Genomic DNA, 140,046 nt, shown 5'->3' with positions numbered 1-140,046 from the left:
TCAGCTCCAGGACATCTTTGCAGAGTACCTCAGGGTGGTGTCATAGGCCCAACCATCTTCACCTTCAACGTAAGGTCAGAACTGGAAATGTTCGCCAATTATTTCACAATATTCAGCAACGTTCTCAATTGCTCAGAGACTGAAGCAGTCCTTGTTCAAATGCAACAAGCTCTGGACAATATCCAGGCTTGGGCTGACAAATGGCAAGTAACATTTGCGCCACACAAATGCCAGGATCTAACCACCATCCGTTGACATTCAATGGTGTTACCATCACCGAATTCCCCACTATCAACATTCTGGGGGCTTATCATTTACCAGAAACTCACTGGGCTCACCACATAAACACAGCAACAGTAAGAGCAGGTCAGTGGTTAGGAATACTGAGGCAAGTAAGTCACCTCCTGATTCCTCAAAGTCTATCCACCATCTATAAGGCACAAGTCAGGAGTGTGATGGTACACTCCTCACTTGTCTGGGTAAATGCACCACCAACAACACTCAAGAGGCTTGACACCATTTAAGACAAATAGCCTACTAGATTGACACTACATCCACCTTCACTACCGATGCTCAGTAGCAGCAGTATGTATTATCTACAAGACGCACTGCAGAAATTCACCAAAGATCTTCAGACAACAACTTCCAATACCATGACAAGGACAGCAGATATACAGGAACACCACCGCCTTGAGAGATCCCCTCCAAGTCACTCACCATCCTGACCTGGAAATATACCACAGTTCCTTTACTGTCACTGGGTCAAAATCCTAGAATTCCCTAAGGCCATTGTGGGTCAACCCGCAGCAGGTGGACTGCAATGGTTCAAAGAGACACCTTGCCGCCACCTTCTCAAGGGCAACTAGGGATGGACAATAAATACTGCCCAGCCAGCGATGCCCACATCCCACAAAGTGAATAAATAAAAAAAACTAGCTTTGATTCTTGGTGTGCTCTTAGTTTTTTTTTCTTTCTGATCCTTCCTATCAGTCTTGAATCCTCATTCCCCCGTTAGTATTTTCCTCTCTTACCTTATCTCTATTCATTGGTATAATCACATTTTAGCACATTTGACTGTTGATCTTCACTATGAAAGACCTTCACTAGTGCAGCCTATCAGATCTGCACTAACCCTCTAAGGAGCATCCCATCCTACCCCCACCCTATTCCTTAACCCTGCATTTACCATGGTCAATCCACCTAGTCTACATTATCGGACATTACGGGACAATTGAGATTGGTCAATCCACCTAACCTGCATGTCTTTGGAATGTGGAAGGAAACCAGAGCACCCGGGGGAAACACGCAAACTCCACAGAGTCAGTTGCCCAGGGCTGGAACCAAGGCAGGTTCTGAGGAGTAGGGAAATTGATGTTTTGGGTGAAAACCCTTCATCAGGAATAGAGGCAGGAAGCCTCCAAGGTGGAGAGTTAATTGGGGGGAGGAGGAGGGAGCTGGGGAGAAGGTAGCAAAGAGTACAATAGGTGAATGGGGGTGGAGATGGAGGTGATAAATCAGAAGGGAGGGTGGAGCGGATAGGTGGGGAGGGAGATTGTCAATTAGGACAGGCCATGAGGACAGTACTAAGCTGGAAGGTTGGAAATGGGGTAAGGTGAGGGAAGGGGAAATGAGGAAACACTGAAGTCCACATTGATGTCCTGGGATTGAAATGTTCCGAGGTGAAAGATGAGGCATTCTTCCTCCAGGCGTTGGGTGGTGAGGGAGCAGCAGTGGAGGAGGCCCAGGACCTGCATGTCCTCAGCAGAGTGGGAGGGGGAATTGAAATGTGGGGTTGATTGGTGCGGGTGTCACGGAGATGTTCCCTGGACCGCTGTGCGAGGAGGTGTCCAGTCTCCCCAATGTACAGGAGACCGCATCAGGAGCAACGGATACAATAAATCACATTGGTGCTTTCTTCCTTTATTTCTGATGAAGGGCTTTTGCCCAAAATGTCGATTTTCCTGCTCCTCAGATGCTGCCTGACCTGTTGTGCTTTTCCAGCACCACTCTGATCTAACCTCTGGTTTCCAGCATCTGCAGTCCTCACTTTTTGCCCAGGGCTGGAATCAAATCCAGGTCTCTGGCATTGTGAGGCAGCAGTGTTAATCACTGTGCCAGCATACCGCCCATAATGACTCCTGATTGGTTCAGGTATTGATGTACCAATGGTATACTCCCAACTTCCCCAGTATTCATTCAAGTGGTGCATGAATGGATCAAAACTTCTCCCTCACCTTGGCTCTTTGTGCCAAGTATTCAACTATCTAAAGTCATGTATCCTCGCTAATTTGCATACAGCTCAGGTAATAATCTACAGATTATAATCTTTGAGGGTCTGCTTTTCAGTTTACTCAATACTCCTCATACTCTCAATACAAAAACTTTTCTCAGTTTCTGACTATACCATTGATACCTACATGGAACATGGCTGCTGGATTCTCCCCTCCCACTGAAAGTTTCTTTGTAGCTCTGAGCAAATTTCCCAAACCATGGCAACTTTCACAATTTCAATACTTTCCAAAGCACCCGATAAGCAATTCAATAATTTTTGGAGTATAGTCACTGTTCAGCTAAAAACGCACCAGCCAAACTATGCACAGCAAGATCCCATAAACAAACAGACTCTGTTTCTCTACTTCAGATAAGATTCTTTATATAGAGTCATAGAGATGTACAGCATAGAAACAGACCCTTTGGTCCAACCCGTCCATGCCGACTAGATATCCCAACCCAATCTAGTCCCACCTGCCAGCACCCGGCCCATATCCCTTCAAACCCTTCCTATTCATATACCCATCCAAATGCCTCTTAAATGTTGCAATTGTACCAGCCTCCAGAACTTCCTCTGGCAGCTTATTCCATACATGTACCATCCTCTGTGTGAAAACATTGCCCCTTAGGTCTCTTTTATATCTTTCCCCTCTCACTCTAAACCCATGCTCTCTAGTCCTGCACTCCCCAACCCCAGGGAAAAGACTTTGCCTATTTACCCTATCTATGCCCCTCATAATTTTGTAAACCTCTATAAGGTTACCCCTCAGCCTTCAACACCCCAGGGAAAACAGCCCCAGCCTGTTCAGCCTCTTCCTCAAGTTCAAATCCTCCAACCCTGGCAACATCCCTGTAAATCTTTGCTGAACTCTTTCAAGCTCACAACATCTTTCCAATAGGAAGGAGACAATTATTGCACACAATATTCCAACAGTGGCCTACCAATGTCCTGTACAGCCACAACATGACCTCCCAACTCCTGTACTCAATACTCTCACCAATAAAGGAATGCATACCAAACACCTTCTTCACTATCCTATCTACCTGCGACTCCACTTTCAAGGAGCTATGAACCAGCACTCCAAGGTCTCTTTGTTCAGCAACACTCCCTAGGACATAGAACATATAGAACATAGAAGGATACAGCGCAGTACAGGCCCTTCGGCCCTCGATGTTGCGCCGACCGAATCCTACCTAACCTATACTAGCCCAATAACTTCCAAATGCCTATCCAATGCCCGCTTAAATGACCATAAAGAAGGAGAGTTCACCACTGATACGGGCAGGGCATTCCATGAACTCACAACCCGCTGTGTGAAGAATCTACCCCTAACATCTGTCCTATACCTACCACCCCTTAATTTAAAGCTATGTCCCCTAGTAACACCTGACTCCATTAGCGGTAAAAGGTTCTTAGTATCTACCCTATCTAAACCCCTAATCATCTTATAAATGGTAAGGACCTTACCAATAAGTGTATAAGGCCTGCTAAGATTTGCTTTCCCAAAATGCAGCACCTCACATTTATCTGAATTAAGCTCCATCTGCCACTTCTCAGCCCATTGGCCCAACTAGTCAAGATCCTGTTGTAATCTGAGGTAACCCTCTTCACTGTCCACTATATCTGCCCTAACTGCCTGAGGAGCCATATTGGATGGAGAGCAAAATGTATCTGGAAGTATAACTGTGCAGCATAGATGTTTGCATACTGATAGCTATGTAGAGTTTAAATGTAGCTTGAAGTACACCTGTAGCTTGACCCGGAACAATCTGTTCCCAATTTGTATCCTGAATGAAGTTTTCACTCGTAAGATTCGCAGGCCTGAGGATGATGAAAGGTGCTAGAAGATGTTGAGTCTGCCCACTAATAGGATCTTAATTCAGTGTTCAAGGTGCTGTAACCCATGCAACATCAAGTGTAAAAAGAAAGCCTTGCTGTTTTTGGGTATCGAGTTTTCAAACAGGGCAGTGGGAATTGGTACTCGGAAAACTATTTCAGAAATCTAACTTTTCATATTTGGGCCAAGGGTTTCAATCAATCCCAGGCAGAAAAGATTTTTAAAAAGTAATTTGCTGATGAAAGAATACATAACACAGGAGGTTAGAACGCTACCTTTTCATTCCTAGGACTTTATTTCAAATATAACCCAGATAGTTAGGATAAAAAATCTTTGCTGCCATATCTCTTAAAGATCCATAGTGAAATGAGGTGAGGCAGTGTCAATTTAATTCCCAGTGGGTGTGAGTGCATACAACTGGCTTCAAAGAAAAAAAATATGCTAAGTGTTGATATTGTGCCAATTACTAGAACTGATGCATGTCTTACAGAAAGAAAACTCTAGCTTCAAGGGGAATAGCAACTCCTTGATGTTGGAAATTATTTCCTAATTGTTTGTCCAGGTTGCATCACGAAGGATGAAATAACTCTTTTATGTAGGTAGCATTTTAGACCGTCCTACTGGAGTGAAGGACCCCTACTGTTCGACTGTTATTGGAGTGTGGACTGATGATTGTTTAGCATTACAGTCTATTGACCATATTCTCCAATGTCCTACTGGAGTGAAGGCCCCCTATTGCTCTGCCATATAGGATTGTTCAATGATGATTATTTTGCATTACAGCATATAACAGATGGCAAGAATTGACCACTTACAATGAATGATTGCTTTTTCATATCACATTCATGTTAGATGGAACCATAATGCAATATTTTAATACCAAAATAATGATTAAGCTGTTTGTCTGACCACATCAGTTCCTAACACTGTGTGAAACGCTAATCTTGATGTACCACTGTTATGACAGTGTTGTTGGTAGTGAGGGGTGAGTTACTGAATGATGAATGAGCACACTCGCAAACATTATCTTAGTGAAGTGTTACTGAACAACATGGGAGAAGCATTTGGATGGGCATTGTATGCCTACCTGACTAACAAAGGAAAAACATAAATTGTTGAAAAGGCAAAGGAATTATAGAGAAGGTTAAGAAAAAAACCTTCAAAGAAAGAAAATATAGTTAAAATGACTTAATTTCAAGGGATACTTGAATGGAGATTATTTCAAATCTAGTATCAATACAGTTTCACATAACACTCTTCGCTTATAGGCCACAATCAACCATGAGATATTAACAGTTATATTAATATATTATTTTGTTAGCTATATTAAGGAATGAGTTAACTATGATTTTAAACAATACAGTGACGTAATTAAGAGTCAGACTTATGAATTGCTTACAAACGTATGGGGCTTAATATTCAGCCTGTGCTGGGCTGGGTTTGGCAATAAACAGAATGTCGGTTCCTAGGCTCCATCGACTAGGCTTCCTAGGCTTCCAGACCTGGAAGCCAAATGGTGGCAGTGGGTAACTATTACAGCTCATATGACTAATTAAAAAAGGCATACTGGAATTTCCTGTCAGCCTCCAGTTTTCCACAGTTGGTAGGTGCTGGTTTAGGTTTCTCTCAGCCAAATTCATCAGGCAGTGATAGAGGATCCCCCTGGTTGCAGAAGTGCAGGAGGAGCCGCATTGTATACAGTGGGGTTTCATACATTCACCCCACAACCTCCTCCATTCTGCTGACCTGACTGCAAAGATCACTTTTCAAATTAAAGTTTGAAAAGCTGAAGATGCCTCCATCTTAAAGCACTCCTCCTCACTCACAGCCTTCACAATATGTTACTTTTTCATGTTAGAAGACATCCCATTGTCCCTACACACCAAGAGATGCTGTATGATTCCTCTAAGCAATAACAATGACATCATGAGTGACTAGTTCTGTGGACATCAATGCTGACCTTGTATCAGATTCTTCAGTCATGAGAGAACCTGCTGAAGGTGATAAAGCCACCTACTGCTTAGAAGTATCTACCACCTTGTGGTTATACCTAGAGATCTATAAACTACTCCCACCATTGGTTACTGACCCTTACTGTTCCTAACCTCACTGGACTGACTTCTTGATTTTCTGAGCAACACCCCCACCCAGAGGAAACAGCTGTACTTAAGATTTTCAGGACGACCAATCCGGGAACATCATTCAGTAACTCACCCCTCACTACAGACAACACTGGCATAACAGTGGTACATCAAGATTAGCGTTTCACACAGTGTTAGGAATGGATATGTTCCCTATCTGATTAAGAATGGAGGTTCTTGAGGCTGGACGACCAATCCAGGAACTTCTAGCTGGAAAGGGGCAGCAAGCTGTGCTGGCAGTGAGAGACAAGTCACTCCAAAAAGGAGATACCCCATATGGGTGACATGGTGGCTCAGTGGTTAGCACTGCTGCCTCACTGCACCGGGGACCAAGGATCGATTCCACTCTCGGGCGACTGCTTTGTGTGGGTTTCTGCTGGGTACTCTGGTTTCCTCCAACAGTCCAAAGATGTGTGGGTTAAGGTGATTAACCATGCTAAATTGCCCCACAATGTCCAGTGATGTGCTGGCTAGGTGGGTTTGCCATGGTAGATGCAGGGGTATGGGGATTGGTTAGGAGCTTGGGTCTGGGTGGGATGCTCTTCACAAGATCAGTGCAGACCCAATGGACCAAATGGCCTCTTTCTGCACAGTAGGGATTGTATGATTCAACAATTATTAAAATTGAAAATACCTCTGTGTGGGGCTACCACTGCGAGAGAGCTTGAGTGGGAAGAAAAACCACCTACAGGATGGCCTTTGTTAGCACTCATATCCAGACAGGCAAGAATGAAGGGTCACCAGAGCTACTTATAACACTGGCCTTCTGGAACCTACTTCTAAGCAGCTAAACTGCTAAACTTGCTGTGGGAAACTGTGCTTTGACTGGAAAATTCAGGTTGGGCTCCTTTAATTGCACATAATAGTACATCACCATGTGAGATAAGCTCTTTCAGTTTTGATTGAACCTCTGTGAAAATGGCTGGCACTAGAAATAGCATCATGAAACTTGCTAACTGGTCAGCATTGGTGTTATCCGGCCACTTCTGGTTATTTTCCCTTAATGAATCCCAAAACTTCAGCCCATTTTCTATTTGGGAATATTTCTTTCAAATCAAATAACACAGAACAGTACAGCAAAGGGACAGGCCCTTCAGTCCATAAACCTGTGCTAGCATGTGATGCCTTTCTAAACTTGCTCACCATGTTTCCATTGTGATGATTATGTCATAATAAATCATTTCTATTTATCAATAATTTATCTTATTAGCAGTGCTTCATACATTCACATAAAGAGCTTTTAATTTTACATTTTTAATGCTTCTCTCTGCATGAATCTCTTTCAGTTGTTACTGTAAAATGTTGTGCACTCTTGTCCCAAACTGCTTTCTTTTAGCCAAATTGCTACTGCCTTGAATTTTCACTTTAGATCTCAATATCTCTTTTGCTTGAAACCACTCCACCTTTTAATTAAAAGGCTGGCCCATGACTTTCCTTCTTTCCTCAGTGTTGAGGGCAATGCCCATGAATTGCACCCTTTCTTCCTGTCTCTCTCTTTAAGCCATATGTCGTAATTCCTTAATTTGTTTCATGATAAACATGTAGCTCAGATAACAATTCTGAGATTATCACATTTGAGATTAAACTAGAAATGCTGGCAACTGGTCTGGTCTGAGTGCATCTGTGGAGGGAGAAACAGAGTTAACATTTTATGCCTGTGACTTTAAGTCATAATTTTCTTTTAATTCTTTCATAGGATGTGGGTCGCTACTTGCTTGGCCAGCATTTTATTGTCCACCCCTAATTGCTCTTGAAAAGGTGGTGGTGAGCTGCCTTCTTGAACCATTACAATCCATTTGTCGCATACTGATAGGGATGAAGTTCCAGAATTTTGACCCAACGACACTGAAGGAACAGCAATAAATTTTCAAGTCAGAGTGGTGAGTGACTTGGAGGGGAGTTTTATGGTTATGGTGTTCCTATGTACTGCCCTTGGTCTTCTAGATGGAAGTGGTCATCAATTTGGAAGTTGCTGTCTAAGAAGACCTGGTGAATGTCTGCAGTGCACCATGTAAATGGTACACAGTGCTGAGAGATTGAGTAGACTGGGACTGTACTCACTGGAATTTAAAAGAGTCAGGATGGGGGGGACTTTATACAAACATATACAATTATGAAGGGATAGGATAGAAGCAGGGAGGTTGTTTCCACTGGCAGGCGAAACTATAACCAGGCGGGCATAACCTCAAAATAAGGGAAGCAGATTTAGGACAGAGTTGAGGAGGAACTTCTTCACCCAAAGGTTTGTGAATCTGTGGAATTCCCCAGTGAAGTAGTTGAGGCTTCCTCATTGAATTTTTTCAGGCAAAGATAGATAGATTTTTGAACAGTAAAGGAATGAAAGATTATGGTGAGCAGGCAGGTGATCAGAGCTAAGTCCACGAAAAGATCAGTCATCATTTTATTAAATGGCGGAGCAGATCAATGGACTGAACGGCCTACTCCTGCTCCCATTTCTTATGTTCTTATCTTCTTATGTACTGAACATTGGTAGTGAAGAGAGTGAATGTTTATGGATGTGATGCCAAATAAGGATGCTGCTTTGTCTCTTTTTTATTCCTGTTGTGTAATAAAAATCTGTTTATTGTTGAAACTAAATTTACAGGGTTTTGTATCTATTGTTTAGTGAAAAGTCATCACATTAAGAAAAAAACAGGATCTATCAAGCTAGATTTCATTCTGTGATCAGTGGGCCACGGTAAGTCCTATAAGTCCAATGTAACCAGTCAGGGATTTATGGTCAATCAGCTACAGAGATGCTCAGATATCAGAGAGCCATCTGACCAGAGATCCAGATACTCATCAGTCAGGCAGTCCTTCAAGTCAAGGAGTGAGTCATGATAACTCCTGGGGTCAAGGGGTTAATAGGGGCCCAGTGTTGTAATGGTGATATTGGGGAACTCAGTGATGGGGATTGGAGGCAGCATGTTGGGAATCTAAGACAACAGTAAGGCTTTTACTCGATCAAGTTTAGAAGAATATGGGTGCTTTTATTGAAACATGCGAGATTCTGAGGGAAATGGACAAAATAGATGTTGAGGAGATGTTTCCACATGTGGGAGAATCTTGCACTAATGGACATTGCTACAGAAAAAGGAGAGATTCATTTGAAAACTGAGATGTGAAGTTATTTCTTCTCTCTGGGGTAGTGAAATATTTGGAATTCTCTGCCCTAGAGAGGTGTAAATGCTAGATCACTGACAGTATTCAAACAGGAGGTAGAAAGATTTTTGAAATATTGGCAAGTTGAGAGCTTTGAGGAGTTGGCACAAAAGAGGAATTGAGGCCCAGGGCAGATCAGCCATGATCTTGTTGTTTGACTGGGCAAGCTTGAGAGGTCTACTCCTCCTTCTATTTACTATGTTCTTATGTTCAAACAGATTCTACATTTTTTATTTCTCTCCCACTCATACCAAGTTCAATTTACAAATTATCACTGTACATTAGTTCCTGGTCCAGCAATGTCTTACCTTTAAAATTGTCATTCTCATGTTCAAATCCCTCCGTGGTCTCCCCTCTCCCAATCTTGAAATCTCAAGTGTTATAATTGTCCAAGAGCTCGAGCTATATTCCTTCAAGGAATCATTTGTGCATCCCCCACTCCCTTTCAAACACTAGTTGCCATGCTGTTAGCTGTCTATTCCCTGAACATTTAAAATGCCATAAGGGACCTCTCTGACCCGGCACTTCTCTCTCCTCCTTTAAGGTATTCCTCAAAATTAATGTCTTTGTCTTTAGTCAGCTGTCCTAACATCTCTATCTTTGTTTCAAGGCCAATTTTGGTTTGAATATGCTCCTGTAAAGGTTTCCTTATTACATCACTGGGGACACACAGTCATGTAGTGGTTGTTGACAGTGGGCTCGAAATCCAGAAGACCAGACAATGCTCTGGCAAGATGGGTTCAAATCTTCCCAAAGAAGCCAGTCAAATTAAAATTCAATGAATAAATCTAGAATTGAAACCTAGTCTCAATAATGGTGACCATTATATGGTCAATTCAAGAGCAATTAGGAATGGGCAATAAATGCTTTTCTTGCTAGCACTGCTCACGTCCCATGACCGACTAAAATTAAATAAAGGTACTACATATAACACAATCTATTGCTGTTGCCAAAAGATTAATGGATTTACTTAAGTATGAGGCCCTTTTCAGGCAGGCACCTTGCCTATGAATAAATGAATCATGAATCTGCGTTGTCAATTAAATCACGTCTTACTGCATTGTTTTTTATTTCTGGAAACTGCAACATTTTCACTTAAATTTCAACAGGCTTTCTTAATAACTTGTCTATTTGCCACTAAATAACCAGCCACATCAATACTTAACCTTTGCCTTTCTTGTCACCGATGCTTTTTTGCCCCTCTCTGTTTATGTTTAATTATCAGGTACAGTGCATCATAAGAAAGAACCAAACTACCCAAACCTTATCCACAGTGAAACCTAAGAGCTCTAAAGCTACATTGAACACTCGAATTTCCCTTTTTGTGAGTCTTAAATCGCTTCCCAAGCAGAAGTGTTTCAGTGGCTAGACTAAATTGCATTAAGGGTGAACAATAAGGAAAGTGAGCATCCGGAGGATTGGAAGCTATGAGGAAGAAAAAAAATCACTAAATTAGTTTTGGTGTGCATGGAGCCAATTAAGAAACAGAAAGTGGCTAAAATGCCTGAGCCTCTCAATCCAATGCTAATCAGACATGGTTCAGAAATTGATTCCACAGAAGGTAGAATTGGCCAGGTGCAGCCCCTAGGAGAGCATTCTAACTCAGCCATAGATTACTTGAAGATAATTTCCTTTTTCTCCTGTCTCGCACTAGACTGAAAGAGATTTGCAAAGATCAGGATTAAAAGGATGAAAGTAACGAGGTTTTTGCCACCACCCAAAAGCTGCACTGATCCCTTTTTTCACAGCCTCGCCGTCTTTGCTCAACTTATTTCAGATTCCTCTTTTAATCTAAGCTCTCTCTGAAGACTTAAATTATTAACTCTCCATGAGGTAATATTTAAAGCCTCAGGTATAAGCTCTGAACTATTAGGAAGTGTCTAACTGGTTGCATCCTCAAATATCCATACACAGTTCTCGTAGAGGCCATGAGAATTGTGGCAAATTACTTGAAAATCTACTGTACTTATCTCAGAAATAAGTAAGGGATCAAAGTTTCATTAATTCAAATATCATTTACCTTTGCTTTCTGCTGATTTAAATAGTACCTGCTAACTAGGTTTTAACAGGTACCTGAACTTCCTGCAATAATCTGTTGAACTATGCTTCTCCACTTATGTGGACTTGTTACTAGGCACGTGTTGTCCCTGTTTGATTCAGACTGCATTAGCAATAAGTGAACTCCTAAATTCTCACTTGTATCTTTGGTTTGGTAATTACAGTACATCAAAATAAACTGGGATATATAAGCCATGTAAAAGCTGACATGAGTGTGAACCCCAAAAGAAGTATCATCCTGCTTGACATTACAACCCCATAAGTCCTATTCCGCTAACAGAATGGACCCAGTAATGGTGACGCACAATCATACGTGGTCAAGTCAGAGAGGCCTTTGGAATCTGCAACATTAACGCTGGACTCCATTCATTCTTATGAGTTCAAGCCAAAAATAAACAAAGACATTGTCTGCTTGCTACCACATACCACTCTCTCTCTGCTGGTGCATCAGTACTATTGTGTATACTACTTGTAGGAGGTACAGAGAATAGCAGAGGCTCATACTGTAAGCTAGGTCGGCTATTTCAATATCCACTAACAAGAGTGACTAGGTCATATTACTGTAAAACATGAGGTCTGCAGATGCTGGAGATCACAGCTGTAAATGTGTTGCTGGTCAAAGCACAGCAGGCCAGGCAGCATCTCAGGAATAGAGAATTCGACGTTTCGAGCATAAGCCCTTCATCAGGAATCTGATGAAGGGCTTATGCTCGAAACGTCGAATTCTCTATTCCTGAGATGCTGCCTGGCCTGCTGTGCTTTGACCAGCAACACATTTGCAGCCTAGGTCATATTACTACTGATTGTGCAAGTCAAGGACTGAAAGACAGCTAACAGACTGCATTTAGATTGGTCAACATCAGAAAAGAGTAAACCTTACCCTGTCCTCATTAAATTACCTGCTGTATTTATGTCTCTCCCCAAGACTGTTGGAATTTACCACCAGACAATCCTTACAATGACCAAAATGAGCATGTCGTATCATGTGGCAATACTGCTCTGTTCAATTGAGATGTAAAACAGATATAATAACTCAAAATTGGGCACAAATCACTGTGGCTATCAAGAGCTGCGTAACTGCATTCTGCTACAATTAATGATGTCATTACTTAAGTTATTTAGAAGGATCATATTAGACTTGAAATGTAAATTCTGTTTCTCTCTCCACAGATACTGCCAGGTCTGCTGATTTTTTTCAAGATTTTCTTTTTTAATTTTAGATCTACAGCATCACCAGTAGTTTGCTTTTACATGAATGTCACAACTAGGCTTATTTTTCACTTCTGTATCACTATCAAAATATATATCAATCTTGCTTCAGTGAAGAATGTGAAAGAATGTACCAAAAGCAGCAGAGTCTATGACTTTATGAGGAGCCAAACGATAAGTCATATTACAGACTACAGACATATTAAACAATGGAAACAACAAGCTGTAGACAGCAGTAAGCAATCACACATCCAATAGATCAAATCAATGTAGCCCTTTCACATCCAGGCATGGTTTGTGATGGTCAATTAAGCAGCTGAAGAAAATAGGATATTCCATGAAGATCCCCAATATAGATGATAGTGGAGCTCAATAAGATGTGCAGAGTCAATGATTGTTTTTGGTGAAGATTATGGATTCTTGATCACTCATCACAAATATTATGGGTCTTGACATGTTCCCAGCTATATTGTTGACGACTGCTGTATCTAAGATCCTGCAATATAGTGACAACACTAGTATTTAATGAACAACATGAAAAATTGTTCAGGAATGTCTTTTTCACAAAAAGGGCAATTGCAATGTCTTAGGCAATTTTACACATTGTCAAGGAGATGCTTTATTTGTAGCAGTACTGGAACAACTTGACAAGGGGTGCAAGGGTTTTGGAGCACATGTCTTCAATGCTATTGCTGAAATGCTGCTTTGTGGCCCATAGCCTTTGCAGAAACCAGTGCCTCCAGCTGTTTCTTTATATCACATAAAGCGAATCAAATTGGCTGGAGACTGGTATATGTGAGACTGGACAAGATTAGATTACTTACAGTGTGGAAACAGGCCCTTCGGCCCAACAAGTCCACACCGACCCGCCGAAGCGCAACCCACCCATTCCCCTACACCTAACACTACGGACAATTTAGCATGGCCAATTCACCTGACCTGCACATCTTTGGACTGTGGGAGGAAACCAGAGCACCCGGAGGAAACCCACGCAAACACGGGGAGAATGTGCAAATTCCACACAGTCGCCTGAGTCGAGAACTGAACCCGGGTCTCTGGCGCTGTGAGGCAGCAGTGCTGACCATTGTGCCACCGTGCCGCTCACAAAACTTCAAGGGAGACAAAGATGGACCATCCACTTGGCACTTCTGGCTAAAGAATGTTACAACTGCCTCGGCCTTACCTTTTGCATGAATATGCTGGGCTCCTCCATCATTGAGAAAATGGATATTTGTGAAGTCTTCCCCTCCAAAGAATTGTTTAATTGTTCACTACCATTCATGACCGGATGTGACAGGACTGCAGAGCTGAGTTCTGAGTCATTAGTTTTGGAAACACTTAGCTCTGATCATTACTTACTGCTGAAGGTGTTTGGCATGCAAGTAGTCCTGTACAGTAGCTTCACCTGGTTAACATCACATTTTAGCTTTCTATGCCAGATGCTGCTTCTGACATGTCCTCCTGAATTTAATTGAACCAGGGTGACCTCCTGGGCTTGGTAGTGATGGTGGAGTGGGGAATATGACCAGCCATGAGGTTTATTGGAGTACAATTCTATTGCTGTTGATGGCTCACATATGCATATCCAGTCTTGAGTTGCTGGATACGTTCAAAGTATATCTCAATTAGCATGTAGATAGTGCCACACAACATGGAGGGTATTCTCAACATAAAGGTGGGACTTGGTCTCCACAAGGACTGTGCATTTGTCACTCTTGTCCATACCATCATGGACAAATGCATCATTCGCAGGCAGATTTGTGAGAATGAGTTTAAGTGATGACATACATTGAAGTCCTCCACCCAGAGTACATCTTGCAGTCCTCTTATTCTTCCAAGTGCTGGAGGAGCACCAATTCATCAGTCAAGAATGGTCACTACATGATAATCATGTGGAGATTTCCTTGACCATGTTTAACCGAAAGTCAAAATATTTCATGTGTTCCATTACCAATGTTGAGGACTCTAAGGACATATCCCTTCAGACTGTATACCATGGTGCCACCACCTCAGCTTTGTCTATCCTATGGTGGCACTGTGATATATAGTGACGGTGGTGTCTGGGACATTGAGAATAAGGTATGATTCTGTGAGCATGACCACATCAGGCTGTTGCTTGACCAATCTGTGAGACTCTCTCCCAATGTTGGCACTAATCCAACCCCCCACAACTGTTAGTAAGGAAGATATGACCAACAGGGCTGAGTTGGCCATTATCATTTCCAAGGTAAGACCAATGACTGCAGATGCTGGAAACCAGATTCTGGATTAGTGGTGCTGGAAGACCATAGCCCTTCATGGGCTTTTGCCCGAAACGTCGATTTCACTGCTCCTCGGATGCTGCCTGAACTGCTGTGCTCTTCCAGCACCACTAATCCAATATCATTTCCAGTGCCAATGCTAGATGGTTCATCTGATTTCATTCCTTTTTTGAGGTTTTTTTTAGCGGGCGATACAACAAAATGGCTTGTTAAGCCTTTTCAGAGGGCAGTTAAGAGTCAACCACATTGTTATGGGTCTGGAGTCATGTATAGAATTAGAAGTACTATAGTGCGGAAACAGGCCCTTTGGCCCAACAAGTCCATACTGAACCTCCGAAGAGTATCCCACCCAGACCCATTGCCCTACCTTATTACTCTACATTTCCTCTGGCTTATACACCAAACCTACATGTCCCTGAATACTATGGGTAATTCACCTAACCTGCACATCTTGGACTGTGAGAGGAAACCGGAGCACCCAGAGGAAACCCACGCAGACATAGGGAGTATATGCAAACTCCACACAGTCAGTTGCCCGAGGCTGGGATCAAACTCAGGTCCCTGGTGCTATGAGGCAGCAGTGCTAACCACTGAGCCACCCCTACAGGATAGATCAGGTAAGGACATTGATTTTCTTTCCACCAAATGGCATTAATTATCAGATGGGTTTTGAAGAAAATCAAAAATGGTTTCATGCTCATGTTTTAATTTAATTTAATTTTTAATTCCAGATACTTGCTTGAATTCAGATTCCACCAATTGCCAAAGTGGGATTCAAATCTTGGTCCACGGAACATTGCCTGGATCTTTGGATTACTAGTCCACTTACAAAATCACTAGGCCATCTCAATATTCATTGGAAGCTCTTGTGAGCCCCTTTTTTTTTGTATTACTGATTTTATATCCCTAACTGTCTTTAGAATACTTTCAAAGCAATGCATGGGCAATACTATTTCTGAAAGATCTCTCCAAGCTGACAATTTTTAATTTAATACTCATGAGGCTAATTCAATTACAACATTTAAAAGACAACTGGATGAATATTGAATAAGAAGGATTTAGAGGATAAAGGCCAAATGCTAGTACATGGGACTAGATTCATTTAGGGTATCTGGTCAGCATGGACGAGTTGGACTGAAGGATCTGTCCCTGCTGTATATCTCTCTGACTCTACGACTCCACAGAAGTGAAAAGATCTGGCACTTCTATCTTGCATATCAGTCATTCTGAATGTGATCTGGTAGCAGGTAACTGATTCAATTTTGATTTTGGAATGTTATACCATAGGAGGACAGTAAAAATACAGAACATCAAACAATGTTCCAAATCCGTAAAAGTTCATTTTTGGCATCACATTCTAAAGATGTATGAAAATGCTCTTCCTCTACCTCACAATGCTAAGATTTTCTGCATGGCAAGTTGCTGCATTTCATTCTTTCCTGATACTTCAAAGCTCCAGATCTCTTTTCCTTTACTTTACTCCTACAATCTTCATGTTTTTAAAATGCAGTCTTAACATCACTATTACTTACACTTATTCTCTCCTGCTCCCTTGAATCTTAGTGGGCTTTTCACAAAGGTTTCTCAATTGAACGAATAAGAAGTAATCTTGACTCTAGTTTCCTAAACCACCAAACCTCTCCACTATCTATCACCTGTGCCAAGGGAATACCCCTTCTACCATGTTACCCGAGGCTTCCTGTGATTACTATTTACAGTCCCCAGACCTCTAGAGACAATGAGTTCTTTTTGTTTTGTCTTCCCAGCAAGAAGTATCAGGTATAGCCTGCAGGTTTACACAACACAAATCACCTGCTGTCAGTGTCAGCATAATGAGGCATAGACTGGACAAATTAGCTGGGTAGTATCTTTCTGACAACCAGCAGCTAGCCTGTAATTACTGGACCCCTAAATGCAGGTCATGAAGAACTGAAAGAAGACTAGATAGCAAAGAATAATCATCATGTCCTCAATGAGACAGGGATCAAACGATCTGGCAGATGAGATGAAACTAAACCTGTGGACAATCGAGTAAGCACCAGTGATGAATCACTGAGCTATTAAGTAAAGCATGACACCCCAAGGCAATGATTACAGCACTATTAAAAATTGTATTCTCTTTCCTGGGTGAAGTGAATGAAGAGAGAATATCTGTTATGGTGAAAAGCATAAACTATTCAGTGACACCAGCTAAAGCACAACAGCACCACAGATCATACAACCTGCAGATTTGTTCATGTATCATCTGATTTTCAGGTACTATATAGATGCATCTAATATGGTGCGTACAAAATATGTGCTGATTATCAGTCAAAAGTGCATTGCCTGTATATAGGACTGGCTTCCTGTGAAAGTATTGCAAGTTCAGTGAAGAGCTGTTTAAAATAATTAATACATTATGTATATGAAAGTCTTTTCTTCATTGAAGACTCCTTTCCTATTTCATATATTCCAAAACCTGAGTTATGTATTAATCTTGTCCCTGTTACTGATAAGCAGAAAGGAAGTTTCATCAAGGCTCTTTAAAGAGATGAAGCAATATTTATCAGTTAGTTTTCCATTTGTCATTTCAGCCTGCTCATTAACGTTTCAGTGTTTGTGGCCTTCGTTCTCATACTGGAAAGAGTATCAATGGTCTGAATAGCGATGGTGTTTCATGGTTTTTGTCGAGTTGAAAACTATCTGAATCTAATTACAAGATAACTCTGAACGTAAGACCATAAGAAATATGAACTAGAGTAGGTCATTTGGCCCCTCAAACCTGCCCCACCATTCAACAAGATAGCTTTGTTCATTCATGGGAGATGGACATTGTTGGCTGGGCCAGCATTTATTGTCCATCACTAGCTGCCTTTGAGAAGGTGGTGGCGAGATGCCTTCTTGAATGGCTGCAGTCCATGTACTGTAGTAGACCTTAGGGAGGGAATTCCAGGATTTTGGCCCAGTGGCACTGAAGGAATGGTGATATGTTTCAGGATGGTGAGTGACTTGGCGGAGAACCTAACACTATTGCAGGTGTTCCCATCTATCTGCTGCCTGAATCCATCTAAATCACAGTGGCAATGGATTTTGAAGGTGCTGCCTAAGAATTTTTATTGAATTTCTACCATGCATCTTGTGGATAATGCATACTGCTGCTCCTGAGTGTTGTTGGTGAAAGGAATGGCTGTTGGTGGATGTGACAGCAATCAAGTGGGCAGCTTTGTCCTGGATGGTGTCAAGCTTCTTGAGTGTTGCTGGAGATGTACTCATCCAGGCAAGAGAGGAGTATTTCATCATACCCTTGACTTGTGCCTTGCAGATGGCGTGCAGTCTTTAGGGAGACAGGAGGTGAGCTACTTACCTCTGTATTCCTAGCTTCTGGCCTACTCTTGCAGCCACTGTATTTATATGGCTAGTCAAATTGAATTTCTGGTCAATGGTAATCCCCAGGATGTTGATATTGCTGGATTCAGTGATGGTAATACCACTGAATGGTTGTGGCTAGATCGTCTATTATTGGAGTTCGTTATTGCCTGGCAATTGTGTGGTGTGAATGTTACTTGCCACTTTTCTGCCCAGGCCTGGATATTGTCCAGATCCTGCTGAATTTGGACGTGGAATATTTCAGTATCTGAGGAGTTGAAAATGGTGCTGAACATTGTGTAGTCATCAGTGAACATCCCTCTTCTGATCTTATGATGGAGGGAAGGTCATTGATGAAGCAGCTGAAGATATTTGGGCCTAGGACACTAGCCTGAGGAAGTCCTGAAGGTGAGATGACTTACCTCTAGCAACCACAACCATCTTCCTATATGCCAGATATGACTCCAATCAGCAGAGAGGTTTTCCCTAATTTCCATTGACTCCAGTTTTCCTTGATGCAATAATCAGTGAAACGTGATCATGATACATGTGCTCCAGGGTCTCAACTCCTCTTTCATACCAACTCAGCATAGCTGTCAACTCCCTGATATTTCAAAAATCTACCTAATTCTTCTTTAAATACCCTTTATGATCTGGCATCCACAACTCTCTGGTGCTCAGACTTCCAGATATTCCTTACCCTCTAGAAGAAGAAATTCTTTTGCACCTCAACTTTAAATGACTGTTTCCTTTCTCTGGATCTACGTCTATCAGTTCAAGATTCTACCATTCATGGAAACATCCTCTTAATATCTATCTTTTCAAGCCCCCTCAGAATTTTATATGTTTCAATAGGAACATCCCTCATTCTTCTAAACTCCTAATGAATAAGTTAATAATGTTTAGCTATTTTTGATAAGTCAATCCTTTCATTCCAGGAATTAGCCTAGTGAATCTTATTTGAATAGTCTCCAATGTCAGTGTGTCCTCTTTCAAATATGAGGACTGAAACTATCGGGTTGAATTAGCTTTATTGTCACATGCACTTGAATGAGTGCAGTGAAAAGTTTGTAATGTCACCACTTACGGAGCCACCTTGGGTATAAGATACCTAACTACAGATACTAAATATTTGATAGAAAATAGAAAAAAATGTCCTGCTAGTTCTTCATTAATAAAAGACTCTAGTGTTTTCCCAATGACAGATATTAAGCTAAATGGACGATAGTTTTGTGTTTCCCTCCTTTCTTGAACATGGATATCACATTAACAGCTTTCCAATCCATTGGAAACTTCCCTGAATCCAGAGACCTTTGGATTATTTCGACTAATGTCTGCACTATCTCTGCAGCCACTTCCTTTAAAACCTAAGGATGCTGGCCATCAGGTCATGGTGACTTGTCTGCCTTTAGTCTCGTTAGTTTGTCAAATACTTAGCCACTCGAGGTCTTTTGCACTTTAGTACTCCACTTACCAATTATCTTCAGGATCCTATGGTGTTGTCTACTTAAGGAGCAAGCAAGTATTGGTTTAAATTATTTCCCATTTCGCGGTTCCCCATTATCAGTTCCCAGTTGCATTCTTCAAAGGTCCATACTTCTGTTAGCTATTCTCCTTCATTTTATACATCCATAGAAATTCTTTCTATTTGATTTTATATTTCTTGCCATTTTTCTTTCATAAATAATTTTCTCACTCTTCATCAGCTTTTTAGTCATCAGCTGCTAGTTCCTAAAACTTTCCAAATCCTCTGACCTACCATTAGTTTTCATCACTTTGTACAGCTCAGTTTTTTTTGGTGGATACTCTTCTTGATTGCCTTTGTTAACCATGGGTGGCTTGTCAATCTCAGTGAGTCCTTCCTTTTGACCAGAATAATGTTTGCTGAGCATTATAAAATATCTATTTAAATGTCTGCCATTGCACATGCACTGATTTCAGTAAAGCATTCAGCAAGGTTCCTCTCGATAGGCTAATTAGCAAGGTTAGATCACATGGAATACAGTGAGAACTAGCCAGTTGGATATAGAACTGGCTCAAAGATAGAAGACAGAGGGTATTGGTGGAGGGTTGAGTTCATTGCTTTTTGTCATTTATATAAAATGGCGGCATGGTGGCTCAGTGGTTAGCACTGCTTCCTCACAGCACCAGGGACCCAGGTTCAATTCCCGCCTCGGGTGACTGTCTGTGTGAAGTTTGCACATTCTCCCCGTGTCTACGTGGGTTTCCTCTGGGTTCTCCGGTTTCCTCCCACAATCCAAAGATGTGCAGGTCAAATGAGTTGGCCATGGTAAATTGCCCATTTGTGTTAGGTGCAATAATCAGGGGTAAATATGGGGAATGGGTCTGTGTGGGTTACTCTTTGGAGGGCCCGTTTCCATACTGTAGGGCATCTAATCGAAATGATTTGGATGTAAACATGGCAGATATGATTAGTAACTCTGCAGCTGGCACCAAAATTGGAGGTCACCAAAGAAGTTATCTCAGTGTACAACAGGATCTTAATCAGGGTGGCTAATGGGCTGAGAAGTGGCAGATGGAGTTTAATTTAGGTAAATGCCAGGTGCTGCACTTTGGGAAAGCAATTCTTAACGGCACTTATATACTTAATGGTAAGGTCCTAGAGTGTGTTGCTGAACAAAGAGACAATGGAGTGCAGGTTCATAGTCCCTTGAAGCTAGAGTTGCAAGTTGACAGGATAGTGAAGAAGGCATTTGGTATGTTTGACTTTATTGGTCAGTGCATTGAGTACAGGCGAGATGGGAGGCCATGTTACGGCTGTACAGGACATTAGTTCGGCCACTGTTGGAATATTGGGTTCAATTCTGGTCTCTCTGCCGTCAGAAGGATGTTGTGAAACTTGGAAGGATTCAGACAAGATTTACAAGAATCTTACCATGGTTGGAGGATTTGACCTATAGGGAGAGATTTTCCCTGAAGCTTCAGAGGCTGAGGGGTGACCTTATAGAGCTTTATAAAATCACCAGGGACATGGATAGGTAAATAGACAAAGTGTTTTGCACAGGGTAGGAGAGTCCAAAACCAGAAGGTGTAGGTTTAAGGTCAGAGGGGAAGGTTTAAAAGGGACCTAAGGGGCAACCTTCTCGTGCAGAGGGTGATGCATGTGTGGAATGAGCTGCCAGACAAAGTGGTGGAGGCTGGTACAATTACAGCATTTAAGAGCATCTGAATGGGTATATGAGTAGGAAGGGTTAAAATGGATATGGGCCAAATGCTGATATATGGGATTAGATTTAATTAGGATATCTAGTCAGCATGGACAAGTTGGATCAAAGGATCTGTTTCCATGATGTACAGCTCTATGACTCTATGACTTTCATCTTAATGTATTTTCCCAGCCAGCTTTAGGCAGCTCTTTTTTTCATACTTCTGTAATTGTCCCTATTTATGTTGAAGACAATGGCTGAGATCTGAGTTGCTATCCTTCAAACTGAATTTGAAATTCTAATATGATATGCTTGCTATGCCTCTAAGGATCCTTAACTATGAGAACTTTTGTTTATTCCATGTAATTACACATTAGTAGATCTAAATTAGCCTGTTCCTGGGTAGCTACTGCCACATACTGAACTAAAATACAAACCCTGTCTAGAAATTTGTCTTTCATGTCACTCTTTTCCATCTGATTTATCCATTCAATATGCAGAATATAATCACACACAACAATTGTAGTGCTCTTCTTACATGCCTCCATTATTTACCAATTTATACCTTGTCATTAAGTCATACAGCATGGAAACAGACCCATTGGTCCAATCAGTCCATGCTGACCATAATCCTAACCTCTACTATTCCCACCTGCCTGTGCTTGACCCATTATCCTCCAAACATTTCTTAATCATGTACTTATCTAAATCTATATATTTTAAATGTTGTAACTGTACTCTTATCTGCCACTTCCGAAAATCCATTCCATACACAAACCACTCGCTATGCGAAAAAAAAGCCCTTTCACGTCCTTTTTTAAAATCTTTCTCCTCTTATCTTAAAAATATGCCCTCTGGTCTTAAAATCCCCTAACCTAGGGAAAAGACATCTGCCATTCACCTTATCTATACCTTGTCCTACAGTGAAGCATTAGGGACTTATCAATAACTCCCACCCATGACTTTTGTCCTTTGCAATTCCTTATTTCCACCCAAACTGATTCCATCTCATGAACCATTGCATTGATATCACTGTTAAGCACTGCACTAATACCTTCCTTTATTAACAAAGCTATCCCACCTTCTTTTCTTTTTTGCCAAATCTTCTGGAATGTTAAATACCCTTGAATATTGAGCTCCCAGACTTGGTCACCCAGTAACGATATCCCCATAACAGCCATCAAGTTAAATTCATTTATTTCTATTTGTGCCATCAACTGATCTATCTTGTTACAGAGGCAGCGTACAGTCGGATAAAAACTATAAAGTTTTGACTTTTTAACCATTATTAATCTCTCTGATTCTATTTCAGCAGCATATTTTGTTCAGAATACTGGTCCCAGCATGATTCAAATTAATCCTGTCCCAACAGAGCAGTTCTGTCTTTCCCCACTACTTATAATTAGAACTCATTTCTCCCACACAAGTGGTTTAAGCTTGCATTTGCCTCCCTAATCATATTTACCCTACGTGACTATGTAAAGAGCTCAGGTAGTAATTGTGAGTCTAGAAACCTTTGTGGTGTGCTTTTGAATTTAATCTGAGATGTTTGCAATCCCTAAGCAGAAGTTCTTTCCTAGTCTTACTCTATTCATTGGTACCCACATGGACCACGCCAACTGGATCCTCCAAGTTCCTCTCCAGCCAGGAAGAGATGTCCTGCACTTTGGTCCTCAATACAGCCTTCAGGGCTCTCTGTCTTTGCTGCAGAGAACAGTATCTGTTCTCCTAACTGTATTATTTCCTATTACTATTACATTTCTGTCTTCTCCCTCCACTTTAATGGCACTCTAGACCATATTGCTGTGATCAGTTTGCTCATCCTCCCAAGAGTCTGTGCCCTCATCTACACAAGGAAGAAGAATTGCATACCTTTTGGAAAGGACACTAGTCGAGGCTCCTCCAAAGCTAAATTCTGGATCCCCATACATCCCTCACTCACAGTCACACTCTCCTGTCCCTGTTAAAATTTGATGAAATTAATCTAAGTGGCAAAACTACTTCCTGAACATGGTGTCCAGATACCTCTGTCCCTCCCTGAAATATCAAAGTTTCAGCAACTCAGACTCTAACTCATCAACTCTGACCTAAAATTCCTTGATCAGCCAACACTAGTATAGGAGTTGGGAGGTCATGTTGCAGATGAACGATATGTTGGTTAGGTCAATATGTTGGAATATTTTGTGCAATTCTGTCTTCTTCCTATCGGAACGATGTTGTGAAACTTGAAAAGATTCAGAAAAGATTTACAAGCTCCCACATACTACAACTGCAACACATCGCCTTCACAGCCATTTCTATTTAATTCAATTAAGTTTAATGTTAGATATTTTAATGACAATTTCTTAACTGTTCTTTTCAGCTTTAATAGTATATCATGATTTAAACAAATTGGTCAATGGAAAGACATGAAAGAATTACCCACTAATCACCTATGTCACACTTTGCGTCTTACAGAAAGAAACAAGTTGAAGGGATCTCTATCGCCTGTTTTTATCCCTCACCATTACTACCTTTCTCATGCAGATCCACTCTTCCCTTTATGAAACTGCTCACGTACTCTTCCACACCGTTTGAGCAGCTATTGAGTCTTCTCTGTCTTCTGCTCTTTATGATGCTGCTTTCCTCAGTCTCGTGTGCTCTTTATGAAGCTGGTGAACCCACTCTCTTGTGCTATTTCAGAAGCACATGCTCCTCCTTGCTCTTGCTCAGTCTGCATCACAGTAATGCTGAATTACTGCACCCCCCTTCCAGTTCAATTCACAGCGATGCTGACTTGCTGCAGCACACTCCTTCCAGTCTGCTCTATAAAGACGCAGTCCTGAAGAAGGGCTCATGCCTGAAACGTCAATTCTCCTGCTCCTTGGATGCTGCCTGACCTGCTGCGCTTTTCCAGCAACACATTTTCAGCTCCGATCTCCAGATCTCCAGCATCTGCAGTCCTCACTTTCTCCTGCTCTATAATGATGTTGACTGCTGCACACTTCTCCCAGTCCACTTTGCAGCAATACTAACTCGCTCTACAATTTTAATCTGCTTCACAGCAAAGCTGCCTTGCTGCAGTATACACCGCTGAGTCTGCTTCACAGCGATTCTGACTTGCTGCGTGGTCCTCCTAAAAATAAAACATACCTGGTGCCATCAAATGAGAAAAAAAAAGAGAGTATGCCTTACACCATGCCTCACCTGATCATAAAGTGCTTCAAGTAAAACATACCATCCATCCCCATTATACCAAGAAACAAAGTACAATCCTTACCTTTGTCCTTCCTACAACCAGCCATTTGTCTTCTTCATATTCACTTCACTACAAAGATAGTCATTGACTCCAAATCAAAAGCAAAAACAAATTAATCAAACAACTCGATTCCATTTCTATCAAACAACTAACAGAAATCACTTATGAATCACTCTTTTGCAAGTCGTTAGTATCTGTTTTGGTATGCTTGCCCATCCATCCACATGTTCCTACAAAATGTTATCCTAATGATTACTGCCTGGGAGGAGGGGAGCTGGAAGATGCTTTGGAAGGTCATTATTTCAGGCAATTAGTGACCTTGAGCAATTCTGTGGTTCCTGGCTGCAGATCGCAGTACATTGGCATGGACTGAGTTGTTTGGCCAGCTTATGCTATGCTACTAACAAAAACACTAGTTGAGCAGGTGGTGAGGAAGTAAAAAGGCTTTCATCTTAAGAGGGGCAACAGGTATCTCTCTCATGAAATGCAAAAAGGCCACTTTCCTGGATGGCGTTAGCTCTAATATCTTATCAATTAATCTACAGAAAATCTAGAGAGGACAGAAGATAAACTTCAGTGCTGGGAAGACTTTAAGACCATAGATTCTAAATCAGCTTTCTCCTTCCAAGTGCATGAGACTTTCATTCCTGCAGTTAACATTTGATTTTCATTCTATTACACTAGATTGGGTTTCACCATAGTGCCTTGAGAAGAAGGGCCAGAAACCTAGTCTGTCAAATGTATATGTAGTGAATAAATTTCAAAAGTAAAAGACACCTCTGTCTTTGGAAAGGGAGGAACTGATTCGGGATAGTCAACATGGCTTTCTGCCATGTCTCACAAATTTGATTGAGTGTTTTGAAGAAGTAACAAAGAGGATTGATGAGGGTAGAGTGGTAGAGAGATCTAAATGGACTTCAGTAAGGTGTTCAACAAGGTTCCCCATCAGAGACTAGTTAGCAAGGTTAGATCTCAGGAATACAGGGAGAACTAGCCATTTGGAGACAGAACTGGCTATAAGGTAGAAGACAGAGGATGGTGGAGGAGGGTTGTTCTTCAGTCTGGAGGCCTGTGACAAGTGGAGTGCTACAAGGATTGGTGTGAGTCCACTACTTCTTGTCATTTATATAAAGGATGTGAACATAAGAGAGTAAGTTTGTTAGTAAGTTTGTAGATGACACAAAAATTGGAGGTGTAGTGGACCTCCGAAGAAGGTTACCTCAGATTACAACAGGATCTTGATCAGATGTGCCATTGGGCTGAGAAGTGGCAGATGGAGATTAATTCAGATAAATGTGTGCTGCATTTTGGGAAATTAAATCTTAACAGGATTTATACACTTGATGGTAAGGTCTTAGGAAGTGTTGCTGAACAAAGAGACATTGAAGTACAGGTTCATAGCTCCTTGAAAGTGGAGTCGCAGGTAGATAGGCTAGTGAAGAAGGGTTTGATATGCTTTCCTTTATTGGTCAGAGTATTGAGTACAGGGGTTGAGCAGTCATGTGCAACTGTACAGGACATTGGTAAGGCCACTGTTGGAATATTGTGAGCAATTCTGGTCTCCTCCCTATAAGAAAAATGATGTGAAACTTGAAAAGGTTCAGAAAAGACTTACCAGGATGTTGCCAGACATGGAGGATTTGAGCTATAGGGAGAGGCTGAACAGGCTGGGGCTGTTTTTTCCTGGAGCGTCGGAGGCTGAGGGGTGACCTTATAGAGGTTTACAAAATCATGAGGGGCATGGATAGGATAAATAGGCAAAGTCTTTTCCCTGGGATGAGGGAGTCCAGAACTAGAGGGCATTGGTTCAAGGTGAGAGGGGAAAGATGTAAAAGAGACCTAAGGAGCAATGTTTTCACACAAAGGGTGGTATGTATGGAATGAGCTGCCAGAGGAAGTGGTGGAGGCTGGTAAAATTGCAACATTTAGAATGCATTTGGATGGGTATATGAATAGGAAGGTTTTGGAGGGATATGGGCCAGGTGCTGGCAGGTGGGACTAGATTAGGTTAGGATATCTGGTCGTGGATGGTTGGACCGAAGGGTCTGTTTCTGTGCTGAACATCTCCATGACTTATGTTATAATATTGTTTTACAAGCTGGACATGCTCATCATCCAAAGTTGAAGCCACATGACCAGTTGCCCTTTCAGCCTGGCAGAAGCAAGCTGGAGTCTGATCGCTAACATAGATATCTCTAACTGCAAACTGTAGTTTGAGCTGTTAATTATACCAATATAAGACGTTGAAGTAAACTGTATCCATGCTATTTGATCTGTGTTATTTACTAAAGATGTGAGAAATATGTTATGGTGATCATTGCTGGGAATTTATTTTAAAAATCGAGGCAGTCATGCAAGCTGAAAACCATAGGACAGGGCCTTAGACTTGAAGCAGTATAGAAGTCATATCCACATCAGGACCCCAAAGCAAAAAATGTGTTTAAACAAACAGTGAATACTTTGTTAAAAAAAAATTAACTGCAGCTGAAAACAGCACAGGGTAGAATTGAAAAAAGTAAAATAGAAGAAACACAGCAGCTGCTCTATTGAGTCTCCATGTGGACGAACCTTAGAGTAGCAAGAATGTTATAAATCCCTTAGATATCAATGGCACTTGCAAAAAGATAAGCAACATCAGAAGGTTAACTATTAAATTCTCTGACATGAACTGGTAGGTTATAGACAATTTCAGTTCTTTGACCAAATGATAGAGCTGTTTTTTAAATTTAACTGTTGCAGGAGCAGATGAGGAAATGGTGAAAATAAAGATAGTCTTTGGAAATGAAGGGTTGCACAGAGTCAATACTTCAAGCCTGTTTCAAAAGGATAAAAAAAAATACGCTAAGCTCTGGGAAATGACAGAAAGTCAACTTTGTATAAAAGTATACTTTTGAATTCACAACCCAAAGCAGAATTCTTATTGACAACAGCTGAGAATCAATTGATCAGTTTGTTAGTAGGTGCCATAACAAAGATGAGGACTGTGACTTTTCATAGATTGAACTATTTGAGCAGATAATGGACTTGGTTATGGCTTCAGCATGTACTGAAGTTTTCAAAAAAAAAACCTTTTGGAGGGAAAGAATAGTTACTACATAAATGCATGACTTAAAGATGGTAAAAATATGAAATCATTGTAGCTGGAGAAAATATGTAAAGATTAGGTACAATTATCAGTATTGGCACAATAGTCCAGATGCAGAAAACAAGCAAGCTGTGTGTGAAATATTGTACCCTCCATGAAGCTGTCCCACATTCCAGGAACTCTGTAAGTCATGCACTGCAAAAGAACACTGGGCTCAAATCTGCAAGAAATCTGCATCAAAGGATGCAACAAGGGACTACAATAGGATGCAATCAAACAATGTGCAGCCTACTGGTAGCAACAAAAAATAGTTTTCCAGAGACCTGTATAAACACAAGGTAGCTCAAGGTGGAAGAACCTTCAACCAGAAGGCGAACAGATTTTCTCATAGTGAATGTGAGATATTCACAATGTCAAACAGTTTTGCCACTATGGACATCATATGCATGAAGAAAGTCAGAAAATTCACACTCAAGACAAATGTCAATAAGGAAGCTAATGCAAACATCCTACCAGTCTGAATTCTGAACTCAACTATTGGAAGTCAATTATACAACAACAACATTTAATGATATCAAAGTTCACCCATTCCTTTCATTGGTGCATTCATAATGAATTGCAAATGGGCATGTCTATAAGAAAGCCTCAAGTATTAGATTAGATTTTTTTTAAGATTAGATTGCTTACGGTGTGGAAACAGGCCCTTTGGCCCAACAAGTCCACACCAACCTGCCGAAGCGCAACCCACCCATACCCCTACATTTACCTGTTACCTAACACTACAGGCAATTTAGCATGGCCAATTCACCTGACCCGCACATCTTTGGACTGTGGGAGGAAACCAGAGCACCTGGAGGAAACCCACGCAGACACAGCGAGAACATGCAAACTCCACACAGTCAGTCGCCTAAGGCGGGAATTGAACCCGGGCCTCTGGTGCTGTGAGGCAGCAGTGCTAACCATTGTCCCACCGTGCTGCCCACACAGTTCTGTTTGGTGGACAAAGAGGAATAGCAAGATTAACCTGCGTGCATGTATCTCAATATTGTCACCATTCATGAGATCAGCAAGGTAATAACTGCAGCAGAAGAGATGAGGAATATGCTCATTAAGTTCCAGGCTTAAAACAATTGTACCCAGTCAGATATGACACCACAGGAAATTTCAAAGGTGATGTTATATTGCAACTCAAAGAAAATTGAATTGTGTCAATTAACCCTCCCAGAAAGTGTAATGTTCACGTAAAAGAGAAGTTTAGAAGTGAACTGGACAAGATGGAACGTGATGGCATTATCTGTTACACATATCAGCACACAGACTGGTGTTACATGTTGAAGAAAGATGGCATGATCAGGTTATATTTGCACTCAAAACACCATAAAACTTTATCTAAAAAAATGGCCATATAAAATTCCAAAATTTGAATTCCAAATTGACAGGAGCTAAATTGAGCATCACAGAAAAGAAGTACGTTTTATTGAAGATTGTCATCATACATTCATCAGGTTATTTTCAAAAATACCAATATAAAAGGAATAGCATTTTTAACTACGAGAAGAGAATACTGATTCTGAGCATGATTTGGAGATGCCAGGGTTGGACTGGGGTGTACAAAGTTAAAAATCACTCAACACCAGGCTATAGTCCAACAGGCTATAGTCCAACCTGATGAAAGAGCGTCGCTCCGAAAGCTAGTGTGCTTCCAATTAAACCTATTGGACTATAACCTGGTGTTATGTGATTTTTAACTTTGATTCTGAGCAAGTGGCCTTTGACTGATGGAGAATGTACCAGTTAGGTGATGATTGATAGTTACATGCCAAATTGATTCAAAATTAAACCACAAAGTTGACTCTGATTGGTCAAAACATTGCTCTATGGAATGAACCAGGATAACTTTAGCAAAGTGACAGCCATTAACGTAATCTGTGAATGTAACTATTGCAGAATGTGGGCTCAGTTTCCAGATCTGGTTCATCTGATAACATAATCAGTATTTATTGTTAAACAACAACAACATTAAAATAAATGAAAGGAACAGCACAGGAAAACCAGAATGTTTATTACTTACTTGGGTTTTTTAAATAGAAAATAATGTTCCAGTTCTTGCACCATCTTATGAAACAAAATGGTTGATGGCTTGATGTGTTTTTTTTTGACAAGACTTGCTTTTTCCTGGTTTTTAGAAAATCATATTGATGGTTTTTAGTGCCCCAGAAACAGATGGAAGGAGACAAGAATCAAAACACTAAGTGGTTGGAGTACTAACTCGGGCAATAATTCTAGTTTCCGGTTGTCTCTCATTAGTTTAGTAGAGCTGTTTTGTCAGTTTATAACGTTATCTTCCCTCTGCCATAAGCAGTTTTGAGAGATAAATATATTTACAGCAGGTACATAAGTTTAGATTAGATTAGATTCCTTACAGTGTGGAAACAGGCCCTTAGGCCCAAAACGTCCACACTGACCCTCCAAAGCGCAACCCACCCATACCCCTACATTTACTTATTACCTAATTAGCATGGCCAATTCACCTGACCCGCACACCTTTGGACTGTGGGAGGAAACCGGAGTACCCGGAGGAAACCAACGCAGACACGGGGAGAACATGCAAACTCCATACAGACAGTCGCCCAAGGCTGGGATCGAACCTGGGACCCTGGTGCTGTGAGGCAGCAGTGCTAACCACTGAGCAAGTTACTGTGGCAAACTCATTGATTGGGCTGATGCTATCTTAGCTTGGGTATGAGGTACCACAAAACACCCCCAATCAATGCTGAAGAGAACTTCCTGAAGCCAAAGGGCAAGTTGATATATTGTCTCTACATACTGGTGCATATTTAGGAATAACAACAGTTTTAAGCCATGATTGGCATATTCTGTCAAAGATTGCAATGGATGGCATGATGAGCATTCATTGAATCATCTTGGACCACATAGATGTTACTAGCACTTGCAAGTCAAATAACAGACACATGTAAACAAAGAAGCTATCACATTTAGTTAATAATTGAACAGTTAGTAGCATAAGGCTGAAGCCACCAAAAAAAAATTTCCAACAGCAGAGAAATGATACTCATTCAATTTGAAAATGAGCATTTCCAAGATTTAAAAGAAAATTGCTGTACTCAATGCCCAATTTTATAATGACACCACACAGCTAATTCTAAAGTACTTGCAGTGGATTTAAGCTAGGAAAAGTAAGAAGAAAGGAACCTGGTCACTATGGACCATTGACAAATTCTCTCTCTATTCAGCAGCTGTCAGGCACTGTAAGAATATGATATTAATCCTGTTTCGAACATCCTTTTTGTCATTCAGCGTGGCAATTCTCTCTTGCATTCTTCAGCCTGTCATTTACCAAATCCCTCAAACGGCATTACGGCACTGATAAGCATCAAAGAGTGCTTAGAAACATACAATAGATAAAACAAGGAGGCCTGTCAAGTAAAAGAACCTGTGTCTGGTGGAGCACTGAAATAGGAATTAAGTGAGTGTTTTGCACTGACCCACAGACTCCGAGATGAATTCCTCTCTTCAAATAGCAGGATGCAGGCCTGTAACCTAATATAGCTGCAGTGTTAATTTAATTTTGAAAAGTAATAAACATTCTCTTCGCAGAATGGGGCTAAAGCAGACACGCTGTGATTGCTAATTTACATTATTGAGCTTAGTAAGCCAACTGTCAACTGATCAACTTGTAAAAGTGATTTTGTTTTTCTTTTAGTTCCTGATTTCTGGTCACCCCTACCCACTCCAACCATCATTAACCTCTTACACCCCACCTCCTGACAGAGCAACTCTACACAGCCTCCATCCCATTCCACATTTGCACCCATTTTCCTCAGTAACTATTGGCCAGAATGGTAAAAGAATTGCAAAACAATTCAATGAAACAAATGAAATTTGACTGACAAGAATCCAACTCTCGGACTGTGCAGGAAGAAACTTTCTGGTCTCCCAGTTACTGGGCTGAACGAAAATCTATATGACAAATGTCAACAATGTGATTGTTGAATGGAATTTTTTTTACTTTAAGAATCTCAACATTCTTACTGAATTTTTCTCAAAATAACAGTAGTCAGCTGGAGTGCAAACCAACCTTTCCCCTCTTCCAACATCTTAATCTCTGTCATTTGGACTTGCACAATGTACATAGCAGATTGTTGATAGAATCGATCCCAGATAGATTGTTCCATTGTTATAAATGACTGATGTGCCCAAGATTTTCGGTCAGGAGGCACTGTTACAGGAACAATGAACACAAGGCATTTTATTTCATGTTTAGGACAGACTTTCACTTTCATTCTTATAGACAAACTAATGTTTAGAACATAGAACATAGAACAGTACAGCACAGAACAGGCCCTTCAGCCCACGATGTTGTGTCGACCATTGATCCTCATGTATGCACCCTCAAATTTCTGTGACCATATGCATGTCCAGCAGTCTCTTAAATGTCCCCAATGACCTTGCTTCCACAACTGCTGCTGGCAACGCATTCCATGCTCTCACAACTCTCTGTGCAAAGAACCCGCCTCTGACATCCCCTCTATACTTTCCTCCAACCAGCTTAAAAGTATAACCCCCTCGTGTTAGCCATTTCTGCCCTGGGAAATAGTCTCTGGCTATTGACACTATCTATGCCTCTCATTATCTTGTATACCTCAATTAGGTCCCCCTCCTCCTTTTCTCCAATGAAAAAAGTCCTGGCTCAGTCAACCTCTCCTCATAAGATAAGCCCTCCAGTCCAGGCAGCATCCTGGTAAACCTCCTCTGAACCCTCTCCAAAGCATCCACATTTTTCCTATAATAGGGCGACCAGAACTGGGCACAGTATTCCAAGTGCGGTCTAACCAAAGTTTTATAGAGCTGCAACAAGATCTCACGACTCTTAAATTCAATCCCCCTGTTAATGAAAGCCTAAACACCATATGCTTTCTTAATTTGGGTGGCCATTTTAAGGGATCTATGTACCTGCACACCAAGATCCCTCTGTTCCTCCACATTGCCAAGAATCCTACCCTTAACCCTGTAACTCAGCTTTCAAATTCGACCTTCCAAAATGCATCGCCTTGCATTTATCCAGGTTGAGCTCCATCTGCCACCTCTCAGCCCATCTCTGCATCCTGTCAATGTCCCGCTGCAGCCTACAACAGCCCTCTATACTGTCAATGACACCTCCAACCTTTGTGTCGTCTGCAAACTTGCTAACCCATCCTTCAATCCCCTCATCCATGTCATTAATAAAAATTACAAACCGTAGAGGCACAAGGACAGAGCCCTTTGGCACACCACTCGCCACAGACTTCCAGGCAGAATATTTTCCTTCTACTACCACTCGCTATCTTCTGTTGGCCAACCAATTCTGTATCCAGACAGCTAAGTTCCCCTGTATCTCATTCCTCTTGACCTTCTGAATGAGCCTACCATGGGGAACCTTATCAAATGCCTTGCTGAGGTGCATATACACGACATCCACAGCTCGATCCTCATCAACTTTTCTAGTCACATTCTCAAAGAACTCGATAAGGTTTGTGAGGCATGACCTGCCCCTCACAAAGCCGTGTTGACTGCATTTAATCAAGCCATGCTCTTCCAGATGGTCATAAATCCTATCCCTCAGGATCCTTTCTAACACCTTGCAGACAACAGACATGAGACTTACTGGTCTGTAATTGCCAGGGATTTCCTATTTCCTTTCTTGAAGAGAGGAATCACATTTGCCTCTCTCCAGTCCTCAGGTACGACTCCAGTGGAGACCGAGGATGCAAAGATCTTCACAAGTGGCGAAGCAATCACATTTCTCGTTTCCCAAAGCAGCCGAGGACAAAGCTGGTCGGGGCCTGGTGACTTGTCAAAATTTTCAGCACATCAGCTTCCTCTATCTCCATCCATTCCAGCATGCACACCTGCTCTTCAAAGGTTTCATTCACTACAAAGTTCGTTTCTTTCGTAAAGACAGAAACAAAAAACTAATTTAGGGTTTCCCTACCTCATTAGACTCCACACACAAGTTCCCTATGCTATCCCTGATTGGCCCTACTCTTTTTTTGACCATTCTCTTATTCCTCACATACGTGTAAAATGCCTTTGTTCTCCCTGATCCATTTTGCCAAGCCTTTCTCATGCCCCCTCCTGGCTCTCCTCAGACCATTTTTGAGCTCCTTCCTCACCTGCCTGTAATCCTCTAGAGCTGAGCTTGACCCTAGCTTCCTCCACCTTATGTAAGCTACTTTCTTCCTTTTGACGAGTGGCTCTACCTCGCTCGTCATCCAAAGTTCCCCTTCCTGCCTGTCACAGAGGGACATATTTATTCATTACTCACAAAAACTGTTCCTTTTAACAGTCTCCACATGTCTATAGTGCCTTTACCATGTAACAATTGCTCCCAGTCCATGCTTCCTAACTCATGTTTAATCGTATCACAGTTTCCTCTTCCCCAATTAAATATCCTCCTATTTTGCCTAATCCTCTCGTTCTCCATAGCTATGTAGAATGGTGGTCACTATCACCAAAATGCTCTCCTACCGCAAGATCTGATAACTGCCCCGGCTCGTTTCCGAGCACCAAGTGTAGAATGGCCTCTCCCCTTCATCAGCCTGTCAACGTACTGAGTTAGGAAACCCTCCTGAACACACCCTCCAAAAACAGCTCCATTCAAATCTTCTGCTAGAAGGAGGTTCCAATCAATATTGGGAAAGTTAGAGTCACCCATTACAACAACCCTACTACGTCCACACTTTTCCAAAATCTGCCGACCTATGCTTTCTTCCATCTCCCTGCTGCTTTTGGGGAACCTGTAGTAATGAGGTGACTGCTCCCTTGCTGTTCCTAATTTCCACCCATACTGACTCGGTAGGCAGATCTTCCTCAACAATGGAAGCTTCTGTAGCTGTGATACCCTCTCTCATTAGGAGTGCTACACCCTCTCCGCTTTTTCCCTCCTCCCTATTCTTTTTAAATGCTCTAAACCCTGGAACATCCAGCAACCATTCCTGCCCCTGAGAAACCCATGTCTCTGTTATGGCCACAACATCATAGCACCAGGTTCTGATCCATGCTCTAAGTTCATCACTTTTATTCCTGATACTCCTTGCGTTAAAACAAACACACTTTAACTGATCCCTTGGTTCCTTCCCAGGAAAATCCTTCCCACAAGCTAGTCTACCTCTTGGTATTGTCTCATCTGCATCAACTCTCACCACCGGTATATAGCTCAGGTTCCCACCCCCCTGCCATACTAGTTTAAACCCTCTCGAACTACTCGAGCAAACCTTCCACCCAGGACATTGGTCCCCTTCCAGTTCAGGTGCAACCCGTCCTTCTTGTACAGGTCCCACCTTCCCCAGAAGGCATCCCAATTATCTACATATCTGAAGCCCTCCCTCCTACACCAGCTGCGCAGCCACATGTTAAGCTGCACCTGCTCCCTGTTCCCCGCCTCGCTATCTCGCTGGCACCAGTAGTAAACCCGAGAACACTACTCTGTTCATCCTGCTCTGCAGCTTCCATCCTAACTCCCCGAAATCACTCTTTATATCCTCGATCCTTTTCCTGGCTATATCATTAGTGCCAATACGTAACACGATTTCTGGCTGTTCACCCTCCCCTTTTAGAACCTTTTACACCCGATCAGAGACGTCTCAGACCCTGGCACCAGGGAGGCAACATACCTTCCGGGAATCCCGATCCTGATCACAAAATCTCCTGTCGATTCCCCTAATTATCGAGTCCCCTACCACGAGTACATTTCTATTCTGCCCCCTTCCCCTTCTTTGCCACAGTGTCAGGCTCAGTGCCAGAGAACTGACCACTATGGCTTTCCTCTGGTAGGTCATCCCCCCCAGCAGTATGCAAAATGATATACTTATTGCTGAGGGGAATGTCCACAGGGGATCTCTGCACTGTCTGACTGTCCCCTTTCCTCCCCCTAACTGTAACCCATCTACCCTTATCCTGAGCTTTAGGAGTGACCCACTCTCAGTAACTCCTATCAATTACCCCCTCAGCCTCCCAAATGATCCATACTTCATCCAACTCCAGCTGGCAAAATTAAAAAGGCAGAATTAAATACACTCTATCTGATGGTGTATAGCATTCACAGCAAGATACTGTATGTAAACTGATGGCACAAATATAATTAAATGTGTACAATCTAGTTGGCAATACAAAGAAGTAACTGTAAGGCTGGACAAAGCTGAGAATTGAATAGTCAAAGATTTTCAACACGTAGGAAGGGCAGGCAAAAAGGAAAATGAGGTGAGGACAGTTGAGGCTAAGAGCTGAGACCTTTACATTAGTGTGAATTGCTATGGAGTAGGAAAGTAGTTCGGTGTCTTAATTCTAACCAAATGAAATTATGAAACAATAAGGAAAACTGGCTGTAGTGCATGAGATAGTAAAACGTAAGAGCATTGAGTCAGAGAAAAGCTATGTCAAAGTCAAAGAGTCATAGAGATGGACAGCACAGAAATAGACCCTTCAGTCCAGCCCGTCCATGCCGACCAGATGTCCCGACCCAATCTAGTCCCACTTGCCAGCACCTGGCCCATATCCCTTCAAACCCTTCCGATTCATATACCCATCCAAATACCTTTTAAATGTTGCAATTGTACCAGCCTCTACCACTTCCTCTGGCAGCTCATTCCATACACATATCTGTGTAAAATAGTTGCCCTTAGGTCTCTTTCATATCTCTCCCCTCTCCCTGTAAACCTATGCCCTCTGGTTCCAGACTCCCCCATGCCAGGGAAAAGACTTTGTCTATTTATCCTATCCTTGCCCCTCATGATTTTGTAAACCTATATAAGGTCACCCCGCCCCCCAGCCTCAGACGCTCCAGGGAAAACAGCCCCAGCCTGTTCAACCTCTCCCTATAGCTCAAATCCTCTAACCCTGGCAACATCCTTGTAAATCTTTCATTGAGTAATAGAGATTACAGCACAGAAAAAGGCCATTCAGCCCATCAAATCTAATCCAATCATGAATAGATGTAGAACCTGTTTGAGAGGAGCTAAGAAACAACAAGGGAGAGTTGTTTATAGCCCATCAAACAATAGCAGTAACGTAACACATGATATAAATCAGGAAATTAGACATGCCTGTAATAAAGACAATTCATGCTATTGGAAGTGCCGGTGGAAGTGGACAAAGTTAAAAATCACAGAACATCAGGTTATAGTCCAACAGGTTTATTTCAATAATCATGGGAGTCATCAATCTACACAGAGAGTGGTTAAATCTCATGAGCACCAATGCTTTGGAGGACATTTAACTAGAAAATGTACAATATTGTTTTCTAGAGCAATAATTGGAGCCAATCTGCAAAGAGTCTAGTTTGGATTGAGTAGTATGCATTGAGCAAGGACAAATTGATAACCTTGTAAAAGAATTAGAGACATAAAGTCATGGAGTCATAGAGATGAGCAGCACTGAAACAGACCCTTTGGTCCAACCCGTCCATGCTGACCAGATATCCCAACCCAATCTAATCCCACCTGCCAGCACCCGGCTCATATCCCTCCAAACCCTTCCTATTCATATACTCATCCAATGCCTCTTAAATGTTGCAATTGTACCAGCCTCCACCACATCCTCTGGCAGCTCATTCCATACACGTGTGAAAACGTTGCCCCTTAGGTCTCTTTTATATCTTTCCCCTCTCACCCTAAAGCTATGCCCTCTAGTTCTGGACTCCCCAACCCAGGGAAAAGACTTTGTCTATTTATCCTATCCATGCCCCTCATGATTTTGTAAACCTCAATAAGGTCACCCCTCAGCCTCCGACGCTCCAGAGAAAACAGCCCCAGCCTGTTCAGCCTCTCCCTGTAGCTCAAGTCCTCCAACCCTGGCAACATCCTTGTAAATCTTTACTGAACCCTTTCAAGTTTCACAACATCTTTCTGATAGGAAGGAGACCAAAATTGCACACAATATTCCAACAGTGGCCCAACCAATGTCCTCTACAGCCGCAACATGACCTCCCAACTCCTGTACTCAATACTCTGACCAATAAAGGAAAGCATTTAGAATACTGTGCAGAGTTCTGGACACCACATTACCAAAAGGATGTGGATGCTTTGGAGAGGGTACAGAGAAGGTTTACGAGGATATTGCTTGGAATGGAAGGTGCTAGCTATGAAGAAAGGTTGAGTAGGTTAGGTTCATTTTCACTAGAAGAAAGGAGATTGAGGGAGGACCTGATTGAGGTTTACAAAATCATAAAGGATATAGACATGGTGGATAGAGACAAGGTTTTTCTCAGGGTGAAGGATTCAGTAACGAGAGGTCACGCATACCAAATGCCTTCTTCACTATCCTATCTACTTGCGACTCCATTTTCAAGGAGCTATGAACCTGCACTCCAAGGTCTCTTTGTTCAGCAACATTCCCTAAGACCTTACCATTAAGTGTATAAGTCCTGCTAAGATTTGCTTTCCCAAAATGCAGCACCTCGCATTTATCTGAATTAATCTCTATCTGCCACTTCTCAGCCCATTGGCCCACCTGGTCAAGATCCTGTTGTAATCTGAGGTAACCTTCTTCGCTGTCCATTACACCTCCAATTTTGGTGTCATCTGCAAACTTACTAATTATACCTCTCTTCCTGATGAAGGGCTTTTGCCCAAAACATTGATTTTCCTGCTTCTCGGATGCTGTCTGACCTGCTGTGCTTTTCCAGCACCACTCTAACCTAGACTCTGGTTTCCAGCATCTGCAGTCCTTGTTTTTACCTATACCTCTTATATGTTCACATCCAAATCATTTATGTAAATGACAAAACGTAGAGGACCCAGCACCGAACCTTGTGGCACTCCACTGGTCACAGGCCTCCAGTCTGAAAAACAACCCTCCACCACCACTCTCTGTCTTCTACCTTTGAGTCAGTCCTACATCCAAATGGCTAGTTCTCCATGTATTCCATAAGATCTGACCTTGCTAACCAGTCTCCCATGGGGAAACTTGTCGAACACCTTACTGATGTCCACATAAATCACATTTACCATTCTGCCCTCAACAATCCTCTTTGTTATTTCTTTAAAAAGCTCAATCAAGTTTGTGAGACATGATTTCCCACACACAAAGCCATGTTGACTATCCCTAATCAGTCCTTACCTTTCCAAATACATATGCATCCTGTCCCTCAGGATTCCCTCCAACAACTTGCCCACCACCAACGTCAGGCTCACTGGTCTATAGTTCCCTGGCTTGTCCTTATCACTCTTCTTAAACAGTGGCACCATGTTAGCCAACCTCCAGTCTTCCGGCACCTCACCTGTGACTATCGATGATACAAATATCTCATCAAGAGGCCCAGCAATCACTTCTCCAGCTTCCCACAGAATTCTAGGGGATACCTGATCAGATCCTAGGGATTTATCCACCTTTACCCATTTCAAGGCATCCAGCATTTTCTCCTCTGTAATATGGACAAGGTGTCACCATCTATTTCCCTACATTCTATATCGTCCATATCCTTTTCCACAGTAAATACTGATGCAAAATACTTGTTTAGTATCTCCACCATTTTCTGTGGCTCCACACAAAGGCCACCTTGCTGATCTTTGAGGGGCCCTATTCTCTCCCTAGTTACCCTTTTGTTCTTAATGTATTTGTAAAAACCCTTTGGATTTTCCTTAATTCTATTTGCCAAAGCTATCTCATGTCCCCTTTTTGCCCTCCTGATTTTCCTCTTAAGTATACTCCGACTGCCTTTATACTCTTCTAAGGATTCACTTGATCTATGCTGTCTATACCTTACATATGCTTCCTTCTTTTTCTTAACCAAACCCTCAATTTCTTTAGTCATCCAGCATTCCCTATACCTACCAGCCTTTCCTTTCACCCTGACAGGAATATACTTTCTCTGGATTCTTGTTATCTCATTTCTGAAGGCTTCCCATTTTCCAGCCATCCCTTTACCTGCGAACATCTGCTCCCAATCAGCTTTTGAAAGTTCTTCCCTAATACCATCAAAATTGGCCTTTCTCCAATTTAGAACTTCAACTTTTAGATCTGGTCTATTCTTTTCCATCACTATTTTAAATCTAATAGAATTATGGTCGCTGGCCCCAAAGTGCTCCCCCACTGACACCACAGTCACCTGCCCTGCCTTATTTCCCAAGTAGGTTAAGTTTTGCACCTTCTCTAGTAGGTACATCCACAAACTGAATCAGAATATTTTCTTGTACACACTTAACAAATTCCTCTCCATCTAAACCCATAACACTATGACAGTCCCAGTCTATGTTTGGAAAGTTAAAATCCCCGACCATAACCAACCTATTATTCTTTCAGATAGCTGAAATCTCCTTACAAGTTTGTTTCTCAGTTTCCCTCTGACTATTGGGGGGGGGGGGGGGGGCTATAATACACTCCTAATAAGGGGATCATCCCTTTCTTATTTCTCAGTTCCACCCAAATTCCTTCCCTGGATTTATTTCCAGGATTATCCTCCCTCAGCACAGCTGTAATGCTATCCCTTATCAAAAACGCCACTCCCCCTCCTCTCTTGCCTCCCTTTCTACCCTTCCTGTAGCATTTGTATCCTGGAACATTAAGCTGCCAATTCTGTCCATCCCTGGGCCATGTTTCTGTAATTGCTATGATATCCTAGTCCCATGTTCCTAACCATGTCCTGAGTTCATCTGCCTTCCCTGTTAGGTTCCTTGCATTGAAATAAATGCAGTTTAATTTATTAGTCCTACCTTGTCCCTGCCTGCCCTGACTGTTTGACTCACGTATGTTCCCAATGTACCAATCTCAGATTGATCTTTTTCCTCACTATCTACCTGGCTCCCCCCCCCCCCACCCCACCCCACCTTACTAGTTTAAATCCACTCGAGCAGGTTTAGAAAATTTCCCTGCAAGCATATTAGGCCCCTTCCAATTTAGGTGCAATCCATCCTTCTTGTAAAGGTCACTTCTACTCCAAAAGAGAGTCCAATGATCCAAAAATGTGAATCTTTCTCCCATACAGCAACTCCTCAGCCATGCATTCATCTGCTCTATCCTCCTATTCCTGCCCTCACTAGCTCATAGCACTGGGAGTAATCCAGATATTACTACTCTCGAGGATCTCCTTTTTAAATTCCTGCCCAACTCTCTGTAATCTCCCTTCAGAATCTCAACCTTTTCCCTTCCTACGTCATTGGTTCCAATGTGGACAATGACCTCTTGCTGGCCCCTATCTCCCGTGACAACATTCTGCACCCTCTCTGAGACATCCTTGATCCTGGTATCAGGGAAGCAACACACCATTCTGATCTTTCACTGCTGGCCACAGAAACTTCTGTCTGTACCTTGGACTAGAGAATCCCCAAACACAATAGATCTCTTGGAACCCAACATACCCCTCGTTGCATTAGAGACAGTCTCAATACCAGAAACTTGGCAGTTTGTGCTACGTTCTCCTGAGAATCCATCACCCCCTACATTTTCCAAAACAGCATACTTGTTTGAGATGTGTATAGCCACAGAACACACCTGCACTAAGTGCCTACCTCTTTTACCTTTCCTGGAGTTAACCCAGGAAAGGTGACTCTATCTGAGACTTTCCCCCCTTTCTATACCTGCCATCTGCCAACATACTGTTGCTGTTGCAAATTCCTCATTGCTTCTAACTGTCTCTTCAACTGATCCATTCGATCTGATATGATTTGCAACCAACAGCATTTATTGCAGATATAATCCACAATAACCTTAAACTCTCTTTAAACTCCCACATCTGACAAGAAGCACATATCACTCTACTAAAGGTCATTTTTGCTCCTTCACAATCTACAGACCCAGAAAATAACATGGTCTTATTCCTCTACAAAACACTGCCCCAGGTTAGATTAATAGTTATGGCTTATATTTTAAGTTTAATCAAGAGATATCTCAAAAAACATACAATCAAGAAAGAACCCACTCTACTCACCACTGCAGCCTTACTGTAAGCCAATTAAAACAATTCACTTATCTGTTTCTGTGCTGTGAACTTTGCCCAAACAATTCCTCCAAGATCAGTTGTGAATTTCACTGTTTGTTAATTTTCCCAGACACACTCCAATATCCAGCAAAACATGAATTCAAACAGCAAAAACAATAACTGTGCAGGGACCCTGTGGTGTCAGTTTCTTTCTCTCTCTCTCTCTCTCTCCCCAGCACTGACCACACCATGTGCTTCCTTTGTCTGTTATTGTCCCTTTTAAAACTGCTGTTGTTTTGACTTTTTTTCCCCGAAGTTCCAAAACAATGCAACAGCATATAAAACAGTAATTGCTGCTCCTGGAATTCGAGTAAATCACCTCCAACACCTAAACTACCTCAAAAAAGGAGTAGCTGTTACTAATATGTTAGAATTTTCCATTCAGGTTGGAAATGGTGTAGGAATGAAAAGTAATACTGGATCTTAATTCTAACCAAAAGGAACAATGGAGGAATGAGGGAAAGCTGACTGTGGTGGTTGGGAAAGTAAAAGATGTGAAAATAAACAAACAATGCTTAGTGTTTGAAGAATTAATACATGCTTTACAAAAATATACATCTATTTAAGATGCAAACACTCAACAGGAAAAGTGAGTCAAGTGAGGCTAAGAAAGGAAGTTAAAGATTTCATTAGATTAGGAAGGAAGAGGTTTATAAAATTACCAAAAGGTTAGTAAGCCTGAAGATCCGGAACATTGTACAGGACCAAGAAACTAATAAAGGGACAATATAATATGAATGTAAACTAGCAAGAACCACAAAGACATTCAAGCTACTGAACATATATGAAACGGAAAGGGAAAAACTAAAAGGGGAATTATGAGCCTAGTGGAGGCAGAGGCAAGACCATTTGTAATGGGAAATGGGGAACTGGCAAAGAAGATAGATGACTGTTTTGCATTTGTCTTCAAGGAGAAAGATACTAAACATTTCCGAGATAAAATAATGATTCAAGGAACTCATGGAAATAAGGGATCAAAAGAAATAAAGGATGAAGCAGTGTAAAATAAATTAATTTGAGTAAAAGTTGATGAACTTTTGGGGTCTCGTTATATATTTTGGAGTGTTGAAAGAGGTTACTATAGACATAGTTTTAAGAATGTATGAATATACGAAATAGGAACAGGAGTAGGCCATCTGGCCCATCGAGTCTGCTCCACCATTCAATAAGATGATGGTTGATCTATTCGTGGACTCAGCTCCACATACCCACCAGATCATCATTACCCTTAATTCCTTTACTGTGCAAAACTTAAAACATGTTTAATGAGGTAATCTTGGCCATAGACCATTGCTGGTTATCTTTTAAGATTCCATGGATTCTGGAATGATATTTGTTGATTGTGAAGTTGCAAACATAATCATAAATTAGAAACAATTTCCCGACTAAAAGAGGTTTTTAAAAAGCACATATTGTGCATTTTGCCTCTATCTTTAAGGAGAGGATGCTAATGTCTCTTCTTATTGTCCATTTTGTTTTGAATTTAAAGAGACAGTTTAAAATGGAACGTGCTCCAGCAGCAGAACCAAGTCATGCACCGAGATGTAGAGAAAACGAGAGCAAAATAAAACTTATTGATTGCACTTTGGTGGTATGGATGAAAAGGCCTTTTTTGTGAACTGAAATTTGAACAGAAATGGATAGCTTTAACTTTGGTACATCTGCTTTTGAGTCTGTCTGAACAGTATTGCACTTGTCAACAATGAATCATGTGTGACTTAGACAGAATAATATCAAGCATTCTTTCAAAACAAAAAAAATGGAATAGTTGTCACACATCAGTGTTCATGAAGTGTTTGTAGTTTTAATGGATCTGTGTTAATAAATTGAGGGATTATAATCAAGTTCATATTTGAGGTCATTCTATCTCATACTGATTGTTGAACTGGAATGATCATCGTTGCAGCATTTATTAAAGCAATTTCAAAATTACATTAGTAGTACTGGGGCAATAAATACATTAATAAAGCAACAGAAATTGCAAGCCAATTTCAGTCCAAACGTTTGTGTTGAATTCCCTCTGGAAGTTATGTGAGTGAGATTTAACATGTACTGTAGTAATTTTACTAACTAGAGTGACAAAGCTCAGGGTTTGCTACATTGACTTGGAACCATTATGTGAAAATGTAGCTCTGTAATGTTTTACAGGACTGAGAAAAACCCCCTGCTGTTGTGTAATTTCACGCTGTAGAGGCTGATAGGGCTTCCAACAGAGTGATCCTTTATGGATCAAATAATTCTCCAGTGCCTTTCCTAGGGCAATGAAAATTATCTATTTCATTAACTCTTTAAAGTGACATCTCCGAGCTAAATGTTGACTGCAAACTTCCTCCATTCTAACAATGAACAGATCCCCCAAGAAGAGGAAGGTGGTCAATTATAAGTCAAAAGTGGACTTATTTGGACAAGATCAGTGTAGGATGGGCAAGAAACCTAATTTACTGGAAAGAATCGATTCAGGTGGGCTTCTTTATTTTGTCAGGAGCTGGCAGGAATGCCTACTACAAAAGCAGTCCCTTTGGGCCTTCAATTCATCATCATGGTGCTCGTAATACATAAGAAAAGTGGGAACACTGAAAGCCATTTTTTTTAAAGACAAAGATTGACCTCTGATCTGCCTGGACATTAGGACCACTGTTAAATTATTTAAGGCACCTTTTGTTTAGATGGCCATCAGGTGAGCACATGCCTCATATCAATATTGAAATGAGGCTTCTATGTCCCCCTCAGATCCAGGATCCAAATGTCATTTAGATTAGTTAGAACTCACAGTGTGCAACAGCCCAGTTCTCCTGAACAGATGTGTCCCAGTTACCCCCCTTCTCCTAGTGACTCCTCACTTCAATTCCCTCCTTCCTCAGTCATCTCTCTCTCTCTGTTACCCCCTCAACCAGTCACCCCACTCTTCTGGTCACCTGTGTCTCCCAATTCCCTCCTTTCCCAGTCACTCTGCTCTCTCAGGTCCCCCTTCTCACAGTTATCCCTCTCTCCTAGTTCCCCCCTCTCTCAGTCACATGTTGGAGATGTATAAAACTTTGGTTAGGCAACAATGGAGTACTGTGTGCAGTTCTGGTCACCACACTATAAGAAAGATGTGATTGCGCTGGAGAAGATGCAGGATGTTGCCTGCTTTGGGGCATTTTAGCAATGAAGAGAGACTGGGTGGACTGGGATTGTTTACTTTAGAGCAGAGAAGTCTGAGGCAGAGAAACTTGATTGAGGTGTATATGAGGGGCATGGACAGTGTGGATAGGAAGCAGCTGCTTTCCTCAAGTGAAGTGTTAGTAGCAAGAGAGCATCATATTAAGGGCAAGGGCAGGAGGCATCAAAGGGATTTGGGAAGAAAACATTTTCAATTAGAATGTGTTGGAGTGCAATGCCTGGTAGGGCAGTAGAGGTAGAAAACCTCACAACCTTTAAAAGATATGTGGGTGATTTCTTGAAATGTCATAACATTCAAAACTATGAACCAAGTGTTAGAAATTGGGATTGGTGTAGATAGGTTACCACAGGCTTGATGGGCCGAAGGCTCACTTCTGTCCTGTATGACTCCATGACTTGGTAACGCCTACTCTTATAAACCCTGACTATGCCACACACAATGGCCAGTAATTCAAGTAATCTATTCTGGGAAGTAGCAGATGTCTGCTAGTATAATATAAATGATATTTGAGACCCAGTATCAGGTGGATTTTGGCACATATGTTCCAGCACGGAGGTCAATTCTTGCTTGAGAGGGTCAGGCTAAATCAATTCTTTGAAGAGGTAACAAGTAGGTTAGACCAGGGAAACCCAGTGGATGTTATCTACCTAGATTTCCAAGAGGCCTTTGATAAGGTGCCTCACGGGAGGCTACTGAGAAAGGTGAGGGCCATGGTGTTCGAGGTGAGCTGCTGGTATGGGTTGAGGATTAGCTGTCTAACAGAAGGCAGAGAGTTGGAATAAAAAGTTCTTTTTTGGAATGGCAGCTAGTGAGAAGTAGTGTCCTGCAGGGTTCAGTGTTGGGGCCGCAGCTGTTCACTTTATATATTAATGATCTGGATGAAGGGACCTGGGGCATCCTGCGAAGTTATCCAATGATACGAAGTTAGGCGGACAGGCAGGTATTTCTGAGGAGTTGGGGAGGCTGCAGAAAAATTTAGACAGTTTAGGAGAGTGGTCCAAGAAATGGTTTATGAAATTCAATGTGGTCAAATGCGATGTCTTGCACTTTGGAAAGAAGAATACAGGCATGGACTATTTTCTAAACTGTGAGAATATTCATTAAGCCAAAGTACAAAGGGATCTGGGAGTGCTAGTTAGGATTCTCTAAAGGTTGACTAGCAGGTTGAGTTGGCGGTTAAGAAAGCAAATGTAATGTAGTCATTTATCTCAAGAGGGTTGGAATATAAAAGCAATAATATTCTACTGAGACTTTAGTTTGGCCCCATTTAGAATACTGTGTCCAATTCTGGGCCCCATACCTCAGGAAGGACATACTGGTACTGGAGTGTGTCCAGCAGAGATTCACACAGATGATCCCTGGAATGGTAGGCCTAATGGCTGAGGATCCTGGGATTGTATTCATTAGAGTTTAGAAGGTTGAGGGAAGATCTAATAGAAACTTACAAGATAATGCATGGCTTAGAAAGGGTGGATGCTGGGAAATTGTTTCCATTAGACGGGGTTACTAGGAGCCATGGGCACAGCCTTAGAATTAGAGGGGGGTCAATTTAGAATGGAAATGAGGAGACATTTCTTCAGCCAGAGAGTAGTGGGCCTGTGGGATTCATTGCCATGGAGTGCAGTGGAGGCCGGGACGTTAAGTGTCTTCAAGGCAGAGATTGATAAATTCTTGATCTCACAAGGAATTAAGGGCTATGGGGAGAGTGCAGGTAAGTAGCATTGAAATGCCCATCAGCCTTACGTCCACTCCTCTGTCTAATGGTCTTATGGTCTTATAATTTCAAGACTAATACCTTGTTTTTATTTATTGTTTCATGGGAGTGAGTTTTGCTGGCGAGACTAACAGTTCTTACACATCCGTATTTGCCTTTGAGAAGGCGTTAGTGAGATGCCTTCTTCATCCTTTGCAATTTATGTGGTTAAGAAGGGGATTTCAGAATTCTGGCTCAGAAACAATGAAACAACTATATATTGTTCCATGTCAGAATGATCTGTCAGTAGGAAAGAAACTTGCAAGTAGCACTCTTCCCATAAGTTTGTCATCCTTGTAGGTAGTAGTGATCATTGTTGGAAGATATTGTAGAAGGAACTTTAGCATGTTGCTGCAATGCATCTTGTGGTATGTACTGTTGTTAATCTGTGCCACTAATGGAGGGGATAAATCGTTATGGTAATAGATAGGTCCTGATAAAGCAAGCTGCTAGATGGTGTACATCTTCTTGAGCAGTGTTGGAGCTACAAGGCTAATTAAGTATCTGTAACCCCAGAATGATGGTGGGGATTTAACAAAGCTATTACAGATTCATGAAATGGTAGATTCTCTTTTGTTGGAGATGGTCATTTCCTGGCACTCGTACAACAAGATGAAAATTACTAGCCTGATTATTGTCCAGGTCTTGCTGTATTTAGATTCAGAGTTCTTCAGACTCCGGGGAGTTACAAGCACTGTGTAACTATCAACAAACATCCCCGCTCTTAATGTTATAATGGAAGGAAGGCCAATTATGAAACAAATGAAGATGGTAGGACCTAGGGCACTACTCTGAGGAACCCCTGCAATGATATCAATGTGCAATAACTTGTCCTGCTAAAGTAGGTTTGTAGAATATTGAAAGTCGCACAATGGTCACGTCATCATTTAAGTTGCAAAAAATGTAAAAACTTGCAAAATGTCTACCTATAGCAAACAAAATTGTGCTATTATTCATTTCAGGGACATAGTTTTTCTCCACTAATAGACTGAGTAAGGAGGCTAGCAATGTTAAATGAATAGCATAACCAGAAATCAATCTATTCTTTATAAGTGACAATATGGGAGGAACAGTTATTGTTAACATTTTTTACTGTACCAGCACGTTTGACGAGTAGATGATTTACTCAGCTCTTGCAAAACTAAACTTGAATTTCAATTACTTTAAGAGTTAAATAGTGCTGTGAATGATGAAGTGAAAGATGTCCCATTTCCACAGATAGTTGTTCCTCAAATTAATAAGGCTACGCACCCAGGCACACACTCTCACTAAGACATTCACACAGTTAAAAACAATAGGAAGCAGAAAGACATACATCCATCCATTGACACACACACAGAGATGCAGATAAGATACATATGTCGTTGTTTTTATCTTTCACTTTTTTGAGAACTACACAAAGAGAAGCCGTGTATAAGGTAAGACTCACTGAAATTATAAATGCAACAGACAGAAGGGATGGGATGCAGGCAACTTCATGACAGTTTTATTCAAGCACTTCAGATACATTTTCCATCAACCCTTCGGAAGGATAATCCCACAATCAGCCATAGAAACAGATATTCATACAAGGATTTGTTAAATGAGGTATTTTGTACCTCTTGTACTGACTTTGTACCTCAAGTGGGCATCCTGCATTTGACTCTCAGCCTTGAGGCTGCTAAATCCTATTTCAGTAGACTTTCATCAGAATTGCATATCAAGTCCACACACACCAAATTTAACAGCATAAACACCAGGAAACATTTTAATGTAAAGACCACTTTTTTAATGCCAAGGTCTCTTCAAGCCTATTTAAAGAGTCATTCTTAATGTATGACTTCACCTTAAAAAATGAAACTTAGCATTTGAATTGCTCTTAAAGGCAAAGAGCATTCAGATCATACAGTAAGTCCGTTTACATTTACTGCAGATTCGCAATTTACAGCTACAACCAGTGAAACCACTATTACGCTGCTGTCACCGCCAGATTAATCCCCCCAATAACCAGAAACAGAGTATGCTAGAGAAACAAGCAGATCTGACATCATCTGTAGAGAGAAAACAAAGTTAATGCTTTGAGTCCTATAATGCTTTGTCAGAATGTTCTCCCGGACTCTTTTTATTTCAGATTTGCAGTTTATTTCAGTTTATGTCACTCTCTCCAAAGGTGTCCTTGTCTGTCACCTTTTACAGGACACAACTTGCTGCAACTCTGATGCTTGAAATCTCTTTTCTAATATTTTCCATGTCTTTATTGCTCTGACCTTGCCAAGCCATCATCACTCCCCAACACTTGAATTTACGCTTATCCTCACCAGCATGTTTGATTTGATTCGATTTGATTTATTGTAGTCACATATACCTAGGTACAGTGAAAAACTTTGTTTTGCGAGCAGTACAGGCAGACCATAGCAAAGAAGGACATACAGATCAGAGAGTGCTTAGACAGAGTGAGGCATACAAGGTTACAACTACACAGGAGATGCGATTGCCTCAGCTTTGTCGATTTGTGCAATCTCCTACAGTTCTATGTTTCAGCATGTCTACTCTTCTTTTCCACTTCTTTTGTAATAGAGCCTTAAGCTATTTCAGTTCCACATCTAGAATGTTGTCAAGACATGTCTACTACAGAAAACTACTCACAATTCAGAACTTATTGACAGTAACTTGTAAATCATACTCAGGTACCTAGGGCTGGAAGTAAAAATGTTGCAGTGGAGTTGGGATTAATACAGCGGTTGGCATAGATGAAGGGAGGTTTGTCCATTGTTATGATAATGATAGGCATGGACTATCAACTTTCAACTTCCATCAACTGATTTTAATACCCAGGACATTCAATACACTTAATGAACAGGACAAATACTGAGCTATCATGACGACTGTGTAATCATCTGACCACAAACTGAGGCAAGCTGTTTGAAACTAGTGTGAGAGATAGTCAAGATTAGAGTGGTGCTGGAAAAGCACAGCAGGTTACACAGCATCCAAGGAGCAGGAAAATTGACGTTTTGGGCAAAAGCCCTTCATCAGGAATAAGGTAGGAAGCCTCAGGGGTGGAGAGATAAATGTGAGTGAGGTGGGGGGAGGTGGGGGGAGAGGTTGCTGGGGAGAAGGTACCCAAGAGTGCAGTAGGTGATTGGAGGTGGGGATGAAGGTGATAGGTGGGAGAGGGGGGTGGGTGGGAAGGAAAATTGCTTGGCAGGACAGGTCATGAGGATTGTCCTGAGCTGGCAGATTGGAACTAGGGCAAGGTGGGGGGAGGGGGGGTGGGTGTGGAGGGGAAATGAGGAAACTGGTGAAGTCCACATTGATGCCCTGGGGTTGAAGTGTTCTGAGGCGGAAGATGAGGCGTTCTTCCTCCAGGCATTGGGTGGTGAGGGAGTGGCGGTGGAGGAGGCCCAGGACCTGCATGTCCTTGGCAGAGTGGGAGGGGGAGTTGAAATGTTCAGCGAAGGGGCAGTGGGGTTGATTGGTGTGGGTGTCACGGAGATGTTCCCTAAAGCGCTCTGCAAGAAGGCATCCAGTCTCACCAATGTAAAGGAGTCCGCATCTGGAGCAACGGATACAATAAATGACATTGGTGGAAGTACAGGTGAAACTTTGATGGATGTGAAAGGCTCCTTTGGGGCTCTGGATGGAAGTGTGGGGGGAGGTGTGTGTGCAGGTTTTGCAATTCCCATGGTGGCAGAGGAAGGTGCCAGGAGGGGAGGGTGGGTTGTTAGGGGGGCGTGGACCTGACCAGGTAGTCAAGGAGGGAATGGTCTTTGCGGAAAGCAGATAGGGACGGAGAGGGAAATTTATCCCTGGTTTTGGGGTCCATTTGTAGGTGGCGGAAATGTCGGCAGATGATGCAGTTTATGCAGAGGTTGGTAGGGTGGAAGGTGTCCATGTTGCGGTTGGAGTGGTGGGGTTTGAGGGCGGAGGTGCGGGAATCTCCTGGGAGCAGATACGGCAGAGGCGGAGGAATTGGGAACACAGGAGAACATTTTTGCAGGATGTAGAGAGGGAAGAGGTATAATCCAGGTAGCTGTGGGAGTTGGTGGGTTTGTAAAAAATGTCCGTGTTGAGTCGGTCGTCATTGATAGAGATGGAGAATCCAGGAAGGGGAAGGAGGTGTCAGAGATGGTCCAGGTGAATTTAAAGTTGGGGTGGAATGTATTGGTGAAGTTGATGAACTGCTCAACCTCCTCATGGTGGCGCTGATGCAGTCATCGATGTAGTGGAGGAAGAGGTGGGGAGTGGTGCCGGTGTAACTACGGAAGATGGACTGTTCTACATAGCCAACAAAGAGACAGGCATAACTAGGGCCCATGCAGGTGCCCAGGGCTACCCCTTTTGTATGGAGGAAGTGGGAGGATTTGAAGGAGAAATTGTTCAGGGTGAGGACCAGTTCAGCCAAATGAATGAGAGTGTCAGTGGAAGGGTACTGGTGGGGCCATCGGGTGAGGAAGAAACAGAGTGCTTGGAGGCACTGGTCATGGTGGATGGAGGTGTAGAGGGATTGGATATCCATGGTGAAGATGGGTGTTGGGAGTGAGGGAAATGGAACTCTTGGAGGAAGTGGAGGGCGTGGGTGATGAGAGATAGAAATCTGTCTGTAATGAAGTTTATACTTCATCCAAAGACAGTGAAGTCGATCACCGTGAAAGTTGCACCTCTTGTTTAATTCACATTTGTGTAATACATTCATGTATTGTGAGATGAAAGGCTAGCTGTGGAGTATTCAATCTGTTAAGACAATGAGGCAGACTCAGGAATGTACGAAGGAGCCAACTCAACAGCTTTGAGCAGCAAAGTGGAGAAAAATAATTATGAACTTATAACAAGATGCTGAAGATTCCTCTTTCTGGGTTTTTCTTTTAACCTGAAACCCTGTGACCAAAGTTAAAGCAACTTTGAACAACAAACGTTCACTGAGAATTCAAACTTTGTCAGTGCTGCGAAATGTAAATCAACAAACAAATAGCTGACCTGAGGTGTAAAATCAAATACTTCAAGGATTTTAAATCATATTTATCTTTACCTTCTACTCTGTACTAAATACATTCCTTGCTCCTTTTTAAAATTATTACCTGTGCTTGTGTATAAGAATATAAGAACATAAGAACTTGGAGAAGGAGTAGAAAATTCAGCCCTTCAAGCCTGCTTTACCATTTAATCGGATCATGGCTGATTTCATCTTGACATCAACTCCACTTCCCTGCCCGCTCTCCTCAATCCTTCAATCTATTCCTAATTAAAAATTTGACTATCTCCTTGTATTGATTCAAGGTCCCATCATCCACTGTTCTCTGGAGTAGTGAATTCTACAAATTCATGACCTTTGAAAGAAGTAATTTGTCTTCATTTCTGCATGTGTTTGATATCTCAATTTAATTATTTTCTCAAAGTTAGAAAGTAATAAAATTTCTTTCTTACACAAAAGAAAATTTTAGCTCCTACATTTTGATCAGGTTAATTAATTTTAATTGTAATAGTTACACTTGTGAGAGAAAAAAAATTATTTGTTGAGATTGGTCAAGAGGACGCTAAAAGAAGGGAAATCAGTTCCTTCTCCTCCTCAGTTGGTCATAACACCATATATTAATCAGCATATGTTTTCACAGACAGTTTAACAAAGGAAAATGCTGGGGCAAGTGAGATTATTTCCATTCCATTAATGACCATTTCTTCACACGATGAGCTAAGAATTTATCTCCCTAAAAAGTGATTGCTATTGACTAAAAGCCAAGAACAAATAATTCACTGCCAAGCTTGAAGATGGCTAATTAGAGCCTCTTGTGAAAAGAAAATAAAGCATGACCATACTCAATTCGGCAGAGGGAGGGTTAATTGATGTACTACCATGATTTTTTACTCAGTTACAGTCATTTTAAGCAGGGGCTTGGATAAATAGTAACCTTAACAGTAATAAATGGATTGCAGTACAACAAAGTGCTTCATTCAGCTAAACCTATCAGTGCGTTGCAGACTCCATGCATTATATTTTCTCTAATATTTCAGCACAGGTTTAGGCAGAATAAGCAAAATCCAATAATATTACAAATAGTCAGCCTCTAAATTGGTCATGGAGCCCCACGGACAGATAAGTGGGCACTTGGTGGGTACCTGCTGAATGCCACTTACTATTCCATCAACAAGAAAGTGCTTCATGAGGTGAGCATTATGACCGTTAGCTTCATGACTCTCTGTAATTACATATTGAATGTTCCTGTTTTTTACTGGAGATCTCAAAGATACTTTCTACAAGATTCTCTTTTCCTTGTTATTAATGAATAAAACATTAACCACTGAGATGACATTACCATTGTTAAACTTGTTGTGAACTGAGTCAGAGTCATAGAGTCACAGAGATGTACAGCACAGAAACAGACCCTTCAGTCCAACTCATCCAAGCCAAGCAGTTATCCTAAATTAATCCAGTCCCATTTGCCAGCACTTCGCCCATATCCCTCTAAACCCTTCCTCTTCATAAACCCATCCAGATGTCTTTTGAATTGGAGAGACATTAAATCAGTACTTTTCATCAGTATTCACTCAGGAACAGGACACTGTTGCTGATGTGAATATGGAATCACAAATAATTAGAATGGATGCCCTGGAAATATGCAGGGAAGAGGTTTTGGGAATATTGGAAAGGATGAATATAGATAAGTCTCCTGGGCCTGATGGCATTTACCCCAGGATCCTATGGGAAGCTAGGGAGGAGATAGCAGAGCCATTGGCCTGGATTTTTATGTCGTCATTGTCAACGGGAATAGTACCAGAGGACTGGAGGATAGCGAATGTGGTCCCATTGTTCAAGAAAGGGAGTAGGGATAGCCCTAGTAACTATAGGCCAGTGAGTCTGACTTCAGTGGTGGGCAAAGTCTTAGAGAGAATGGTAAGGGATAAGATTTATGAACATCTGGGTAGGAATAACGTGATCAGGGATAGCCAGCATGGTTTTGTGAAGGGCAGGTCGTGCCTCACAAACCTTGTTGAGTTCTTTGAGAAGGTGACTAAGGAAGTGGATGAGGGTAAAGCAGTAGATGTTGTGTATATGGATTTTAGTAAGGCGTTCGATAAGGTTCCCCATGGTAGGCTAATGCTAAAACTTCGGAGGTATGGCATTGAGGATACATTAGAGGTTTGGATTAGGAATTGGCTGGCTGGAAGGAGACAGAGGGTAGTAGTTGATGGATTATGTTCATCTTGGAGCGCAGTTACTAGCGGTGTACCACAAGGATCTGTTTTGGGACCATTGCTTTTTGTTATCTTTATAAATGATCTAGAGGAAGGACTTGAAAGCTGGGTAAGCAAGTTTGCGGATGACACAAAAGTCGGTGGAGTTGTGGATAGTGAGGAAGGAAGTGGTAGGTTACAGCGGGATATAGATAAGTTGCAGAGCTGGGCGGAAATGTGGCAAATGGAATTCAATGTAGCTAAGTGCGAAGTCGTTCACTTTGGTAGGAATAACAAGATGATGGATTACTGGGCTAATGGTAGGCTACTTGGTAGTGTGGATGAGCAGAGGGATCTTGGTGTCTATGTACACAGATCTCTGAAAGTTGCCACCCAGGTAAATAGTGCTGTGAGGAAGGCATATGGTGTACTGGGCTTTATTGGCAGAGGAATTGAGTTCCGGAGTCCTGAGGTCATGTTGCAGTTGTATAAGACTCTGGTGAGGCCTCATCTGGAGTATTGTGTGCAGTTTTGGTCGCCATACTATAGGAAGGATGTGGAAGCTTTAGAACGAGTGCAGAGGAGGTTTACCAGGATGTTGCCTGGAATGGTAGGAAAATCTTATGAGGAAAGGCTGAGGCACTTGGGGCTGTTCTCATTGGAGAAGAGAAGGTTTAGGGGAGATCTGATAGAAGTGTATAAGATGATTAGGGGTTTAGATAGGGTAGATACTAAGAACCTTTTACCGATGATGGAGTCAGGTGTTACTAGGGGACATAGCTTTAAATTAAGGGGTGGTAGGTATAGGACAGATGTTAGGGGTAGATTCTTCACACAGCGGGTTGTGAGTTCATGGAATGCCCTGCCCGTATCAGTGGTGAACTCTCCTTCTTTATGTTCATTTAAGCGGGCATTGAATAGGCATTTGGAAGTTATTGGGCTAGTATAGGTTAGGTAGGACTCGGTCGGCGCAACATCGAGGGCCGAAGGGCCTGTACTGCGCTGTATCCTTCTATGTTCTATGTTCTATGTTCTATGAATGTTGTAATTGTACCAGCCTACCACTTATTCCTCTGGCAGCTCATTCCATACACACACCACCTTCTGCATGAAAATATTGCTCTTTAGGGTCCTTTTAAATCTTTCCCCTCTCACCTTAAACCTATGCCCTCTAGTTCTAGACTGCCCCACCCCAGCAGAAAAGACCTTGTCCGTTTACCCTGATCATGTCCCTCATGATTTTGTAAAGCTCTAGAAGATTACCCCTCAGCCTCCGACATTCCAGGAAAAAAACAGCCCCAGCTTAGTCAGCTTCTCCCTATAGCTCAAACCCTCCAACCCTGGCAACATCCTTGTAATTCTTTTCTGAACCCTTTCAAGTTTCACAACATCCTTCCAATAGCAGGGAGACCAGAATTGCATACAAAATTCCAAAAGTGGCCTAACCAATCTCCTGTATGGCTGCAGTATGACTGCCCAACTCCTATACTCAATGTTCTGACCAATAAAGGAAAGCATACCAAACACCTTCTTCACTATCCTATCTCCCTGTGACTCGACCCCACTTTCAAGGAACGATGAATCTGCACTACAAGGTCTCTTTGTTCAGCAACACTCCCGAGGGCCTTACTATTAAGAGTGTAAGTCCTGCCTTGATTTGTCTTTCCAAAATGCAGCACCTCACATTCATCTAAATTAAACTAATATAATTATTTTTTGATTCTCCTCTGGGACTGAAACTGAAGGAAAAAAAAGCAGTAATCCCAAATCAGAGGAATTCCAATTCCAGTCCAGGTGGTATGGCTGGAAAAAAATCCAAATAAAGTGGGAAGAAGGCAGGAGGGGATTTGATAATTATGAATTAAAATTCTCTAAAGGGAAGCTGGCTGTGAATGACGCAAGAGAAAATCTGGGCCATTGAGTTCTGGATAGTTTGTGATGGGTGAACGTGCCACAATTAAAAAGGTGACTATGTATTTGAGAAATCAATATTGAGATCATGCAGGGGAAGATGAAGATTTCAACAGCAGTTAGGTGAGCTTTACAGCCTAACACCTTCATTTCCAAGAACCCTACCTTTATAATTTGCTCCTATGTCATGATTCATAGAACATAGACCATAGAACATAGAACAGTACAGCACAGAAGAGGCCCTTCAGCCCACAATGTTGTGCCAACCACTGATCCTCATGTATGCACCCTCAAATTTCTGTGACCATATGCATGTCCAGGAGTCTCTTAAATGTCCCCAATGACCCTGCCTCCACAACGGCTGCTGGCAACGCATTCCATGCTCTCACAACTCTCTGTGTAAAGAACCCGCCTCTGACATCCCCTCTATACTTTCCTCCAACCAGCTTAAAACTATGACCCCTTGTGTTGGTCATTTCTGCCCTGGGAAATAGTCTCTGGCTATCTACTCTATCTATGCCTCTCATTATCTTGTATACCTCAATTAGGTCCCCTCTTCTCCTCCTTTTCTCCAATGAAAAATGTCCTAGCTCAGTCAACCTCTCCTCATAAGATAAACTCTCTAGTCCAGGCAGCATCCTGGTAAACCTCCTCTGAACCCTCCCCAAAGCATCCACATCTTTCTTATAATAGGGAGACCAGAACTGGATGCAGTATTCCAAGTGTGGTCTAACCAAAGTTTTATAGATCTGCAACAAGATCTCACGACTCTTAAACTCAATCCCCCTGTTAATGAAAGCCAAAACACCATATGCTTTCTTAACAACCCTGTCCACTTGGGTGGCCATTTTAAGGGATCTATGTACCTGCACCCCAAGATCCCTCTGTTCCTCCACACTGCCAAGAATCCTATCCTTAATCCTGTACTCAGCTTTCAAATTTGACCTTCCAAAATGCATCACCTCACATTTATCTAGGTTGAACTCCATTTCCCCTTCCTTTACTATCACAAGGTAACAGAGCTGGAGATCTTTAATTAACACCATTAAAGATGCACATTAACAACTGGGCAATAAACCTTCCCATATACTTGATAATGCAAAAAAAGGTACAGTCAAACTCTGGAGGTAGAAAAAGCCACCTTAGAATATTTTTGCATGGACTAGAAAGGGTATACTTGACACAGAGGGACTGCAGCAAAGGTTCTTTCCACTGATACCTGAGATGACAGGACTGTCCTTTGACGAGAGATTGCTATGAAAGAGTTTGTTTCATAGAAACAGGCCATTTGGCCCAACAAGTCCACACCAACCTCTGAAGTGCATCCCACCCAGACCTACTCCCCTATCCTATAACTCTATATTTCCCCTGACACATGCCCCTAACCTACACATCCCTGAACACTGTGGACAATTTAGCGTGCTCAATTCACCTAATCTGCACATCTTTGGACTGTGGGAGAAAATCGGAGTACCCGGAGGAAACCCACGCAGACACGGGGAGAATGTGCAAACTCCACACAGGTGGTCACCAGCTTATATTCATGAAAGATTAGAAAGATGAGAAGGGATCTGATTGAGATGTACAAAATACCAGGGCTAGACAGACTAGATACAGCAAGGATGCTTTCTCTAGTTGGGGGTCACAGTCTCAGTGCATGGAGTAAGCCATTTCAAACTGAAATGAGAGAAAAATCTCCTCACTCAAAGGGTAGAAAATCTATGGAAGTCTGTAGAGACTGAGTCACTGATTATATTAAATATTTTTTAAAATTTTAAAGACATTAAGGGGTATGGGAAGAAAGCAGGAACTTGGTGTTGAGAGAGAGGATCAGCCATGATCATATTTAATGAACAGCCTACTTCTGCTTCTAGGTTCTATGCTTCATTCTTAAAGTTAACTGCACAAAAAATTTGAATTTTAGGTTGTTTGGCATGCCAATGCTATAGAAAACACAATTTGCCAGTGTGGAATTAACAACAATCCTTCACTTCTATAAATGTAATAATGCGTTGTTCCTAAACTATGACTGAATTTTCAATAGCCTATTGCTTCTATACTCATGAATGATATTCTCACAAGGAGCGAAACATCCTGCCGCCACAATGTTCACTGTTGTGTAATATTTCACAGCTTTTATATTCATAAATAGTGTAATTTTTCTTGACCTCTGATACAATGGCTTATCTTTGTAATAATCCATATGCAGAAAAATACTCTTCCGCCTCTAAATTTATGTACTGCACAATAATTTGGATAACATGGTAACCCATTATTCTCTACCTCATATAGTTTATAGCACAGTGTGGTACACTGCCCCTCAACAATAATGAAATAGCCAACTGTTTTATCCCTGTTTGCAACTGAATAATTATTTTCCCCATCATTTAACATTTTCTACTGAATAATGGCCGACTTCTGCAACATGGTAGCTCAGTGGTTAGCACAAGCTGTCTCACAGCACCAGGGACCCAGGTTCAATTCCAGCCTTGGATGACTCTCTGTATTGAGTTTGCACGTACTCCCTGTGTCTGTGAGGGCTTCCATCAGGTGCTCCAGTTTTGTCCTACAATCCAAAGATGTGCAGGTTAGATGGATTAAACTAAATTGCCTGTAGTATGCAGGCTAGGCAGATTAACCATGGGAAATGCAGGATGATGGGATACCCCTTGGAGGGTTGGTGTGGACTCAATGGGCTGAATGGCCTGCTTCCACATTGTAGGTATTCTATAATTCTACTGCTGTACTCATTTATGGTGTAATAACTTAAAGCATGCAATAATAACTCAGTTTCTGTATTAATGCAAATGAAATTCAGGAGTGGTGTGTAACCAGCTGCTGATTCACTCCCATATATTTTACGCTACTGACCAAAGATTAACTTCATTGTTTCTGAGCTTTACCAGGACTGCTGAGATCAAAACCACTTAGGCCAGTGGAGGATCCAGAAAGACATCCGTCTGGTGGTTTACATTGTTGCCATTGGGCAATTGTTGCTACTGTCTTGAAGTATAGTAGCTAGCCTTAAGAGATTGCTGCACAATCACAGGGCCCACAGCTCAGCAATGGTCAGGAGCACTAACGCTAGTAGTAGCTAGTATTGAGGAGCCAATTATGAGATAAACGTTTGTTGATAGCCGAACACCCTTGATGGAAGATAAGTGTTATTTGAGAAGCTCTGAAATATTGGACAGACTCTTGTAGATGTGATGGGGGTGTTGGATGCTGGCTGGAGAGCTGGAGAGAGCCCACCACCAGCATCATCTCTATTAAGGAATTCTTGCTGAATTATGTGGCAATCTGACATTTTACAAGGTTGTAGCAGGACTTTCCTAGGATCAAATAGCAAGGGCAGAGGTCACATCCATCTGCACCTTCTGATCAATTAGAGATAGTGTTTCTACATGACATCCTCACCATTGATTAAATGCCCATCTTCCAGAAGCGACGGCAAAAACATCACAATTAACTCAGAGCTGTAAGCGGTTATGTTAGGCCTACTACCTAAGAAAATAGGATCTGTGATTATGATCAAAAACCAATGAATGCAATCTTGAGGTGTGCTGGCTGCAGATTGTCGAGTTGAAAGGTGAGGAGCTGCACCTTGAGAATGCTTTGAACCTCAGTAGTACAGGATAGGAGGTCAGGGAAAGCGAGACCAGAATGGAAGTGGAATGGAGAATTAAGAAGCTCAGCAGCATGCCCACAGTGTGAAAGGGGGTCTTTTCAAAAGGATTCACCTAATCTGTTTGTGATGTTCCAAAGGAAGGGGAGAAGTGAAAGGGCAGCTGTTGTATCTTCAGTTTTTGCATGGGCATGCTCCAAGCTTATCAGTCTGACTGTAAGTTTCTCAATGCGTCATTCTAAACATTTCAAGCAGAGTAAAGCTTTACCAGAGTAAGAGCCTTTAGTCAGAATTATGAAGGAGGGAGCTAGGTCCATGTTATAGAGTTCGGCAGGTTTTCAGTGAATGAATGTTGGTTACAGAAAGCTTCGTGACCTTCTTCAGTAATGTGAAGCCATGACCATTTTAACTGCTGGCTCTCATGAATGTGTTGCTGGTCCACCTCCTACTCAGAGTGGGCAGTGCATGACTGGTAAGCTCTAGGAGTTCTGTGATAGGGAAAAAGAGATTTCTAGCAGAGGGGAGACCTAGGCATTTGTGGCACTCTTGCTCCTATATGCCCCTTGGGCTTCCAATGCTCTTCATGTAGCCTATTATCTGTCAGGAAGATGCGGCAGGTTTACTGCTCATTTTGAAGATAAAATCACTTTTGGGGCTTAATGATAAATTAAAACACCATCAGCTCTCAGTAGTGACCTAGCTGTGTGTCCAGAAGCACTTGGCAAAACAGAAAAGGGCAGGATCCGGATAGTAATTAACCAGAGGTATTCCAATTACTTACCTCCCAGGACCCGCCATGTTACTAGGTTAAAGATCTTCCATGTTTTATTTTATACTGATCTATCTCTTTTTCAAATATTGCATTCAAAATCATCTTATCACCTTCAGAATCATAGAGGCATTGTGGTTCTCCCCTTTGGAAACTGTAATGACAATTTACTTTGTACTTGCAACCATTGTTTGCTGATCCCCTGAACTGGCTGATACAATTGTTAATTTATAAACTTTGCTTTCAAATGAATACCCATTTCTAAACTCTTCTATAATTATTGTTTCTCTTAAAAATAGATTTCCTGCATAATTTAGAACAACTTTATAGTACCATTCACATACAGTTATAAAGAGTTTTCATAGTTTAATACTCTTTTTCTTCCATAGTTTATATCTCAGAGTTCGAATGGTAGTGATAGAATCATAGAACCCCTATAGTGATCCCTACAGAGGCTTTTTGACCAATCAAGTCTGCACCGACCCTCTGATCAGCATCTCACCCAGACCCAATCTTGCATTTACTCTGGCTAATCTACTTGGCCTACATATCCCTGAACACTGTGGAGTCATTTAGCATAGTCAATCCACGTAACCTGCCCATCTTTGGAAGGAAACTGGAACATCCAGACAAAACCCAGGCAGACATGGAGAGAATGTGCAAACTTCAGACAGCCAATCGCCTGAGGATGGTTCCTGATTCTTCACCCAAGACTGTACAACCTCATTAGATTTGGAGGAGCTTAATGCAGTCTTCAACAGTAACCCCTCCACAACTTTTAACTTATAAAATAGGGTTAAATGATTTTATGCCCCTGGTTGTTGAACTAACTTCAGCCCCAGTGACCTCATTATTCTCTTATTTGTGCCTTTTGCTGAACTTCTCACTTGTGCTGATTTTTCACGTGCTAAAAAGCTGATAGGAATGAAGGAAAAGTCAAAGGTGGGAATTGGTTAATAGTTGTAATAGTAGAATCCTGCTCAGTAGCGAAACTACAAAAAGGAAAGAAATGAGAATAGTATTTCCTCAGGCAAAATCTCAATTATTTAGTCCATATACAGATCACAATTAGCCAATGGAGCAGTGCAAGACCACAGAGCATTAGACAACTGCTGACAACATCAAGAGAGAGTTACTGGTGTTCATTGACAGTTGAATCACAATTTTTAACACAATTCCAAGCATTTAAAATTTGTAATGAATTGTTTATTTAATGTTAAGCTTTAATTTTTAGATGAACATGCCATTATCAATGAAACACAAAACTGGCATTTTGTGATGTCAGTCCGGATGGATGATTGCAAAAGAATAAAGCAAATATTATTACTGTCAGGCTATCCTTTCTTCCTGGTTAGTAGAAGACAATCAGTATCTATATAATAGTGAATCGAGATGAAACACCAAATTCCTGGCGAGCATTATGTGAGAACGTGAAGGGGGTGGGTACTTTAGACACTGCCTGTGCAATGGTCGTGTAAACTGGCTGGACTGAGATGGTATTCAACAGAATAAGCCAGCTCTCAATATTGAGCTCTGTCTACCACCTCATTTCATCCATTCGCGCCTTATTAAATTCTCATAAACTTGTCAAAGAGGACAGTTAGCATTTGTGCGTAGTCCATTAGCTTAGTAAAATAACGAGACATGAAACATATGTTCTGGTGTTAGGCACTTGTGTGACTGATACATGCTCACAAATTAAATATCAAATCGAATTGAGGTAATTACTTGCAAATGGAAAATTTTCATTTAATAAAAATAAAAGCCAAGAAAGGTTCACATCATTGCAATTCCACAATACATGTACGATGTTTGAGTACAGAAGTAACAGATTATTTGTATGCACAGAATCAGCAAATTATTACACTGCATTGTGGGAACAGGATGAAGGAGTTAACAAACCAAATGTGATACAGAAAACTATTTATATGTTAGAGTGCAAAGAGAGAACATGGAATAAAGCAGGAGAAACAGTGAGGGCATCTGGACAGAGAGAGAAGGGGAAACCTCGAGGACTCCAGGGATCAAAGAAGGGAGAGAAACAATAAGAATCCCAGGGAACGAGAAATGGGGAGAAACAGTGAGGACGGCAGGAAGCAGGAGAGGAGGAGAGAATGGGCAAAACAGTGATCACCCGAACGGTAAATTTCAGATGAAAATGTCTGTGGGCGAGGGATGCTTGTGGCTGGTGGCCATGGATAGTCCTCTAAGGTGCTATTTGATAGCGAATAACGTGGAGGCTGGTTCCAACAAGTCACCAGCTAAAGTCACCACGTACCCACTCTATTTCAAGAATTCTTAATGTCTAGCTTGTTTCCGTGTTTCGATAAAGAAGCCGCTGAACATTAATGAGGCATTTATAAAACCATTCTCCGCAGTGATTGGCAACTCAGCATTCAGCTGATGAATAAAAGAAGCATCAAGATCCTTCCAACATTGAGATATTCCTCACTGGACTTCTCAAATGATTCTGCCACAAATCTTGCCATTTGCTGCATCACTCAGATTCCGCCCTTGATACTTCACTTAAAATTTGCAAGAATTTAAATTTATTGTTGCCAGAAATAATCACTTATTGTGCTCTTCTTAAATTTAAATCAACTAAATTAAAGTAGCCATATGGAAATCATTTGCCAGACAGCATTTGGAATAGTGTGCGCCATTCTGGACACCATCCTCCAAACAGACACTGATACTTTGCAGCTGGCTTTAAGAAGAGCAACAAGGTTAATTCCAAGACGTGGGATTAGATCCTGGGAAAAGACGAGTGCTTCCACTAAAGTGTAGTTAAGAGGCTCTTTTGAAATGATATCAGGCATAGATAATGCAAATCAAAGCAACTAGAAATAGAAGGGCAAGGTTGGTGAATTCAAATGAGGACAAAGTAACTCTCCACCAACCCATCCCCCGTGGGTTCTGGATATGGGGAAGGAGGATTAGCAGAAGTATTTGACCTCTAGACTGAAAATTTCAAAACTCCTGAGCCCACCATTTTTAATTTTTTTTTAGACAACTGCAAGAACACAAACATTTCACAGATAGCTTTATTGTTGGCACATTAATCCTGTGTTGGAAGAACATACACTTAAAAATTAAAGAAACTGTAGATGGGAGTGAATGCTTTCTATGCATATCATGAGAAGTTATCTTTGACTTTGACCTTATTATTTGAGTTGGTGAATTATGACCTGAAGGATCCAGTATACTGTTCTATTTCGTCAACAGCAATGAAACATCCAGAGTGGCTGTATTAAGAGCAATACTGATCACATCAGATTGGCCTGATATTAACCAAGCCAGACAATATTGGGAATCCAGTGAAGGGGACATTGAGAGTATTAATTATGTTCATAAATTGGAACAAACCAACTCAGGAGTGAAATCGGGAAGCACCTTTACACATCGAAAGTAGTGCAAAATCTGAAACGCCCTTCAACCCCAGAGTCAATTTTAAACACTTATGTTTGCCTTGATGAATTGGTGAGAGTTACTTAAAGGGGTGACAGTGGATAGGCAATGGCAAACATTCCAGGAACGCATGGGGGAACTGCAACAACTAGTTATTCCTGTCCGGCACAAACGTAAAATATGTAACAGAGTGAATCCATGGATTAGAAAGGAAATTAGAGATAGTATCCAATCCAAGGAAGTAGTATACAGGTTGGCCAAGAAAAATAATGGGTCTAAGGATTGGGAGCAGTTTGCAATTCAGGAAAGAAGGATCAAAGGACTGATCAAGGGGAAAATGCAGTACGAAAGTAAGCTTGCAGGGAACATAAAGACTGACACTAAGAGTTTCTCCAGATATATGAAGAGAAAGAGATTGGTGAAGACAAATGTAGGTCCCCTACAGACAGAAGTGTGTGTGGTGGTGGTGGTGGTGGTGGTGGTGGTGGTGGTGGTGGTGGGGGGGGGTTGGGGGGGGTGGGGTTGTATAATAGGAGGCAAAGAACTGGCTGAGCAACTGACCATAGTTTGGCTCTATCTTCACAAAACAGGACACAGATCAGATACCACAAATGTTGGAGAATGCAACATTTAGTGAGAGATAAGAACTGAGGGAGGTCAATATTAGTAGAGAAATGGTGCTGGGAAAATTGAGAGGATTGAAGGTGGGCATGTCCCTAAAGCCTGATAATCTATACTCCAGAATACTTAAAGAAGTGGCTCCAGAAATAACAGATCCATTGGTTGTCATCTTCCATGATTCTATTAACTCTGGTTCAGTCCCTGCAGATTGGAGAGTAGCAAATGTCACTCCCCTATTCAAAAAGTGGGATAGAGAGAAACCAGGGAATTACAGACCAAAAGCCTAACATCTGTAGTAGGGAAAATTCTCAAATCTATATCAAGGACTTTATAGTAGAGTATTTAGAAAGCAGTGGCAGGATCAGACAGAGTCAGCATCGATTAAGAAGGGAAAATCATGTTTGACAAATCTGTAGGAATTCTATGAAGATGTAACTAGCAGAGTTGACAAGAGAGAGCCAGTTGATGTGGTATGTTTGGACTTTCAGGAAGTGTATGACAAAGTCCCACATAAGAGATTATTGTGCAAGATTAAACCACATGGGATTGGGGGGAAGTGTATTGAAATGGATGGAAAACTGATTGGCAGAGAGGAAACAAAGAGTAGGAATTAATGGGTTGTTTTCAAATTGGCAGGCAGTAACTGGTGGAGTGCCACAGGGATCAGTGGTAGGTCCCCAGCTATTCACAATATGTATTAATGATTTGGGTGAGGGAACAAATTGTAACATCTCAAAATTTGCAGATGATGCCAAGTTGGGTGGGAGGGTGAACTATGACGAGGATGCAGAGATCCTTCAGCATGAGCTGGACAGGTTGGGTGAATGGGCAAGTCAATGGCGGATGCAGTCTAATTTTGATAATTGTGAGATTATTCACTTTGGAAAACAAGAAGGCAGATTACTACGTGAATGGCTGTAAATTGGGACAGGGAGTGTGCAGGGACCTGGGTGTCCTTGTGCACCAGTCGCTAAAGATAAACATTCAGGTGCAGCAGGCGGAAAGAAGGCAAATGAGATGTTGGCCTTCATTGTGAGAGGTTTCGAGTACAGGGATAGGGATGTGTTGTTGCAGTTCTACAGGGCCTTGGTGAGGCTGCCCTAAGAATATTGCGTGCAGTTTTGGTCTCCTTTTCTGAGGAAGGATGCTCTTGCTCTCGAGGGAGTGCAACGACAGTTTACTGGCTGATTCCAGGGATGGCAGGACTGACGTATGAGGAGTGATTGACTGGGTTAGAATTGTTTTTGCTGGAGTTCAGATGAGTGAGGGGATCTCATAGAGACTTATAAAATTCTAGCGGGACTAGACAGGGTAGATGCAGGGAGGATGTTCCTGATGGCAGTGTGTCAGGAGTCACCGTCTGAGGTTCTGGGGTGGATCATTTAGGATGGAGAGGAGGAGACATTTCTTCACCCAATAGTGGTGAGCCTGTGGAATTTATTACCATGGACATTGTTGATGCCAAAACACTGAATTTATTCAAGAGGTGGCTGGATATAGCATTTCGGGTAAAGGGATCAAAGGTTGTTCTTGAGAAAGGATGTATTGGCACGAGAAGTGGGTGTAGAGGAGATTCACTTGGCTGATTCTGGAGTTGAGGGGGTTGGCTTATGAGGAGAGACTGAGTACACTAGGATTATATTCATTGGAATTTATAAGAATGAAAAGGGGATCTTACTGTAAAAATAAAATTATAAAGGGAATAGATAAGATATAAGTAGAGAGGATGCTTCCACCGGCAGGTAAAACTAGGACAAGATGGCATATTGTCAAAATTAGTTGGGGTGGGGTGTGTGAAGGTTTAGGACTGAATTGAGAAGGAACCTCTTCACCCAGAGGGTTTTGAATCTATGGAATTCTCTGCCCAATGAAGTGGATGAGGCTTCCTCAGTAAATGCTTTAACAGCTAAGAGAGATAATTTCTTTAATTCATTTACTGTTTATGGTTATGGTGAGAGTGTGGATAAGTGGAGTTGAGGCCACAAAAAGGTCAGCCATAATCTTATTGAACGGCAGAGCAGGCTCGAAGGCCCAGATGGCCTACTCTTGCTCCTTTTTTCTTATGTTCTTCCGTTCTTATATTATGGGGAGAAAGCAGGGTTAGACTATTGAGTTGGACGATCAACCGTGACCATGATGAATGGCAGAGCAGCCTCAAAGGGCTGAATGGCCGCCTCCTGCTCCTATCTTCTACATTTCTATTTAAAAGTTTTTGGTAAACAAGGAGAACGAGGGAGGGAGGGTAAGTGAAGTTGTGATACAGATTGATCAGGATCAGGTTCGACTTATTGACTAACCTATTTCTGTTCCAACGTGTTGGTATCTTTATTTTTGCACATTTGAAAAGTTACGAGTACATGAATTCCACATGCAAAACAATACTTTTAAAAATCAATAATTTCCTGAAGGGCTCTGCTGCTCTTTGGAAAGAGTTAGCAATGGATCACATTACTAAACCTGTTAAATGCAATGACCCTCTCGTGGAGTTAAGGGTTTCTGCTGAAGGAATTGACTTCTAAATAACTTCAGAACCTATTTGCAGCAATTATGGTGCTAAAGACATAAAGCTTTACCTTAGCAACAGAATTGTGCATTATGTGTTACGTGATATAAAGCTTCTGTCCCTGTAAAATAGATCCTGTAATTTACTGTGAGTAACACTCTAGGCTATCTACTAACCTTATACAATGACATGAAAAGTATTTACTCAATTGATTCTCTTTGGGAGGAATTATCATTTGGATACAGTTTGTGGGGACACACACACAGAAAGTACGCCTTTTCATAGCTGTTATTAATTATTGACCCCATAGGTGGCATTATTACTAGGACTTTAAGGGATGTCCAGGATCTATCTGTAGTAACTTCAGGGAAAAAAAAACTCAATGAAATACAGCAGAGACCCCAACTGTACCCAAATGTTCTCCACCAGGGAATTCTATTTCTGCACCATTAGCACCAAACTTTTTGCAACACAATCATTTTATCATAAAGTACATCTTGTATAATCAGTTATTTTTACATGGCATTTTATTATCGTGGGCATTAGGGGTTTTTTTGTATGATTTCATTGTTTTCAGTTTTAAATTGCAGAATGACATGATTGAGAATTCATCCATCAGAGGTCCCTCAGTCAGGAAGAACTGACCGTCAACCCATTATAGAGATTGTTGATTGCCTAAATATAGTCTGGTGTTCATTGCTTGCACTATTGATTCAGATATCTGTTTAACATGTTGATCATATTTTACATGAAGGTCACCACTGATTTGAACCTATGTTTTTTGTCCTGATGTCATGGTCTAACTTGAACATTGTGCTTCGGATTCACCTCTTCTTTCTCATTCACTTTCCTTCAAAACATCCTTCAAAAGTTTCTCATTTAGAAGGTGCAGAGCCACAAATTATTCCTGTTTTTCTTTATGACTGCACCGTCTTTTGGGATTGGTACACTGACACCCCTTCACACAATGTTCAGAGCTTGCAGGTCACTCCTATACTTTGGTATAAAAATCATATTGCTATTTACTATTTAATCCAACTTGACTTTGGTTGAATAGAATGTCAAAGGGAACGAGTCCTCAGTAGGGCCAAGTGGTATGACAATTCATCAGAGGACACCACCGTAATCAGTCAAGGTGCCTGCTCGTTGCCCTGACTTGTTCTACCTTAGGGACAGCTCTGGTGAGCAGCAAAGGAGTCCATACCACTAGACTCAGCCAGCATAGACCACAAGAATGGCCTGGGTAAGAGCAATGTCCTGGCTGAAACTTAATGCCCAGTCAAGCAGGGAGGTTAATGATCTTCTATACTCCACAAGGATAATGACAGCATCTTCTCTCTGCAACCTCACATTCAGTGATCCACCACTCTAACTGCAGCATCCACCAAGGCTTATTGACTACAACTTGCAGTAATGCATGATTCGTGTCCATGCAATGGCTCTCACTCACCTCATCATTATTTAATCTGCCCGTCCTCTGTGCTTCCTGCCCATTCAATGGGGGTGGTTCATCACTTCTCCTGCTCATGTGTCAACACTACCTTCACTTGCTCCTACTTCTATCATTTTCAATTCACCCATATCTCAAAGAAGAACAGCCCTCCCCCTCCTCAGAGTGATGCCTCTACAGCATAGTCAACCCACCAAAACTTGGAATTGGACAAACCCTGTGATTGTAGCGCTACCTCCTGACTGACTACAATTCCCCTTGGTTGCCACCAACAACTGGTTCTCTTTGATCTGCAGGCATAACCATCTAGTTAGAGTGCCTTTGGTGTATTCACCTGCAGAGGCATGTAACTCGTAATTGTCCCTGAGCACCAAAGTAAAGTCCAAAAGATCTGAAGGAATATGCATTTAGTCTGAAGGCAACCATGATGATGTAGTGAGGCTGGTAGTTTGACGAAGCCTTTCGTGTGGATGAAGGGAGTCTGAGGCCACTGACCATGAAGTATGCAGGAAAATTTTGGTGAAGGTGAAGCTGTCTGAAGACCTGGAGAAACAAGTGACAAGCAACTGCTGCCAGCTAACATCGCTGACTTCTATATCAGAAATGGGCACCATCAAATATCTCAGGGAAGGCTGGAAGAATTGGCATTTGCTTTAAAATCAGATGTGTTTAGCTAATAATAAGGTGCAGAGGCATGGAAATAAGGTAGTCACTACTCATTAGCAAGATTCAGCACTCACTGTTTAAACCCTAAAGGGAAAAATATTTTCTCAACATTGAGAATCCATTTTTTCCATTTTCGCCTTGTTTGACTAACTTTCTTAATATTACCCAGGTCATTCAAGACTATGGAAAGTTCCACCCAGTGATCAAAAATCTATACTAATATATAATGTGCACCACATGACACATTGACAGATTCCCAACATCAGTGTTCCAATAATTGCCACTTCCCAATCATCTTTTAATCTCTTAATTCCTGGAATAAGCGGAGAAATTCAGTAAATTTCTGTATAAATGCAGAACTTTGTTTGAAATGTTTTGAGAATTTTATATATACACAGGGTAAAAACAATGACTGCAGATGCTAGAAATCAGATTTTGGATTAGTGGTGCTGGAAGAGCACAGCAGTTCAGGCATCAGGAATAAGGGCTTTTGCCCGAAATGTCGATTTTGCTGCTCCTCAGATGCTGCCTGAACTTCCAGCACCACTAATCCAAAACAAAATTATATATACACACACCAGTAAAATGCATTCCATGCAGGATAAAACATTCTTATGTTGAGGAATTTGAATAAGTTCCATCTTCCCTTTTCAAAATTGGAGTAATTTAATTTTCTATGTTATTCATTGCCCTAACCATGGCTGTCAAGAGCCTCTACACTATATTTACATCAGATAATATTCACATTTTGACATAAATAAGACATCATTACAAATGTCAACAATTGATTTGCAGCTGATTACTAGGAATGGCGTGATAAACGTAGAATCATAATTCTACTAATTGAATAATACAGATGCTGTTCTTTCACCAGACATTGTTGAAAGATTAATTGATTTCTGATTTATGTAGATCACGAATATTCAACATTAAACAATTTGGAACTGGGAATATTCATTGCCATTAAAGCATCACAATCAACTGAATTCAACTAAATTGAAATTAACATGAAGTGTATTTAAACACAGGCTGAATAACTTAGGAGACCTAAGTATATTGTATGTGACGCTTGTATCATTGTTGTTCTCTTGGAAGTAAATCCAGTCCCTGGGCATTCGCCAGTATTTAAACATGTACAAACACCAACCTATGTAATTGTTCATGCCCAAACCATCTCACTAATCACTATAATAAATGATAGCTGGCTACTGAGACTGAAGGAAGATGACCAGCGCCCTCTGGTGGCTGTTGCCTATCAGCATTTCAGTTTATTTATTAGCAAGAGGCTGAGCCAAATCTCGATGGAGCATTTGCCATTCGTTGGCTATTTTCCTGTACTTACTCAGTTATAGAGTCATAGAATCATAGAGATGTATAACACAGAAACAGACCCTTCAGTCCAACTCATCCATGCTGACCAGATATCCTAACCTAATCGAGTCCCATTTGCCAGCACTTGGCCCATTTCCTTCCAAAGCTTTCTGATTCATATACTCCAGATGACTTTTAAATATTGCAATTGCATCAGCCTCCACCACCTCCTCTGACATCTCATTTCACACACGTACCACCCTCTGTGTGAAAAGGTTGCCCCTTAGGTGCCTTTTAAATCTTTCCCCTCTCATCCTAAACCTATGCCCTCTAATTCTGGACGTCCCGACCCCAGGGAAAAGACTTTGTCTATTTATCCTATCTATGTCCCTCATGATTTTGTAAACCTCTATGAGGTCACCCCTCAGCCTCCGAAGCTCCAAGGAAAATAGCCCCAGCCTGTTCAGCCTCTCCCAATAGCTCAAATCCTCCAACCCTGGCAACATCCTCGTAAATCGTCTCTGAACCCTTTCAAGCTTCACAACATCCTTCCATTAGGAAGGAGACCAGAATTGCATGCAATATTCCAAAAGTGGTCTCAACTACCTGGAAGTGTAAGCTAATAACAGAGCAATTGGACCTCTTAGTGACCTTCGGGAATTAATGAAACTCTGAAATATGGAACTAACCGTAACTTAAGGATCAAGAATGGAAGAGAGGAACTGCACAAAAAGACTGATCAGAATTTCTCTTTTGTCCAGATTAAAGAACGAACATTTGGGCTAGAAGAGAAATAAAAGAAAAAAAGGAAAAGCAAGAAAAATAGATTCAAATTCCTAATACCTTTAACAGCAATCTACTACTTGTGGGAATGAAAATCACCCAATTTAAAAATTGTTCCCCTGGTATTATTCTGTATACAACTTTTTTTTTACTTTAAGCTGAGTTCTGTGCCTTTAAGAGAGTGTGTTGATTTTGCATTCCCTTATCCTTCAGGACCACAAACCTTACAGTAGTGTCCCCAAAACTGCACTGCTGTGTTTTGCAAAAAAGAGAGATATAACATTTTGACCAACCATATACCTCAATACAGAATCTTGATATATTCCATATGCCTTGGTGAAACAATTTCGGATACAGGTGTGAATGCAAGTCATTCTTCCAATTCTTTTTATACTTTGCAATTTTATTTTGCAATATGTCTCAAATTAACATAATACTCCCATGCAATATGCTCCGGGGGGGGAAAAAAAGACACTGCATTGTGTTAGGAGAAAGGTCTGCTGGTTCTGTACATGATGTAGTCTTAAAGTGAATACAGGTCAATCTGCATTTTCATCCAAATAAATTGATAAACATACACTCCTCCCCATTATGTTACTGAAAAGGTGATAAGGCAATTCAATAATAAATGGTTCAGAATAGGAAAAATCTGACCCATCATCACAGCTGTTAATGTGAAATTCTGTCATATTTCTTGTACCACACAATAAACTTTTCCATACATTATTCTTTTGCCTCTAAATCCAAAGATAGTGAGTTAAAGTGCAGAATCGTGAGAATATAATCTAGGCTGATATTTTAGTGCCATACGGAGGAAGTGTTACCAGGTCAAAGCAGCTTCAATCAGAACAAGGCATTACATGCCCTCTCAGGTAGATCAACAAGATTGCATGGAACTACTGAAAGGACCCTTATACATTGAGCAGAGGGAGAAAACCTGGCCTTCTTATAGCACAAGAATTCCAGCAGTTCTGAAAACAGTTCATGTCATCATCTTGGTATAACTAAAAAAGAATAGCCAATAAATTTTTACAATCAAGTAAAAACTCTGGAGATTAATAACTTAATCTTAATCCATTGCTGACTTTTCCTTGGTTTTTGCAGACTAGAACCATTGAGCTGTCGAGTGCATTTGATCAGCTGCAAAGAACAAAATGATTCCATTTTGTTAAACATGTTTGCAGACCTTTAGTGTACTACCCCCAAAAGCAATTGAATATATCGCTAAAAAAGTCAAGCCAACTCACTAGCATGTGCTTTTCTGTTTGAAAATTAATGCTACAAATAACCTCTCAAGATTGTTGGAGATGTGAAGATGAAAACACAGGCACAAAATGACATTTATACCAGGAATACTCAAGGTCATTTCCTTTAGTCTGCTGCACCAGCCGCATCAGCAAACATGTGATTTGTTTGTCACCTTTCATCTCATGATTTGGTTTGTAACTGCTTGGAGAAAATTTTTACTGTCTGTTTATTCCAGAACCAGCTAACAGAACTGTAATGCAAAAAGGGCAATCATCAGTAATAATTGGGTGCACGCACATGTTGAACCAAACGTCACAAGAAAATAAATTACATTCAAATTAGAAAAGTCACATTTTACTAAAACCTAAGCACCTTGTACAGAACAATATAATAACCCAAGGACACTTCTAATTTGAATTGAATGCTCCTTAAAGGAACATAGACTGAAATATATGAACCTTTCTCCGCCAAAGTCTGACCGTGCATCTTATTGCTATAGCTACACTAATGCATTTCAAATGTGCTAACGCTCCATTTTCCACTGCCATTTAGGGGTGAATGCTTATTATATATCAACAGAAAACTAGAAATGTTATAGTGATATCCTTCATGTTTATAACATAAGAAAGAAATCAACAAAAGGAGGTATCAAGCATGTCAAACTCATTCCTTCCATCAGGCATATACAGCCAACATTTCCAACGAGTATATCCCCTCAATTTAGCATTCTAAGATAAAGTCCTATATGAATATTCCCTGATCTTCAATTTTGTTTCAACAACACTGACAATTTTATTGATTCCCTTTTCTCCCGCTGTTCAAACTTTAAAATTATCAAAATGATTACCATTGTCTATTACATAAAGTTCCTACTTTTGCCACACTGGGGTTTGGGAAGGGACACCAGAATTTTATATTTCTTGTATTACCTTACTTTTTCCCCCTAAAAGTGCGGGTTAAAGTGATAAGACCACTGTTAAATGCATATAATGAGAAAAAAATTCAAAGAATATTTACACATTTCAATCCAGCCAGCTCAGCGTAGTAAAAACCCAAATAGTTTCATGTGTCATTAATTCTTCAGAGGTCCAAGCTGCATTCTATTACTATAATAAGTACAGTAATCATTCACAGACATTAATATAATTATATTCACTGAGCCACAGCAGACCATACCAAGGCTAGGTTACACATTTTATAGTGTATGTTTTATCAAGTGCTGACAAAGTGAGAAACTACAAATAAGGAATGAATTCTGTCATTAGATTAGACATCATCCTTAATTCTCCAAGTGACTAAAATAAAAATGGAATGCAATGAACATCAGAAAGTTACACAAGTTGTTTTATTCAATCAGTGGTCAAGTACACAATATGTCTTCATCCAAGAGGTTGTGTTGCAAATTTATTATGGTCAGTCTTATTTGTGAGTTCACAATTTCTTATTAGTGAAAGAAATAGGCTCTGCTGATTAATTTGATGTATACTTTGAGAAAATAATAAACATGCTAGATATAATTAGACAGTGGAACGGAGGCTGTTGTATATTTTTTAAAAAGCACATTTTCCACATCTGTACAATAACCAACATATTTTAAATCAATTCATCTCCTTAAAATTGATAAAGAGGTTCTGCTGATTTCAAAGTATGCATCCAGCAGTTCAAAAGCTTCTTAAGCCAGAACCCTGGGCAAAATGGGGTCTAATATCAAAGGAAGAGTCTGGACTTTGCAGTCAGCGGTAGATGACTGGCAATCACCATTCATCACACTTACTCAGTCTTCATTGCTTTTGACAAGCACAGTATGGTATCTTGAGATTCTGCTGAGCAGAAGGCCCTCTGCAGGGGACATGTGGCATGACCAGCAGATCAAGGAAAAGCACAACTCATCAACCAATCAGATCAAAGAATCCTTGTAGCAACATGCCATGTTTAAACCAGAAGTATAAATTAAAATATAGCAATTTATTGTAAAATCATGTACAGAAAACTAAGATAATAAAGATGGGATTAAGAGAGAAAGATAAAAGAGAGTGCTTTTACTGAGATGGAAGGCATGCATTGACCTTGTAGTTCCATTACTCCAGAACATTAATTTGTTTTAACCTGTTCCCAATACAATCAAATCATATACCTTTTCTAAATTAGATTTGAAATGAAAGGTCATTCAACCAGGTTTCTTTAATAAACACATAATTCTTGATTGATCTTAAACAGTAAGACAACAAAGAGCTGAAAAAGATGGATTTCTCTCTGTAGAGGTTTACTTCAGAAGGAGAACACATTTGGCTAATTAGTATTATTTTTGCCTTCAAGAACTAATAATGTGTGGAGTGATGAGATATCCAAGGCAAAGCTCACCAAACACATGCAGATATCTCAAAGACCTTTGCCAATGAAGCTAGTTCTTGAAATATGGCATTGAAGATTCTTCTCGGTGCTTTTCATGAGGGGGAACAGTCAGGGTTCAAACAGGCCTGGGAGCTTGGCTACCTATTGTTAAGAAGACTATCTGGCAAAACGAAGATAGGCTGTTTAATATTGAACCGATGACACAGCAATATTCAGCGGGTGATAATGAAGGTAAATTGTGTATCAGCTTTCATTGTGAGAGGATTCAAGTACAGGAGCCATGATGTCTTGCTACAATTATAAAGGGCCTTGGTGAGACTACACCTGGGATTGTCTGGGCAGTTTTAGTCTTCGTACCTACAGAAGGATGTTTTTGCTATAGAGGGAGTGCAGCAAACTTTTACCAGATTGATATCTGGGATGGCAGGAGTCACATATGAAGAGATGTTGAATTGGTTAGTTATATTTGCTGGAGTTCAGGAGAACAGAGGTGGGGGAATCTCAGAAACCTATAAAATTCAAATAAGGGTAGACAGGGTCACTGCAAGAGGATGTCCTTGATGGCAAGGGAATCCAGAACCAGAGGTCACAGTGTAAACCATTCGCACTGAGAGGAGGAAACATTTCTTCACCCAGAGAGTGGTGTGCCTGTGGAGTTTGCTATCACAGGAAGCAATCAGGGCCAAAACATCATATGATTTCAAGGATGTGGATAGAGCACATAGGGTTAAAGAAATCAAAGGATATAGGAGAAGAGTGTGTGAATGGACCACTGAGTTGGATGATTAACCATGATCATAATGGATGGCAGGGCAGGCTTGAAGGGCCAAATGGCCTACACCTGCTCCTATTTCCTATGTTTCTATGTAGCCCAAACAGTACTTACCAGCATTTATTCTCAACTAAAGCGTCCTCCTGTCTTTCCGCATCTAAAGCCAGCATTGAGGACTAAACCAGACTTCCCAGGAACAGATGGAACACCTGCGTTTATAGTATTTCTGCTCATTCCAGAATCCTGCTAATTCAGTTCATGCTCGAGCTTTTCTTCAACATAACTCCAACCATTCGTATTTGAGAATTAAGGTTAGGCCTCAATAATTTAACAGTTTATAATCAACTTAAGCTACTTTACTAATTTTTATACATTGAAGGGACAAGCAATTAAGTGTCCAACTGTTTCAGTGAAAAATTTCTAAATCACATCAATCATTCAGTATTGTAACTGACCGAACTCAACCGAACAAAACGCCAAAAAAAAGTCATGATTTGGAGATGCCGGTGCTGGACTGGGGTGTACAAAGTTAAAAATCGCACAACACCAAGTTATAGTCCAACAGATTTAATTGGAAGCACACTAGCTTTTGGAGCTCCGCTCCGAAAGCTAGTGTACTTCCAATTAAATCTGTTGGACTATAACCTGGTGTCATGTGATTTTTAACCAAAAAAATAGAAACTGAAGCCGAATTTTAATGTTGTGGAACTAAGTACCAATTTATTCACTTTGGGATATTCTTGATTACAATATTTTGAGAGATTAGATTAGATTACTTACAGTGTGGAAGCAGGCCCTTCGGCCCAACAAGTCCACACCGACCCGCCAAAGCGCAACCCACCCAGATCCATTCCCCTACATTTACCCCTTAAATCCATAGATTATATTAATTAATCCCAAGTAGATAAAGTGCCACATTATGCAGCTAATTCCAAAAATTGTTGCTTTGTCCCCACCAAGTAGAGCAGCAGGTACATGATGGTTCAACTGGAAGCAGCTGGATTTGAAAACTTGCTCCAGCAGCTGATCTAGTTAAACAACCTTCTTCTTTTGAGTAACTCTTTCCACCTCTCTCATCAAACGCAGGCAGAGTTCATCCTGCCAAGGTAGAGCTACACATTGCACAGCTAATGGAAGACCAACAGCTCCTGATACACCCTGAAACACAGGAAAGAAAACAGATCATGTGCACATAAATGATAGCACTGTGCAGAGAGTGTTATCTTACGTTCATTACACTGCTAATGCATTAGTTAGGATAGAAAGCCATTCAATTCTCAAAACTGTGCTAGTTTATAAAGGTGAAAGGAAAACGTGAACATTAATTATATATCATTTGCCTCCCCCTCTCATACTTGTTTAGGGCTTTTTTTAAGTATGGTTAGTTACAAAATACTCTTCCTCTACCCTTGTTGTAATAAAGAGCAAAATTGCTGATTCAGCCACTTTATTCACTCTCATTCAAAGACAGTATAAATTAAACACAATTTTCATAGACAATCTCTCAGTAAACACTCCAATGTCCAGTATGCAAACTCTGTTCTCACTTACTTCGGATGAGCAGTGCAACATGCTGGTTCCTTTTTTGTTAGAAGGGATCGACCCCATATCACTGAAGAGAAAATTATCTCCTCCCAAACCCACCTTTCCCAGGCAGTACGGCACTGTGGTTAGCACTGCTGCCTCACAACGCCAAGACCCGGGTTCAATTCCCGCCTCAGGTGACTCTCTGTGCGGAGTTTGCACATTGTCCCCATGTCTGCGTGGGTTTCCTCCGGGTGCTCCAGTTTCCTCCCACAATCCAAAAATATGCAGGTTAGGTGAATTGCCCGTAGCGTTAGGTGTAGGGGAATGGGTCTGGGTGGGTTACAATTCAGCGGGTCGGTGTGGACCTGTTGGGCCGAAGGGCCTGTTTCCACACTGTAAGTAATCTAAAACTTGCATTTGAGACTACCAATTTAATGCAAGTCAGTCTTGCTGGGGTCCCCCAGACCAAAATTGTAACTAAAGATATTTTATCAATGAGGAACTCTGGTCAGGGGGGAAAAGGGTATTCCTGCCAATGGTGCCAATTCATCTAAACTTGCATCTATAGAAAATTCCAGGACATTTCAGATTGCGTATCAGTGTTGCGATTGTTAAGAAACTCAGACATACTCAAGGCACACCAAAGCAGAAGTGTACTTTGGTCTTGGCAAGTTGTGCTGGCAATGCACAGAGTAAACTCCTCTGTTTTCTATGTCCCCTCATGTGAAGTAACAATAGAATCCCAGATGTGAAAGGGTTTCTCCTCATTCCTTGCCAATTTCTTTAAATCTTTGCCTGCCTGTTCTTGATCCTTCTATAAGTGGGAACATTCTTCCCTATCTACTCTGTCCAAACTACTTAATTTTTTGAAAACCTCTATCTGCTCTCAATGCTGACTTCTCCAAGGAAAATAGTCCCAACTTTGCCAGTTTATTTAACTCTCTGCTCTTCATTGAATTAGAGCCTCATATGTCCACTCAAGAGAACTGATAGAGACTCAATTTAATGACTCATGCCTCTGTCTCAGGAAAGCAGCCAACACAAAGACCCCTCCCACATCAGTTATACTCTCTTCCATTGGGTAGAAGATACAAAAGTTTGAAAACACGTACCAATAGATATAAGAAAAAGTTTTACTCCAGTTGGATGATAACTAATAGTTAACTGCCAAGCTTCGTTTAAATTTAAACCATGTAGTTTGACCCTGCTCAAGGCATTACCTTGAGGAACAAACCAGAGAATAGCTGTCACTTTACTTATGTGTTTGAAAGAGGAACAATGTGTATACACGTTCTCTCTGTATTCAATGAATAGGCCTCTGACAATCAATAAACATAGCTTCCAAAATGTGCCATACTGCAAACCTGATTAACAATCTTACATTGATTGCCAGCGCAATTCTTAGCACATTCACTATTTAGCAAATGTTGGATACGACTTTGTTTTGAGATTTGTAAGCATGGATTATTATGTACAGTCTGTGCACATTTTTTGGACAGTGAAGAATGTTCCATTGCAGAGATTTTTGATTTAAAGCAGTTTCTTTTCCCTAATCAGGTCCACTCACCTTTTTGAAAGTTCTGTCCCAAAGATCATTACAGTAGCCAACATAGCTCTTCAAATCCTCTTCATCCTGCTCTGTTACTGTACTAACTGGCACAACACCAGCTGGGAAATTTAATAGGTTAAAAATAATCTTGTAGGAAGCTGTAGCTGTACAGAAAAGAAAACAAGAGTGTTATCGCCAATATTTTCAATTATCTTCAAGTGAATGTTAAATGGTGTTAGGAATGGTTAAAATTAGGAGATGGCAAAGTAAAAAGGGATGTCCATGAATGAACCAGAGAGAGAGAGAGAAAAAGAAAGAGAGAGAGAGAGAGAGAGAAAGAGAGAGAGTGAGAGAGAGAGAGAGAAAGAGAGAGTGAGAGAAAGAGAGAGAAAAGAGAGAGTGAGAGAGAGAAAGAGAAAAAGAGAGAGTGAGAGAGAGAAAAAGAGAGTGAGAGAAAAAGAAAGAGTGAGAGTGAGAGAGAAAGAGTGAAAGAGAGAGAGAGAAAGAGAGAGCGAAAGAGAGAGAAAGAGCGAAAGAGAGAAAGAAAGAAAGAGGTTGAGGGGTTAAAATGGAGACTACATTCATCTAGAGCGCAAAGTCGGTTTGGTTCAGAGGTCAAGGGAAGAAACAGTGAAGTTATCCTGGTGCAAACATATTTAAAATCATGCTGATGAAGTAATGCTGTGGCTGTTAAACAGCTTTCATAAAGGAAGAATGTTTTGGTTTTTAAACAAGCTCTGCTCAAACAATTTGCCAGAGCTGCAAATGATATAGTTCAGCTCAAGACAACAGCACAGGCAGAATGACATTACTGACAGCCGGGAGAAGTATATGGTGACGGTGAGAATATAGAGAACATAATGATGTTCTGAAACATCATCACCATTTTTATTTAGTTCTATAATCTAGTGAGAGAGACTCATGGTTGGTGTGTTGTCTCCCAGGTGCCAGGGTTCGAGATGTCTCTGATCGTGTTTTTGGGATCCTGAAGGGGGAGGGGGAGCAGCCCCAAGTCGTGGTCCACATAGGCACCAACGACATAGGTAGGAAGAGAGATGGGGATTTAAGGCAGAAATTCAGGGAGCTAGGATGGAAGCTTAGAGCTAGGACAAACAGAGTTGTTGTCTCTGGTTTGTTGCCCATGCCACATGCTAGTGAGGCAAGGAATAGGGAGAGAGAGGAGTTGAACACGTGGCTACAGGAATGGTGCAGGAGGGAGCATTTTGGATTCTTGGATAATTGGGACTCTTTCTGAGGTAGGTGGGACCTCTACAAGCAGGATGATCTTCATCTGAACCAGAGGGGTACCAATATCCTGGGAGGGAAATTCACTAAGGCTATTGGGGTGGGTTTAAACTAATCCAGCAGGGGGATGGGAACCTAAATTGTAGTTCAAGTATAGAAAAGGTTGAGAGTAGGGAGGTCCAAAATCATGTTTCAGGGAAGCAAGATGGCACCAGCAAGCAAGAAGTTGGTTTGAAGTGTGTCTACTTCAATGCCAGGAGCATCCGGAATAAGGTGGGTGACCTTGCAGCATGGGTTAGTACCTGGGACTTCAATGTTGTGGCCATTTCGGAGACATGGATAGAGCAGGGACAGGAATGGTTGTTGCAGGTTCCAGGATTTAGATGTTTCAGTAAGAATAGAGAAGATGGTAAAAGAGGGGGAGGTGTGGCATTGTTGGTCAAGGACAGTATTACAGTTGCAGAAAGGATGTTTGAGGACTGATCAACTGAGGTAGTATGGGCTGAAGTTAGAAACAGGAAAGGAGAGGTCACCCTGTTGGGAGCTTTCTATCGGTCTCCGAATAGTTCCAGAGATGTAGATGAAAGGATAGCAAAGATGATTCTCAATAGGAGTGAGAGAGACAGGGTAGTTGTCATGGGGGACTTCAACTTTTCAAATATTGACTGGGAACACTATAGTAAGAGTACTATAGATGGATCAGTTTTTGTCCAGTGTGTGCAGGAAGGCTTCCTGACACAGTATGTAGACAGGCCAATAAGGGGTGAAACCACATTAGATTTGGTACTGGGCAATGAGCCTGACAGGTGTTAGACTTGGAAGTAGGTGAGCACTTTAGTGATAGTGATCACAATTCTGTCATGTTTACTTTAGAAAGGGATAGGTGTATACCACTGGGCAAGAGTTACAGCGGCGGGGGGGAGGCAATTACGATGCGATTAGGCAAGATTTAGGAAGCATAGGATGAGGATGGAAACTGCAGAGGATAGGTATATAAAAAATGTGAAGCCTATTCAAGGAAAAGCTACTGTGTGTCCTGGATAAGTATGTACCTGTCAGGCAGGGAGGAAGCTGTAGAGCTCGGGAGCCATGGTTTATGAAGGAAGTGGAATCTCTGGTCAAGAGGAAGAAGAAGGCTTATGTTAGGATGAGATGTGAAGGCTCAGTTAGGGTGCTTGAGGATTACAAGGTAGCCAGGAAAGACCTAAAGAGAGAGCTCAGAAGAGCCAGGAGGAGACATGAGAAGTTATTGGCGGATAGGATCAGGGTAAACCCTAAGGCTTTCTAGAGGTACTTAAGGAACAAAAGAATGACAAGAGTAAGATTAGGGCCAATCAAGGATAGTAGTGGGAAGTTGTGTGGAGCCAGAGGAGATAGGGGAAGCACTAAATGAATATTTTTCCAACAGCATTCACTCTAGAAAACAACAATGCTGTCAAGGAGAATACTGAGATACAGGCTACTAGACTAGGTGTGGTTGAGGTTCACAAGGAAGAGGTATTAGAAATCCTGCAGAGTGTGAAAATAGATAAGTCCCTTGAGCCGGATGGGATTTATCCTAGGATCCTCTGGGAAGCCAGGGAGGAGATTGCCGAGCCTTTGGCATTGATGTTTAAATCATCAATGTCTACAGGAATAGTGCCAGAAGACTGGAGGATAGCAAACGTGGTTTCCCCTGTTCAAGGGCAGTAGAAACAATCCTGTGAGCCTTACTTCAGTTGTTGGTAATGTGTTGGAAAAGGTTATAAGAGATAGGATTTATAATCATCTAGAAAAGAATAATTTGATTAGGGATAGTTAGCACGGTTTTGTGAAAGGTAGGTTGTGCCTCACAAACCTTATTGAGTTCTTTGAGAAGGTGACCAAACAGGTAGATGAGAGTAAACTGGTTGATGTGGTGTATATGGATTTCAGCAAGGCGTTCGATAAGTTTCCCCATAATAGGCTATTGTACAAAATTCGGAGGAATGGGATTGTGGGAGATATAGCAGTTTGGATCAGTAATTGGCTTGCTGAAAGACAACAGAGGGTGGTGGTTGATGGGAAATGTTCATCCTGGAGTCCAGTTACCAGTGGTGTACCGCAAGGGTCGGTGTTGGGTCCACTGCTGTTTGTCATTTTTTTTTAAACGATCTGGATGAGGGCATAGAAGGGTGGGTTAGTAAATTTGCAGACGACACTAAGGTCGACGGAGTTGTGGATAGTGACGAAGGATGTTGTAGATTACAGAGAGATACAGATAAGCTGCAGAGCTGGGCTGAGAGGTAGCAAATGGAGTTTAATGCGGACAAGTGTGAGATGATTCACTTTGGTCGTAGTAACCGGAATGCAAAGTACTGGGCTGATGGTAAGATTCTTGGTGGTGTGGATGAGCAGAGAGATCTCGGTGTCCAGGTACACAGATCCTTGAAAGTTGCTACCCAGGTTGACGGGTTGTTAAGAAGGCATACAGTATTTTAGCTTTTATTAATAGAGGGATCGAGTTCTGGAACCATGAGGCTATGCTACAGCTGTACAAAACTCTGGTGTGGCTGCACTTGGAGTATTGTGTACAGTTCTGGTCACTGCATTACAAAAAGGATGTGGAAGTTTTTAAAGGGTGCAGAGGAGATTTACTAGGATGTTGCCTGGTATGGAGGGAAGGTCTTACGAGGAAAGGCTGAGGGACTAGAGGCTGTTTTCGTTAGAGAGAAGGAGGTTGAGAGGTGACTTAATAGAGACATACAAGATAATCAGAGGGTTAGATAGGGTGGACAGGGAGAGCCTTTTTCCAAGAATGGTGATGGCGAGCACAAGGGGGCATAGCTTTAAATTGAGGGGTGATAGATATACGACAGATGTCAGAGGTAGTTTCTTTACTCAGAGAGTAGTAAGGGTATGGAATGCTTTGCCTGCAACTGTAGTAGATTCACCAACTTTAAGTACATTTAAGTCGTCATTGGACAAGCACATGGACGTACATGGAATTGTGTAGGTTAGATGGGCTTCAGATTGGTATGACAGTTCGGCACAACATCGAGGGCCAAAGGGCCTGTACTGCGCTGTAATGTTCTGTGTTCTATAAATATACTTGTTTTTGCATGCCTCCAAAATTGCTACATCTTAATAAATCTGACTCACTGTTTATATATAATAATAGTCTGTAAGAGTGTCATTTGTGCATCTGTCAGAAAACACTTCAAACACAAGGGAAATTTGTACTTAGTTGAATGAAATCATCAGCACCGTAATGGCTTCATTGTTTATCCCAAAATACTACCTTACTGATTACTGTGCATTTTAGTTCATAAAGAAATGTCAATTTGCCCATGGAAGATGTGCATATTACTACCTGAACTCCGTCAACCTTTAATCTCAGAAACAAGTGTAATAGTCCTGTTCTAGTGATTCAGTTGAATGCCATAGATCCCACTGAAATAATCAAAGAAAATGAACAAATTCTCCAAGTTCCTCAGATCATGATACTTCACCCAACCAACACTACCAACAACAGATTAACTGGTTAATCTATAGTTATGTGACATTACTTTGTATGAATGATGGTTGCTTTAGATGTCTAAACAACAGTGCTTGCACTTGGAAAAGGAAATTCAAAGCACCAGAGATAATTCTTTTAGTTTGCTCTCTTTAAATAATTTGTCAAGATCAATGCAGTTATTTTATTTCACCACAAGTATCTCCTTGTTGCTTTCGCAAAGCAAGTCACATTTGAGTACATGCTGAATATTATGCAAACTAACAAAAAAAAAAATGAGAATTACATCAGGCTGTGCATACATGACTGAACTGTATATTTATTTTTGCCTTCATATAGAATTCCAAATGTTATTGTTCAACATGCATGTGCAAAACCATGCTCATTCCAGGCAGTTCAATTTTAGAGTGCATCTGCTCCAAAGCCAAATGTAAAATGGTTCACTTCAAGGGCAGCACAGTGGTTAGCACTGCTGCCTCATAATGCCAGGGACCTGCGTTCGATTCCTTGGCTGACTGTTTGGAGCTTGCACATTCTTCCTGTGTCTGTGTGGGTTTCCTTCAGATGCTCCGGTTTCTTCCCACAATCCAAAGGCATGCAAGTTAGGTGAATTGGCCATGCTAACTTGCCCATAGTGTTCAGGGATGTGTAGGTTAGTTGCATTAGTCAGAGACAAATGTGGAGTAATAAGGGAATGGATCTGGGTGGGTTACTCTTCAGAGGGTCAGTGTGGATTGCTGAGCCGAAGGGCCTATTTCCAAACTATAGGGATTCTATGTTTCTATTAAAGTACCCAGAAGGACCAACAGACATCCAAGTACTTTGTAGGAGTTATAGTCCTCAACAGACCTCTAAACGATCGCGGCTGTATACGTGAGCACAAGTTTGATTTTGGAGCAAATTAGCTGCCTTCGCCATAGACATTTAGCAATTAGATTTCACCTTCAAACATGACCAGGCTCCTCAAGTTTGCTCTGCCATTTGTTAATATCACGGTTGTTCCAATTGTGAGCTCAAGCCTACTTTCCCATTTATACACTTTGATTTCCCTTATCAATTAAAAACCTATCTAACTTAAACTTAGAGATATTCAATGACGCAACCTCTATTGCTCTATAGAAAAGCAAATTCTACAGACGAACACCTAAGGGGGCATTCTTAAATGAGACACTCCTTATTTTTAATTTGAGTCACCTAGTACTGGTTAATCTCATAGGAGAACCATCTCTCAGCATCAAAGTCTCCTCAGGATCTTAAATATTTAAGGTAGATCACTCCTTATTCTTTTGAACAGCAATGAATACACACTCAACCTAATCAACATTTGTTCATAACCCTTTTATTTCAAGAATTAGTTAAGTAAACTTTCTCTGAACTGCTTCTAATGCAATTTCCTGAAGTAAGGAGACCATACCAGTACAAGGTCCTCCAGATGTGGTCTCACCACAATACAACTGGAGCAATTAAATTAATTTCATATTCCATCCCCCTTGTAATAAATGCCAACATTCTGTATGCCTTCCTAAGCACTTGCCATATCTGCAAGCCTAACTTTGTAATTCATGTATCAATACACCCAAACACCTCTGTACTGAAGATGTCTACAATACTATACTGCCAAAATGGACAGGTTCCCAGATTATAGTTGATCTGCCAATTTTTTTTACCCAATCAATCAATCTACCAGACACATTATGACTACTTCACAATCTACTCTCCTCACTACTTTTGTAGTATCTATAAAATGTAGTAACAACACACTTGGTCCCTTCATCCAAATCATTGGCATACATTGTAAATAGTTGAGACTTCAGCACTGCTCCCTGTGTTACTCCAATTATTACCACTTGCCAACCCAAAAAGGATCTACTTAATTCTACTCTCTGCTTCCCATTAGCTAACTACTTAAAAGTATCCATAGCAATGGATAAGGGTGGCATGGTGGCTCAGTAGTTAGCACTGCTGCCTCAAAGCGCCAGGGTCTCGGGTTTGATTCCAGCCTTGTGGGCGACCGTCTCTGTGGAGTTTGCACATTCTCCCCATGTCTGTGTGGGTTTCCTCTGGATGCTCCAGTTTCCTCCCACATTCCAAAGATGTGCAGGTCAGGTGAATTGACCATGCTAAATTGTCTATAGTCTTAGGTGCATGGTGGGTTACTCTTTGGGGGGGCGGGGGTGGATTTGTTTGGCCAAAGCGCCTGTTTCCACGCTGTAGGAAATCTAATCTAAATCAATGCTACCCCCAATTTTCTTATTCATTCGTGGAATGTATTAGTGACCAGTCAGCGATCAGCAAAGCACAACAGCAACACTTATCACATAGCCTAAAGATTTGACTGATTTTTGGACATTATAAAAATGCATCTGACATGGGGTGCATTGGAAGTATGTGCTGATTACCATTTGGCCTATATCCCTCTAAACTCTTCTTATTCATATACCCATCCAGATGCTTTTTAAATGTTGCAATTGTACCAGCCTCCACCACTTCCTCTGGCAGCTCATTCCATACACGTACCACGCTTGGCATGAAAAAAAGTTGTCCTTTGGGCCCTTTTTAAATCTTTCCCCTCTCACCTTAAACATATGCCCTCTAGCTTTGGACTCCCCTATCCTACGCAAAAGACCTTGGCTGCTCACCTCATCCATGCCCCTTATGATTTTATAAACTTCTACGGTTCAGCCTCCGACACTCCAGGGAAAATAGCCTCAACCTACTTAGCCTCTCCCTATATTCATATCCTCCAATCCTGGCAAAACCCTTGGAAATCTCTTATGCACCCTTTCAAGTTTCACAACATCCTTCCTATCGACCAGAACGCAACGCCGTATTCTAAAAGGCCTAACCAATGTCCTGCACAACTGCAGCAAGACATCCCAACTGCTATACTCAATGCACTGACCAATAAAGGAAAGCATACCAAATGTATTCTTCACTACCCTATCTACTTGTGATTCCATCTTCGAAGAACTATGAACCTGCACCCCATGGTTTCTTTGTTTGGCAACACTCCCCAGGTCCCTATTATTAACTGTATAAGTCCTCCCCTCTTTTGTTCTACCTAAATCATTTATCTAAATTAAACTTCACCTGCCACTCCTCGACCCATCTGATCAAGTCCCTTTGTCCTCTGACATAACCTTCTTCACTGTCCACTACATCTTCAATTTTGGTATCATCTGCAAATCTACGACCCATTCGTTTTATATTCACATCCAAATCATTTATATAAATGACAAAAAAAAACTATGATCCCAGCACCGATCCTTGCAGAACATCATTGGTCACAGACCTCCAGTTCAAAAAACAACCCTCCACCACCACCCTTTGTCTCCTTGTCCTTACTGGGATTTCCCCAGAATAAAAGTATTCTGAAAAAAGGCTTATTACATACCTGTCACTTTTCCAGCATATCCGGCAATGAGGGCTGGACCTAATGCTGGGCAAATTAAGACATCAAGTTCTGCGCTTTTCCAAGCATCTATATATTCATCACAGTATGCCTAGACGAAATGAAAAACAAAATCCCGAAAACGTCCTTAACGATGACAGTGTATTTTCTAAGTGGTTTGTGCTATGACATGCAGACAACCTTACGTGCGGATTCTTGTTTTAATCTGAGACTCACCTGCTCAGTGATAAAGGGGCACATGGGTAATTTAAAGTTGCAAAAATTCACTTACTGACTCTTCTCAGTAATCAGTGAAGTAGCGTCGGGCCACGTGCACACCAGCCAGAAAGTTTTGTGAATTATTTCAACTAGGAGTCTAATTATAGCACCTCAAACCCTGAAGTTAAATTTCACAGGGCCAGTCAGAAGTCCTGTTCAAATATTCTAAGTGAAACAGAGTGATATATGCTTCACAAATGTCTAGCTGCCGGATTTACATGAGCAACTGCGATAAACATGGATAATAATACATCTGCATTTCCAAACTCATTTCAATTTGCTTCCCTTCTAATTTTCATTTTCTTAACCATCATGACCAAATACTAATTGGTTATCATGTGCAGATGAAAAACAGCAATAACAAAGAATAAAGCAAGCAGTAATTAGAGGTGGGAGCAGTAATTGAGATTTCCTACAGAAAGACCTTACTTAGTCCACTTGCTTTATAGGGGTCAACACTTAGTCTTATATTTGTGTTATACAAAGGTCCCCAATTTATGAAAGCGACTTACGAATACTCTCTCATACAGGGGTCTAAACTTAAAGACCTGACATACGAATATTGCCTGTATATGCAAACAGCTTCCTTATGTTGTCCTGCATTTTGTATGCAAGTCAGACAGATCTCATTCGCAACCCAAGGACTGCTGGTAATTTGACCCCAGAGTCCAGGTCACATTGTGGTAAATCTGACACCACACATCCTCCAAAACCAACAGTGAAGTGCCCAGAACTGATCACAGTTCTCCACACAAGGCCTAAATAGGGTTTTGTAAAGATAAAGCATGCCTTCTTCCTTCATATATTCCATCCCACTAGATATAAAGGCAGCATTCCATTAGCCTTGAGGATTATTGGCTATACCTGTTCACAACATTTTAATGATCATGTACCAGGACCTCAAAATTCTTCACACCATCAGCTATTCTAGCTTTTCACTGGTTGGAGATTGTTCTTTTCAAATATGCATTCTAGAAAGACGATCTGTCCTTGAACATTACCAAAACAAGATTCAATAACCTCAGACATGATCAGCCAAATATTCCACTTCCCATTTATTTGAAGGGAAGACTATGGTATATGTCGAGTGGATTGGTATTGTTACAGACCGAGGTCATGTTTTGGTGCAGTCACAGTTTGTTAAAAAAAATCTGGCATTAAAAATCTAATGATAATTATGAAACCATTACTAATTGTTGTAAAATCTAATTGGTTCTCTAATGTCCATTAGGGAAGGAAAGTTGCCATCTTTATTTGGTCTGCCTACATGCAATTTCAGATTCACAGCAAAGTTGTTGACTCTGAACTGCCCACTGAAATGGCCCAGCAAGCCATTCAGTTGTATCAAATGCTAAAAAGTCTCCAAAAAAGAAGAGAAATGAAATCGAAGGGACCACTTTAGAAGCACAGTTGCACGCATATCACAAAATCACATGAAATTTACGATGTTGGAGGCCATTCAACCCATTGAGGATCAAAAAATGAGGATCATTACCCAATGCCAAATCTCCTGTCCCACTCCCAGCCCATTTTATACTCTCAAGTAGCCCCCAAGTTGATGCAGACTTTTTAACCACCAAACCGAGACAGAGTCCCAGCCTCTCCCACTCCAATCTTGCTATGGGTTTCAGCCCACCTCCTGACTTCTCATCTTCTTATTCAGCTTCTTGCCTTTGGGTGAGACAGTCGGTCATTGGAGGAGCTGGAGGAACCAGTGTGGAAGAGAGGGAGTGTGTAATTGGAGGAACAGCTCAGTATTGCCGGCTTCCCTGCAACAACTGATCTGGAGTGAATTTTCATTTTCAGCAACAGTTAACAGTTTTGTTGTTGAAAGACCTAACATTTGCTGGCAGCAAGGATGATCTGACAGTTCCAATTATTTTTAAAACCCGTGGGTAAGTTATGATGCTCTCTAAAGTACAGAATCAGCAGTTTCTACTTGTTGAGAAATTTGACAGTTTTGATTTATCTTTAAAAGCCAGTCTTTTGGATCTGAAGGTCAGATGGGGAGATGTCAGTGGCTGATTTCTGAAACCCGAGTTTCCAAAAGCTTTCATTTCTGGATTCTCATTAATCGAATTCTGTTTTCCTGCTATCCTACTCATATTTGGCTACTCTAAGCGACCAGCTTATTGGCCTAGTAGCTGCACCAATCTGCCAGTCATTCAAAATAGTGATAAGTGCCCAGCAAGGTGCATTAAGCTTTGAGGCACAATGTCTTAATGATCTGGCAAAGTAGTAAGAGAGTGAGAGAGAGATGGAAGCAAATCCTACATTCAGATCTCAGGACTTCATGGGTAATCCTGCTCTGCAAGTCTGCAGGTTGAGAATCAGCCTCTTCAGGCTCAATGCGATCAATGCTATACAAAACCCTGTATAAATGTCATCCCCTTTCAAAGGCAAATAATAATACTCTCCAAGTTGAAGTTGCCCCCCCCCCCCGCCACAATTCTTTCAGCTCATCCCTTATATTCCATATGTTCTGGTGATACTAAACCCCTCTACTATAAGCATTCAACCTTGCCATTAAAAACTGGTCCCAGCTTAGTTTAGGTTCATCAACGCCCAGGGAGTTACTACTAACCTGAAACTTAAATTGGACTTAATCCTAACCCTTCCTGAAATCACCAGCTACCAGAGGCTCTGCCTCCCCTGCACAAGATAAGTAGTACCTAAGAAAAAAGCAATAAGAAAATATTCAAGTCTGAGACTGTCACCTGTGATGATCTTTGACATTGGTACATTACTCGGGGAAATCAAACAATTTACTGCTTTCTCAGGCAACATTCCTTTCCTTCATAGGGAGAAATACAAGGTTCCCATTTATTAATTACTTCTCAAGCACTGATTGAGGCTATGAACTCATTTCCTGGAAATTTCTCAGTCGGTATCTCTATTACATTGTTGTTTACCAGATTAACTTGATTTCTTATAGTCATCATATATAGATATATAGCACAGTCCCTGCCCTCCCAGCCAATGGCTGATGTTGAGCTGAGGAAGGGGAGGGAAATGTTGATCCACGCCACTGCTGACTGCTGTGGAGCAATGTTAAATGGGCTTAAAGTGAGGCACCAGAAGGAAGACTGCTCTAGACAGCTACAGGCCAACCAATGCCCAGTAGCTCTGCAGTCCTAATAGCACCAGGGCTGAGCACTAGCCACAGCTAGAACTACCGGCAGTCACAACAAAGTGCGGTCTAGAGAAATGTGGGGCTGGGTTAGATGGGAGGTGATGGTGGGTAGGAGAGGGGGAGTTAAAATGAATGGTTTGATCTTGAGGGGAATTCCTCAACTGGTATAGACACCCAAAAGAACCCTCTTGACCAGTATCAATCTGCAGCAAACATTGTCAGGATACAAAAAAACAAATTGCTGGAAAAGCTCAGCAAATCTGTGAAGAGAAATCATTTAATGTTTCGGGTCCAGTGAGTCTTCCTCAGAACTGATAGTAGCTAGGAAAATGGTCAGTGCTTATACCAAAGCAAGGGTGTTGGGAGGGGTTAAGGAGTAAACGATAGGTGGGGATAGAGCCCAAAGAGAAAAACAGTTGGACAGACAAAGGAGTGGATAACCATCTACCTGGGAGGGAGAATAGCTGCTAATGGAGACTGTTAGTGGCTAACAATGGATTAAAATTAAAATTAAAATTATAATTAACGAAGTGATCACAGGGCCTGATATGCGGGGGCTGGGGGCTAAGCCACAGGGGAGTTCAAGGCCCAAAGTTATTGAGCTCAATACGGAGTCTGGAAGGCTGCAGGGTCCCCAAGCGATTTACTTTACCCAAATACTTGCCGGTCTCTGAAATTCTAGAACTCAAAAACAGGTAAAGAGAGGTTATGGATATGAAAAAAAGTACTGATAGTATCCAAATATTGACAAACAGTAAATATTCAGACATCTTTCATTACAAATGAATAATTATATGATTCCAGTGATCTAACTGGTCTGCTTCAACACACTAAACTATTGTTTGCCACTAACAGTCTCCATTCACCCTCCCAGTCAGGTCATTATCCATTCCTTTGTCTGTCCAAATGTTCTTCTCTCTCTCTCTCTCTTTGGGCTTTAGTACCTATTGTTTAATCCTTACACCCTCCCCTCACCCTATCTTCTGCATATAAAGTGACATCTTTCTAGCTACCATCAGTTCTGAGGAAGAGTCATGGGCCCAGAAACGTTAACGCTGATTTCTCTGCACAGATGCTGCCAGACCTGCTGCATTTTTCCAACAATTTCTGTTTTTATTTTAGACTTACAGCATCCGCAGTTCTTTCAGTTTTATTCTGTCAGGATATCTGTTGGCAGAGGCCTTCTTCTGTTTCAGAAAAACTAGCAATTCACAGTAGGATGACCCTGAAGCAAACATTTATTTGGCACATAAGGATCTCAAGAGGCCAAGGACGAAGCAGATGCTTAAAATCTGAGATAAGTATGAAACAACGGGTAGGTCACACATTTCAATTTAGGAATCTTGCCCCTTTCAAACCCACCTGTGGTTAAAATCTCGTCCCATGCATCAGAAAGTGCATTTCCAAACAAAGTCACAAATCCTCTAAGGCTTCTCATTAACTGACATTTAAAAACATCGAAAACATAAGCAATAACTAAGCAACATCTTAAATATGCTGAAGTGAAATTCACCTGTCTTGCAATATGCTGTTCCCACAGTTCATAGATTGATCTAAAAGAACATAGAAAAATGCAAGCAATTTACAAAATAGAAAGACACAAGAAAAAAGGGAAATAAAAGGTTTGAATTAACTGCATTCATTGTAAATTTGGAATACTCTAATATTACCAATACGGTTTTAAAAAAAAATCAGCAATTTTAAATAATTGGAACTATTCAAAATCAAAATGTTCCTTTGATAATTTTGAATTTTACAATTAATAGTCATCAATCACTCTGAGCCACACTAAAAGGAGTGGTTTTAATTTACTACAACAGAGGGACTGATCATTTAATAGCAGGCATTCCTCTGTTATCAGGCAGAGGTACTGGACTTGCAATGTACAATCCAGAGCAGTTTGAGAGAGTGCAGGTGGTTTCTAAAAAGATATTTCTAAAATAAATTATCACCATACTCAAAAGACAAATTCATAACCAAATTCATACAGAATACAAAATCAAAATAAGGACCGAATAAAGCTGCTCAAACCTTTACCTTACTCCACCCAAACACTTGACGGTCTCAGAAATTCTAGGACTCTAAAACAGGTAAAGAGAGATTATAGGTATTAAGTAGTAGTACTGATAGCAGCTAAACATCGAAACCAAACAGTAATTATTCAGACGTACTTCATTACAAACTAACAATTATTTCAATCCAGTCTAAATGTCGTTTCAATAAACAGAGTTCCTAAACTGCCCTAGGAATCAAACAAGAATGTGATAGATTGGAACATTATTTGGGAAACAAAACAATGTCAAAGATTGCCACAGATAATGGTGACAATCTCCAGGATTTTTTTTTCCCCTTGGGTACAAGTTATCTAGTGCAGGGGAGACAGATGCTCTGGTAGCTTGTGATTTCAGGAAGGGTGAGGACTACTCAAGGTGATGTGACTGTGGCAGAACTGGCTATGAAGATATTTGTACGCTGGGTACTATAGTCTGTTCTAACCCAAATTGTTGGATGACAATAGAAACAGGAGTGGAGACAGAGGAGTATGGAGTAGTCAAACTTTAATAATTCCACAGTGATTTTTGAGCTAATGGTGCGGGATGGGAAGGAAAAGGGGATAACTATTGAATAATTTACTAAAACTGTATGGAGATCAACCTTACTGATAGTAATTCCAAACTGTTGACAATAGCTCCGCCAGCTGGTTATTCTTGTTGTGAGTCTAGAGTAGCATAATGAGTAGACTGTATATGTTAAAATTATAATTTTTATTATAAGTTACATTATTAATAGTATATATGGAACACCTTAATTCACTTATCCATAGAGATAATAAAGATCCCTTATTTCACCAACTTATTATTCTTAAAATACTGCAAGGTCTAGCTTTGCATACTCCATAACTAAACCTATTCAAGTGTTGATCTTCGTTAAGAATTGTGATTTCCTTTTATTACATTGAACAAGTTCCTTCATGTTACTATCAGAATTTAAAGTCGTATTATGGGGATTTAGTTCTTTCAAATCCTATATCTATCTCTCTAGAGAAGCACTTCTCAAGTGCTTCCTTTCAAAACTAAAAGTAAATTTAATCTCTTCATCCCTCCCTCACAAATCAGTCCTTTGACACTAGAGACCGCTTAATAAACTGCCTCCAAATAGTTCATTTAATGGTCCCAAGTGGATCCAATATACAAGCCGTGCTCTGCTCAAGAAATTTGATGTGCACTGCCTGCAAGGGCAGTAGAGATGGGAAACTTCTCAATTTTTTTTTAGAAAAGTACACAGATGAGACTTGAAATGTCACAACATTCAAGAGTATGGGCCAAGTGCTGGAAAATGGGCTTAGTGCAGATAGGCTGGCACAGACACAGTGACCCAAAGGACTTCTTCTATCCCTCTGAGATTCTCAAACTTAGAGTAGACTGGCCTCGCTGTCATGTTCAACATTAAAACAGGCATGAATTCAGTAGAAAGGTTCACAGCAGAGTTAAGAAAATCATCACGCGAATGGCAACAGAAATGATTTGTACCTCTGCCTTAATGGTTCGAAACACAATTTGGATAGCTATTGCTGTTGGCATTAGGAAAGAGTGCTTTTTTTGTAATTAATCATTTTGTTCATGCTTACTGGACTGAATTTCACAATTTTTGTCCTGCAGCCCCACTTATTTGATGGACTAATCGACAGAAATCCCAAATTTCTCTCTTCAATATATCGACCCTGACATATGACCTCTCACAATCTGGCAGTCTCTGGACCAACAAAGGCCCAATTCCAAGGCTGCCATGTTAGGGAGGTACAACTGGTATTTGCAAAGCAAAATGTCAATTCCAATTTTTTAAAAAATGCATCCCATTTTTATATTTTTCTGCAAGATCTCATTAAGTTAGATTATTTATTTTTAAAAATTAGCAAATTTGGGTGATGGTTTACTTACAAATGGCTTCAGAAACATGTACAGGATCTTCTTTAGTACTTTAGGCACTGTGTTTACAAATAACAGATCTTTCAAAGTCGAATCGATGATGTCTCCTTTTCTGAAAAGTACAAGTAACGTAAGAGCTAGTCGCATTGACTGGTTTTCATATGAAAGCATGTGATAACATTGTTGAGGAAGATCAGTGGGACAAATCTTTGTACCCATCTGAGTTACATCCTGTGCCACAGTGTCAAATTCCCGTGCACGCACAAATCATGACTTTGTTACACATATCTGCCAACTTACCAAGTAAAGACTCAACTTTCAACTAAAATAACAACCCTGATTAAAAGTATATCACCAAGTAATAAGCATCGTGGTTTCTCAAGTCTCTCATCAGTCTTCCCTGACAAAATTCTAAGGAGTCAATACTATAATTTACTCTTGCTTTTAAACTTTTTTGCTAAGAAGTGTACAAAAGCAATTCAAACAATATTCTAAAAATACCTTCACATTTTGCTTCTGTATTCAGTGCCTCGAGAGCCACTAATCTATATTAACTATCTAGATGTCCATCATGCCTGGTCTATATCCTCTTTGGCAAATTTGCCCTATTTCCCAGCCTCCATTATAGTGCCATCAGCAAAGTACAACACTGTTCTCACAAATCCGAAGACAGGATCATTAATGGATATCATAAATAAGATTAGTTCTAATACCAGTCTCTGTGGAGTATCTCCCACCACATCTTCACAGTTCATGATACAAGCTTTGTCCATACAATTGGCTTTCTGTCCTCCAAGCTATCGTGCTATGTGTATAATCATAATCCCTTTATTCCATTATTTTTGCTGTAAGCTTCTTAGCTAATAACTGCACTGCAAAAATCCACAGAAAATAATGAGTTGCCACAATTCCCGCAGCTAATAATCTTCATTAAACTTGAAATATTGCAGAGAGTTCTGGTCACCACACTACCAGAAGGATGCTCATGCCTTGGATTGGGGTACAGAAAAGGTTCACTAGGATGTTGCCTAGTAATGGGGGATTTTAGCTATGAAGAAAAGTTTGATAGACTGGGTTTGTTTTCCCTGGAATAGAGGTGGTTGAAAAGTGATGCGATAGACTTTCATACAATTTTGAATGACATGGATAGAGTGGAACATATGAAGTTGCTTCCCATGGTGGAGGGGGTCACAGAGGGGTGTGGGGTGTGGGGTGTGGCTGACAAGTTTTTCACACAAAGGCTGGTGAGTGCCTGGAATGCGCTACCAGAGGAGGTGACAGAAGCAGACACAATAGCAGCATTCAAGAAACACCTGAATGAATACATGTATAGGAAGAGCTTGGAGGAATATGGATCCTGTAAGTGAAGATAGTTTTAGGATGAAAGGGCAAAATGTGTCAGTGCAGTCTTGGAAGGCCGAAGGGTCTGTTCCTGTGCTGTATCGTTCTTTGCTCTTTACGTCACAAAGAGTTCTACATTGTGGAATTCAATTTTATCTGATCAAGCAAATGCAAAGTAATGCAGATTCTTGGAACCTGAAAATGAAAACTAAACATTCTGGGAAATATTCAATAGGTCAGGCAGCATCTGTGGAGAGAAAGAGAGTTAAATTTTTCAGAGTGATGATACTCCATCAGAATTGATGAAAGGCTGAAATGTAATAAGTTTGAAGCAAGTGAAAGGCAGGATGGGTGGATTTAGAGAAAGACAAGAAAAGGGACAGTTTGTGATAGGGCAGAGGGCAGAAAAAAGTAAATATTAAAAATAGTTTAGTGGTAATTGGTAAAAGTCAATACAAGGCAACCTCTGTTATCCGAACATCAATTATTCAAATTTTGAATTATTTGAACAAGATCTCAAGGTCCCGATAATCGAGGTCGCCCTGTAAATAGAAGACAATTCCAAATGAGAAGCAATGAGCTTGGTAACAGCAATCTGAATTTACAACAAACCAAATAAAAGATACGAGAAAAAAAGGAACCAGCAAAAAAAAAACAAATTGAATGGAGGAAGTGGTCATGATCTAAAATTGCTGAACTCATTGCTGAACCCTTAACACTGTAAAGCCAAACTGAAACATTAGGTGGTCTACCCAGAGCTTGGGTATGCTTCACTGAGCATGCCAAAGACAAAAGGTCAAAAAAGGAAAAAGTTGGAAGATTCACAATTAACTTGTCATACTCTGGGTTGAATGTTATATTACATGTTCTGGTAAATTGTCAGCAATTGAATTAAATCTAAGATTTGGGACTTTCCTAGCCCCTCTGTTTTATTTATTGAAGAAAAGTCTCACTTGTGCCATCCATTAGGACATCTTTTAACACTATGTTGAATTTTCTTTAAAAACAAAAGGAGTCACAACTATTGATCACAATCCTTACAACTTTGATTCCTGCAACTGTGTAACTTTTATATTTTCATTCATCCTGACCTATGCTGTTTCAGGAGCAAAGTACCAACTAAGGTTGGGTGATGGTCAGTTATGTTAACAAATCCATAACTACCAAGAAACAGACTGTAGCAAATAACAAAGTAATTGGTAATATGTAAACTTTAAAAACAACCTGACAAAAGTGCAATGTTAAAATTCTACTGAAAAGAAATTTCATTGACTTTTCACTAAAATGAGACTTACAATTTTTCAAAAAGTGTAGAGCCACCATCAGCTGACATTCCATTTATAATAAGTTCATTGAGTGTAGATTGAGTTCTCAGAGGTTTGAAGGGAACCAGCTGAAAAGGAGAGAGAACATTTAGGATACAAGAACAATAAAGGATAAAAATTTAATCTGAAAGTAAGATGCCAAGGTGGTGGCACAGTAGTAATGTCACTGAATCCAAAAGGCTCAGGCTAATGCTGTGGGGTCAGGGGTAAATTAAGGGATGAAAGGTCACTTCAGCCAAGCGAAATGTACATCTTGTAGTATGCGTGAAGTTACCGACACAATGGGCCTCCCAGAAGAACACCTGCAGGAAGTGTCATTGCCCACACAAACTTGAGCTCCAGGAACCTGCATCTGTGAGGTAGACAACAACGTAGGTGGAATGTTTAGTGAAGTGGTCATCTTGCAGATTAGACTGTTCAGAATTGGTGACTGTCAGGCAGTATAAATCAGTATAGGACCCAGGCAGACAGACAATGTACCCTGCATGTGGCATGCTTTCAAATTGGTTCCATTAAAAAGATACTGAGAGAGTGATAGTTCCTCAGGAGAGTGCAACCAGAGCCAAGTCACTGGTGCTTCGGCAGGGGGGGGGGTCCCCTATTCAGATGTAGGCAAGGTGGAAGGTAATGAAGGAGAATAGAAGGTCAATAATGATAAGGATTCCACAGTCAGAGAAACAGACACACATTTGTGTGACTGTTAAAGTGGATCCAGGATGCTATGTTATCTCCCTGGTGCCAGGATAGCATATGTTATGGAATGGCTGCAGGATCTTCTATTTAGGTAGAAATGGGAACGAGGTTTGAAAGCAGATTTCAGGTCCTCATTGGGAGACTGAAAAAAGGCAAGATCTCTAAAACAGTGGTCTCTAGAACACGGCAGTCCCACATGCTCGTGAGCATAGAAATTGACCAAATGCATATGTGGCTGGAAAGATTGTGTAGGAGTAGATATGTTTCTAGGGCGCTGGGACTGGTTCTGGGGAAGGCGAGGTCCTGTACAAGATGGACAATCTACATCTGAACAGGACTAAGATAAGATTTTTACAGTGAATTTGCTAGTGCCATTGGTGAGGGGACCAGATTGGCAGGGGATGGAAACCCATGGGCAAATTCAGAGCAGAGAATGAGAGATAGAAACTTAAACAAACTTTGAAAGATAGAGGAGGCACAGACTAAAAAACGAGCAGTTTTTAAAAAGGTATGTGTGTAAACTTAAGAAGTACAGTGAAAAAAGCCAAGGGCACAGAATGGACACACAACAGCATGCTATCAATACTTATAACAGAAACCTTGCTTAAAGAAGGAAAAAGACAGCAGCTCAACACTCTTGGTTGTAGAGTTTTCATAATACGGAAGGACTCAAATAATTGGGTAGGTACCGCTATTGGTGAAGTGTTGAATCAGAGGACAGAAGGGGTGATATATTATAAGAAACATGTAATAAGGCCATATTAATTGAGCTCAGAAACAAATAAAGGAGCAGTACACTGCTCGCATACTATAGATCCCAAAGAGTAGAACAGAATTAGAGGATCAAATATGCAGATAAATTTCTGAATGCACAAACAATAGGGCAATCGTAGTGGAGGACTTCAACTACCAAAAATCAACTAGGATTTAAAAAGGATAAAAAAATGAGGTCTGCAGATGCTGGAGATCACAGTTGAAAATGTGTTGCTGGTTAAAGCACAGCAGGTCAGGCAGCATCCAAGGAATAGGAAATTCGATGTTTCGGGCATAAGCCCTACATCAGGAATGAGGAGAGGGTGCCAGGCAGGCTAAGATAAAAGGTAGGGAGGAGGGACTTGGGGGAGGGGCGATGGAGATGTGATAGGTGGAAGGAGGTCAAGGCGAGGGTGATAGGCCGGAGTGGGGTGGGGGCGGAGAGGTTAGGAAGAAGATTGCAGGTTAGGAGGGCGGTGCTGAGTTGAGGGAACCGACTGAGACAAGGTGGGGGGAGGGGAAATGAGGAAACTGGAGAAATCTGAGTTCATCCCTTGTGGTTGGAGGGTTCCCAGGCGGAAGATAAGGCGTTCTTCCTCCAACCGTCGTGTTGTTATGTTTTGCCGGTGGAGGAGTCCAAGGACCTGCATGTCCTCGGTGGAGTGGGAGGGAGAGTTAAAGTGGTGAGCCACGGGGTGGTTGGGTTGGTTGGTCCGGGTGTCCCCGAGGTGTTCTCTGAAGCGTTCTGCAAGTAAGCAGCCCGTCTCCCCAATGTAGAGGACAAGGTCCACAAAATTCTTGAACTGCTTTAATTATTTTAGTCATATCAACCAGAGTGAGAGAGGGCCCATATATAAGCTTAATCTTAGGAAGTGAAGTTTGGGCATGTGGATGTAGTGCCCATTTTGAAGATTGTGATAATAATAGTTAGATATGGAATCATTATAGAAAGTGCCAAAGATAGAAAGGGAGTAAAATTCTAAATTGACGGAAAGCAAATTTTACAAACATGACAGATGATCTGACAAAAGTGGACAGGTTAAAGCAAAGTCAATGACAACCTAGTGGAAGTCATTCAAAAGCAAGTTTATGGGCACAGTGTAGACATGTCCCCAAAAGAAAACACTGTGGTATTGCCAAAACTAGAACCATTTTGGTTCTCTAGAAGAGCACAGGGAAACAAAATAGAAAATTAGAGCTTATGGTGATCTCAAAACTTTAAGGTGTTACTTCCTTGAGTACAGTGGTGAAATGAACAAATAAATTCGGAAAACAAAAGGAGGATACTGAAAAGAAATACTGGGCAATTCAAGGAAAATCCAAATAAGGTGTTTTATTAGATGTTTACATTTAAAGCAAGGGGATGACTAAAGAAAGGATAGGGGCAATTGGAGATACACAGAGTAACTTATGCATGGATGCAGAAAATATGGGCAGGGCCCTGAATAAGTATTTTGATTCTATCTTCACAAGGGGCAGGAATAATGTGGACATTTTAGTTAAAAAGGAATGGGAAATATTACATGCAATCTCTCAATAATGAAAAAGAAAGTACTTGAGAAATTGGCCTCCTCGAGGGTAAACAAATCTCTGGAGCTAAATGAATTATATCTTAGGCTATTCAAGGAAGCAAGGGGAGAAATAGTAGAAACTCCAAGGATCATTTTCCAATCCAGAATGGATACAGGCAAGGTGTCAGAGGATTCAGAGTCTGGAAATGTTTTATCATTATTCAAAAAGGGTGAGAGGGATATGTCAAATAATTACAGGCTGATCAGTCTGATGTCAGTAGTGGACAAAATTACTGGAATCAGTATTAAGAAACTAGATTAACTGCTATTTGTAGAGGCATGATTAATCAGGAATAGTCAGCATGTTTTTGTTAAGCGAGGATAATGTCCAAAATTGGTTCAATGGCTGGAATAAAGGGATAATGGTCAACAGGTTTTTTTTTAAAATGAAAAGCATATAAAAACGATGTTCCGTGGGGCTAAGTTTTGGGTCCCTTGCTAGAGGTGGTATTTATCAATGATTTAATCTTAAATGTGGGAAATTTGCAATGACATCAAAATTGGCAAGGTAGTTGACAGTGAATAAGATCACTATCTGCTGCAGCAGGTTGGGAAGTCAGGTAGATAAAGTGGGAAAGAGGACCTATGGAAAAGTCAATTATCACATGGCACATAACTGGAGATGACTTATAGAAACATTAGAGGGGACAGAAGGAAAAAGCTTTTAACCCAGAGACACAATTCTCTGCTTATTTTGATGATTGAGCTGTAGACACTCAATCCCTTTGAAAGGCTGCTGACGCTCAAGCTACAACTGAAGCACTGGTCTGCAGACCAAATGCTGCTAAATGGGATTAGAATAGGCAGCTAATTTCTTTTTTAAGATTCCCTAGAGTGTGGAAACAGGCCCTTTGGCCCAACAAGTCCATACCAACCCTCCGAAGAGTAACCCACCCAGACCCATTTCTCTCTGACTAATGCACCTAACACTGTGGGCAATTTAGCATGGCCAATTCACCTGACCTGCACATCTTTGGACTGTGGAAGGAAACCAGAGCACCCAGAGGAAACCCACACAGACATGGGGAGAATGTGCAAACTCCAAATAGACAGTTGTCAGAGGCTGGAATCGAGCCACCATACTGCCCCTTTATTCAGCTGGCACAGACATGATAGGCTGAATGGCCTTTCTATGCTATATCTTTTCGACAGCTTTAAGTAACTGTCATTCCTTTCAACAACCAAAAGCAATGAAGTATCTTCTGCAGAATTGTTGAAATGAGTCCCATTCATAGTCGAACTTTACAATATTTTTTTAAAATCAACACGACGAATGTTAATTCATTAAAAATAAACTGAAGTAATATTTACTGCACATTCTTGTTTTGATATGCAGTGGTATGGAATGAGGATTCTTTACTGGGTTAACATAGTCCTTCCAGGCAAAAGCAGAATCTGCTCTCCACTGCTTCTCCTCCTTCAAGTCAGCTTTAGGTGGAGCATGACTTCACCCTGCACTTACAGTCACATCCAAAAAAAAAGCTACACCACTGCCATAAATAATTTAAAAATGGAAAACTTTCCAATCACTGGATCTAAGCAAGCACACACTATATACAAATCATTCTTTAGGGCTCTTGTGATACAGTGGCAGTGTCCCTACCTGTGGGCCAGAAGGCCTGGGTTCAAGTCCCAACCGCTCCAAAGGTGTATAGTAACATCTCGGAGCTGGCTGATTAAAAAATTTCTACAAGCCATTCTTTCCACGCAAATTGACATTGGTCAGACTTCTTGATCCTACACCGTTCTGAACTTCATCCACCAAATCCGGATACTAAAGGGGGGGGGGGGGAGCGAGAGCGAGAGCGAACGAGCATCATAAAGAAGGGCTTATGCCCGAAATGTCGATTCTCCTGCTCCTTTGATGCTGCCTGACCTGCTGCGCTTTTCCAACAACACATTTTTCAGCTCTGATCTCCAGTCCTCACTTTCTCCATACTATGTTCTACACCCTCCCACCACCGAGAAAGCCCACTGGATCACATTCCTAGCAGACACCTTCCCTTTTGGCACACCTTATCCTGGGACAACAATGTCCTGTCCTGCCTGGAGATTCTGGCCAATCAGAGGCTGTGGTTGCTGGCAGAACCCCACCATCAGAAAGAGGATCAGCATGGGAGACAGTTAGGCTATTGTGTGTGGTGGGGTTTATAGGACTGGAGGCAAGGGCTCAGAAACCAGGCAAGAGGTTAAAGCTCTCAGAGGCCCTGAGAGCGTGAGGTCCCCACTGCCCTTAGCCTGGCATAAGTGAATGCAGAGTGAGGAATTCTCACTGCCCGCCCTCCCAAACTGACACCATGCCCGCACTGGTCACCATGTCAGGTAAGCTGGCTCTTGTAGGAGAAAGTGAGGACTGCAGATGCTGGAGATCAGAGCTGAAAATGTGTTGCTGGAAAAGCGCAGCAGGTCAGGCAGCATCCAAGGAGCAGGAAAATTGACATTTAGGGCATGAACAGAGTGTGCCAAGCAGGCTAAGATAAAAGGTAGGGAGGAGGAGCGTTGGAAGTGCGATAGATGGAAGGAATTTAAGGTGAGGGTGATAAGCTGGAGTGGGGGTGGGGGCGGAGAGGTCAGGAAGAAGACTGCAGGTTAGGAAGGTGGTGCTGAGTTTGAGGGTTGAGACTGAGACAAGGTGGGGGGAGAGAAAATGAGGAAACTGGAGAAATCGGAGTTCATCCCTTGTGGTTGGAGGGTTCCTAGGTAGAAGACAAGGTGCTCTTCCTCCAGCTGTCGTGTTGCTATGGTCTGGCAATGGAGGAGTCTAAGTACCTGCATGTCCTTGGTGGAGTGGGAGGGGGAGTTGAAGTGTTGAGCCATGGGTTGGTTGAGTTGGTTGGTCCGGGTGTCCTAGAGGTGTTCTCTGAAACGTTCCGCAAGTAGGCGGCCTGTCTCCCCAATATAGAGGAGGCCACATCGGGTGCAGCGGATGCAGTAAATGATGTGTGTGGAGGTGCAGGTGAATTTGTGGCGGACATGGAAGGATCCCTTGGGGCCTTGGAGGCAAGTAAGGGGGGAGGTGTGGGCACAGGTTTTGCATTTCTTGCGGTTGCAGGGGAAGGTACCGGGAGCGGAGGTTGGGTTGGTGGGGGGTGTGGACCTGACAAGGGAGTCACGGAGGGAGTGGTCTTATCGGAATGCTGATAGGGGAGGGGAGGGAAATATATCCCTGATGGTGGGGTCCATTTGGAAGTGGTGGAAATGACAACGGATGATATTATGTATATGGAGGTTTGGCGAGGGGGGTAGGTGAGGACCAGTGGGGTTCTGTCCTGGTGGCGATTGGGAGGGGCTGGTCTCAAGGGCGGTGGAGCGGGAAGTGGAGGAGATGCGGTGGAGAGGGAAGTGGAGGAGGTGCGGTGGAGAGCGTCGTCGATCACATCTGGGGGGAAATTGCGATCTTTGAAGAAGGAGGCCATCTGGGTTGTTCGGTCCACCTGGGAGCAGATGTGGCGGAGACAAAGGAATTGAGAATATGGGATGGCATTTTTACAGGGGGCAGGTTGGGAGCAGGTGTAGTCTAGGTAGCTTTGGGAGTTGGTCGGTTTATAATAAATGTCCGTGTTGATTTGGTTGTCCGAGATAGAAATGGAGGGGTCTAGGAAGGGGAGGGAGGAGTCTGAGATGGTCCAGGTAAATTTGAGGTCGGTGTGGAAGGTGTTGGTAAAGTGGATGAACTGTTCAACCTCCTCATGGGAGCACGAGGCAGCACCGATACAGTCATCGATGTAGCGGAGGAAAAGGTGGGGGGTGGTGCCAGTGTAGCTGCGGAAGATGGACTACGGATCCTATGAAGAGTTAGGCATAGCTGGGGCTCATGGCTACTCCTTTGGTTTTGGAGAAAGTGGGAGGATTAGAAAGAGAAGTTGTTCAGAGTGAGGACTAGTTCAGTCAGTCGAAGGAGGGTGTCTGATTGGTACAGCGGGAAAGGAAGAAGCGGAGGGCTTTGAGTCCTTCGTGATGGGGGATGGAGGTGTACAGGGACTGGATGTCCATGGTGAAGATAAGGCATTGGGGACCGGGGAAGCGAAAATCATGGCGGAGGTGGAGGGCGTGGGTGGTGTCCCGAACGTAGATGGGAAGTTCTTGGACTAAGGGGGACAGGACCGTATCGAGGTATGCAGAGATGAGTTCAGTGGAGCAGGAGCAGGCTGAGACAATGGGTCGGCCGGGGCAGTCAGGTTTGTGGATTCTGGGCAGGAGGTAGAAACGGGCGGTGTGGGGTTGTGGGACTATGAAATTGGAGGTGGTGGATGGGAGATCCCCCGAGGTGATGAGGTTTTGGATGGTCTGAGAGATGATGGTTTGGTGGTGGGAGGAGGGGACATGGTCAAGGGGACAGTAGGAGGAGGTTTCAAGGGTGCAGTAGGAGGAGGTGGCTCTTGTACCTGCTGAAGTACCTGAAGCCCAGTTTGGAGGAGGCCTTCATACGGCCCTAACAGAGAGCAGGTCAGGAAGGTTCCCACTAGAGGACGTTATTTCAGACTACGTAGGGACAGAATGGGTATCTCCTCACTGCAGGGATGTCTGAGACTTGATGGAACAAGGAACAGGTAGTGGATACATTTATTGGATGAGGATTGGTCATATAAGTATGGGGAAACTAATAATCACCCCTTCCTGTGATTTCTCAGGTGAGAAAGAAACACTGCCTTCACAGTGACAGTGGAGGAGTGGGACGTGGAACTAGTTCATCTCTCCTAACAGGCCATCCTAACATTTCATTAACATTTAACACCATGGCAAATACCACCTGCCCAGAAAACAACACAGCATGAAAAATCAGCCTGTCTTTTCAGTCAAAAAACAAAAAGCCATATCAAAAAATATGGGTTACTCCACAGCATCAGTTAGTTCAGAATGCTTGGAAGCTGAGTGTTATAGTTACATTAACTCTTAAGATTTAAACGTCCTCAATAAAAACAGATGCTTAAAAAGGTACTTTATGCCAAGATTAGACAAAATGGAATGGAATAATAGAAGGAAGAAAAACGTGCAGGAATATGGGGAGCGAGCTGAGGAATGAAGACTTGGTTCAGGTGAGATGGCCAAATAGTTCCCATCTGCGCTATGCTATTTGAATTCTAAAGTACATCCTTCCTAAGGAAGAACCATCGATGACCTGCTGTGTTTTATCAAAAGAACATTTCTTCTCTCGGCTCCTCCTGATTATTAATAAACCCACCGTATGGCCAGCCTCCTCCAGCAGCTGTTTGGTTTCCATTACTGCACGTTTCATGCTGGCATTGGGAATCCAAAACTCGTCACTCTCATAATAACCTATCCTCAATGGTTTAGAGCTGGAAAACACCTAAAATGAAAGAACATAAATCAAATGTAAGTGATAGTTACATACTGAGCAGAACAGTTGAGAGCTGTGCAAGCATATTTTAATTTTTTTATTCATTCATGGGACAAAGACATCACTGGCTAGGCCAGCAATTACAGCCCAGAGAGCAATTAAGAGTCAACCGCATGGCTGTGGGCCAGACCAATAAGGATGGCAGATTTCCTTCCCTAAAGGATGTTCGGTGAATCAGGTAGAGTTTTCCCTGACGATTGACAATAGATTCATGGTCATCATCGATTCCATTCTTAATTCCAGATTTTTTTTTAATTGAATTCAAATGCCACCATCTGCCATAGCAGCTTTCAAAAGCCAGGTCCCCAGGACATTACCTGGGTCTCTCAATTAACAGTCCAGCAATAATACAACAAGGCAGTCACCTCCTCTGTCAAATTTTTAGCAGAGCTGGGTCAAAGGCTTTGAATTCTAAGGAGAACTGGGATAGAGGCTTGGATTTTCACGTATGTCAAATAAAAGACATGAAGATGATGTTAAAAGTTATAAGCAGGCCCAATTCTGGGATTTCTAACCGCATTCCATTTTTGATAATAAGAGTGTAGATCGTGAGCCTGCACTCCTACCCTGGTCAGTTACATTTAAAAATTCCCAAAGAATCCATAAAGTGTCAAAATAATCATAGTCATTAAGATGGGCAAATCAACCTACTTTTGGTTTTATACAGTTGGACTCAGTATGAATGTTTCGCTGAGTTCCAAGAACGATTCTGAGGAGTCAGTTTACACAACTGCATTGGTTGATAAATAGCTACATAAATTGATATTTCTTTTAATTTTGAGAAGGTTAAGTTTTTCAATGCCCATGCATTTTTTTTTGGAACAAGATTAAAATAACCTTAATATAAAATTCAATGCCTAGGTTTCATTCACAGCTTGGTGAGAATCTAAGAGGGGCAATATTGTGTGTTAGTATATGGTTCAATGGTACTGGCAAGTAGGTATACGAGATATCAAGGAGCATTTTATATGTTGTTGCCTTATGACATTGAGCTTTTGGAGGATTATTCGCTGTGAGACCTAGTGAAATCCCTTAGCACAGTTGATTTAATTGGAACACAATTATACAAAACAAGCAAGAATTATTTTATACAGAGTATGCCTATAAAGAAATTCTAATCTGCACTTCACTATAGTCTGCTTTTTAAAATAAATGGATACAAAATCATGGTATATATTGGAATTATAAATAATGTTTCCAATTGTATGAAGTCCTATGTTGAGACCACAATTTATAACATTTCCCTTAGATCTATTCTAGAAGTAGAATCATAGAATCCTTAGTATGGAAAGAGGCCATTTAGCCCATCGAGCCTATATCTACTCTCGGAAGAACATCTCACCCAGATCCAGACCCCAACCCTATTCCTGTAATCCCACATTTTATCATGGCTAATCCACCTAAATTGCACATCCCTGGACACCTTAGACAATTTATCATGGTCAATCCACCCAACCTGCACATTTTTGGACTAGTAAGTGAACCTGGAAGTGTTAGGCACTGAAAATGTCAAAAAATCATTTATTTAACAGTAGCCTAACTCATCTTGAGCCACAATTATTGATGGTCCATCACAATAACATCCCTCTTATTCTGAAGGGATCAGAAGCTTTGGAAATTCTTTTGGATGATGTGGGGTGGAGGCAAGAGGGGGAACAGGAGGAAAGACAAAAGGATAAGATAAAAGTACAGTTCAACTCACACATTACCTCATCATTGAAGGGAATAGGTGGTACAGTGGGATCCAGCAGGAACATATCTTCACATAACAGAGCTCTCATGCACAATGCCAAACTATCCACATTCCTGGCCATTGGGCCAATTGCCGCATCAACTAAAAAGAAAATAAAGGGAAAGATTGCATTTTTTAAAAATTCCCTTGCATTCTACCATGACTGTAGGTGATCTTTCCCGTCTCCATTTCTGTCTTTCAATTAGTTTGGAAAACTAATGATGTTTTAAAGTATTTCATTTGCCGTGTTTCCTCTTCCATCTGGTGTCCACTCATTTTGGGACAGGGGAACCATTTCCCATATACTGAAGTATTCAAAAGAGAAAAGTGTTCAGAGAAGGAACAAACTGAGACTCAAGCATTCACTAAAGTCAAGAATGTATAACTCCACTCAAGTGAGGTATCCCAAGGACACCTGGTCAAAATGTATAGGTTCAATCAGAATTTATCACTCAGGAATCCATGCAAGTTGATAAATCAAGGGAAGGAACTGACTTCACATGCTTATGGACATGGTGCCAATCAAGTAGACTGCTTTGCTCTGGATAATGTCAAGCTTCTTGAGTGTTGCTGGAACTGCACCCATCCAGACAAGTGAGGAGTACTCCATCACACTCCTGATTTTTCGATGACGGACAGGCTTTGGGGAGTTAGGAGGTGAGTTACTCACTGCAGTATTCCTAGCCTCCGACTTGCTCTTGCAGCCACTGTATTTCTGGTTAATGGTAAACCCCAGGATGTTGATAGTATGGAATTCAGTGATAGCCATTGAACATCAAGGGAGGATGGTTAGACTGTCTTTTATTGGACATGCTCATTGTCTGTCATTTGTGTGAAACAAATGTTACTTGCCGCTGGTCAACCCAAACCTAGTTACTGTCCAGATCTTGTTACAATTGAACATGCACTGCTGCAGTACTAATCAGCAAACATCCCCACTTCTGACCTTATAAAGAAGGGAAGGTCTTTAACAGCATAGAATCATAGGGATGTACAGCATGGAAACAGACTCTTCTGTCCAACGCGTCCATGCCGACCAAATATCCCAACCCAATCTAGTCCCACCTGCCAGCACCCGGCCCATTTCCCTCCAAACTCTTCCTATTCATATACCCATGCAAATGCCTATTAAATGTTGCAATTGTACCAGCCTCCATCACTTCCTCTGGCAGCTCATTCCATACACGTACCACCCTCTGCATGAAAAAGTTGCCCCTTAGGTCTCTTTTATATCTATCTCCTCTCACCCAAAACCTATGCCCTCTAGTTCTGGACTCCCCAAACCCCAGGGAAAAGACTTTGCCTATTTATCCTGTCCATGCCCTCATAATTTTGTAAACCTCTATAAGGTCACCCCTCAGCCTCCGACACTCCAGGGAAAACAGTCCCAGCCTGTTCAGCCTCTCCCTGTAGCTCAGATCCTCCAACCCTGGCAACATCTTTGTCAATCTTTTCAGAACCCTTTCAAGTTTCACAACATTTTTCCTATAGGAAGGAGACCAGAATTGCATGCAATATTCCAACAGCGGCCTAACCAATGTCCTGTACAGACGCAACATCACCTCCCAACTCCTGTACTCAATACTCTGACCAATAAAGGAAAGCATACCAAACACCTTCTTCACTATCCTATCTATCTGCAACTCCACTTTCAAGGAGCTATGAACCTGCACACCAAGGTCTCTTTGTTCAGCAACACTCCTGAGGACCTTATCATTAAGTGTATAAGTCCTGCTAAGATTTCCTTTCCCAAAATGCAGCACCTCACATTTATCCGAATTAAACACCATCTGCTACTTCTCAGCCCATTGGCAAATCAGGTCTAGATCCTGTTGTAATCTGAGGTGACCCTCTTTGCTGTCCACTACACATCCAATTTTGGTTTCATCTGCAAACTTACTAACTGTACCTCTTATGCTCACATCCAAAATCATTTATGTAAATGACAAAAAGTAGAGGGCCCAGCACCTATCCTTATGGCACTCCATGGTCACAGGCCTCCAGTCTGAAAAACAACCCTCCACCACCACCCTCTGTCTTCTAACTTTGAGGCAGTTCTGTATCCAAGTGGCTAGTTCTCCCTGTATTCCATGAGATCTAACCTTGCTAATCAGTCTCCCATGGGGAACCTTGTCGAACGCCTTACTGAAGTCCATATAGCTCACATCTACTGCTCTGCCCTCATCAATCCTCTTTGTTACTTTTTCAAAAAACTCAATCAAGTTTGTGACACACGATTTCCCACGCAAAAAGCCATGTTGACTATCCCGAATAGGTCCTTGCATTACCAAATACTTGTACATCCTGGCCCTCAGGATTCCCTCCAACAACTTGCCCACTACCGAGGTCAGGCTCACTGGTCTATAGTTCCCTGGCTTGTCTTTACCGCCCTTCTTAAACAGTGGCACCACATTTGCCAACCTCCAGTCTTCCGGCACCTCACCTGTGACTTGCTAAGATATTTGTATCAGCGATAGAGGCCCAGCAATCACTTCTCTAACTTCCCACCGAGTTCTCGGGAACACCTGATCAGGTCCTAGGGATTTATCAAATTTTTAACCGTTTCAAGACATCCAGCACTTCCTCCTCTGTAATATGGACATTTTGCAAGATGTCACCATCTATTTCCCAACAGTCTACATCTTCCATATCCTTTTCCACAGTAAATACTGATGCAAAATATTCATTTAGTATCTCCCCCATTTTCTGTGGCTCCACACAAAGGCTGCCTTGCTGATCTTTGAGGGGCCCTATTCTCTCCCTAGTTACCCTTTTGTCCTTAATATATTTGTAAAAACACTTTGGATTCTCCTTAATTCTATTTGCCAATGCTATCTCACGTCCCCTTTTTGCCCTCTTGATTTCTCTTTTATGTATACTCCTACTTCCTTTATACTCCTCTAAGGATTCACTTGATCTATCCTGTCTATACCTGACATATACTTTCTTCTTTTTCTTAACCAAACCCTCAATTTCTTTAGTCATCCAGCATTTCCTATACCTACCAGCCTTCCCTTTCACCCTGACAGGAATATACTTCTCTGGCTTCTTGTTATCTCATTTCTGAAGGCTTCCCATTTTCCAGCCGTCCCTTTACCTGCAAACATCTGCCCCCAATCAGCTTTCAAAAGTTCTTGCCTAATAACGTTAAAATTGGCCTTTCACCAATTTAGAACTTCAACTTTTAGATCTGGTTTATCCTTTTCCATCACTATTTTAAAATGAATAGAATTATGGTCGCTGGCCCCAATAGTGCTCCCCCAATGACACCTCAGTCACCTGCCCTGCCTTCTTTCCCAAGAGTTGGTCAAGTTTTGCACCTTCTCTAGTAGGTACATCCACATACTGAATCAGAAAATTGTCTTGTACACACTTAACAAATTCCTCTCCACCTAAACCTTTAACACTATGGCAGTCCCAGTCGATGTTTGGCAAGTTAAAATCCCTGACCATAACTACCCTATTATTCTTACAGACAAGAGAGATCTGCTTACAAGTTTGTTTCTCAATTTCCCTCTGACAATTGAGGGAGGTGGGGGGGGTCTATAATACAATCCCAATAAGGTGATCATCCCTTTCTAATTTCTCAGTTCCACCTAAATAACTTCTCTGGATGTATTTCCAGGAATATCCTCCCTCAGCACAGCTGTCATGCTATCCTTGATCAAAAACACCATTCCCCCTTCTCTCTTGCCTCCCTTTCTATCCTTCCTGTAACATTTGTACCCTGGAACATTAAGCTGCCAGTCCTGCCCATCCGAGCCATGTCTCCGTAATTGCTATGATATCCCAGTCCCATGTTCCTAACCATGCCCTGAGTTCATCTGCCTTCCCAGTTAGGCTCCTTGAATTGAAATAAATGCAGTTTAATTCATTAGTCTTACCTTGTCCTGGCCTGCCCTGACTGTTTGTTTGACTCACTTCTGTTCTCAGCTATACCCGTCTCAGATCGATCTCTTTCCTCACCATCTCCCTGGGTCCCACACCAATCCCCCACCTTACTAGTTTAAATCCTCCCAAGCAGTTCCAGCAAATTTCCCTGCCAGTGTATTCGTCCCCTTCCAATTTAGGTGCAATCCGTCCTTCTTGAACAGGTCACTTCTACCCCAAAAGAGATTCCAATGATCCAAAAAGAAAATTCCTTCTCCCATACACCAGCTCCTCAGCCATGCATTCATCTGCCCGTGAGAACATCCTGCACCCTCTCTGAGACATCCTTGATCCTGGCACCAGGGAAACAACACACCATTCTGACTTTTCTCTGCTGGCCACAGAAAAATCTGTCTGTACCTCTGACTACAGAATCCCCTAACACAACTGATCCCTTGGAAGCCAACGTAATCCTCGTTGCATTAGAGCCAGTCTCAATACCAGAAACTTGGCTGTTCGTGCTACATTCCCCTGAGAATCCATCACCCCCTGCATTTTCCAAAACAGCATACCTGTTTGAAATGAGTATATCCACAAAAGACTCCTGCCCTAAGTGCCGACCTCTCTCACCCTTCCTGGAGTTAACCCATCTATGTGACTGTATCTGAGACTTTCCCCCCTTCCTATAACTGCCATCAATCACATACTATTGCTATTGCAAATTCCTCATCGCTTCTATCTGTATCTCCAACCTATCCACTCGATCTGATAAGATTCGCATCCAACAGCATTTATGGCAGATATAATCTGCAGTAACCCTTAAACTCTTTAAACTCCCACATCTGACAAGAAGTACATATCACTGCAAAGGCCATTTTTGTTCCTTCACAATCTACAGACCCAGAAAATAACAGTCTTATTCCTGTACAAAACACTGCCCCAGGTTAAATTAATAGCCAAGGCTTATATTTTAAGTTTAATCAAGAGACTTATCTCCAAAACCATATAAATCAAGAAAGAATCCATAATACTCACTACTACAGCCTCTCTCTTGGACAGACTTAAAACAACGACTAACTTATCGGATTCCGTGCTGTGAACTTCGCCCAACAGCTCCACCAAGATTAGTTGTGAATTTCACTGTTTGTTAATTTTCCCAGATTCACTCCAATGTCCAGCAATACACGGATTCAAACAGCAATGGCGGTAACTGTGCAGTTCTCTCTCTCTCCCCTGCACTGTCCTCACCATGTGCTTCCTTTGTCTGCTCTTCTCCCTTTTAAAACTGCTGTTGTTTTGATTTTTTTTTCACAGGGTTCTAAAACAATGCAACAGCATATAAAACAGTAATTGCTGTTCCTGGAATTCGAAGGAATCACCTCCAACACCTAAAATACCTCAAAAAGAAAGCAGCAGCTCCTACAGCCAGAAATTTTTCCCATCCTCCATCTTGGATTACCCAACTGAAGATAGATGAGCCACAGGCACTACCCTGAAGAATTCCTGCAAAGATGTCCTGGAACAGAGATGACTGACTTCCAACAACCATATGCATGTTCCTATATGCCAGACATGACGTCAACAGTGGAGGGTTTGCCCCCAATACCCACTGACTCCAGATTCATAGGGCTCCTTGATGCCACACTGACAGCCCTCGACATCAAGGCTGCATTTAACACACTCACCTCCCCTCTGAAATTCAGCTCTTTGAACCAAGGGTGCAATGATGTCGGGTGGTGAGTGGCTCTGGCGAAGCCCAAGCTAGGGTTCACTGAACAAATTATCACAGAGCAGGTACTGCTTGATAGCAATGTTGGTGACACCTTAAATCACTTAACTGATGATTGAGTCATTATAGGGATGATTGAGACTGTTAGGGCAATTATTAGCCAGGTTGGATTTGTCCTGCTTTTTGAGTACAGGGCGTACTTAGGCAATTTTCCATATTCCACAACATGCCAGTGTTGTAGTCGTACTGGATTGACTTGGCTAGGTGTGTGGCAAGTTCAGGAGCATGTGTCTTCAGTACTATAGATGGAATGCTGTCAAGGCCCTCAGCCTTTGCAGTATCCAGTGCGTCCAATAATTTCTTGATATCCTGTGGAGTGAATTGAATCAGCTGAAGACTGGTATCTTTAATGCTGGGACTACTGGAGGAGGCCGGAATGGATCATCCACTCAGCACTTCTGGTTGATGACTGTTGCAAACATGTCAGCCTCATCTTTTTGCACCCGTGTGCTCGGCTTTTCCATCATTGAGGAGGGAAATATTTATGGAGCCTCCTCCTCCATAGTGTTGTCTAATTGTCTACCAATCATTCACAATTCAACGTGACAGGACTGCAGAGCTTAGATGTGATCTGTTGGTTGGGAGATTGCATAGCTGTTTCTATTAATTGCTGCTTATGCTATTTGCCATACAAGTAGTCCTGTTTGACAGCTTTATAGTAGATTGGTGAGTTATAGACTCATACAGCACAGAAACAGACCCTTCAGTCCAACTCATCTGCACCGACCAGATATCCCAATGTGACCTGGTCCCATTTGCCTTATATCCCTCTAAACCCATCCTATTCATCTACAAATCATTTAAAAATGTTGTAGTTGTACCAGCCTCCACTATTCCTTCTGGCAACTCATTCCTTACATGCACCATCCTCTGCATGAAAAAGTTACCCCTCAGGTCCTTTTAAAATTTTTCCCCTCTCCCTTAAGCCTATGCCCTCTAGTTTTGGACTCTTTTCCTCCCCCACCCGAGGAAAAAGATCTTGGCTATTCACATTTTCCTGCCCTTCATGATTTTATATATCTCCATAAAAGTCATCCTCAGCCTCCATCAGTTGATCCCAAAATGAAAATATTCCTACCTTATTTTGCAACTTACAGATGGACCAAAGTTTTAGGGAACAGGTCCATGAAAATTCTGAGTTATGCAGATTGTCCCTTTTTACCAACATCAAAAAGGCTCCTCAAAGTAGGTTTTACACCTAATTAAAACCAAAGAACATAAAGCTTTTTGCATAGTATGCATAAACTGCAGCTAATGTGGTGGCTGAAATGTTGCTAGATGCTTAATTGTTGACTCATTCACTTTCTAAAATGAGTTGCTTCCACTCTATTGCGCTGTCAGTCTTCCATATAAACGAAAGAAGATCAGGATGTTCCTGCAGTGATTGTAACGAGGTCAGCCAAGTGTACTTCATAGAACAGGAGTTCACCAATTGGACCGGATTAACATCCTTAATCAGGGAACCTGGCTGACCAGGTCAAAACAGGAGTGTCCAGTATCCTATTCACTCAGAGCTGGCTCAGTGTCAAGGACTCTCCATGTGTAAGTAAAGGGTGAGTTGGTGACAGGATACCAGCCTTGGTGGAGGTATTTCAGTTCTTATAATATTATGAAGCATGATCTGCAGATGAAAATCTTCCTCAACCAGGTACTTTGGAAATAATTTGTCCCCTTCATCAGCCACTGCCAGAGTCAGGATGGAGAAATATCACCTTTCCTGATGACGGGCTTTTGCCCAAAACATCGATTTTCCTGCTCCTTGTACGTTGCCTGACCTGCTGTGCTTTTCCAGCACCACACTCTGGACTCTATTTCTCCAGGAGACAACACAAGAACAAACCAGACACTGATCTATACCCCAAAGGGACTAGGTAGCCATTTTGCACAACCACTGATATTTTAACAGGAGGTTTACTCACTTCAACCGTCCAAACTACTTTCAGCTATTGGCTGAGGTCATCTGCTCACTGAAGGCCTAGTTTCAAGCCAGGTTCCACATTACAACATCAGAGTTGTGAAGACATAATGCTATCAGAAAGGATTTCCCTCACATCTCCGATGTCCCCACCAGTTTTGGAAGTCTTCAGTGCAACCTTTGTTTGTCAACCAAAGAGTGGCAAAGTGACTCCGTGGTTAGCCCAGTTGCCTCACAACGCCAGGGACTCCAGGTTTGATTCCAGCTATGGGCAGCTGTCTGTGTGGAATTTGCACATTTTGTGTCTGAGTGTTTCCTCCTGCTGCTCAGGTTTCCTCCCACAGTCCAAAGATATGCAGATGAGGTGGATTAGCCATGCTAATTGTCCAAAGTGTCCACGGATGTGCAGGGTAGGTGGACTAGCCAAGGGAAAAGTAAGGTTACAGGGATAGGACAGGGGCTAGGTCTGGGATGCTCTTTGAAGGGTTGGTGTGGGCTCAGTGGGCCGAATGATCTGTTTCCATACTGATGGGACTCTATGATCAAAAAGGTGCCTTTGTGATTCTCAAGCTGTTTCAGTAATGCCTTCATCTCCCAGCGGGGCTGCCGGACCTACTGAGGGATTTCCCAAAGTTGCTGGCCCACTGCTGTCCATTATAGCAGAAGGTGGAAGGACCGTCTGTTGCCAGCATGACAGATTTCCGGCCACTCAGTTTGTTCTGATACCTACAGGAAAATCCAGCTTCAAGGTAAGCGTTGGTTTAACATGTGACGCCTGTCTAAGAATCTAGATAAATTGTCAAAGTAGAGAAAGCTTTGCAAGCATGATGGTTAAGTTACAATGACAAAGAAACAGAGCTAATTAAGGTACTGGCATTTCTTAGTAGAGGGATAACATACAAGTCAATAAAGTAAAATGTTATAACCCCATAAAGAGCTCAGAGTGCTGTGCGCAGTTCTGTTTAACCCTCGAAAATTATTAACTTAGAGGGCTCAAGAGTTGGAGTAGCTGGTTAGCTCTTTGGAGCCAGTACAATGGGTCAAAGGCTTCTCATTGTTAAATTCTACAATTCAATACCTAACTTTTGAGAATAACCTTATTATTTTTGAATGAGTACAAAGAAGGAAAGGGAAATGATTCCAGGCATGTTACATAAAAATTAAAATCAAATTTAAAAAGCAGTCAACGAAAATAACCTTGTTCTTGAAAATCAAACCTAGTGCAACTGTTGATGTGTAATTCGTACTGGATTACAGTAAATTGTTCACTATAATTAGGAATATAAAAGCCAGACAATATTGGGAAACAAATTAAAGGTCACTTGGAATTTTTTTTATAAACTTACCAGCTTTTTGTCCAGGTAGAGACACTCTGATTCCTTGAGAGCTAAATAACATAACAATAAAAAAAAAGTCAGTGAAAGAAACAGGTTCCTCTTTGTAATCATTCATGGTGTTTTAATGTAATAATCATACAGGGCAATAGTTTAGTTTCAATGGAAACCTACTGACAAAAACAAACACATAAACAATGGAATATCCTCCATTACTCTAATCTTAACTTTCAAAAACAAATGAGAGAGTGTGCTCCGTTCAGAGAATAAAATTTTAAAACATGAATTTGAATTTTTGTTGAATTAATTAAATTGAATTCATTTCTGAAACAAGACTCCAACCAATTTCTCATTTTATTGGAGGTGAGCTGAGGGACAGGGGGGCCATTCTCAGTGGTTAGCACTGCTGCCTCACAGCGCCAGGGACCCGAGTTCAATTCCTGCCTCGGGCAACTGTCTGTGGAGTTTGCACATTCTCCCCGTGTCTGCGTGGGTTTCCTCCGGGTGCTCCGGTTTCCTCCCACAGTCCAAAGATGTGCAGGTTAGGTAAATTGGACATGCTAAATTGCCTGTAGTGTTAGGTGCAGGGATAAAGGTAGGGGAATATGTCTGGGTGGGTTGCTCTTTGGAGGGTTGGCGTGGACTTGTTGGGCCGAAGAGCCTGTTTCCACACTGTAGGGAAGCTAATCTAATCTAATTCCTGGAAGTTGGTTGGTCATTTAAACAGCTAAAAAGGCACGTGCCTTCCTTTTAACAACCAATGTACTTGTAACTTAAGTCAGCTCACTTTCCCAAGATTTAGGACATTTCGGCTGAAATCAGCTACAAAGGACTCATCCACGTGGAATATAGTTAACTTAAATGTGCAAATGAAGCAAGGCATGTGAAAAAAAAATTTTCATTCAATGAGGAGTTTTGAAATGGAATGTACTATATTCTGAAAATATGGATGCAGGCTCAGTTCAAGTATTCAATAGAAATGCTGTGCACGGATTAGCACTAGGGAATAGGACCAGTACATGTACGAGGGGCCAAATAGCCCCCTTTGCACCATAAATGCTCTGTAGTTCTGCGATGTGGCCTTACAGAACAACCTGCAGACCAGGAGAAGCAGGATTATTGCCCTTCGCCTTCCAACATTCCCCTCAACGTATCTGCTCCCTAACCACTATCCCAAAATAATATTCCCCATACCCCAGATTTACCTGATCCCATACCAGCATTTACAGGCTGTAACTATATATTTTAGCACCTAACAGGTCTTCAACATTTCAGTCAGGCTGGTTGCAAGCACAAATCTGAGAGGAAGAAATTCAAAGTTGTCCTGCAGTTTTAACTGCATGGGCTCCAGGAAGTCCATTCTTCCGACTAACTGAACCCGAAAACAGTATCATCCTAGCACAGAATGAAATGCCTGCCTAAAATTTAAAGTCACAGTCAGACGGTTTTGTTACCCTGTGGCAATTGAAGATTACTTCACTTATGCACCACAGAATAATTTGGCTAGGTTTTGAAGAGTTTAATTATTCAGGAGGATAATGAAAAACTATGAACAGTGCCGTGATCTTCCCTTTTTCAAATGTGTTATTACTGTCATATATAATATTATATCCTTTTATTATTCAAAGTTTGTCAGAAGATTCGTAGCTCAGGCGCTCATTGTTGTGGTTCTGTTCGCCAAGCTGGGAATTTGTGTTGCAGACATTTCATCCCCTGTCTAGGTGACACCCTCAGTGCTTGGGAACCTCCTGCAAAGCGCTTCTGTGATGTTTCCTCCGGCATTTGTAGTGGTTTGAATCTGCCGCTTCCGGTTGTCAGTTCCAGCTGTCTGTTGCAGTGGTCGGTATATTGGCCCAACCACCTCAAAACACACACAAGTTGCATCAAGACACTATTCAAAAGGGCCACAAGACAATGCAGTACACCAGAACTGCGGAAAAAAAAGAGAGGAAGAAGAACGCCAAAAATGGATACCCCCGCAATTTCAGCAACAGGTGCCCAAGGGAAAGACAACGGAATGAGGACATGCCACAATCCAAAGGACTAGCCACACTACCATACATCAAGAGCATTTCCGAACTGACAGCCAGACTACTGCGACAACTAGGACTCCTAACAGCACACAAACCAACAGCCCCTCTCAAATAACACCTCACCAGAACGAAGGAGCTGATACCCAGCATGAGCAAAACCAATGTAGTGTACAAAATCCCATGCAAGGACTGCACAAAACACTACATAGGACAAACAGGAAGACAGCTAATGATCCGCATCCATGAACACCAACTTGCCACAAAATGGCACAACCAGCTATCCTTAATAGCCACACACACAGATGACAAGCAACATGAATTCGACTAGGACAACACTACTATTATAGGACAAGCCAAATAGAGAACAGCCAGGAAATTCCTAGAGGCATGGCACTCATCCACAGATTCAATCAATAAGCACATCGACCTGGACCCAATATACCGGCCACTGCAACGGACAGCTGGAACTGACAACCGGAAGCAGCACATTCAAACCACTACAAATGCCAGAGGAAACATCACAGAAGTGCTTCACAGGAGGCTCCCAAGCACTAAGGATGTCACCTAGACAGGGGACGAAACGTCTGCAACACAAATTCCCAGCTCGGCGAACAGAACCACAACAACAAGCACCGGAGCTACAAATCTTCTCTCAAACTTTGAGTAATAATGATATAATATTATATATGACAGTAATAACACATTTGAGAAAGGAAAGATCACGGCACTGTTCATAGTTTCTTGTTATCCTCCTGAATAATTAAATTCTTCAAAACCTAGCCAAATTATTCTGTGGTACATAAGTGAAGTAATCTTCAATTGCCACAGGGTAACAAAACCGTCTGACTGTGACGGGAGGTGGGGGGCTGAGTTACCTAGCCATGGCTGATGAAGGAAGTCCGGAAATATAATCAAAGAAAAAGAGAAAGCCCATAGTGGTCAAGAGCAGTGGGAAATCAAAAGATTAAGAAGACTACAAAAACAAACAGAGGATAACAAAGAGAGAAATAAGGAAAAAGAGGATCAAATATGAAAGGTAAGCTAGCCAGTAATGTTAGAAATGATAGTTAAAGTTTCTTTCGATACATAAAAAAAATCAGTGAGGCAAAAGTAGAAATTCAGTTGCTCCAAGTTAATGATGGAAGGCTAGTACTGGGAGATAAGGAATTAGCTGAAGAACTTAGTAAGTACTTTGTGTCAGTCTTCACAGTGGAAGACAGGAGTCATATCCCAACAATTAAGGAGAGTCAGGGGGCAGAGTTGAGTATGGTAGCCATTACAAAAGAGCAAGTGCCAGAAAAGCTAAAAGATCTAAACACCAATAAATCTCCTAGCCCCGATGGACTACATCTTAGAATATGATTGAGGTGGCTGAGGAAATAGTGGAGGCGCTGACTATGATCTTTCAAAAATCCACTGGAGTCAGAGAAAATTCCAGATGGTTGGAAAATTGCTGTTTTAACCCCCTTGTTCAAGAAAGGATAAAGACAAAAGATGGAAAATTACAGGTCGATTAGCCTAACCTTGGTTGTTGGTAAAATTCTAGAATCCATCATTAAGGATGAGATTTCTAAATTCTTGGAAGTACCGGATCAGATTAGAACAAGTCAGCTTGGATTTACTAAGGGGAGGTAGTGCCTGACAAACTTGTTAGAATTCTTTGAAGTAACAAGTAAGTTAGACCAGGGAAACCCAGTGAATGGTATCTATCTAGACTTTCAAAAGGCCTTTGATAAGGTGCCTCACAGGAGGCTACTAAGTAAGGGCGAGGGCCCACGGTGTTCAAGGTGAGCTACTGGCATGGATGAGCAATTAGCTGTCTGACAAAAGGCAGAGAGTTGGGATAAAAGGTTCCTTTTCGGAATGGCAGATGGTGACAAGTGGGGTCCCACAGGGGTCAGTGCTGTTCACTTTATATATTAATGATCTGGATCAAGGGACTGGGGGCATTCTGGCGAAGTTCGCCAATGATACTAAGTTAGTCGGGCAGGCAGATAGTACTGAGGAGGTGGGGAGGCTGCAGAAAGATTGAGACAGTTTAGGAAATGGTTGATGAAATTCAACTTGAGCAAGTGCGAGGCCTTGCACTTTGGCTAACAATACAGGCAAGGAACATTTTTTAAAACAGTCAGAAAATTCATAAAGCCAAACTACAAAGGGATCTGGGAGTGCTAGTCCAGGATTCTCTAAAGGTTATTTTGCAAGTTGAGTCCATGATTAAGAAAGCAAATGTAATGTGGTTATTTATCTCAAGAGGGTTGGAATACAAAAGCAGCAACATGCTTCTGAGACTTTATAAAGTTCTAGTTAGGCCCTGTTTTGAATATTGTGTCCAATTTTGGGCCTCAACTCAGGAAGGAAATACTGGCACCAGAGCATGTCCATCGGAGATTCACATGGATGATCCCTGGAATGGTAGGCCTAACCCATGATAATCAGCTGAGGATCCTGGGATTATATTCATTAGAGTTTAGAAGGTTATGGGGAAATCTAATAGAAAATTACAACATAATGCATGGCTTAGAAAGGGTGGACGCTGTAAATTTGTTTCTGTTAAGCAGGGAGAGTAAGACCTGTGGGCACAGCCTTAGAATTTAGAGGTGATCAATTTAGAACGAAAATGAGGAGACATTTCTTCAGACAGAGTGGTGGGTCTGTGGAATTCATTGCCACAGAGCGCAGTGGTGGCCGGGACGTTGGGAATCTTCAAGGCAGAGATTGATAAATTCTTGATCTCGCAAGGAATTAAGCACTACAGGGAGAGTGCGGATAAGCAGAATTGAAACGCTCATCAGCCATGATTAAATGGCTGAGTGGACTCAATGGGCCAAATGGCCTTGCTTCCACTCCTATGACTTATGCTCCTGAGCCATGACAAACAAGCGTCAACAGACATATCTGTAGGCAGATGCTGAAATTCAGGGAATATTCTTGCTGATTCCTTCAAAGAGCCAGAAGTGAAGATATTAAGACAGGCTATTGAAATTGATGTTTGGTACTCTTGCCTTTATTGGTCAGTGCATGAAGTTATAGGAGTTGGGAGATCATGATATGGTTATACAGGGCTTTGATCACATCAGTTTTGGAATATTGCATTAAATTCTGGTCTCCCTACTATAGGAAAGACGTTGTTAAACTTGAAAGAGTTCAGAAAACATTTGCAAAAATATTGCCAGAGTTGGAGATTTTGAGCGATAGGGAGAGGCTGAATAGGCTAGGGCTACTGTCTCTGGAGCATCGGAGGCTGAGGACCTTATAGAGATTACGAAATCATGAGGGGCATGGATAGAGTGAATAGTCAAGGACTTTTCCCCAGGGTAGGGAGTCCAAAACTAGAGGGCATTTAAGGTGAAGGGGGAAAGATTTAAAAGGAACTCGAAATACAACTTTTTTCCTCAGAGGGTGGTGCATGTATGGAATGAACTGCCAGGAGAAGGAGGCTGATTATATTTACAACATTTAAAAAGGAATCTGGCTGGGTACATGACTAGGAAGGGTTTAGAGGAGTATGGGCCAAATACTGGGGCGGCATGGTGGCTCAGCGATTAGCACTGCTGCCTCACCGCGCCAGGGACGTGGGTTCAGGTGGCTGTCTGTGTGGAGTTTGCACATACTCCCAATGTCTGTGTGGATCTCCTCCGGGTGTTCTGGTTTCCTCCCACAGTCCAAAGATATGAAGGCTAAGTGAATTGGCCATGCTAAATTGCCCACAGTGTTCAGGGATGTGTAGGTTAGGTGTATTAATCAGGAGAAATATAGAGCAATAGAGTGGGGAATTGGGTCTGGGTGAGTTTACTTCCATGCTGCATAGTTCTATGACTCAATAGTGACTTTGACAGCCGCTGGTAACATATGGCCAGCAGATCCAGTGACAAGGAAGTTTCTTCCAAAAAGCTGCAAATGTCAGTGACCACCTGATATGAAAACCTGAGTCTCCTAAGGCACTGGTGCCAGACATATCAATGCAGCTCCTCCTTCATTGCAACCTTGATTTGGAGTTTAACCTCAAGAGTATTGAGTGCAGGAGTTGGCAGGTCATGTTGCGGCTGTACAGGACATTGGTTAGGCCACTTTTGGAATACTGCGTTCAATTGAGATTTGAGGTTGTATGTGAAAGATGTGTGGTGCAGCACTGCGCACGTGTAGTTTCTCTTGTGAAATAGAAAATTGGAGTCGATCCTCCTTCCGCTGTTCATCTTGGTCCTCACCCAAGTTAAAGCCACATATGCAGGGCACCCATTGTGAGCGGATTGTTGATAGACATAAAGTGGCGAGGTGGTCCACAAAACTCCAAAGCAGTGAAGGTGATGTCTAAGGTGTTACAAAGCAGTGAAAGCACATCCTAAAATAAAACAAGAACTGTGGTGCTTGAAATCTGAAGCCAAAACAGAAATGGCTAGAGAAACCCAGCAGGTCTCACAGTATCAATGATTGATGCTGCTAAATTGGAGTTCCTTCAACCAATTTTGTTTTGGAAACGTATTCATCAGTTCTGTGAAAACTGAGACGCAACGTCCATTTGCTCAGTCACTTTGACTCCTTGCAAGTTCCTCAAGCAACACTCACATGCAAGAATTAAATTCTATTAGCACAATTCAAATAGCCAGTAATTGCCTTAAGTGTTAAAATTGGCTAGCGATTTCATAAGAGTAGCAAACAGGAAGTTGGGGGTGAAAATGACTGGCCCTTGTTTGCTTTCCCACACACAATTTGAGCCCCTTCCAATGGCTACTTGACCCAAATCCACACTGTTTTTGTTTATAAAAAGGTTAAACAGTCTCCCTGACTCAAACATTGTAAGTCAAACCACTAGTGATTCAAGATCCTTAGACGACATGATAGCTCAGTGGTTAGCACTGCTGCCTCACAGCATCAGAGACCTGGTTTCCATTCCACCCTTGGGCAACTGACTGTGTAGAGTTTGCACATTCTCCCAGTATTTGCATGGGTTTTCACTGGGTGCTCCCATTTCCTCCCAAAGTCCAAAGATGTGCACGTTAGGTTGATTGGCCATGTTAATTACCCTGTAGTGTCTAGGAGATGTGTAGATTAGGTGGGTTAGCCAAGTGAAATGCAAGGTTAGGAGAGTGGATCTGGATAGGATGCTCTTCAGAGGGTAGGTGTGGACTCGTTGGGTCAAATGGCCTGTTTCCACACTGTAGGGATTCTATGAATGAAATCCTGATAAAATTATCAGGAAATCAAACATTTTGAGTTTTAGCTCAACAAAGTAAACTGTGTACTTACCTCAATCGATTCCCAGTTGGCTTGAAGCCACAGATTCCACAAAATGCAGCTGGCACCCGGATGCTGCCGCCAGTATCACTCCCAAGGCCAAGGATCGAACCACCAGCTGCGATCAGGGCCCCTTCTCCACCAGATGACCCGCCCGGCGTGCGTTTGTGGTCATGTGGGTTGACAGTTTGCCCAAAAATAGGGTTACTGCATTCATAGCTTTAAAAAAAAACAAAAAAAAGTTATCTTCATGAACTGGTTTATATTTCTCAGCCTTTCCTAGGTTTTGGTTTCTTACATCAGGATACCACAAAAAAAAAAGCCCTTTCTACGCCCATGCCAATGTTGTTCAAAAACCAGAACAAGGAGGTGATTGTACACTTTGATTTTGCTTCCTGCTGAAAAAACAGGTATCCCATCTGGTTCATACTCTAACATGTAAAAGACCGCTTGCGTGCTCAGGATTAAATTTTAGTGAGTTTGTTTACACAAGTGGAGACAACAATTGACTTTGTTTGATTGATGTCTCCATGAGGATAAAAGTTATTTTTATTAACATTTTTGTCAATGTCTGGATATTTTCCAATTAACCTGTTCAGAGATGGTCTTAGACACTTCTGGAACAGATGGGGACTTGAACCCATCCTTCCTGAGTCAGAGGTAGTGACATCACTACTGTGATGCAAGAGCCTATCTCAATATTTTAATTATTTTTTAATTTACCTTCTTTCTAAATAAACTGTTCAGGGATATGATGACACCTCAGGAGCAAGTGGGACTTGTGTCTCTCGGTCCAAGTTAATGGCATTACCACTGTGTCATAAGAGGGGTCCCTCTGCCTGAACATTTGTTTTTTATGGTTAAGATGTGTCAGGTGCTTAAACTTCTGTTTTTAATTCTTTAAGATTAACTCTATAGGATTTTAGGAACATCATTTTCTCCCAAAAGTATAAGAATGGGCAATCGTTTTTCCCCATGTATGCTATTGCTATCATTGCATTCATTGGTTATGTGCATGGTGTATACTAGATGAATGGGAATGGAGTCACCATAAGTTGGCACAGACAGTATGAGAGGCCATTGAGAGTAGTGGCATGAATTGGCATGGGGAAAGTGGGCAAGATGATGTGAAGGAGGAAGGCTGGTGAGCTCAAAAAGTAAAACAAGAGTAATGCAATCAAAGAGAGCTGAAGCATGCTTTTTAACCAGACTGTTTCAGAACTTGGCTGCTTCTTTGGCCTACTTCCAGGAGCAGTAGGTCCTACTCTGTCCCACACCTTGCTCCTGGAGTGAAGATCACCCCACAGGGAGCAGTTTGCATCATAACACGAGCCACGAGCCAGGAAATTTGCCAACGCCAGCTACCTGCATCCAGACTGAACGTTTAGTCATTGGATTTGTTGTAAATTCCCCCAAAAGTTATTTGTTTGTTTATATATGTGGAAGTACAGATGCACCCATTAATATGCATCAATGTGGTGTGAATGAATGCCTACTGTTGTGCCGATAAGGGGAGGGGAAAGACAAGGCATTTAAAAAAAAGGGAATGATAGCATGGAATATTAAAGTCATTTTTATGAACAGGAAAGCAAATGTTTAGTGTAGAAAACTGTGAGTTACCAGGTAGGATGCAGGAGGGAGGATGACTCTAGTCAAAGAAATGCATCCTGTGAATTCAAAGACTTGAAGATTTTTAAAAGTGGGGCAGCAAGGTGGCTCAGTGGTTAGCACTGTTGCCTCTCCGTGTCAACGACCCAGGTTTGATTCCTACCTCAGCAACTGTGCAAATTCCACACAGACATTCTCCCTGCATTTGCATGGGTTTCCTCCAAGTTCTCAAGTATCCTTCCATAGTCCAAAGATATGCAGGTTAGATGGATTAGCCATGCTAAATTGTCCCATAGTGTCCAGGCATGTGTAGGCGTGGTAAATTAGTCATGGGAAATACAGGGTTACAAGGATAGGGTAGGGGGCGCAGGTCTGGGTGGGATGCTCTTCAGAGGTGTACCTGATGAGCCAAAGGTAGAGAGCGTGGTTCTGGAAAAGCACAGCAGGTCAGGCATATTCTTAATGAAGGGCATATCCCCAAAATGTCGATTCTCCTGCTCCTCAGATGCTGCCTGATCGGTTGTGCTTTTCCAGCACCACACTCTCGACTCTGATCTCCAGCATCTGCAGTCCTCACTTTCTCCTCCTTGATGAGCCAAATGGTCTGCTTCTAACTACAGGGATTCTATGGATTGAAAAGGAGAAATCACAGAGTCATAATCATCCATGACCATCGAAGATCCCCTCCCTCAGTTTCCTGAGAATCCTTGAATTGGCTTTCAGCAGTAATAGGTGGTATGGAAATGCTTGGATTGTAACTGTTTGAAGTTCTATTGGTATTCAGAACCTAAAACCTGACTTTTTGGATTCCTTGCCTCAGCTGCCATTGTTGAACAGGTGATTTGTATACTCAAAAACTATTTGTTCGGTCTGGCAATCAGTTAATTATTGCAGTTTTTATTTAAGCATCTAATTTTATTTATTAAACACCCTTTTTATTTTATTTTGTAGAGAGTCTCCTACACTCTGTGCTTCGTTTGATTATATTTAATTTTCCATTTTCTCCCTACTTCTCATCCACTTACAATGCAGTAGCTACGGCATGGCTTGCAATAATACTAAATCATTCAAATCAGTAAGGCTTCAGGTCGCTCCCCAGTATGGTTTGAGCAAGTCAGTTGGGGCAGGATTAATGTCATTTAATTCTCTACTTACATTGACAACCGCAGCCACAACAACATAGGAGAAGCTAAACACTACCCAGGTGAAGGCAACCTGTTGTGACTGGCACCCCACCCATTAAACATTCCCCTCACAGCCGGGCACAGCAGTACAATCATCAACAACTGACAAAACAGAATCCCTACAGTTGGAAACAGGACACTCACCCCATCGAGTCCACACTGACCCTCTGAAAAGCATCCCACCCAGACCTGCTACCCCTACCTATTCCTGTCACCCTTTCCCATGGCTAATCCACTGAGCCTATACATCCCTGAACGCTGTGGGGCAATTTAGCATGTCCAATCCACCCTTGGACTGCAGGAGGAGATCAGAGCACCTGAAGGAACCCAATGCAGACACAGGGTGAATATGCAAACTCCACAGACAGTTGCCTGAGGTCAGAATCAAGCCTGGCGTCCTGGCACGGTGAGGCAACAGTGCTAACACTGCACCGCCCTATTTTAAAAACTTTTAATTCCTTTATTTTCTAGTTTAAATTAATAAAGACTTGGATGTTAGCCATTACCTCATTTCTTTCTGTGAATGTATTCTATGATGGTTATACTTTAACGTCTCTCTCTTTACTTTGTACCTTTTCTCGTTAATACCTCTAACTGTGGTGGTGGTGTGTGGTGACATTTATACACTCTTCACTGTACTCCCATAGTTCTGTACATGTGGAAATCTAATAACTTTACTCTTAGATCTTATGGTGTTATGGTCTGTTCAGAAAGATTCAGAATTGATCTCAAACTGCACTTGGTTATACAGTCCCTACAAGGCACACACTTCCTTTGTTTGTGACATTTTGCTTCTTGCAGTTATGTTGCATGACTGTAATTTTAATCTTTACAATAATTTACTGTATTTTCACAGAAGCAGGTGACCATCTTTTCAGCTCCTTTATTCACAATGTATGTGAACTATATTAAAACATGTCACTTATCTTAATGTTGAAATTTCTTTTAGTTGTTAAAAGTATCAGCAGCCGCTAACTACAACTCAACAACACATGATTACCTTAGCAGAGACTGAGGGACATTTGTTTTCACAAAAGGAATAGCCCCTTGTTTCTTCAGCACTTGGACCAGGACACTATCTTTGGTTGCAGGCTGGTGAAAGAATTTCCTCAGTCCACATGTTGAATCATAACCCTGTGTTTTAAACAAAAAGCCTCTTGAGAAACATTTTTTTTCTTTTTTCATTTCACTCAGGAGAGCAGAAACTAGTGAAAATCAAAAATTAGATATATATCGATTTTTGCTTACGCATGAGGAAAGTTTGCCAAGGAAAATGTGATCTGTCTGGATTTTTAGGAGTTTGGCAATGACTCAATATTCCCAAGAGACAAACATAGATTTAGACCCTTCGGTCCAAATTGTCCATACTGACCAGATATCCCAACCCAATCTGGTCCCACCTGCCAGCATCCGGCCCATATCCTTCCAAACCCTTCCTATTCATATAACATCCAGATGTCTTTAATGTCATAATTGTACCAGCCTCCACACTTCATCAGGCAGCTCATTCCATACATGTATCATCCTCAGTGAAAAAGTTATCCCTTAGGTCTCTTTTATATCTTTCTCCTCTCACCCTAAACCTATGCCTTCTCAATTCCCCCACCCCAAGGAAGAGACTTTGTCTATTTATCCTATCCATGCCCCTCATGATTTTATTAGCCTCGATAAGAACAGCCTTCACATCCTCCAATGCACCAGGGAAAACAGCCCAAGCCTATTCAGCCTCACCCTGTAGCATGTCCAATTTTAGGGATCCACATGCACTTGAACCCAGAAAAGGTCCAAATGGGGTCGTTATACCTCCCTTCTATAACTGCTTGAGGCTTGCATGTGGTCTGTGCACAAACACTGCTCACCCACCATGGAGAATGCCCAGGAAAATCTCCAAGCAATAAAAAGGTGAAATTATTGTAAACAAATATCTTCTGGGATGCAAATCCCATACAGCAATCGTAGTGCATTTCATTGGAAGGAATGAACATTTGTCTACGATCATGCCTTCCTACAACATGGAACCAAATCATTCAAAAATCAGAAATACTTTGAGCAAAAAAGTGTATTCCTCCTGAAAAATAGACACACAGGAGGCAACTGCATGCATCCAATGGCTCGGCTGTTACTCACCTAATGCGCCATATTACCTTTGAGCCACTGAGCTGTGGATACCAAATGGGCATCCTAGACAGTGTTTTCCCTATTCACTCATGGTCATTGGGCGTTGCTGGCTGGCCAGTTAACGCCTGTGCGGAGCTACCCTTGAACTGGGTTGATTGACTCTCAATGGCTTTGCAATCACATTGCTATGGCTGTGGAGTTACATGTAGGCCAGATCAGGTGAGGATGGCAGATTCACTTCCCTGAAGGATATTAGTGAGTGAGAGAAGTTTTTCCAACAATTGGCAATTGTTTTGTGGTCATCAGTAGATTCATAATTCCAGATTTTTATTTATTGAATTCAAATTCCACCATTTGCTATTGCAGAATTTGAACCTGCGTCTCCAGAATGTTAGCACAGTTTCTGGATTAATAGTCTAGTGATAATATCACTAGGACATTGACTACCTAGTCCAAAGAGGTCTCATACAACCAGTGCATGACCAGTCACAGCTAAGACCTTAAAAGAGATTAATGTGTATGACCAAGAGTGAAGGGAGCAGTGGCTGGGTTCAGGGTGAGTGGTGGGAGGCTGATTCAAAGACTTGATTCACTTTCAAGCAAGTACTTTGACCAAATCACACTTCTGATAGCAGTCCACTGTAGTGCCAGTTAAATTCTGGCAAGATCATCTGAAGACCCTCCAAATTATTACATCTTTAAAACACATTTCCAGTCTGATTTGATTTTCTATCATCACATGTACCAAGATACATTGAAAAGTATTGTTTTGCTTGCTATTCAGGCATATCACACAAATACATCAGTGTTAATGAACAGAATGCAGAACGTAGTGTTACAGCTACTGAGAAAGATGGTTCTATTATGAGAAGTCTATTCATAAGTCTTCAGAACAGCTTCTTCCCTGCTGTGATCAATCTGCTAGTTAACACTTTTTTCTGGCAGATTTCTTTTCATTTCACCATGCACCTTTCACATTGCTAGACATGTGGTTTTGGAAATTTGCAGACATCCAATTCAGATGAAAGGCTTTGTCTTTTAGAGACTTTTCAGGCTGTGTGTTATTTCTGAGCCAAAAAGTGTTCGAGAATGGGAGAACCCCAAACTGACTCCGATCATTCGGGTCTCTGATCTGGACAAGAACAGTTTAAAACCACCAAGCGTGCAATTTATTTGTTTCTGAAATTGGGATTGATAAAGTAATTTAATAGAAGTCGCTATTTCAAGCACTCAAAGTTACATGAACTTTAAGCAGCAGTACAGTGATCAAAGATATGAGAAATCTTCTAATTGTTTCAGGAGCCTTTGAGAAATGCATAATCTGTATGCCCTTAAGTTCCTGGAAGCAGCTGGATTTAAAGCCAGCCTGAATAAGAAAAAATAATGGGAACCTCTCCACAGTCAAAATGATACAACAGACCTGTGGATGTGCAAGACCGGTCACAGGATTGTTTAATTACTATTTGTTTAGGACATTGCAAGACAACTATACCCCAACAAGAATTGATAAAGGGGAGGTCTATGGGTCATATCGGTTATGGTTCAGAGCTGAAAATGTGTTGCTGGTTAAAGCACAGCAGGTTAGGCAGCATCCAAGGAACAGGAAATTCGACATTTCGGGCCAGAGCCCTTCATCAGGATTCCTGATGAAGGGCTCTGGCCCGAAATGTCGAATTTCCTGTTCCTTGGATGCTGCCTAACCTGCTGTGCTTTAACCAGCAACACATTTTCAGCTCTGATCTCCAGCATCTGCAGACCTCACTTTTTACTCGGTTATGGTTCATCAAGCTTTAATCTTGTGTTAAGAGCAAAGATGAATACACACAGAAGTAGGTTCCAGAGAAGCAACAAAGTTCAAAAGAAAGGAACAAAGTACTGCTGATTATGGAATCTGTATTGAAAACAACAAATGCTGGGGATCACAGAGGGTCAGACAGTTTCTATAGAGAGAGACAGAGAGAGAGCAAGCTAACATTTCAAGACTAGACTGGAAACGTTAGCTTGCTGTCTCTCCATGGATGCTGTCTGACCCACTGTGATCTCCAGCATTTGGTATTTTAAGGTCAAAAGGAAACCTGTTAGAATCTGGAATATTTTGAGAAGTGAAATGTCTAATGAAATTTAGCAAGTTTTTTGGAAACCCAAGATATCCAATTGTAAACTGGGCACAAACTGTTAACATCTGGAATGTTTGATTTCTATTTTAAAAATATTGCGAAAAGATTTTAACAGGATTGTAACAGGAAAATGACATTAACTACACAAGGTGAGTTGTTCAAAGGGACACAGCAAAAAGAAGTGTAGAAGAAACTAATTAATTGACAGCTTTCTTGTAGAGATGTGCCCTCAACCAAGCAGTTTTTAAAAAGAACAGGACTGGATGACTTGGTCACCGCCTGAAACATCGAGATTGAGTGAAGAGGATACACAAGCACACATGCTGTTTTAAAAGCCAGTAATAAGGGAACTTTGAAACAAACTGATAAGTTGGGTATACATTAACAGACACACACAATATGTTACTACGCTCAAACATTCAAGAGGTTATTCAATGACTATCCGAATCAAAATAATGTGCAACGTATGAAATAAAGACAGGAAATCGGCAATAGGTCTTTAGATTAGATTAGATTAGACTTACAGTGTGGAAACAGGCCCTTCGGCCCAACAAGTCCACACCGACCCGCCGAAGCGCAACCCACCCATACCCCTACATTTACCCCTTACTTAACACTACGGGCAATTTAGCATGGCCAATTCACCTGACCCGCACATCTTTGGACTGTGGGAGGAAACCGGAGCACCCGGAGGAAACCCACGCAGACACGGGGAGAACGTGCAAACTCCACACAGTCAGTCGCCTGAGTCGGGAATTGAACCCGGGTCTACAGGCGCTGTGAGGCAGCAGTGCTAACCACTGTGCCACCGTGCCGCCCCTAATTGCTCATTTGAAGAGCCAGTATAGACAGAATGGACCGACGACCTCCTTCTGAGCCGTAAGACTTTTGTCATTCAGTGGGTGCTAGGTCAACAATCTTGATTGAAGGACTAAATGATACAGATAGTTTAATCCATTGCCTTTACACTTCTAAGCTACATTACTGGCCAATACTTAATGAATTATTGAGCATAAAGGACAAGGATGTAACCACTATTGGCTACCTCAGGCTTAGGTCAAGAGACCAAGAAGGGGAGCTGTTAGGGGATGTTTTACACTCCAAGGGTAAAATTATTATTGCGTCTGAGTGAGAAGGGAGCAAAACTAAATCATTGCATCACCACCAACACATTTTCACATCGAATCATTTTTTTAAAAAAAAAATCAGCTGAACCTCTACCTTGTAGTTTATGTTGTCCTTAATGCTGACAGGGATCCCATACAGAAGTCCTTTCTTCTTCCCACTGAGATTCTTAAGCTGTGTTTGACATTCTGGAAGAAATTCTGTGACGCAGTTCAGCAGTTTAGTGACTTCCAAAGCCTTTAAAAAGAAGAAATGGGCAAACCTAGCATAACACTGCAACTGTGCAAATATTTTTTACCTCTTCAGCAAATCATAGGATCTAAGCATTATTGTCAAGACTTGCGTTTATTAGGCATCCCAATTACCCTTGCAAAAGTAGAGGCAAGTCACCTTCATGAACTGTTGCAGTGCACACAGTGCTGTTAGAAAAGGGAATTCAAGAATTTTGACCCAGTGACAGCACTATGACATAGTTTTAATCAGAATGGTATGCGGCTTGAAGGTGAACTTGCTGGTAATGGTGCTCCCATGCGTCCGATTCCCTGCAAGAGCTCCTTACAAATTTGCAGGAGGGACTAATATACTAGCAGGGAGATTTGCTGGAGCTGCTCAGGAGGATTTATACTAATAAGGTGGGGTGGGGGTGGGGGGTGGTGGGAGGTGGGGTTGGTGTGGGACCCAGGGAGATACTGAGGAAAGATCAATCTGAGACTGGTACATTTGGGAAAAAAAGAGTGAGTCAAACAGTCAGGGCAGGCAGGGACAAAGCAGAGATCAAGGTAGGACTGGTAAATTAAACTGCATTTATTTCGATGCAAGAGGCCTAACAGGGAAGGCAGATGAACTCAGGGTATAGTTCGGAACATGGGACTGGGATATCATAGCAATTACTTAAACATGGCTCAGGGATGGACAGCTGCAAATGTGTTGCTGGTCAAAGCACAGCAGGTCAGGCAGCATCTCAGGAATAGAGAATTCGACGTTTCGAGCATAAGCCCTTCATCAGGAATGGACAGGACTGACAGCTTAATGTTCCAGGATACAAATGCTGTAAGAAAGATAGAAAGGTCCGGGGGGGGGGGGGGGGGGTGGAGTTTGTGAGAAGATTTGTAGCTCGGGTGCTCGTTGTTGTGGTTCTGTTCGCCACTAGAGAGGAGAGGAAGAAAAGAACAACCAACTCCCATTCCTAGACGTGATGGTACAGAGAACACCAAGTGGAGAATTCACCACAAAGGTATACAGGAAAACCACACACACACAGACCAAGTCCTGAACTATAAAAGCAACCACCCCAACACACACAAGAAGTTGCATCAAGACACTGTTCAAAAAGGGCCACAACACACTGCAGCACACCTGAACTGCAAAACAAAAGAGGAAGAACACCTCTACAATATATTCGCCAAAAACGGATACCCCCACAATTTCATCAACAGATGCCTAAGGGAAAGACACGGAACGAGGACACGCCACAACCCAAAGGACTAGCCACACTACCATACATCAAGAACATTTCTGAACTGACAGCCAAACTACTACGATCACTAGGACTCATAACAGCACACAAACCAACAGCCACTCTCAGACAACTCACCAGGACAAAGGACCCGATTCCCAGCATGAGCAAAACCAACGTAGTGTACAAAATCCCATGCAAGGACTGCACAAAATACTACATAGGACAAACAGGAAGACAGCTAACGATCCGTATCCATGAACACCAACTAGCCACGAAACGACATGACCAGCTATCCCTAGTAGTCACACACACAGATGACAAGCAACGGGAGTTCGACTGGGACAACACTACTATTATAGGACAAGCCAAACAGAGAACAGCCACGGAATTCCTAGAGGCATGGCACTCATCCACAGCTTTAATCAACAAACATATCGACTTGGACCCAATATACAGGCCACTGCAGCGGACAGCTGGAACTGACAACCAGAAGCGGCAGAGACAAACTACTATAAATGCTGGAGAAAACAATACAGAAGCACTTCACAGGAGGCTCCCAAGCACTGAGGATGTCACCTAGACAGGGGATGAAATGTCTGCAACACAAATTTCCAGATCGGCGAACAGAACCACAACAGGTGGGGGCCGGGGGGGGCAAGAGAGGAGGAGGAAATGGCAGTTTTGTTATGGGATAGCATTACTACCATATTTAGGGAGGATATTCCTGGGATTACATCAAGGGAACTTATTTGGGTAGAACAGAAATAAGAAAGGGATGATCACCTAACTGGGATTAAATTATAGACCCCCGAACAGTCAATGGAAAATCAACTAAGGAGATTTCAGTTATCTCTAAAGGTGGTTATGGTAGGGGACTTCAAACTTCCAAACATAGTCTGGAACTGCTAATGTTAAGAGTTTAGATAGAGAGGAATTTGTTAAGTATGTGCAAGAAAACTTTCTGATTCAGTATGTAAACTTAGAAATTCTTGGACCACTCATGGGTTGCAAAATAACACTTATTATCATCAAGCCGGCTGAGAGGTCAAGAGAAAAAAAAGACTAGGTTATGAATCAGATATGACCTAGAATATGCTAATAAATGATCACTAATTCGTAGTAGAGGCAGCATAATTTATACCCCTAGCGTGTGTAATCATCTTGTTTTTCTCCAATTCCCACCATAGAATGTTTCTAGTCTTAATTAGGTTCTCATGAGGTAATTAATACATTAGTGTCATTTAACAGATAAAATAAACAATACTGTTAATGTGATGTTATTTGCGTCACTGATATTCATCAATAAAACTCGATGCTAAAATAAGAAACTTCAATAATTAACTGACTGCCAGACCGAACAAGTAGTTTTTGTGTTTACAAATCACCTGTTCCACAATGACTGCTAAGGCAAGTGATCCATAAAGTCAGCTTTATTAGGTGCTGAATACCAAATAGGATTTCAAGCTATTGCAAGCCAAGCCATGCAATTCTATACCTTTTCCATGTAAGCAAACAACACACTATCGGGAGAAAGAGAGCCATCCTGCAATTGTTCATGGAGCTCCAGAAGGGATAGAGACAGAACAGATTCAGTGTCTCTAGATCTGCCCTAAAACAAAACATATTTTGGTTACACATGGAATGAAATGCAACAGATTGCAACATGAAGTAGCTCACTGTTCATATAATGCAAGTTAATATTAATTTGCTTGAAAAGTATAAATATATGTTTCAGGGTATATAGAAACAGGCCCTTTGGCCCAACAAGTCCACACAGACCCCCCAAAGAGTAACCCACCCAGATCCATTTCCCTCTGACTGATGAACCTAACACTATGGGCACTCTAGCATGGCCAATTCACCTGACTGGCACATCTTTGGATTGTGGGAGGAAACCAGAGCACCCGGAGGAAACCCATGCAGACACAGGGAGAATGTGTAAACGCCACACAGGCAGACACCCAAGGCTAGAATCAAACCTGGGACCTGGGTGCTGTGAGGCAGCAGTATTAACCACTGAGCCACCATGCCACCCTAATGAACCTCCTCTGCAGCTCCCTCTAGTGCCAGTACATCCTTTCTCAAGTAAGGAAAGCAAATCTGCACGCAGTACTTTCGGTGTTGCCTCACGAGCACTCTACACAGCTGCAACATGACCTCCCTGCTTTTAAACACAATCCCTTTAGCAATGAAGGACTAAATTCCATTTGCCTTCCTAATTACCAGTTGTACCTGCAGACCGACCTTCTGCGATTCGTGCACAAGGACACCCAGGTCCTTCTGCATAGCAGCATGCTGCAACTTTTTGACCATTCAAGTATAGTCCTTTATACTGTTACTCCTACCAAAATGGATGACTTCACATTTGTTAACATTGTATTCATCTGCAAAACCTTTACCCACCCATTTAAAGCATCAATGTTCCTCTGCAAAGTTTCAAAGTCCACTGCACACTTTGCTCTGCCACTCATCTTAGTGGCATTTGCAAACTTTGACAAGCTACTTGGTCTCCAGCTCCAAATCATCTATACAAAATTGTGAAAATTGCAGTCCTAACACTGATCTTTGAGGAGACCACTAGTTACTTATTGCCAACCAAAATAGCACTCATTTATCCCCACTCTTTGCTGCCTGTTAGTCAACCAGTTCTCTACCATAACGCCATGCATCTTTAACTTATACAGCAGTCTCTTGTACAGCACCTTGAAGGCCTTTTGTAAATCTAGGTACACTGCATCTACTGGGTCCCTGTGGTCCACCATGCTCATAACATCTTCATAAAATTCCAAAAGATTAATTAAGCATGACCTGCTGCATCTGCCCAATGGGACAATTTCTATCCACAGAAGTTAAGCAAACTCTTCTATAATTCCCTATCTTTTGTCTACTGCCCTTTTTAAACAGTGGAGTCACATTTGCTGTTTTCCAATCTACTGGAACTATACCAGAGTCCAGCAAATTTTGGAAAATTACCACAAGCGGAGTTGCTATTTCTCCCACAATCTCTTTTAGTACCCTGAGATGCATTCAATCAGGACCAGGAGACATGCCTATCCTCGTTCTCACTTTTTTGCAGATCCTAAACTGTGCTATCCCATGACACATCAGACACTTATGCAATACTCATATCTGATTCAAATCTCAGCCAATAAATGGTAGGCAATTAGTTGAAGGTGATTATGTGTAATTTGAACATCACGCTAACAAGGACTTGGCCCAAACATGCTAAATGTCAGTCCTGATAACTCACAGGACCTGATTGCAATATTAACTGTTTAGACTGAGCAAGAAGCCATATGTTTTCCCTGCATGCAAAAGATGAAAACACAAGGCAGTTCCCAGACAAATGGGTGTATTTCGACAAGTACTACAATGACAGCTGATACCTCCCACAGTATAGTCAAGATTTACTCCGGTAACCTGACAACATTCAGCAAATAGTGTGACAACACTATGACTTTAATTGGTCCTGGCCTTACTTTTTATGAAAGCTGAGACAGAGGTACCAAGTAGTCTGCTTCAAAGCCCATAAAGTAAACACCTTGTGATGCCTTGGGTTATGTTCCTAAATTCAGAACAATAGAAGCAGCTTGAATGGGTGGGGTCAAGCTCCCACAGAACCAGTATTTTTAGTTTTAGTTGTTCAATAGCAGTTATTGCTGGGGTCTTAAAGCTGGGTTTGGAAAATACAGTGCATCTCCCCCTACTACTGTTTTCTCTTGATGTTTTTTCTCTTCTGGACTGGAGAATTGCCTATGAGACAATCTATTTTAATAAATTTGCCTTTGCTAAGGGTGTGTCAGTGGAATGTTACTATATTGGAACAGATACTGTTCAGTAATTAAATCATCTATTATTCTGTTAAGTTTTCCAAGAGTAAAGTTATTCCATTCCCTTCTTTCTGTTGTTGTATTTTAACCATAGCATATGAATTAAGTGTGTTTTGGCTCAAGACTGGTAGCTTGACCAATCAAATTACAGTCACAATGCAACATCTGGCATTTACATTTAAAATAAGAAAAAAAGTGAGGGTATATGTTATTTTCTCAACATATTTTGAGGAGTTTGGACTGCTCCATAACAATACCCATCAATTAGTAAAAACTAAAAAAAACTGCAAATGATGTAAAGCTGTTCAGGGGAAGGGTCACTCCACCAAAACATTAATTTCTCTCCACAGATACTGTCAGACCTGTCAAGGCTTCCTAGCAGTTTCTGCTCTGGTTTCCACTCAATTGGCAATCGATGCAGACAGCTATCCATTAGACAGGACAGTCAAATGGACAATGGTAATCCCATAAACTGGGGATTAAAGAAGATTCCTTTGCTATCACATAACAGGGCACCCACTCACTAGGTGGGTTCCACTGAAACCACAGCTAAATAATAAGAGACTGGATGGTTAATAAAGGAAACTGTAAATAGGATAACTGTAAATTCGATTAATTCAATCTTTTTGTAATGTTAAGACATGCAATGTATATATTTATGAACGACATGACAAATTGTACAGGTACCAAAGATTTATTTCTATGAATAAAGTATATTTTGAAATTTAAAGAAATCGCGGGACGCGAATATATCAATAGAAGCATATTTCTATTGTTCTGAATTCAATTCAATTGAAGTCTCAGCAACCCAGAAACAAGCGTTATCTCGTTTGTGACAGCTCTTATTTACAGAAGTCAATCTTTGCTTACCGATACTTTGAACTCTAGCACAGCTTTTTCCACACCGCCCAATGCTTTCTTCCTGTCTGTACGCGCTTTCTCTATCGCCGCTAAATAGCTCCTTCTTTCCATCCATTTCAGCAATTTATACATTACGACAGTGCAGCAGATTAAACCAGGGATTGCTTGATACATTTGCGGCGTTAGAGCAAATGTATCCACCATCCACGAAGACATATTAATAAGCACAATCATCCCCACTCTGCAGCTTCTCAGAGAGAGACACAAGTTAAACCCGCCCACCAGAACTAAGCAGGACTGCCCTGAAATCCAGACATGGATTCATACAGCAGCTGGATTGTTGAAACTTGTTCCAATACAAAACTATAAAAACAAAGAACTGTGGATGGTAGGGTTGAAGAAAGACTACTAGGTTCCAAACGTTAACTCTGTTTTTTCTCTCTCCACAGATGCTGCCAGGCCTGCTGAATTTCGCCAGCAATTTAATTTTGTTTGTTTGTTCCATTGCAATGCAATTATCTTAAGGAAACGTTTACTGATACCAGTGCATGCTAACTCTGCACCTCTAAAAATCAGCGTGCATACACAAACAGTTTTAGGAGACGTAGCTTGTGGCAAGGGTAGCGCTTGTTGCTCCTGGTACCACAATCCCTTATTTGGTATTTATTTGAGGAACCATGCAAAACATGTTGCCATCTCTTTCCATGAAGGATGTTTGCATCCCTTCCATTTTGAATTAGTGTTCTATGCAAACATTTGAGGCGAAAAAAACTCATCAAAATTTTATAGTGCCAAGTTCTGCCCATCTGGAGCTGTCATCTTATAATATTTTGCCTCTGATTTGATTTCAGGCCTCAGGCCTGTGCTCATCTGATGTGTTTTCTTTCCCTGGTATAATGGATTGGCCTTGGGCATAGTACTGAGGCCTATCCACCTAAATCTATTTCTGGGCACCAAAGATGTCTCGGCATTTGTCCTCCAGTATCCCCAGTTTTATATCCTAATTACTAATGATCAAGCACTACATGTCTAACACCATCTTTGCATAACAGTGACTGTCTTAACTGTCACCTTTGTTCCTCAGTGAAACCAAGTGGCTTATCATAATCATGACACTCGCATTCTGTGCAACAATATTCTTTAGGGAAGGGAATCTGCCAACATTACTTGGTCTAACCAACGTGTAACTCTAGTTGACTTGAATGGTCCCCTGAAAAGCCCTTCAAACCAATCAGTTGTATCAAAAGTCAATTGCAAAGCTAACACCAGATGGATCACCAGCTACTACAGACACGAATCAAGAGTGTATTACCGGAAAAGCACAGCAGGTCAGACAGCATCTGAGGAGCAGGAAAATCGACATTTTGGGCTGGAGCCCTTCATCAGGCCTCCAACACACTCTCGACTCTGATTTTCAGCATCTGCAGACCTCACTTTCTCCTAGATTGGCTCAAAAGCTCCACTACTGATCAAGTTGACTGACTCCTAAACAACAAGCTTGATAGTCTAAATCTATTGCAGGTGAATGCATTCCCATAGATATATGAGGGAATGGGTCTAAGGTTAAATATCAGGAAAACAAAAATCTTCTAGCAGCCTGCACCTGCCACTCAATACTGTCCTCCAACAATAAGATTCACTGTATGGTACTGAACAATATGTGCTAATTCTCATCCCTCGGGGGCTTTTCTTCAGTGAGGGAAGATATCAATGATGAAATTCAATACTGTCTCCAGCTTTGGCTGGCTGGGTGAGGAACAGAGTGTTTGATGACTAAGACTTCAATTTCAATTCCAGGCTCATGGTCTGAAGGAGTGCTATCTGCCATTCTGTATGTGTCAGAGACATGGACAACTACTGTAGACAGCTCAAAGCTCTTGCAAAACATCACCTCCATAAAATCATCTGGCACGGTCGTTGCTCCATTATCAGTATCCTCCCACAGGCCAACTTCCCCAGCATTAAAGTACTTGTTATGTTCAATCAGCGATCTTGGCTAGAACACGTCATCCAAATTTCTGACACAAGACTTCCAAAGTAAGATCTTTATTCTAAGCTTTAGCAGAACCAATTGTTACCTTCATGGAAAAATGCAAGATCCCCACCAATTCATGGGAATCTCTTGCCTTAGACTTCTCAAACTGGCGAGACCTTCCTTCTACAGGCCAAGATGGAGGCCAAGTGCAAAGATGGCAGAAACAAGCAAAAACCTGTACATTTTTTCCATCCATCTCTTCGAACTCCAGCTCTCCAGTTGCCACAGAGTTTGCAGATCTAGCATTGGTCAGTTTAGTGATCTCAGGACTCAAATCTCTGGAGTGAAAGAAAGTTATTCTGATCTTGAGGGACTGCTAAGAAAAGAGGACCTCTAACAAAAAGAATCCTAACCATCTCCCCTTAATATTCAACAGTATTACCATCACTATCAACATCCTGAGAGTCACCATTGATCAGAAACTGAATTGAAAAGTCCATATTAATATACCATGGTTACAAGAACAGGTCAGCGATGAGGAGCTTTCCACCTCTCTGGATGAGTGCAAATCCAACAACAATCAAGAAATTCAACACAGTCAAGGATATTGCAGCCTAGTTGATTAGGACCTTATCTGCCATCTTCAACATTCACTGTTTGTAATACAAATGCACTGTAGCAGCATTATGCCATCTATCAGACACACTGCAGCAATCCATCCAGGATCCTTCAATAAATCTTCCAAACCTATGGCTTCTACAACCTAAATGGACAAGGATAGCAGACGCTTGGGAACACCACTACCTGCAGGTTCCCCTCCAAGCCAACACCATCTTTACTGAAACCATATCACTGCTTCTTCATTGTCAGTCAGACATATTCCCAGATCTTCTTTCCTTACATCACTGGACATACATACACATCAGGACTGCACCAGTTCAAGAAGAAAGCTCACCACCACTTCCTCAACAGAAATCAGGATGGGGATTAAATGTTTTTTTCAGCCAGTGAGGCTATCCCATAAAATAATCAAGAAAAGTTTTTATAAGGGGCCACCTTTAAA

The 140,046-nt window shown here is 41.6% G+C and overlaps 1 protein-coding gene across 2 annotated transcripts; it reads right to left on the bottom strand.

Annotated features, from left to right (window-relative positions):
• Positions 1-75,923: 75,923 nt before the first annotated feature.
• Positions 75,924-137,253, bottom strand: faah (fatty acid amide hydrolase). 2 transcript variants are annotated; one of them, XM_060829897.1, is made up of 15 exons: positions 137,018-137,253; positions 133,813-133,926; positions 130,955-131,095; positions 126,499-126,632; positions 122,719-122,925; positions 115,451-115,491; positions 106,508-106,632; positions 104,622-104,747; positions 96,393-96,490; positions 93,769-93,868; positions 91,868-91,911; positions 91,344-91,383; positions 86,422-86,530; positions 78,326-78,471; positions 75,924-76,389 (listed from the first exon to the last, which is right to left on the bottom strand). In XM_060829897.1, exons 1-15 carry the CDS (start codon positions 137,240-137,242, stop codon positions 76,264-76,266), a joined length of 1,776 nt encoding a protein of 591 aa, XP_060685880.1. In that variant the 5' UTR covers positions 137,243-137,253; the 3' UTR covers positions 75,924-76,263. The 2 variants fall into 2 exon arrangements, with proteins under 2 accessions (XP_060685880.1, XP_060685881.1); XM_060829898.1 differs by lacking the exon at positions 133,813-133,926.
• Between the last annotated feature and the right edge of the window lie 2,793 nt (positions 137,254-140,046).

This window comes from Hemiscyllium ocellatum, chromosome 9 (assembly GCF_020745735.1).
Source record: "Hemiscyllium ocellatum isolate sHemOce1 chromosome 9, sHemOce1.pat.X.cur, whole genome shotgun sequence".
NCBI lineage: Eukaryota > Metazoa > Chordata > Chondrichthyes > Orectolobiformes > Hemiscylliidae > Hemiscyllium > Hemiscyllium ocellatum.
Note: the sequence above shows the minus strand (reverse complement) of the source record. Positions and strands in the feature narration are given on the sequence as shown.

Excerpts from the sequence above, each read along its gene's own strand:
- faah (XM_060829897.1), bottom strand. The coding sequence starts at position 137,242 with ATGATTGTGCTTATTAATATGTCTTCGTGGATGGTGGATACATTTGCT. Across the intron at positions 91,912-93,768 it reads ACATGTTTCTGAAGCCATTT|AGTCCTAGAATTTCTGAGAC; the intron begins GTAAGTAAACCA and ends TACCTGTTTTAG. Across the intron at positions 78,472-86,421 it reads ATATGCTGGAAAAGTGACAG|CTACAGCTTCCTACAAGATT; the intron begins GTATGTAATAAG and ends TTTTCTGTACAG.